Source organism: Candoia aspera, chromosome 1 (genome assembly GCF_035149785.1).
Source record: "Candoia aspera isolate rCanAsp1 chromosome 1, rCanAsp1.hap2, whole genome shotgun sequence".
NCBI classification, from domain to species: domain Eukaryota; kingdom Metazoa; phylum Chordata; class Lepidosauria; order Squamata; family Boidae; genus Candoia; species Candoia aspera.
In genome coordinates, this window is record NC_086153.1 from 338,299,775 (window position 1) to 338,430,774 (window position 131,000).

A 131,000-nucleotide genomic window follows, 5' to 3' on the forward strand; every position below is an offset into this window, starting at 1 on the left:
TTTCCCCCTGTGAATGAGAAGGAAGCATGTGGGTTTTTAAACCTTACTGTCAGGGCATTTGAGAGTTTCTGTTTGATTCCTCTCCGTGGGGTTTTGGGCTGCCTTGCTAGTTGGAGGGGGTGAAGTGTTTGTAACTGCTGATGGTGATCAACAGGAGCTATTTTTTCAAAAAAAATTCCCACCGTTATTATTTTTATAAATAACTCAAGGTGGGGAACGTCCCTATTACTCCTTCTTCCTCCTATTTTCCCCACAACAGCAACCCTGTGAGGTGGGTTGGGCTGAGAGGGAGGGCCTGGCCCAAGGTCACCCAGCCGGCTTTCATGCCTAAGGCGGGACTAGAACTCTCCTACCGCGCCTGATTGGCTCTTGGGCTGAGAGGGAGGGACTGGCCCAAGGGCACCCAGCCGGCTTCCACACCTAAGGCGGGACTAGAACTCACAGCCTCCTGGTTTCTAGCCCAGCACCTTCACCACTAGACAACTTGACCGGTAGACCAAACAATTTTTCCTTGGACTGAAGCTTTGTACGCTTCCCATCCTAAGAAGTCTGAAGGAACTTTTCTCCCGTCAATTAGGTCTTCGCTGGGCTTGGAATAGGAAGCCAGGGAGGCTGCAGGAAGCTTGAGATGTCACTGTACCATGATAGGCAGGGCCAACTCACCTTGGTCTCCTTGCCACTGAATACGAGTCCTGCAGACAGCAGCGCTGGATGGTTGCCATAGACCTTCCCCCAAAGTTCAAATAGTTAAGTAAGAACCCCGCAAGAAAATGTTGGAGATTCTTTACTTTGCAAATTCTCTTCCATCAAGCTGTATGGAAGTGGTTGAGGGAAAGCCGGACAGCCCTTTGAAAGCTGGCCAAAATTGTTTGACAGGCAGTGTGGTGTAGTGGTTAGGGAGTTGCACTACGAATGGGAAGACCCAGGTTCTAGTCCCCCTTATCCATGGAAGCTCATGGGCTGACTCTGGGCCAGCCCCTCCCTCTCAGCCCAAGAGCCAATCAGGTGTAGTAGGAAGGGGCTGGACCAGGAGGTGGGAGACCCAGGTTTTAGTCCCACTTCAGCCACAGAAGCTCATTGGATGGCTTTGGGCCAGTCCCTCCCTCTCAGCCCAAGAGCCAATCAGGTGCAGTGGGGAAGGGGCTGGACTAGGAGAATTCTGGCTGGGGAATTCTTGCTGGCTGGGGAATTCTGGGAGTTGAAGTCCACACATCTTCAAGCTGCCAGGGTTGAGAAAGGGTGCTCCAGAAGAACTGAGGTGAGGTGCCCACTGTCCACCGTGCCTTATTCAGGGTGCCAGGATTACTGGTTTTAGACATGGTCATAATATCCAACAAGGCTTAACTGCCATTTTGCCCTTTGCACACCCTTTCTTGACCTTTTCTGTAGATTATCCTGACCTTGTTCAGTTCACATGGCAATATCTGCTGCTGGGGTCATTATCTTTTGTGGTGATCTTGTTACCATCATTCTCAAAGCCATACTGCTCCATGGGCTGCATAAGCTGAAATCTTCTGCAACAAAGGCTCTCTCCTTTGGAGGGGGGAGTCTTTTGATGGATCTCCCAGGCTCCATCTTCCAGACACAGCCATCCACACACAAACACCCAGCATAAAATCACACATCACCACTACACTGTGGCTGCATGTTGACTGGCATGATAAGCCAGTGAAAAATACACTGGCTTTATTTGTTTGTTTGTTTGTTCAATTTATATCGCTCCCATCTCAAACCAGTGACTCTGGGCAGCTAACAATAATAAAAACAATCAAACAATTAAAACAATACAGAAAATTAAATATAAATACAGCCAAGAGATCTTTAAAAACATCAGTGTCAGCACAACCATGAAATGGGGCCCTTCGCACACTTGGGGCCCTAGGCCTGGGAACAAAGCCAGGTCTTCAAGGCCTTCCAAAAAGCCAGCAGGATTGGGGCCATCCTAATCTCAGGAGGGAGGATGTTCCAGAGGGCAGGTGCCATGGCAGAGAAGGCACCCCTCCTAGTCCCTGCCAGCCGACATTCCTTGTCTGACGGGACCTGGAGCATGCCCAACCTACCAGACCAAATTGGACAGGTAGAAACAACTGGGAGAAGACAGTCCCTCAGGTAACCCAGATCCAAGCCACGAAAGGCTTTAAAAGTGACAGCCGGCACCTTGAATTGCACCCAGAAACACACTGGCAGCCAATGCAGCCCCCGAAGCGGTGGTGTTCCATGTGCCAAGCAGCCGACACTATTTATAACTCGGGCAGCTGCATCCTGCACCAGCTGAAGCTTCCAAATGCTCTTCAAGGGCAGCCCCACGTAGAGTGCATTGCAGTAGTCCGACCACTTAACATCTGTTAACGTTTGCATATGTAGCTCCTTCATTAATGTGATTATTCCTGGTTAACCATATTCTGACCTACTCAGAGATCACACTGGGAGTCCAGGATCTGGACGGCATCAAACCATCAGTCAGGTGCCACAGTTTGAAGCCAAAGGAACCAACCAACAAACCTAAAGGGTTTCTGAAATAAAGGCCTGTCCTTTATAATACTGTAAAGGATGTATGTCACTGTAAACATACTTTTTTTTTTTTAAATCTGTTCAATCATGTCTGATTCTCGGAGACTGCCTGGACAAGTCCCTGCAGTTTTCTTGGCGAGGTTTTTCAGAAGTGGTTTGCCATTGCCTCCTTTCTAGGGGTGTGAGAGGGTGGCTGGCCCAAGGTCACCCAGCTGGCTTTGTGCCTAAGGTGGGATTAGAACTCACAGCCTCCTGGTTTATAGCCCAGTGCCTTAACCACGAAACCAAACTGGCTCTTGTAAGTAGGCTAACTTTGGATAATATTCATCTTGATACTTAATGCATGGGGGTGTGGGTGTGGCATGGTGTGGCACTAGGGGATTCTCAGAGTGTGGTGTGTGACCCTCTGGGAGGGTTGCAAGCAAATTTGAGGGGGGGGTCACCAGATTTGGAGAGCTTGCACACGCAGGGCAGGGTGGCCCCCCAATGCATTCACGCTTTCCTGAACAAGCCACAGTCCAGGTTTTCCCGGTTCGACCCTCCCCAATTCCATCCTGGCATGTGAATCCAAAGACGGTTTGCGATGGGAATTCACACTTGCTCTGCATGGACAAGCTGCGATTTTCCGTAACTGCTACTACAAAGAGCAGATACAGATCCCCCCAAAAAAATGTTGAAGGAGAAGTGAGAGTGGCTCGAAAACAAAACCAAGATTTGAGAAATTGCGCAAAGCCCGGTAAGATCATCCTTCCCATGGAAACAGTGGTTTCAGATGTGATGGATTGAGGACTTGTTGTCGACGAAAAGCTTCAATTTCCTTAAGTTGCCGGGTTCAAACCAAGTTGTCCTTGATATGTATGTTACCATTTAATTATTACACATCAGCTGTTTCTTTATTCTTGACCAACTCTACCCTCCAATCAAATGATGGCTGATATTCACAGGGAAGGTTCACCCTGTGTCACTTCTCAGTTTGGTGGGTCCTTGCCACCACAACATTTGGGACCCCTGGCTGAGTGTGTTCTGTGTTGTGTACACACACACACCTTTAGTTGTCTTGAGGCTCAATGGCCTTGTTTGAACCGCTTTCTTAGCATGGACAGCCCTCCCTACTCTGGGCAGCTGACCTCCCAAGTCAACCAGAGATGGTTATTTAGACAATCCACCACCCTTGATTTCTTTGGGGCTGTAATGGCTATCCCTGGTCAGATGTATCACCCTAACAGCTAGCTTGGGGTTGAACTAGGTCTGACAATGGGGCAACCTAGAGAAGTCCTCTTGATGTTGGGGCTCCTTGACGCATTTGTTGGACCCCATTCCAATTCGTGCCTTCTTAAGAACCCCCCCAAAGTGCAAAAAGGGTACCATGATTGGTCTCACCCCATGTTTGGTCTCACCCACCCAAAAGGGAAGACTAGAGGGCTGAAAGTAGCCCCTAGACCACATTTTGGGGAACCCGGTCCTCTTTCTCATCACCTTGAATGGATCCCTTCATCTTGGTGATGCTGAGAATGAACCTGGGAGCGGGGTGCTCCACCGGTGAGGATGTCCACCTTCGGTCTGCAGAAGTCAAGAGGCCAGATCCCGACCTAGAGGGACCCACACGTGATGATTCACAACTGTGGAGAGAACAGAGGAAGCAGAAGGAAGCAGAGGGAGAAATAAATAGGAGAACAGGGTGTAGCAACCATTGTTACAGCACCATTTATGTCCATAAGTGCCTACAAAGCACAGAAAGTCCTTTGCCCCCGAGGATCATACAGTTCATATTTTGAAACTTGTTCTTTGGGTTAATTATTAAGTTCTTTGTGTGTGTGTGTGTGTGTGTGTAACGGAAAAAAAACAGGGCAGTTGTTGATCCATCCCTGATGAAGTAGGCCAGCTTGATATGCTGGGTGGCAGAGTGGGGTTCAACTTGAAGGTGAAATACAGCTGTTTTGTTTTGTTTTTTAATTTTTGACACTCCGCCAACCACTTCTTGGGTGGGTCCATTCTGCGGTTTTCATTTCTGGGTGTAGCAATATCTCCTTCCTCTTGTTTGCTAGGTAGAATAAGTGCATGCCCCCCCCCCTTTATTTTTAAGAAGGAGAAAGGAAAAAACACAATGCACATGCACACGCGCACACCCCAGGCTCCAGTTTAAGTCACAACCCAGCAATTTTGATCATCGCACATGAACCTGGAGAGAGTTATGAGCTGAGTCACATCCCAGTGCTGATGTGCAGCTGGTGGGATGGGCTCATTCTGAGCAGGTGAGTCTGGGGGCACAAACGGAGGGTTTTTAAAATATATTTTCCCTCTCCATCTTCTCTCCGTTCAGTCATTCAGTGTTCTCCATCCTCCTTTGCAAGTCTCTTTTTCTTCCCCCCTCTCCTGCCCTCAGGATCATTAGGAGTGATAGGAAGCAGCTAGATGCTCAGAGAGGAGCAGTGTTTGCCCTCTGCCCTAGACCATGGTTGGCTTAACCCTGATTTGCTTGGCAAGCCATCATGGGCTGGGTTACCCCATAGGCTAAAACCATTAACCAAGGCTGATATTCCAGATCAGATGGGTTCTCACCGCATCCAACACAAAAACCAAGAGCATCACTTTTGGGTCAAGGGTGATGGGGACATCCATCCTGTTGGCCTCTCTGAGTAGCAGAATCTCTCAGGCTAAGGAGGGGTTTTCCCTGGCTTTCTCGTTTTGTGCCGTGTAACTGGAGCAAAAACCTCGGGGGAATCCCATTCCCACTGCTGTGGAAGGAGGGGGAGAGAGAAAGCTTTGATTGATTCACCAGTCACCCATCTCAGGGCTGTCCGCACGGGCAGGCAGGCAGCCAGCACCCAGCAGCTCTTTTTCCTACCCCTGCCCGGAGATTCTGGTTTTGAATTTGGGATCTTCCACTCTCCGAGCGCGTGGAACGATGTTTCTTTAAATCTTAAGATTGGAAGCAACCTTGCGCCCGTTCGGGTGAAAGACTGCAGAACTTCTGGAAGGGTTTCCCTGGAAGTGAAGTTGCATCGGATTTAGTGATGAGTTGACATGCAAGTTACAGCTTGGCTGCGTTCACACAACAATGCTTCACCAGGTCAAGCAGACTTTGCAAATGGACTGGTTAGCATTTCGCTTGATTAACTATTTTTTTTTCCTCGCTCAGCATATTCTGCACCTCAGCCCCGTGGGTGAATTTATGGTTCAATGTGTTGTGTGAATGCAGAAAATGGATTAGTTTAGTAATTGGGTTAAATGTGGTGTGGGAACCCAGATGATCTGCAAGTTGTCTCTCTATGGCAGGGTCACCTCCTGGTTCACCATGATTTCTCTGCTTTTGGCTTAGTGTAATGTGCGATCTAGGAATTATGGTTTGTTTAATATAAATCATGGCCTCACATAATACGCAATTGCAGCCGCCAGGTAAGTTCACATGCTAAGCCCTCATTTACGAGGGATGTTTGATGTGGGTTAACTCTGGAAGCATCTATAGTCAAAAATAGAGCACTGTGACTAAATGACTTTTTTTTCCGCTGCGTGAATCTCTGTTTTTGAAATTAACACGACACAAGGTATTTTTCCTTATCTGCACCCCTTCCCACTGCTTTAGCTTTACAGCATGTGATGATTTTTTCACTTTCCATCTTTTATTTTTTTTAAAAAATGCATTTTTTTTTCTTCGTTGCAACACTAATATTTAAGAGTTTAAGACTGAAGTTGCTCCCTTGGTGGTCAAATCGTGATTTATGAAGTGTATGTGGTTTTCTGCAAGCAGCTCAATTAGAAAGTCATTTTCCCATTTTGGGGAGAATCTTCTTCCATGGATCGAGGACTATGAGGTGTCCTTCCCTTGTTTTTTACTTGCAGAAGCCTGTGATTTAGGATAACTGACTCTTTGCACTAAATCATGGGTCTTGATCCATGGTTTACTAACTAAATCACAACTGGTTGGGGCAGTGTTTCTCAACCTTGGCCACTTTAAGATGAGTGGACTTCAACTTCCAGAATTCCCTAGCCAGCCTTGCTGGCTAGGGAATTCTGGGAATTGAACCCCATGCGTCTTAAGTTGCCAAGATTGAGAAACACTGGGTTAGGGTGACACAATTACATGAAACCAGGATTTACATACCCCGGTGGCTGGAATGAAGCATCGCGCTAAATTATAACCAAGAAAAAGACCCAGATTATGACTAAGCATGATTCGTGAATGCAAATAGCACAGCAAAAGAGGGAATTCTTCCAGGCTCCTCTTGTTCGGTCTTACAAACCACACACAAAATGTTTTATTTATAATGGCTCCCCACCCACAGCTGCCACCCAACCACAACCACAATAAAAATTAACCAATAGAAACGAAACAGCCGTTAAAATTATTTTTCTTGGCTTATGCAATGCATTTATTGATTAATGCAGGGTGTATGTGTAATTATCCCAACCCTCTAGTTCTCTCCTCTTTTCTGCTGCGAGAGGAAAAAAAATCCAGGGTGGAGGAGCACGTTCGCACACTTAGCAATACCACAGCTGCCCATTGTGGGCTTTGCCAGCAACACATGGTGATGGTGTTCCTACTGGATTAAGGGGCTGGGCTAAACCTGCAACACCACCTTCTGATCCACCCTCCTTCTTGAAAACTCCCTGGGGATGTTGAGTCACTCATTCTCTGTCTGTCCAGCCTACCTTGCAGGGTTGTTGTGGGGAAGACAGGAAGAGGGAGGACTGTGTACGCTGCTTTGAAGTCCTAGAGGAAATTGCTATAGAGGTCGGCGGCTTTATAAATGTTAATAATAATAATAATGAGCACAAATAAATACAAATCACCACGGCACCTAGTACAGTGATCCCCAGCCTCTCCCCAGTCCAGCATGGTGGGGATGTTCTTTGTGCCACACACGGCTTTGGGGGCTAAAAAGGTTGCCCTCGTGCACACAAAGCCCCAGCACATGGCAAGGGAGGGGGGTATGGCTGAAACCCAACAGAGGGAAGGATGGCATGGAGCAAATTTCCCACTCCGGTCCATGAATCTGTAAAGAAATCTGGTCAGGTAGGCTGTGCAATGTCTGGAATCAAAGGAGGCCAGTGAACGTGTCCATTTTACAGAGGAGGAACGCTGAGGCTAAGAGGTAGGGGCTTAATGCCAACAAGGAGGGTAGGTTTTTTTGTTTAGTGCTCTGCTTTAGTTGCTATTGTTTAATAATTCGGAGGCAGAATCTCAGACGACTTCAGCGCAGATCCATTTCCACCCACACCTGCGTTATCTGTAATCCGAACTGATCTTAAAAATCTTTCAAATGTACTTAAGGATTTATTGTGAGGATAAAACAGCAACGGAAATCTCATGGGTCCCTTGTAGGCTTTTGCGAGAAATGGGATTGTGACAAATAATTATTTTCTCTCCTGCCCGTCCAGATGGTGGTGGTGGAACTGGGTTCTGTTTTTTTTAAATGCCTTTTAGCGGCATCCTCTTGTAAAAAAGACAGATCGTGCCGTTTAACCCAAGTCACTGAATCCAGCGAGCCGTATTCTCCGCTGAACTTAGCACAGCACTGGTGACAGTCCAGATCATCTATTTTACTTTCTGCTGTTTTTTCATTTACCACCAGCAGGCTCGGTCCCTCGCATATCCAGATTCATCTGAAGTTTGCAGAGGTGGGGGGAAGCGGGTCAAGAGACTGGCATATTTGTTTTGGATTTTTGCCATTTCGTTTTAGTGTGTTGTTTCCATGAATATATGACTTTTTCCTGCTGACTTTTCTCATCCCGTCCCTTTCCTTCTTATGGGTCTACTACCAAATTCAAAACAATAGGAAATAGTTTCAGTTCATGAATTGGTTAAAAAAAAAACAAAAAAATCTCCTACATCCTTAATTGGTTTTAAATTTTATCTGTTTTTTTGGGGGGGGGGTTGGTTTTGTATGCCACCCAGAGTCCATTGGATTTGGACGCCTGTAATAAATTGAAATAATAAGCAAATAAAAACACGCTCGAACTTATAGTAAGTAGGCAGTAAGTAAGCTTTAAACTGGGATATACAGTCAGGTTTTTTTCCTCCCTTTTTATTGTCAGACATTTTGTTTATTCTAAAGCAGTGTTTTTTTCCTTCATTACCCAAAACCGCTGATCAGAAACTCCTTTTTACCCAATGTAGGTAAAACACTTTAAGTCAATTTAATGAGTGTGTCATTACCCAAAGAAAAACCACTTTTACCCAATTCTGTGTAATTTACCCAGGTTTTGGAAGCGCTGTTCTAAAGGAAAACCACCATTTTCCTCTTTTCCCCACAAAAAAGACCTATTGCAGCCGAGATGCTCTGTGTTTCTCAAGCCTCGTTTAATATTCAGGGTCATGTACTAACCATACAGAGCAGAGTGGTAAACGGATTGCACCATGCTAGGAAATGATGCCACAAGTTTCTCAAGCCTCGTTTAATACTCAGGGTAACGTGCCCGCGAAGACAGAATAAGCCGGTAAACTGATTGCATTGTGCTATGAAAGGATGCCAGCCAGAAACCAGAGACAAGCATTGGTGACGGTTTTAGAAAAGGACAGGAAATATCACTGAACAACAGGAAACAATTCCATCTCAACACTCTTGATCCTCTTTTCTTCTTCCAGCTTCCACCAGGTTTCCTTCTGATGGACCGGGGTCCACGGGCGCCTCTGCTGGGGTCGGTTGGAATTGTGGCGAAGGGCTTGAACGCTGCTGCCACCTGCGTGCACCTCCATTCAATCGCCTGACAAGCCTTTGCTGCTTCTCCCTGCTAATCAAAGCCAGCTTCTCTAAAGCCGAATCTGGACATCTGGTTTAGCAACCCGTGTGTGGCTGCGATAGTTAAACGTGCTCTATCTTCCTCCTCTTGAAAAGGCAGAGGAAGCATCTGGGGTCATCCCCGGCACGTGTTTCCAACCTCAGGTCCACCTGCATTGCCACTGAATTAGGGTTTCTTTCCTTCACAACATGACGGACCAAAGCCTTTTCTCCATCTCTTCCTCCTCCTTCTTGTTCTCCTCCTCCTCCTCCTCCTCCTCCTCCTCCTCCTCCTCCTCCTCCCCTCCTTCTTCATCCCCTACTTCCGCCCTTGGGCCACCTCTTGGCTCAGTCCGTGGCCAAGAGCCCTGCTCCTTCCTGACCGCCACAGCAGACTCCAACATCATTTTGCACCATTACAATCTCACCGGGAGGCTGAGCAACCGGCGTCCCCAGGAAGACCACTTAGATGCCCTCAAAATCATCATCATTGCCGCCAGCTGCCTCATCATTTTGGAGAACCTCGTGGTTCTGCTGGCCATCGGGAAAGTGCGCAGCCGACGATGGATCTACTCTTGCTTAGCCAGCATCTCCTCCAGCGACCTGCTGGCCGGCATTGCCTACTTGATCAACCTCTGCTTCTCGGGAAGCAGAACCTTCCAGCTCTCGCCCAACATGTGGTTCCTTCGGGAAGGGATCCTGTTCATCGCCTTGGCAGCCTCCACGTTCAGCCTGCTGGTGACGGCGATCGAGCGCTACAGCACCATGGTGAGGCCTATTGCCGAGAGTGAGTCCAGCAAGACCCTCCGCCTCCGGAGCCTCATTGTTTTTTTCTGGGTCTTGGCCATTGGGATTGGCCTGCTTCCCCTGCTGGGCTGGAACTGCATCTGCAACGTGGCTCGCTGTTCCACGCTGCTGCCCCTTTACGCCAAGAATTACATCCTCTTCTCCGTCATCGTGTTCAGCATCATCCTGGTGGGCGTGGTGAGCCTCTACGTTTCCATCTACTGCTGGGTCGGGAAAAGAGCCAAGCAAGGCTTCTCGAACGGCGGCCGCAAGAGGTCACTTCGCCTGCTGAAGACGGTGCTGCTGATCCTCTTCACCTTCCTTGTTTGCTGGACCCCTCTGTTCGTCCTCCTGTTGATCGACATCTTTGACGGGAGCCAGGCCCTAAAGCTCCAAAAGATATTTGGCTGGATCGTGACCTTGGCGGTGATCAACTCGTTCGTTAACCCCATCATCTACTCCTTGACAAGCAAAGAGGTGAGGAGAGCCGTGGTGGAGCTTCTCTGCTGCTGCTGCATCTGGGCCGGATGGCAAGGTCCAGGCGGCTGTCTGGCCCCCAGCGAGCTCCCCCTGAGCTCTTCCACGGGGGTGGGGAGTTCCCTGAAGGTGCGCGAGAGCTTCCGCAGCCCGGTGCCGCAGAAGCGGATGACCCAGAGAGAACCTCTTTCCAGCAACTCCAGCACGATGAGTGCTTTGGTGGCCGATGATGGTCCAGGCCAGCCTTACTGGCAGGGTTAGAAGGTGCCCTTCTACAACATCCTGAGACCTGGGATGGTGGATGACTGAAGTGCACGTGGGAGTTGCCCAGTCCATCGCCCACTCAGGTTGACCAGTGGGTCAACCAGGGCCTGAAATGCAAAGGGCACCCAGATCCAACTGAGTCTTGCTTGGGCAACCTCCATTTTGTGAGTTCTGGAGAGGTCCCTTATTCCTGACTTCTGGCTGATGTCATGACTTCCTGTTCATCCTGCTTGTCCTGACTTAAGCAAAAACCCACGCTGAGACAAGAATTTCAGTTTCTAGAGTTTATTACCCGCTATAGTAGACAGAAGATCCTGCCAAACTGAAGGAGTGTGGGAAACCCAGACAGATAAACCCCAAAACTCAAGGCAGGTCTGCTCTGAGTTTCTTCGAGGGACAGTTCAAAGCCTCTGAACTGCGCGTGCGTTTTCCCCCCTGGATAGGGGCCCCCTCCTGCTCACCATCTGTACTCCTAACACTGCTGTTTGGTCTTGACTTCCGACATATCCCATAGTTTTCACTGACTGATTTCCCGCAGGGTCAGAGTCTTGTTTCTTCTGAACAAAAGAAATTGAGTCTCAAAAGCTGGACTGGCACACGATGTCGCTGTATGGACACACAATCCGTCTAATGGGCCTGGGAAAGATGAGTAAACTGTTAAGAAAACAGCATTCCGGGCTGGAACATTCTTATTGGGTTGGTGTGTGTGTGTTTTTAATTAAGCTTACAGAAATCTGAACAAGTTAGATATTTTACTTAAGCTCAAGACAGTGCAGTGAGACAATCTCTGTTTTTTTTATTAAGACTTCGTTAATCCTTATTCTCAGAGATGGTTAGGCATCTGCGCTTAGAATATTGTACAGATTCCCAAAGAAGCCAGCCATTCTGTTAGTCTGCCATCCATCCATCCATCTTTATCATCCATTTATCTATTCATCAACTGAGATCAGATGGCAATTGAAATGGTCAAGAGATTATTTCTCACTTGTTTTAAAAACTTACAGCAGTCATGGCAAAGGGCCAAGTGCTTCACAAATAGTATTTCTCCATTGTGAGAAAATACTTTCAAGAGCCCAGCTGTTGAAATGGGTTTCCTTTTGCCCCACGTAGGCTGTTGCAACAGTGGCTGCTCTTCCTGTACTGTTTTTTTTTGTTTGTTTGTTTACCGTCACGCTTTATTCTTGAACTGCATTTATCTGGCATATTGTGGTAACCGAAGCAACAATAAACACAGGAATCTGGGCTATGTATTTGTTTTCCTTTTTTACCAGCCTTGAAAGTTTACTCTTGGGATGGCAGTAAGTATTAAATAAATAAGCAAAACATACTGCGAGCGGTCAGATAGTCAATTTTCTGTTTTGTATATTGGGAAGAAGGATGAAAACCAAAAGCAAAGTTCAAAGGTGATTGCTCTATCCCAGTGTGCAACTTTAAGATGTGTGGACTTCAACTCCCAGAATTCCTCAGCCAGCATGCTGAGGAGTTGAAGTCCACACATCTTAAAGTTGCTGAGGTTGTGAAACACTGCCCTAGACTAACACAAGGGTCCTCCTACAATATTTACAATATATAATTACCCGTTGAACTCAGGCAGATTGTGTGGGCTGGAGATGTACACAGTTTGCTTTCAATCACCCTCGAACCAACCATTTCCCCCACCATAGATTTTATCTCAATCTATAGGATTTAGATAAACTTGTCAATTTTTTAATCCTGAATGATACATACATGATCACTAGTTCATTTTCATGTGACAATGTCTTCTTGAACAATTTGATTTGGCCTGTATAACAAAACTCATTTTTCTTGGAGAGTTTTGCACATTATATTTACTAATGCATGAAAAAGTAATGGGATCAATGCACCTGTTTTAAATAAACAACAACCTTATTCCCTCACTTATATACTTCACCATAGCTGTTACTGGAATATTAACCAAAGGTCCAAAACTGGAGTTGTTTTCTGTTCTCATTTTACACAGCAAGTTTTCTTTTTAACTATAGAAAAGCAACGGATAGAATAGTGTTTTTCAAACTTGGCAACTTTTCGGGAGAGATGGGCGGTGATAGAAATTTGAAGAATGAATGAATGAATAAATAGGGTTCTGGGAGTTGAAGTTCACAAATACTGGCTGGGGAATTCTGGGCGTTGAAGTCCACCCATCTTAAAGTTTGAAAAACACTGGGATAAAACGATACAATTGAGAAATCGTAGGGGAAAAAATGTCTGAAAAGGACCTCGGAATTTTAGGATGTACGTCTCTCTGAGGATCATACGTCTATGGACCTCTAATTATCTCTATGGCCGCGAAGACGACAATTCTCACCACTATTTTCTAGCTTGCTTTGCAGGCGCCGTTATAGACCAAGTATTTTCAGAAGCTTGCAGCTTAATAAGATACACGTTAATGGAAACAAAGAGCTTCAAATTGAGAGTCTGTATCTACACACATTAAAAATATTAAGGAGTTGCCTATGCCCCACTGAGATGGTGCCTATCTCTACAGCCCTTTTTCCCATCAATCAACGCGAGGGAAGTTTCTGGAGTCCCAGCGTGCTTTGCGCGGCCCAACTGAGAAGCGAGAACACCGCCTGAGAGGGGGAGAGAGTTCCACTTCCCATCGTGCCTTGCGCAGTCGGAGAAAGAAAACGCAGGGCCTGAGGCGAGAGGGTGCAGTCCCTTTCCCAGCCTGCCCTGCGCAAGCGACATCACGCCGCGAGCCTGCGCGCATGCCTCAAAGACGCCAACGGCGAAAGAATCAGGGTGTAGGCGGAGGAAGGCTCCTTTTCCCAGCATGCCTTAGGGGCGCGCTCGCTCTCTCGCTCCCTCTCGGGCTGAGGGAGACAATTCCGTTGACCCCCGGGCTCGCTCCCGTCTCAAGAGGAACCACAGCGACTCCCTCCGCGAAACGGCGAAAGGCGAGGGAGGCTGGAACCGGGGCCTCAGAGAAAGGCTCCCTTGCCCAGCGTGCCTTGCGCCGCAGCCCCCTCGGAGCGGAAGGCGGTTGAGGGCGGCACGTGACCCCGCTTCCCAGAGGGCCTCGCGGAGGAGGCGAGAGGCCGGGCCCTCTGTGCCGCCGGCGGACTCCACTTCCCGGCGTGCCCCGCGGCCCCGTCCGGCTGAGGCGCTCTTCCTCGCCCCTTCGCGACCGGGAGCCGCCGCCGCCGCCGCCGTCATGCTGGAGGAGGCCGGCGAGGAGGTGCTGGGCTCGGTGCTGCTGAAGGCCTCGTGCCTACCGCTCAGCTTCCTGCTGGTGCTGTCCGCCGTCCTGCTCCTGCTGCTGGGCCCGCCGCCGGCCTCGGCCGCCCACGAGTTCACCGTCTACCGCATGCAGCAGTACGAGCTCGGGGGGCAGCCCTACGGTCAGTGGGGGCAGCGGCGCGGGGGACGCCGCCCTCTTTCGCCCCCGGCGCCGGACTCCAGCTCCCGTCGCCCGCCCGCCGCCGTGGCCACCAGGGCTGGGGACGATGGGGGCTGGAGTCCGGCGGGGGGGCAGAGAGGTGGCTCTGGCCCCTGAGAAGCGGGAGGGAGGGAGCGGGCGCCGGAGGCCCGGCCAGCGAGAAGGGGGAGGCCTTGCAGTAAAGACCCCCGTTCTCCCCTCCGTCCTTGCCTTTGCTGCCATGAAAGCCTCAGCCTCGCCCTCGGGGGGGGGGTGCGGCTGATTCGGGGCGCCCCCTTTTTCCAGCCTAAAGGCACCCCCTCGTTTTGAGGCAGCCCGCCCCCCGAAAAGGGCTTCCAGAAGGCTCCCCCCATCTGGGGGCAAATGGCCACGGAGGCCAAGCAGCCCCTGGACAGTCCGGCTGCTGGGCGAGGGTCCGCCAAGGAGCCCTCGGTGGGCAGGCATGACGCGGCTGCTTAGCCCGTCTGGCTGGGTACGGTCCATCCCTTGGCTGGCATTTCTCCAAAGTCTGGGCAAAGGCCCTTCTTAATTCTGCCTAGCCGAGGACGCCAGGGTTCACTCTGTTTTGTTAATAATTTACCTCTCTTCTGCTTCTTGAGCAGGATTGTCAGAGAGAAGCTGCAGGAAATAGTGTGTGGGGGGAGGCCGGTTAAGCCTTCTCTCTGGTTTCATTCAAGGAATCCAGGTGCCCCATGAAGCTGCAACCTTGTTTTTCTCTTCTGTTGGAACCTTGTCCCCCCCACCCCACCCCACCCCACCCCACCCATTATACTTTTGTGAGGCATTTATCTGATTTACAGAGAAGCTTGCTCTTTCAGGATAAGTGAAAGATGCAAAAGTAGTAACTAATCCTGGCCTGTTGTTGTAAAACTTGATTGATTGATTGATTGATTGATTATGTGCCATCAAGTCATTTTCGGTTCCCAATGACACATAGATAGATTTCTTGTAAAACAGAAAAGGGGCAGAAAATAAACAAGAAAAGCTGCCTAAGATTAAATTAGGAAAAGTGGAGCAGTTATTAAAGTAGTTTAGAATAGCTTGGTAGGGTTAGAGGTCGCTAGCCTGATAAAGTTTTCTAATATTAAGAAATAGCTCTACTTCAGTTGCGTGATGTTGCAATGGTGCATTATGCTGTGATGTGATTCAGCGCTCTTGCAGCGTCGCGTAGGGAAGATAAAGGTGGCCTAACGCAAGCTATGATGGGGGTTGCATGTTGTGTCCCCAAGCACTCCCTTCTGCAGTCTTTGTGCAAGATCCCTGTCCCATGTTTGTTAAGGAGCGTCAAAACTGAGGTTGAAAACAATTTCTTAAAATAATCATCCAGGGCTCACCTTCATCTCTGCCTGTGGTTTACTAACTGTTATTAAAGGATCTGTCATCATAACAGTGCCTTCATCTCAGATCCAGCCCAGCACAGCCGTAGCTTGTATTTTTCTCTGTAGTAATTTAAAAGCAAGGTTTTTCCTCTTTTGTTACTAGTTGCCCTGCGGACACACATTGCAATATCTCATTGACAGTGTTGGTGATGACGTATTCAGGAGTGGAATCTGTTCCTGTTGGACACTTCAGATTGGTGTGGGCATATGTCACCCCTTCCAGTCTCTTGGCAATGCATTCTGTGGCCACTTAGTCTCAGGTGACAGGAGAGGCTAGATCCTCTGGCGCTTTCTGAATTGCTTTTCCAGTGTTATGTGGGTTTGTTATAAACACAGATTTGCTGCTCTTCTGAGAGAGTAGATCTGTCTTTAAAAAAAAAAAAAAAAAGGACTAGCACTCTTTGGATGTGTGTGTTCTTGCCGTTAGCAAACTGGGCAAATTGGCCCCAGAAAGCAACAAGAGCTGTAATATCTAGTGGAGGAAAGGGTGCCATTCCTAGCCAGCCTCACTCCCTCTCTCGCTTGCTGTAATAACTTAAATGTGGGAAATCGCTAAAGTTCTCCCCCTCCCCAGTTAAAATCCATTAGTGAACTTGTCCCTCCAGCAATTTTGGCTCCAAAAGGAAAAGGAGGAGGCGATATATATTGAAATGCAGAAGACCACCATGCCCACACACCATGCCTACTTCATGTATCTTGCCGATGTGGTGCTTTCTAGCTCTCATTTCCCCCTTTTCAGCCTGAAGTTTTCCACCCTGAAATTTATTAAGTGAGCCTTCCCACCACCTCACCCGATTATTTTTCCCACTTCACCTTGCAGCCCTGCTGTTCTGGGCATGTCAGCCACTTTGCGGCTCCCGTTTAACACAGTTTTAGCGCCATTCAGGATAGAACAATTCTGGAAAACCGCTGCTCCCTGTCAGCTGATAGTTGGGCTCTCCTCGAACGCATCCCTCAAAACACTTGTGCAACTTCTGGCAGATGGTGCTGATCTAGCCAGCTCTCCCCCAGCCCGTGTTAAGGGGAATTATATGTTTTTCCTGCTGGCTGGCGGCATACGGTGGGAGAACAAAGGACGAGGCCACGTTCTGATTTTATAACTGGGGAAAAGTAAAGCCTCAGCAGCCTATGTTAGCCCTTTGAGGCAGTCCAGACGAGAAGCATGACAGCGAATACAAGCTCCATCTTTATTGTAAGGTTATGTTAACAGAGTCTTGTAAGTCTGAAAGTACCCCTCCTGTCCCTTGCTTTTACTCTCCCGAAAACTAGGGAGGGTCCCTTCTGAGACGCCTTCTCCACCCCTCCTCCTCTGGACTCAAATTTCATTTATCAGGCTGTTGCCTAGGCTGTGGCTCTTTCTCCTGTCTCCCAAGGTCATTCCCACATACCATTATACCCTAGTTATCCCAGCACTCCTTCCCACTGCTTCAAAGGTAGGAGGAAAGTGCTTTAACGGGGCTGTGGGGAAGAGCCTTCACTGGCCCTATTGATACAGACCCCTAGCTAACTGGAATAATGGAGGATCCAGTTCCACACAACGCCCGTATTTGCAAATCTTAAAGCTGGGGGACGAGTATATCCATCGCAGTAAGGTTCCCGAAGAGTTACAGTCTTCCTGTAGAACGTATGAAGGCCCCAGTTTCTGTGGCGCCGGGATCGCAAATCGCTGAGCTGCTCCTCTGCTTTTCACAGGCACTCGGAATGCTGTGTTGAACACAGAGGCGCGCACGGTAGAGGCAGATGTGCTAAGCCGCCGCTGCGTGATGATGCGGCTGGTGGACTTCTCCTACGAACAGTATCAGAAAGCTCTTCGCCAATCAGCCGGCGCCGTGGTGATCATCCTGCCGCGGAGCATGGCGTCGGTGCCTCAGGACGTTATCCGGGTAAGGCTCCCTTTGTGGGCAAGCTCGCACTTAGGGTTGCAGGGCTAAATCTGAGTCAGGTTTTAGTCTCCTCCTGCAGTACAGCCTTCTGCCATGCACACAGCCCGCAGCTGCATCTTTTGTTAGAGCAACGCACCCTGTGAACTCTGCCTGAAACTTGAGCCCTGTAACCGTGCTGGTTTTCTTCAACCAGGTCTTCAGCGAGAGCCAAGTGAAGCCACAGCAGAAGCCCAGTAATGGCAAGCAAGGCTCCTCACCGACCGCTGTGGTCACTGTTTAGTTTGTGGCCTGCGCTTCCCCCAGGATTGAGGCGCAAAAGGGCTCACGGTTTATTAAAAAGACCCCTCACAATGTCCCTCAAGTTAGATGGGCCCGTTGCAGAGGGCTGCGTTGCCCTGCTTCTGCATTTCTTCACAGACTTAACAATACAGTCCTGTCTTCCTGGGGGTTAACAGAAAGCTACGCTACAGTTCCTCTGTAAAGGCAGCTGATTCTTTTCAGGGTGCCAGTAAGTAAGAGCGGAATAGGCTACCCCATGGCGTGGCTTCTTCCCCTTCCCTGGAGGTTTCCAAACAGAGGCTGGATCTGTCAGGGAGGCGGCGTGCCGTGTTTCTCGGCCGCGGCAGCTCCAAGCTGTGTGGAGCTCGACTGCCGTGCTGGCTGGGGAATTCTGGGAGTCGAGGCCCACACAGCTTGGAGCTGCCGCGGCCGAGAAACCCTGCTGTAGCGAACCCTGCGGTGTTCAGGGGGTTGGACTGAATGACTTCTTCCGATTCCACCGTTTGACGAACAAGCGACACCCTTCTTTTCCAATGCCGATGTTGACTCCCTGTCCTCGTCCTCTGAAGCAGTTCATGGAGATCGAGCCAGAAATGTTGGCCATGGAGACCATCGTGCCCGTCTACTTTGCCAAGGAGGACGACGAGCTCCTCTCCATCTACGAACAGACGCAGGCCGCTTCCGCATCGCAGGGCTCCGCTTCAGCTGCTGAAGGTGAGCGTGCTGGGCCTCCCGGGATGGCCTGCCTCACGCGGACCTTTATGGTCGCTGCCGAGGACCTTTCCCTTGGTGGCCTTTCAGCTCGGGACCCTCCCCCTCGAAAAGATTGAGCGGTCTTCTTTTTGTTTTCCATTGCATGGAACAGGAGCTCAGCGGTGAAGCGTTTGCCGTGCGTGCAGACGCTGTTGGTGTCGGTACACGGCAGCTCTGATCACACGACCCTTGGCTGCATGCGGCTGCAGTTCTGCAGTTATTGGAAGCAGCTGTCCGCCTGCTTAGTTGTTGCAATGTTTCTGACCTGATTCCATACGGTGTCAGCGACTGTAAACTCATCCTTTAGATACTGGATTCTCTTGTGCCAATTATTTGTAACTGATCGCTCCCGGACGCTTTTATGGCATCTGGGTCGGGATATATACTTTGACAGAAAAATAGCGCGTTGAATCAGCAAGTAGGAAAGGTTACTGATTCTCTCAAGGGTGGCAGTGGGCACCAAGGTCAAGTATGTCCGTCAAATTCCTTTTGTGTTTTATATAATTACCTTAAAAACAGAAGCCAGGTACTCCATATGGTGCAGAGCAGTGTTTTTCAAATTTGGCAACTCTAAGATGTGTGGCCTTCAACTCCCAGAATTCCCCAGCCAGCATTTGTGGCCTTCAACTCCCAGAATTCCCCAGCCAGCATTTGTGGCCTTCAACTCCCAGAATTCCCCAGCCAGCATTTGTGGACTTCAACTCCCAGAATTCCCCAGCCAGCATGCTGGCTGGGGAATTCTGGGAGTTGAAGTCCATACATCTTACAGTTGCCAAGTTTGAAAAAAAACTGGTGTAGAGGCTCAAATGTGTATCTACTTATTGAATGGGAGACTACTTGAAAAGATTCTGATAGATCTTTTCTGTACTCCTCCCTGTGTGATCTGAATACCCAGGGAGGTCATGTCCTGGATAGATCAGTGTGGTTAATCTTTTAATGGTTGTGAACTTCAGCGAGCATCATCGAAGGGGACAAGGGTTAAGGTGTTATTTTAATTTGTTATGTTGATTTTGTACTGTATTTTGTGAACTCTAGGCTGCCTAAGGGCTGGTTAAGGTTTGAAGTGGTGGACCAATATTGTAAATAAATGTTGCTGGAGGTGGGCAGCACTGCTCAAAAGTAGATGTGACCCTGGTTGTCAGATTACCTTTCCTGGGATGGACTGTATCCACTGTTTGCATCCGATAGATCACTGAGTAAATGCTTTGCCCAGTCTACATTCAGTTCAATTCCTTTATTTCAGGTCAGAGAGCCAGCATATGCCAAGTCTCGGTGCTACAAATTCTTACTCATGTAACCATGTGCCTTTTCTGGTTCCTTTTTCCTCACCTGATCACTTGGAGGCAACCCTTTGCTTGCCATTTGACTGTTCACCATTCTGAGGAGTTCTTTTTTAGCAATTGAAGTCTACTTTTTCTTTTAAACCCAGTCCTAAAAACCAGAATAATCCAGCTCCCCAAATTATAAACCCACAATTAGGATACCCATTTGAATCACGCCACGTTCTGTTAATGTCAAATAGTTCCAGGGGTAATCAAAACCCTGATTTGCTCTCTGTACTTCTAATCGCTGATTGTTTCTGGTTGAGTTAACAGACAGATGATTAAACTAAAGCCCCACGAGGGACTTCTGTCATCCGGCACCTGGGTTTCTCTGACGTAATCGGAGTACTGTTGCAGGGTTGCAAACATCAACTCCTTTCTTTTAAACCCTGTTTTTCCTTCCTAGTTCTTTTGCACACAGCAACGGCCAACGGCTTCCAGATGGTGACCGGCGGGGCTCAGAGCAAAGCGGTCAGCGATTGGCTCATCACAAGTATAGAAGTGAGTCTGGAGGTTTTTCGGCACCGTCCTTTTCTCCTGCCTGTGAGAGATTCCTGAGCCCAGGATCCTCCCGGCATCTGCCCCTAGCGTCCGGCTAAGCTTCTCTGATATCAGTCAGAAGCACGCTGGTTTTAAGGAGTAGTGGGAAGAAGGAGTTTTGTTTATTTTCAAACCAAAGCAGCGGAGGACAAGCGGGAGGGCTTTCAGTGGGAGGGCTGGCGTTCTCTGAACAGCCTTGCGTGGCTGAGCAGCCGGGGCGAAGGTTGCGGCTAGGGATTTTATTGGGGAAGATAGGAGAGCCGTGTGGAGGGGTCTTGAGGGCAGGAATCGGAAGAGGGAGCCAGGATTGGAGTTTCAAAACATCTTTGCGTTTTTGGAGAGGCAGTCTGGTGTAGTGGTGAAGGCACCGGGCTAGAAACTGGGAGGCCGTGAGTTCTAGTCCCGCCTAGGCACAAAGCCAGCTGGGTGACTGTATGCCAGCCCCTCTCTCTCAGCCCTAGGAAGGAGGCAATGGCAAACCACTCCCAAAAAACCTTGCCAAGAAAACTGCAGGGGCTTATCCAGGCAGTCTCTGAGAATCGGACATGATTGATCGGATTTAAAAAAAAGCCCTTTATAGGGTTACAAGTGTGGATCTGAAAGAGGGAAATGTGTCTCGCATGATGGTTTTGCAGCAGCTGCTGTAACCCTTCTTTGACCTCTTTCCTTGCAAGGGGCGGCTGACTGGCCTGGGAGGAGAGGACCTGCCTACCATTGTACTAGTTGCTCATTACGATTCTTTTGGAGTTGCTCCGGTAAGATCTTGCTGGCAAGTGTCTGTCTTTCGGCATTTTTAGTGTGATGCAGCTTGGCTCATTGATTTGAGCTACCTATATGTTCATAGTAACTGCTGTTTGCATCGCTGCAAGCACTTGTGCTGGATGTGAGGGGCTGTTTTGTTTCCAGTGCTGAGAAAGCCCCTCATCCTTGACTCTTTCCTGCTTTTTTTCCTCCTCCCTAGTTATGTTTCAGTCTGGGGAGCCCTGCTTTTTTTCTATCCATGGACTGAAATATCCAGAAGGAATTCTTCTGTTTCGTTCAGACTTGGGCCCCCCCGCCAAGCCAGCTGCTCTGTACCCCGAATAGTTTGTGCACAGAATGTTTTGCACATCCCACTGTGATGGGTTGCTCAGTTTTTGATTTCTGATTTGTATACCAGGTAGTCCTCGACTTATGACCACAGTTGGGACTGGAATTTCCATCGTAAGTCAAGTCACCATGTGACCAGACCCAATTTTACAACCATTTTTACAGTGGTTGTTAAGCGAATCACAGGTCATTAAGTGAATCACTGCAGTCGTTAAGTGAATCCAGCTTCCCCGATGGGTGTTTTTTTTTTTTTTTTTTTTTTGGCAGGAAAACAGCAAAAAATGTGCAAAATGCGATCTTGTGCCTGTGACGCTGCAACCAGTCATAAATGTGAGCCGGTTGCCAAGCGCCCAAAATGTGATCATGTGACCGCAGGGGTGTGACATTTTGCGATGCTCAGCAGTGCTTTACAGGCCATAAAGCACCCATTCCAAGACTTGTAACTTCAGACAGTCGTTAAACGAATGGTCGTAAGTCGAGGACTACCTGTACAAGCAACAGTTCCTCTCCTCAAATATTAGAAGACTCAAACTAACAAAACAGGGGCAGGGAGGAACTTTTCAGGTGAAAGAACCTGAGCTCTGGGATTGAAAACACTGTTGGGCCATGTTAGTTGTTAGTTGTTAGCCCCACAACCGCTTCCAGTTGGTGGCCTTTGATGTTCCAGTACAAAACGGCGACTAGAATCTCCTGGGCTTGAAATCCACCTGCCCTTCCTCTAAGCATCCTTTCATCCCACGGATGTGCCTTTTCCGCAGCTGGCCAGGAGCCCACAAACGGGGGATGATCTCAGCAGCCTGGTTTTGCTCATCATCCTCGGCACCAGCTGTGCCTCGACAGACACCCGCTGATTCTATGCCTCTCGGTCGCCAGTGACCTGTGGTTGAGTTTCTGGGTTTCTGATGCTTCTGCAGACGCCTGGATGAATGAAGCCCTCGTGTGGAAGGACTGTGATTTCCTGCAGCCTGTTCACTTGATGTCTGTAGCATGCTTTGCTGCCCTGCCCTGCCCTGCCCTGCCCTGCCCTGCCCTGCCCTGCCCTGCCCTTCCCTCTCGGCCAGTGTTTCTCAACCTCGGCCCCTTTAAGATGGGCGGACTTCAACTCCCAGAATTCCCCAGCCAGCCTGGCTGGCTGGGGAATTCTGGGAGTTGAAGTCCGCCCATCTTAAAGGGGCCGAGGTTGAGAAACGCTGCTCTAGGCTCCAAAATCTTCCTCATCAGCCTTGGCAAAAGACCCTCTTTTATCTTCCAGTGGCTCTCCCACGGGGCGGACTCCAACGGCAGTGGGGTTGCGGTGCTCTTAGAACTCGCCAGGTTGTTCTCCCGGCTCTACACGTACAAGAGGACCCACGCTGCGTAAGGAAGGGGTCGGCTCCGGGGTAGGGAGGATGTGAACGAGGCAAAGTGGGTGCGCCCCCACCCCCCAGTCTAAGTGTGCCCATTGCCTCTGTTCCCTACGCAGATACAACTTGCTGTTCTTTGCATCCGGAGGTGGGAAGTTTAACTATCAGGGGACCAAGCGGTGGCTGGAAGACAATCTGGATCACACAGGTGTGGCAGGGTTTGTGGGGAAAGTTTTGGCCCTGCTGATGAGATAGCCAGGGGGAGGAAAGGGGCTGTTCGATAGCTGCCTGGCAACCTGCTCTGGGCAGCAGGAGGGGGTAAGAGGGTCTAGCTTGGCCTGTATTAGCTATTTATGGGCCCGGGTACAATCCCTGCTATTCCTTTTTCAATTATTGATTTCTATGGCTGCCCATCTCGCCATGGTGACTCTGGGGGGCTGACAGTGGATTAAAGCACCATGCCAAATAAGAACCAAAAACCACCAATATATACAGCCTGTAATGACCCTTCGGGAGGCCCTGTTCACTGACACCTATGCCTTCGTGACCTCTTATCTGGACTACTGCAATGCGTTCTACATAGGGCTGCCCTTGAACACCATTTGGAAGCTCCAGCTGGTGCAGAATGAGGCAGCGCGGGTAGTAAACGGCGCTGGTTATTCGGCGCATTTAGCACCTCTACTACATGAGCTGCATTGGTTGCCGGTGTGCTTCTGGGTGCAATTCAAGGTGCTGGTTGTCACCTTTAAAGCCCTCATGGCTTGGGGCCGGATTACTGGAGGGACCACCTTCTCCCAGTTGTCTCTACCCATCCAGTCTAGTCAGGCAGAACGGACATGCTCTGGATCCCGTCTGCTAAGAAATGCAGGTTGACAGGGCCCAGGAGGTATGCCTTTTCTTCCATAGCACCCTCCCCGTGGAATGTTCTCCATCCAGAGATCAGGATGGCCCCGATCCTGCTGGCTTTTCCCAAGGCCCTAAAGACCTGGCTCTGTGCCCGGGCCCCTGAGTGAGTGCAGGGACCCATGTCTTGGTTGCGTTAGTGTTTAGGGACTACGACACTTTCCTGGCTGCTATGTATTTTAATTCTTGTCTTGTAACTGCTTCTATTTTATTTTAATTTTGTTTGCTGCCCAGAGTCACTTTTGGAGATGGCAGCTGTGCAAATTGAACAGATCAGTCAGTCAGTCAGTCAGTCTCGGGGGTGAATGGTGTGCCAAAGGGCAGGCATTGCAACAGAGAAGGCCCCTTTTCATGCAGGGTGAAAAGTGATCACCCAGCACGGTTCTACTTCCTGCATAATCCTTATTAGTCCCCCTAGATGTCAATAATTGTGTACAGGTAGTCCGTGTTTAATGACCATGATTGAGACCGGAATTTTGGTTGCTAAGCAGAGCTGTCATTAGGCAAATCAAACCGGATTTATGACCTTTTTGTGGCGATCATTAATGAATCACTGTGGTCATTAAGCAAACCATGTGGTCGTTAAGCGGATCATGCGATTCCCTGTTGATTTTGCTTGCCAGAAGCTGGCCAGGCAGGTGAAAACGGTGATCACGTGACCATGGGATGCTGCAACGGTCATAAATGCAAACCGGTTGCCAAGCACCCAAATCGTGAGCACCTGACCACGGGGACGCTGCGACGGTTGTAAATGCGAGCTCCGATTGTAAGTTGGATTTTTCAGCACTGTCGTAAGTCTGAACCATCACTAAATGAATGGTTGTTAAGTGAGGACTACCTGTAGCCTATATCTAATTCCAGATTTCAGTCTGCTGCAGGATAATGTGGCTTTTGTCCTCTGCCTGGACACTCTGGGAAGAGGGAACAGTCTTCACCTCCACGTGTCAAAGCCTCCCAAAGATGGGACCCTTCAGCATACCTTTTTGAAGGAGCTGGAACAGGTAAAGGGGGGCTGGGGTCCCTTTGGGGTGACAGCTGAAGGCAGAGAAGGTCGCCTTCTTCCCCAGACTGGGTTTCTGGAACTCCCTCCCCATCCCCCCATCTTCCGGGAAGCTGGATGGAGTGAGGCAAGTCTCTTCGGAGCCAGCAGGGTCTTTAAAGCAGTTGTGCCAGAGCAGTAGTGCCCTCTGCTGGCTGCATAAAGAAGGAAGGACACTCAGCTCTTCATAGATCTTCGATGAGCCTTCTGCAACCTGGCATCTTCTGGGTGGCCACTTTGCTCCTTCCAGCTAGCTTGGGAGGGCTGGACACAGGGCTCCAGGCCCTAAAAGACCTCACCCGTGGTTGAGATTTCTACATCTTTTCATATTTGTGTCCTTTCGGTATTAATATTAAATGTTATTCACTAGGTGGTTGGTAGGTAAATTTTATGATGGTCCATAGGCCAAGTTCATAAAACGTATAAGCATATCCAATAAAGGTGTATACAGCAGCAGTACACGTTGGAAAAGGAGTAAAAGAATAGATAAAAATATGCAAATAAATGCTGAGCAAATAAAACTTTCTCATGGGGCCATAAGCCCGAATCCTACAACAACAACAATTGGTAACCAGATAGTGAAAGTATAGATTACAATCAGTCAAGCCACGTTTATGGCTTGCCATTTTATTTATTTATTTATTTCAATTCCCATAGCCGGCCCTCTCAGCCAAGTGACTCTGGGCGGCAAACAGTTTATAAAGACAATTAAAGCATTTAGTCTAACCTCACAGGCTGCAGTGTGGAACTGAGCCACCTGCTTAGCAAGAGCCGGGCGCTCAGACTGGGCATGCCATGCGTAAACCCCCAGAACATCGCTCTGTGACACAGCAGGAAATGCAGACGCCGCCTCTGGCGAGTTCGTTAAAGCCGCTGCGTGCGTGGGTACTTTTTAAGCCGGTTGCTGCTAAATAAAAACCCTGAGGTCTGGAAGGACGTGGGGCTGCACCGCTTCCTGTCTTGACCCCGTTGCCAAACTTCTGTTCCTCCAGGTGGTTGCCCACCATTTCCCGGAGGTGAGGTTCTCCATGGTGCACAAGAAGATCAACCTCGCGGAAGACATGCTGGCCTGGGAGCACGAGCGCTTTGCCATCCGGCGCCTCCCTGCCTTCACGGTTTCCCACCTGGAGAGCCACCGCGACGGCCTGCGCAACAGCATCATGGACGTCAGGTCAGCTGCTGGGTGAGGAGGCGCTGCACGGACTGATGCCTTGGCAGGGGGTGGGGTGGGAAGGCTTCGTGCTGCCCTTCTCCTTCCACTTACAGGTAGTCCTCGCTTAACGACTGTTTGTTTAACGACAGTCCGAAGTTACGACAGCCTCCGAAGAAGTGCTTTATGACCTGTGCTCACACTTACGACCGTCGCAAGCCGTCATACCACCCCCCACAGTCACGTGATCACAGCACTTGGCAGCCAGCTGATATTTATGACCAGTTGCAGCGTTCTGCGGTCATGCGATCAGGATTTATGGCCTTTCTTTGCCAGTTTCTGGAAAAAAATGTCAATTGGAGAGGCTGGATTCGCTTAGCGACCACGGGATTTGCTTAATGAGCCATGATTCGCTTAATGACTGTCATAAAAATGGTCGCAAAATCAGGTCTGGTCATGTGACTCACTTAACAACTGCGCCACTTAACCAATTTTCCAGGCCCTATTGTGGTCGTTAAGTGAGGACTGCCTGTGTTGTCTGAGAAATGCACTCTCCCCTGGAGGCACATCAGATGAAAAAGGCCCAGCGTTCGGTCGCCTGTTTCCTCTGTTTCCTTTCATCTCCCCAAGACGGGAGGCTGGGAAAAAGTAGAATAGCAGCCGTGCTGTCTTGCTGCCAAAGCCCCCATTTCAGCATTCTGGGCCTGTAGCGGTGGCTGGGCTATCCCAGGGAGCGAGAGCGTGAAGGCCACTGACCGCTCTGGGTCCAGGCCTCTGAGCTGGGCTGCCTGTGCGGGTGCCTCCGATCCCAGCTGTGCGTGGCTCGGAAAGCACAAAGCGCTAGCACCTTTCGTAGCTGTGTGGCAGAAGTTGTGGGTTTCCTCCAGTTTCACCTCCTAAAATCCACTTTCTTTTTCACTTCTCTCCATGTTGCCCATGAATTTACCCAGTCCTGCCAGAACTGCCTTTTCTGGATCAGAGAAAGTCATTTCTGACCAGTCAGAACCACACCCCTCCTGGAAGCTCAAAGGGCCACGGTTTTGTCTCCCCCCCCCGCCACTCCCCCCCGCCCCGTTATTTGGCCATCTGCTTTTGGTACTGATTCTGAACACAGTCAGATCCGATTCTGAATCTAACTGCGTAAGGGAAGACAAATTTGCATTGCCGCCTAAAGAAACGACAACGTGCTCGTTCGCTGGGGCGGTGAATTGCACAAGTTCTTCTTCGGGAAAACAGCATGTTAACAGTGTAGAGCTTGCCTTCGTGTCTCTCCATCCTTGGGCACAAAAATTCCGAGGAGCATTGGGTGAGTAGGAAGGACACGATGGTCAGGAGTTTCAAAATGCTCCATTTCTTGGGGCTGGAAACAAATGCCTTGTTCTCATTTCATGCGGCCTCTGGCTGGGGCATGCTGGGAGTTGAAGTCCCCACATCTTAAAGTGGCCGAGGTTGAGAAACACTGCTTTAGAGGTAGTTAATCGAATGGGGGGATTACACTGGGGAGATGAAAGAAATCATTCAGAGGAAAATGTACTTAATATGGAAGAGAGTTAGGATTGTGCATGCTCTGAAAATATGACCCTGAAAGAAAGAGGTGGCTGCTTTAAAGAGCTGCAGCACCTCTCTTCCTGCACGTTCCAAAATACCCCTTCTGAACAATTTTCAAGGCCAGCGCTTTATACAGACAGGCTGGCGGGGTATCACCCAAACATTGAACCAGTTGCCTAAACCGGGATCGATCGTGCGTGTGTGTGAGTGGGCGAAATGCTGTCGGCGCAGGAGCGTTGTGTCAGCATCACGTCGACGTCTCTCCTTCCCGAGGAAAGCTCGTTCTGACGCAGCCGCTGTGTTCCCTCTTGCAGGCCACGGGTTAACCTCCAAATTCTAACCCGAAACACCCGGATCATCGTGGAGGCGCTGACCCGGGTGATCTACAACCTCACAGAGAAGGTGAGTCTTTTCTTCGGGTGGATAGAGGGGCTGCTGGGAACGCCTGCAAAGGATGAAACTGACACACGTGAACAGTTCCAGTTTTGGACATAGAATGAGACCCTTTAGATATTCCTAGTGGGCACTAATAGCAGACTCAGTGAGGACAGCTCTGGAGGCAGAACACGGCTACTGGAAGGCTTTGGTCCTGAATTTCCAGAGTTATCCAGCTGGAGCAAAGTCCCTACAGGTATAAATCTTCCACCTTCCAAAAAAACAGACCGGTGGGAATTGAAGGAACACATCAGCTGCACTGTGGTAAAACACCCCGGAGAATGAAAATAGACCCTGGGAGCAGGCTGCTCAAGAGCGCTCACACACTGCAGGGTTTATTAGTAGTAGTAGTAGTAGTATTTTGCGAACCTCATCATCACAACTATTGTTCTCCCTATAAAATGCCCATGAGCATGCATCCCTTCTTCCTTTCTCCTCTGCAACATTTTTCATTTTAAATTGTGTCTGATTATGAGCGATAGGCAGGTGCAATTCAAGGTGCTGGTTGCCACCTTTGAAGCCCTTCATGGCTTGGGACTGGGTTACCTAAGGGACCGTCTTCTCCCAGTTGTTTCTGCCTGTCCAATTCAGTCTAGTAGGATGGGCATGCTCCGGGTCCCGTCAGCCAGGGAGTGTCGGCCGGCAGGGACTAGAAGGCGGGCCTTCTCTGCTGTGGCCCCTGCCCTCTGGAACGTCCTCCCCTCAGAGGTCAGGATGACCCTGATCCTGTTGGCCTTCCGTAAGGCCATGAAGACCCGGTTATGCTCCTGGGCCTGGGGCCCCAAGTGTGTTAAGGGCCCTGTTTCTTGGTTATACTAACATCTATGGCATTGGTTTACTTGGCGAACATATATATTTATTTTGTACTTTTAATTGTTTTTAATTATTTGAACTTTCTAATGGTTTTTATGATTGTAAGCCGCCCAGAGTCACTTGTTGGAGATGGGCGGCTATAGAAATGAAATGAAATGGAAAAAAAATAGGCTTCTCAGCCAGCTCTCTTGTTCCTTCCTTCCCTCGCTAGGGTGTGCCTGCTGACCTCCAAATCTTCACTGAGCACATGGTAAGCCCCTGGCCAGCAGGGGATGTGGGGAAGCCCCGAAGGATGTTTAGGGGTTTTAATCTGCGGACCTGGCCGACTTCCTCTCCCCGCCTTGCCTGTTCCTGCAGCAGATTCAGCAGGAGCAGATGGAGTCGGTGATGGACTGGCTCAGCAGTCAACCGCGGGCGGCCCAGCTGGTCGACAAAGACAGCACTTTCATCAACACCCTGGAATATTACATGAGCCGCTACCTGAAGGACGTCAGGCAACATTATGTGAAGGCAGACAAGCGGTAAGGACAGGGAGAGGGTTCCCAGGTGTGCAACAGGCCACCCATTTCCCTGTTACGGCTGTTTTTTTTTCTATTATGTAGCTCTTTTCCACTTAAGTCTTCCCCTTAATACTTAATTGCCTGCTTTTTTGCCAATGCACAAAAAACCAGGACTGGCCCAGAAGACAGAGGCCGAAATTGTGATGGTGGGGAGGGAGGGCTGAGGACCACATGTTTGCTCCGAGACTGATTAAGAGGTTTTCTTCTGTCCTTTGTGATTTCTCTGCCTCTTGGCGAGGTGCGTTTTTGCCTTTCGAGCGAGCAAAAAATTGCCCACTTCAGAGCTCTAGCAGTGCAGTGCTTTCTCTTGCCCAATTACTGGTAAAAGGCCCTTAAAGGAGGTGCTTCCCTTCCCAGCAATGCTGCCTTTCAAGAACTTAACAATAGCTTCTTTGGAGTAATGGTGGTGGCAGAGTGATTATGACGTGGGATCATTTTAAAGAAAAGATGCTTGATACAGGTTTGTGGAATATAGTGATTTTCAGAAGCTCTTTACTGCAGCCTGATTGATTGATTGATTAATGACATGCCATCAAGTCAGTGTTGATTCTTAGCAACCACGTGGATAGGTTTTCTGTATTTTAGTGAATGTGGTTTTCTTGGTAAAATACAGGGGCGGCCTTTTGCCATTGTCACTAGGGTGATCATCCACCCCTAGCATCTTCCTCATTGCTACTGCCCTATAGAGGTGCTTGCTTGCTTTAGCTGGGCAGCTGGGACGAGCGTCACGCCTTGGCTGACCCTGCAGGGAGTATTTACGGTTGGCACACACTCCCATCTTTCTTCACTCATCCCTCCCAGGAATACCTCTCTGCCACAATGGGGCAGCACAGCAGGGCTTGGAAGGGGATTGCAACGTGAGAGAGGATTGATAAATAAATTTGGGCCGGGATATACTTGCCTGTTAGTATGAAACCCAGGATTTAGGGAGGCTGTAGGTCAGTCACAGACCATCTACCTGTGTGTTCCTGGAGCGGTTGGAGCATGGTAGCGTTGGAAAAAGGCCCCTGTGTGCTGTTGGTGAATTTCAGCCAGGCAGAGTGGCCGGAACTGGGCTAAGCCCAAAGCTTCTTTTGGGGGGCGGGTGTAGATAGCGACATAGCAGGGGATCCCTCCCACTTGTGGAAGACCCCACCCTTCCTGTAATGGGATTCCTTGGAAACATATGATCTCAAGTTCCTCTTCAGTTAAAAGGATCTCGGATTTTTAAAGAGCACTAATTGCTTTCTAAGAGGGAAAATACCCCCTGGGCCAGAAGTGTGTCCTCACTTGGTATAAGGTGGTTATACCGGGTTTTCAGTTCTGCCTTTAAAAAACTCAACTCTTTTAAACATTAAGATCTTTTTTTTGTTGTTACTTTCTTTCCCTTTAAACAAATCAATAGGGATCCTGAGTTCGTTTTCTACGACCAGCTGAAGCAAGTAATGAATGCATATAGGTAAGTGCAGAGCAATGGCAATATTATTTTGGAGCTTAACTGGTCCTGGGCCATCCCTTCAGGACTTGGGGTACAGAAGAAAAGACTTACTGATTTCAACCTTACAGGTAGTCCTCGATATACAACCACAATTGGGACTGGAACTTCCATCACAAATCATTGCAGTTGTAACTCGAGTCACCATGTGATTGCACCCAATTTTACAGCCATTTTTATGGCGTCTGTTAAGTGAATCATGGGTTGTTAAGTGAATCCGGCTTCCCTAATGGGTGTTTTTTGCCGGAAAAAGGCAAAAAAGTCGCAAAATGTGATCACTTGACCGTGGGACACTGCAACCAGTGGTGAATGTGAGCCAGTTGCCAAGTGCCCAACATGCGATCGTGTGACTGCAGGAGGGGTGCAACATTTTGTGACGCTCAGAAGTGCTTTACAGGCCGTAAAGCGCCCATTCCAAGGCTGTCGTAACTTTGGACTGTCATTAAACAAATGGTTGTAAGTTGAGGATTACCTGTATAGATCAAGGGCAGAGTAGGGGCATGGATGATGCAAACTCCCTTGGGCCCTTCCTGATTTTGAGGTGATGGGGCAAATACAGGCTGGATTCACATGATGCGCTAAGCCTAAACCAGACAGACTATGTGTTGGCTTGCTTTTATACCTTACATTTGACGGTTTGTTTGATTTTTGTTCAGGAGCTCAGGGTAACACCTAGCATGCTCTCTTCTCAGAGTCGCAGACAATAACCCTGTGAGGTGGGCTGGGCTGAGATACCCAATTAATTCCTGAGGCCAAAGGTAGACTTAAACCTGGGTCTCCCCAGTGCCTGTTCCAACATGTAGCACTACACCACGCTGGCTCTTATCGATAGAGGGTACGGAGCAGGAATCTGCAGGAGATAGGTGGCCTTTCTTGATCCTGAACATAGCTGAGAATTGCTGAGTAAAACCTGGAGGCGGATGCAATGATGGTGACGGTGATGATGTATTAGCCCTGTATGCTGCCTGTCTCTCTGGGTGGCTCCCAACAATCAAAGCTTCCCCTGTCGTTTGGGGGTGGGGGCATTCTGGAAGAGGTGGTGGAAGAGGGAGGCCCTTCTGAGTAACAGCCACGTGAACGAGCAGCTCGGAGGGAAGGGAGAGGCTGGTGCCTAATGACTGTGTGTTTGTGTTCTTCAGGGTCAAGCCGGCCATCTTCGACCTCCTCCTGGCCCTCTGCATAGCAGCCTACCTTGGGGTGGCTTACATTGCTGTCCAGGTGAGTGCCAACAGATGGTGGCTTGCCACAGCATTTTTGCAGCGTAAAACGAAGCTAAGAATATAGGAATGGCCCTGCTGGGTTAGGCTAAAGGCAGTCTTGGTCCAGCATTTTCTTTTGCCCAGTGACCAGCCAGATGCCTCTGTGGGGCTCACAAGGAGGAGGTAGAGATTCCCCCCTCCCACCATGGTTCCCACGTGCTGCCCACTGAATCTTAGGACTTAACAACCCTCGGAGAATTCAATCCAAATCCATTCATGTATCCAGAAGCCCTATAAGGCCACCCAGGTTAGTGTCTGCTATCTTGTCTCATGGTCACAAACTCCACTTATTAGTGATGTATTATTCCATACAAGATGGACTGCTAATCGAGAGACGCATGCCAACATATTGTTACATTCTGCCAGCTAGAAGATAGAGGCAGCATTCTGACACATACCCAGGATGAGGAATTTTTCCAATCCTCTTTTAAAGCCTGCTGAGACTAATTTAGCGAATTGAATTCGTGCCTACTGCTTACTGGCAGTGAAAGGGGACTAAGCATGCTTGCTTTGGCCCTTTCCTGCCAGAGTTCATGTTCTTTATTTTATACCTTTTTCTTCCTAAAACCCCATAATCCAGTAGCACCGTTAATCAATAACGTGTGAAGAAGACGAATGTCAACCTACGCTAAGGAAATCTGTATACTGGTTCCAGACTGACGTGTTTTATTGTGGCATAAACTCCCGTTACGATAACTTAAGATGCATTGAAGTGCTACAGAAGCTCTTGATTTTGCTTTGCACGGCTCTGGGGAATTCTGGGAGTTGAAGTCCACCTGTCTTAAAGTTGCCACGTTTGAGGAACGCTGTTCCAGACCCAGGGCTGTGCTCACTCACTCTGCCTTTTTCTCTGCCTTTTTAGCACTTCAGCCTCCTTTACAAGCTGGTCCAGAGGCTGTCTCGGAAATCCAAACAGCAATGAAAGGACAATGCAGGACACCCGCTGGGGGCCATTCCTTCTTCCATTGGATATTGCTTCTGTTCTTCCTGCTCTCATTTCCTGCAGGGGCAGGACGCAAAAGCCGAGATGGTAAACAAACAAACAAACAGACAAACAGAAACCCACAACAACAACACTCTCCCACATCCTTGCATTTCTGCAGAGCTGCATTTCTTCCCTCTCCCACACTTTCCCTGGGACAGAACTGCCGATCGACTCTACTCCTTTCTGACCGATTAAACCTCGGACACGATTTCTCCCACTACAGATGGAAATCTTCTCCGGATAAAAGACTTTTCCATCAACCCGTTGCTGCTGGTTGAGAAACAACATGTGCCATAACAATAAGCTGAGGGCAGAAATCTGGGTTGGGGAGGGGCCCCAGGCCTGCCTGTCAGGAGAACTTGAAGGGGAAGTGGTTGATATTTTTTTAAAATGTGCACATGTAAATTAAACTATTACAAAAACCATTGTCTGCAAGCTTGCCTGATTTTAATGTAACTTCCAGCTCAGATGACTGAAAAAATGAAATGAGCGGGGGGGGGAAGTTTCCCCCAATGAGGTAGCTTTAGGGACTAGTTCGAAGAGCAGTTCTATCTTTCCAGTCCGGCCTTCTCCACCAGATGCCCCCAAGATGCATTAGATTCCATGGCTGGCTGGGGGATTCTGGGAGTTGAAGTCCAGACATCTTAAAGCTGCCAAGGTTGAGAAACACTGACATCCTACCTTTCTAGCCCTACAAGTCCTTGTTTCTGCCACTGCCATCCACAGTTTCACGCACTGCAGTTTTAAAAGGCAAGACAAGTGGTAAAGGAAAGAACACAGCTATTTTACCCCATTAAAAAAAAACGAGCAAAATTTGTTGGCAAATACAAGCCACTGGCCCCAGGCTGCCTCTGGATCCTGCAAAAATGCAGCTGTTAGGTGTACCTTCAAACGGTCTGTGGCTGGCTGGTGAGAGCTTAAACCACAGTTTCCAGCTTTGCATATCACTCAGACTGTGGCTTAACAGACCACAAAGTCGCCATGTCAGGAAACACTGAAATGTTAGCCACATTCTCCAATTTGCACGTTTATAATAAACATGTTGCAGATGCTGGGAAAGCCTTTAGCCCAGGAGAGGTCAAAAAAGTCACACACCAAGCATTTCTATAAAAATAATTTATTTACAGAAAACAAAAACAAAAGCAAAACATTTAAAGGACCTAGCTCCCTTTTTGGAGCAAGCCTTGCTGAGCTACATTTCCAGCAGAGAGAAAAAGAAGAAGTGAGAACAAGTCCGGGCAGGTCCTCCCCCCAGGCTATTTTGCATGAAGCACGTGAGAGGAGACAATCAAATGCAACCCCTTCACCTGGCCAAATGATTAGGTACAATAGCAGTCTTAATCTGTTAGTAGGAAAAACCTCAACACTCCCCTTTTTACACTACAGATTAAGATGCAAACAATCTTCTCTGACTTTATATGTCTTTCCATTCACATTACCATTATCTCCCCTTTGGTTTAACAGAAAGTTACCATTTTTCTTCCTGTGTTTTTCCAAACCTAGGTTGTTATAATTCCAAGGCTTTTTTAATGTGAAATGGCTTTTCATGCAGGCTTCAAAATCAAGCCTTTGTTTTTCTGTTGATGTGAATAGCAGCAAATCATCAACATAAATGCACAGATACATACAGCCTTGTTTGTCCTTCTTCATATATACACAGGGATCTGCTTTTCCTTTTTCAAAACCAAAATTCTGCAGTTTTTCATCTACTTTTTGGTTCCAGGATCTAGCAGCTTGTTTTAACCCATAGATTGACTTCTGCAGTTCACAGACTAGATTCTCCCCTTTTTCATAGCCAGGGGGTTGCTGCATGTATAATCTGTGGTCTAAATCACCATAGAGAAATGCAGTTTGAATGTCATAGTGGTTAACTGACATTCCCTTGAGTGCAGCAACTTTTAACAGTAATCTAATTGATTCACCTTTAGTAACTGGTGCAAAAGTCTTGTCAAAGTCTAAATCTTTCCTTTGAGTGAACCCTTTTGCAACCAACCTTGCTTTATATTTTTGGATTTTGCCATCAGCATCCCTTTTCAGTTTGAAAACCCACCTACAACCCAGACAGCGTTCATTGGGAGGTAGATTTACCAGTTTCCATGTTTTATTTTCTTTCAAGGATGCTAATTCCTGTTGCATGGCAGAATGCCAATTTTGTGCAATCTCAGGTGGTAAAGCATTCACTTGTTCTAAAGACTCAGGTTCTGTGAATATGTGAAAAGCCTTTACTGTTTCAGCCTGAAAACGTGATGGAGGAACGCCTTTATTACTCCTCTGAGATCTGCGAGGTAATACAGGGCTTAAATTTTGACTCCTATCACTTTCCTGAGAAGCATCTGTCTCATCAGACAGATCTTCAGTTTGCTTTTCTGGTTTAATGTCCTCATCAGGCAAAAGATCACCATCAGCAAGTCCTTGCTGTTCTCTTGTGGTGGTCAGTTCAACTGGAGAGCTAGAATTTAATCTCCCCCAGTTTTGTTCAGCAAAAGATGCGCTTTTGCTAATTATTAATTTCTCTCCCATTATGAACCTGTAGCTCCTCTGGCTTTGTTCATAGCCAACAAAGATGGCTTTCTTTGTTGTGGGGCCTCCTTTCCTTCTCTGCTGTTTTGGAATGTGAACCCATGCAGTGCTACCAAACACTCTAAGATGGCTTACCTTTGGTTTCACACCATAAAACAAATGGAATGGAGTGTCCTGAATCATAGAGTTATACAACCTGTTCTGAACATAACAAGCAGTCGATAAAGCTTCTCCCCAGAACTTAAAACATAATCGTGAATCTTTTAACATGCATTCCATCGCATTTTGCAAGGTTCTGCCCTTTCTTTCAGCAACACCATTTTGCTGAGGGGTGTACGGGTTAGAAAGAATTTGTTCTATCCCTTTTTCCACTAGGAACCTTCTGAATTTGTGAGAAAGGTATTCTCCTCCTCTATCACATTGGAGTGCAGATACAGGCCTAGGGAATTTTCCATTTGCCCATGTCACAAAACTTTTAAATTTCTCAAATGCCTCATCTTTATGTTTTAAGATGTAGATAAATGTGTATCTTGAGAAATCATCAATGATGGTCATTGCATACCTTGCTTGTCCAAGACTTGGAGCAAAAGGACCAATAATATCAGAGTGTACAATTTCCAAAGGTCTAGTTGTAACTCTGTCACTGTGCTTACTCACAGGAGCTTTTAGTGTTTTGCATTCTTTGCAAACTACACAATCTAAGTATTTATCACAGGGTTTTATCTTTAGGTCAGCACACAGCTGTGGCATTTGTGCTATATACTTGATATTAGCATGACCAAGTCTCCTGTGCATCAGGTGTACACATTGGTCATGATATGGTGTGTTGCCAACTGCAGCCTTGCAGCTTGGCTTCCTTGCATTTTGCACAATGTACAAGGAGTCTTTTAACATACCAGTAGCACACAATTTCCCATTTTTACGTATCTCACAACCATTTTTCTTAAATGTTATGATATACCCTGTTGCAGCCAATTGTGCCACAGATAAAAGGTTTGATTGTAAATTTGGCACATACAACACACCTTTTACAGTTTCTCCTAAGCAGGATAAATACAAGTCACCTTGTCCCATAATTTTGGTCACAGACCCATCAGCCAAAGATACACTTTGTCTTTCAGTTTTAGACAGTGACACAAAAGAGCTTTTACAATTACATAAATGACAACTGGCCCCAGAATCTAACACCCATACATCAGAATTACCCTTCTCAGCAACCTGTGCAATTTGGGTTGTCTGAAGAGCCTTCTTCTGTGTTGCCCTTGTGTTCTTCTGCTTTTTCTTTCTACTCTTGGGTCTCATGGCACAGTCTCTTTGCAAATGTCCAGCTGAACCACAAGTGAAGCATCGCTGGCTTGCTAGTGCTGTGGCCTCAGGTTCCTTTCCCTTCTTTTCCCTCATTTTCTGGTCTTGCAGCTTTCCAGAAGAGATGGGGGGGGATCTTTCCTCTCTCTTCTCCCATTCAGCGAGTAAGCGCTGTGTAACATACGATGGGGTGAGGTCTGCTTCAGGCATAGCCTCCAGGGTACAAATCAGCGTGTCCCACGTTTCATTCAGTGAGGACAGGAGGATATAGGATTTTGTGAGAGGTGTAAATTCCATTCCTCTCTCCTGCAACTCAACAAACAGCTGCTGAATATAATGCAGGTGCTCAGGAAGGCTTTCTCCTTCTGCAAGGTAGGCTCTGTACAGCTTTTTCGTCAGAGTAACTTTACTCCCTGCTGTTGCCTTTACATATAAGTCTCTCAAAGCGTCCCAAAGTTGCTTTGCAGACTGCATGCCTCGCACGTGGACTAGCTGATTGTCCTCAACTCCCAAGATAATGGTGGCTCTAGCCCGCTCATCCTGTCTCAGCCATTCAGCATTGGGATTTTGGGGGGTTTGCTCACCAATTGGCAGCCAAAGATTCTCTCTGCGAAGATACATCTCCATCTTCAGGGCCCAATTCAAATAGTTGGTCTCTGATAGGCGCTCCAGAGGCATCGCTGAGGGCTGGGAGGTAGCCATGGCTTCTTCCTTCTTTTGCAAGTCACCTCAGCTAGCTTCTAAGTCCTGCAGACCGGCAGTTGCTGGAAAATCTCCAGGTGGCTCCAAAGAAAATCTTCACAGGTCTTTGCTACCTGCCTTTAAATTGTGCATGAGGTGTGGAGCTGACCTCTCTTTTCTCTCTGGGTTTTACTGCGTTGTTTACTGGGCACATAACCTGTTGCAGATGCTGGGAAAGCCTTTAGCCCAGGAGAGGTCAAAAAAGTCACACACCAAGCATTTCTATAAAAATAATTTATTTACAGAAAACAAAAACAAAAGCAAAACATTTAAAGGACCTAGCTCCCTTTTTGGAGCAAGCCTTGCTGAGCTACATTTCCAGTGAGAGAAAAAGAGGAAGTGAAGAACAAGTCCGGGCAGGTCCTCCCCCCAGGCTATTTTGCATGAAGCACGTGAGAGGAGACAATCAAATGCAACCCCTTCACCTGGCCAAATGATTAGGTACAATAGCAGTCTTAATCTGTTAGTAGGAAAAACCTCAACAAAACAGCCCTTGGGGGAAGTGGGGAAGAAACACCCATTTTTACCCTTTAAGCAACCAGAGGTGGGAAATCCACCCACATCCTCAGCTAGTGGCCAACTTTGCACAATGTGACTAGTGCATGGTTCGTTGGTTTGGGCAAAGCAGAGCGTCTGGGGGGAGTCAAAAAAGTCAAAATGGTGGCCACAGCTGCACAATTAAAGCACCACCTCTTTTTTTCTTTGCCCACTGTAATAGAAATCGATTTAATTTTTATGTGCATCATACACATGCGTGTAAAAAAGGGGCAACACTTTGTGCAACTGCACGTGCTATCTTTACTCTTTGGACCCTCTCCCCCCCAGACCCTTTTGCCTTCCTGGATGGTTATCTTACAGTGCTGAAGGGACTTGCACATTGCTCTCTTCCAGAAGAGTCACCTACAACGTGAAGATCATAAAAAAGACTCATCTATATATTATCCATTGCAGAAGGAAACAGGAACATGCTCCAAGGTGATCAAATGGGAATTCACAGCCAGGGCACATTCACACAATACTGGAAGATTAACTCCCTGGAAGGATTCAATCATCCACCAGGGAAGAGCAGAGGGAAATCTTGTGTAGCACTGATGTTTGTGCACTCGGGGGGTCCTCTTGCATGAGGCCAGGAGGGCCTTTGCACAACTCCACCTGGTGTGAGTTGCACCCTTGCTGGATCAGGAGGCCCTTCAGACAGTCACTCATGCCCTAGTCACCTCACAGCTTGACTACTGCAATGTGCTCTGTATTAGGGCTGCCCTTGAAGACTGCTCAGAAGCTTCAGCTGGTCCAGAATGCAGCAGTGCGGGCAGTGATGGGCACACCTTGGTGTGCCCATGTAACACCCCCCCACTTCATGAGCTGCACTGGCTGCCAGTGTGCTTCCAGGTGTGATTCAGGGTGGTGATCGTCACCTATTAAGACCTTCATGGCATAGGGAGAGTATATTCGACGGACCCTCTGTCTCCTGTGGTTTTCTGCCTGGTTGGTAAAGTAAAGGTAAAGGTTTCCCTTGACGTAAAGTCCAGTCGTGTCCGACTCTAGGGGGCGGTGCTCATCTCCGTTTCTAAGCCTTAGAGCCGGCGTTGTCCGTAGACATTTTCTGGGTCATGTGGCCAGCATGACGACACGGAACGCCGTTACCTTCCCGCCGAAGCGGTACCTATTGATCTACTCACATTTGCATGTTTTCGAACTGCTAGGTGAGCAGGAGCTGGGACTAGCAACGGGAGCTCACCCTGCCGCGCGGTTTCAAACCACCGACCTTCCAATCAGCAGCTCAGCGGTTTAACCCGCAGCACCACCGCTGGTACATGATGGCAAAGTTGGCATGCTCCAGGTTCCTATACGCTGGGCTAAATCAGCATTCTTCAAGTACCATCAATTATTCGACAGCATCACCTGAGGGGATCCAGGAAGAGGGCTTCTTCAAATGCAGTGCCTGCTGCCTTCTGAATGATGTCCCTCCCCCCAGATTTCTGTACCCCCAACCATATTTAAGCCACGCCTTAAAGCCTGGCTTCTCCTAAAAGCTTTGGGCTAAAGTAGTTGGTGGTTCCCTTGTGGGAAGCTTGTGTTGATGGTGCTAGTTTTTTCCTAGACATTTGTCCTGAAGGATCTTTGTTTTTACTTTATTTTACTTTATTTTATATTGTACTTTATTCTATTTTATTTTAATTATCTTATGTTGTATGCCACTCAAGGCTGGGTGGTGTTGGGCAACCTATAAACTTAATAAACAAATAAATAAATGTGTGAACCAAGTCGTCGTGGTTACGTGTTGCATTGACCAGCAAATTGTGGTTTATACAACTAACCATTATTTCGCACAGTATGTGAAGTTAATCCAGAAAACTGGCTTCTCTGTCATATTAAACCACATGTGTGTTATCTGGTTTATAACTGAGTCATTGTATGAACTGACCCAATGGAGATTTATGAAGTAAACCATGATTAATCAAATCAAGATTGAGTGTGGTGAGAAGCCATTGCATATGGTACAGCATCTGAAGACTTCTTCCATCAAAGCAGATTATAACTGACCACGCACACCAGATATGCACAGTACCAAAGGCCAAAATGTGGTTGGCAACTTTGGGAATCTAGCTTGCAAGGATTGTTGTTGTCAGTTGCCGCTGAGTCATTTACGACTCATGGTGACCCCACGTATAACAGAACGAAATGCTGTTTGGTCTTGCGCCATGTGCCTGACTGTTCCAATGTTTGCATCCTTTGTGGCTGTGACTGTATCAATCCATCGCATCGAAGGCCTTCCTCTTTTCCGCTGGTCCTCGACTTTACCAAACACGATGTCCTTTTCAAGAGCTTGGTCTTTCCTGACGATGTGCCCAAAATATGAGAGTCTAAGCCTAGTTATCTTCACCTCTAGGGAACATTCTGGTTGTATTCCTTCTAAAACTTATTTGTTTGTTCTTCTGGCAGTCCCTGGTATTTTCAATAATCTTTGCCACCCCCACAATTTGAATGCATCGATTCTTCTTCTGTCTTCCTTTTTTAATCTCTTCCTTCCAACTTCCACAGGCACATGTGGCAATTGGGAAGACCATGGCGTGAGTCAGACACACCTTTGTTTTTAAACTGACCTCTTCACTTCTGAAAACTTTAGATGGGTCTTTGAGGGCAGATTTTCCCAGCGTGATACGTCATTTAATTTCTTGATTACTACTTCCCTTGGCGTTGATCCAAGTAGAATGAAATTGTTGACGACTTCAATTTCTTCTCCATTTATTGTTTATTGGTCTATTTGTGAGAATCTTCATCTTCTTCACATTCAGGTGTAGTCCGTATTGCTGACTACAATCTTTTTTTAAATCTTTTTTTAATCTTTTTTTTAAATTCTGCATATTGATTCAATTATGCTGGCTTGCATATCTTGGTGAAATATAAATGCCACTGTAAATAAAATGAATGGGGAACATTTCACAAGGTCATTCAAGCCCTCTTCTGCACATCAGTGAAATTGAAGCAAAATAATTTTATTTTTAAAAGTGCAGCCCTATTAAATAGACATCTGCTGCAAAACCCAGTTAGCAGAGATTTGCAACAGCTTGTATTATTAAGGCATGGGGAGATTTCTTTCTTACAGTTTTGCAGACTCCTCTTCTGAGCTACTCTTCTTATAGATTTTTTTTTATTATAAGAACTTTTCTCAATTCCTGTTCAGTTGGTAATGATACAGTAGGCTATTGATAATCATCTGCATATTAAAAACTAACACATACGTTTTAATTCTTATAGATTTGATGCAGAAATATCCAAGAATGAAGCCTATCAAATGGCTACAGATTTTCTCACCCCACCTTGGGCAGAAAAGGGGTTTCAGACAGTTTATCTACACTCTAGCTTTTACGCAGGATGAGCTGAAGCTTTTTTAGCTGTACTTTTTAAAATCTATACTGAGTTGACTTTTTGCAGTTTATTATTGCTTTTAATGATTAATGTTCCTAGCCAAATCAATCTAGGTTGCTCTGCCCCTTCTTACTAGTCTGTGCAAGAAATGGGCAATTGTCGGATAGTTTGAGCATTGCTTAGCATCAGCCTTTTTTGGCAGTGAAATATAAATTCATCTTTTCCAATCCCTTGGCCCCTGTTGTGTTTTCTAAACCTGTTTACAGACCACAAGTAATGCTTTAAATGTGTCCTGCAGCTGTGTTCTTAGCAATGTTTTCTAGGACCCATGTAACTGGACTTTTCAAAATACCTGTCAACCAGATCTTCATCCGTAGTACAGATTCTGGGATATTTTTGTACCGTTATTCTGTCTATTTGTTCCATTTCTCCTTTGTGCCAATTATTCTTCAACTGATTTTTCTTGTCTTTGACTTTTATACTGCCTGTACTTGCATCAAAGTTTCCCTTGATTTCTCTAATATTCTTAAATAAAGCTGTTCTCTGTAACATTGCATTGTTATCCTTAATTCCTTTGCACTGCTTGTTTAAATAGCTTTCTTGTTCTGCTGAGTTTCTACTCTGAAACTCAGCAATTTCACATCTGTTGATTTTGGTGATACACACACACACAAACATATTTTATTTAATTCAATTTAGGCACCGCCCAACTCCAAACCAATTCTGGGCACCTTACACTATAATAAACAGCATGAACTCAATTCAGAATAAAGCAGTATGGGCTCTGATCAGTATGGAAACAGAGATAAATACAGACAGTCCTCATTTAGTGACTGCCTCATTTAGTGACTGTTCACAGTTACGACAGTGATGAAAAAGTAAATCTCTTTTGGGGGAGATGGGCAGTAATTAAATTTGAATAATAAATAAATAAACTTTGCAACCTGTCCTTGCATTTATGACCTTCACAGGTCTGTAAAGCAAAGGAAAGCTGAAGTCATACTGTCAGTTGCTAAGTGATTGGTTTCACTTAGCAAGTGTGTCACTTAATGACTGAGTTGCTGCAGCCCCTTGTAGAGGCTCCCAACATGAAGTGACCAAAGCTGAGTGATCGTCTGAAGGGCATCCTGGTCCAGTGATGGTACCTGGCCCCCCATCATCATACTGATGCTACCTGGCCCCCCCATCATCATACTGCTGGTACCTGGCCCCCAGCCAATGGACCACCACACCCAGGGGCCTCATGTAGATGTTAAACAGGAGAGGTGAGAGCCCTGAGCCCTGAGGCCCCCCTGAAACCACAGCAGCCAATCCCACCCTTTCACCCTCTGCTGAGTGTGAAGAAGCCTCTCTTCTCCAGGTGTGAAATCTGTCAAAGGATGACCTCAGGTTCTCACATTGTGAAAGAGGGAGAAAAAGGGCTCTCTTGTGATCTCGGCCACTTATGCATTTCACAGTTTTTTAGAGCCGGCCCCAACCCAAGGCATCTGCCCGGGTGCCACAGAGTGGAAAGATCAAATATATAAAAGGAGAGAACCTGTCAGAGATGAAGACCATCCACCAAGGTGAAAAGGCCGGCCAAATAACACGGGTCCCATTGCTTTACGCAACGCTAGAAGGGGGTGGTAGAGTTTCACTCATGATTGCACGTGTTTGCAGCAAAGACCCCCAACTGCTAAGCTCCTTTTTGGTTCACGCTTCTACTCTGCAAGATTGATGTTAGCTGCTTGGAGTTCTTTTATTAACCTTTAAAAACTCCATCACTGCTGGAGTCTTTTCTCCAGGGGGGCTGCTCAGCCCTCACATCACTTTGCTGTTCTATGTTTAGCACCCTCCCCAGCTCGAAAATGCCCTTTTGATCTTACAGGGACCAAAACACCCAATTCTCCAAGTGGGGCCTCACCGTAGATTGGCATAATGGGATGATTATACGGAATATAGTTTAAATTCGCTTCCTCGTGACTCCAAGCATGGGATTTTCCTGTTTTTCCCCCCAGCAACCAATCACTGGGTTGTCCTTTGCATCAAGATCTTCGCCTTCTTGACTCCAAAGTCCTTTTCTGGATGCCCCTGATGACTTTTGGATTTTCTGGGCCAACGAGCATCCCTTCACTCCGCCTGGGCTACTGGAAGCCCCATTTGGATGGTGGGAGCCAGGGCCGCTGCCGGATCTCCTTGCAATTATTCTCCTTTTTTCCCCCTTCATTTTACCACCCGGAAGTGTTTGGTGTCACCCCCAAACCCCTCCGTGCTCCCCCCCCCGTCCAGCACCTCCTTTAACAGGCAGCTCAAAGGCGCCTGTGTTGGGGACTCCCTTTGTGCCCCTCTTTCTGAACGGCTTTCGGTTTCCTGGGCTTCAACCCGTTGTCAATCCACGGGAGCAGCTGTCCCCTTCCGGCAGGGCTCTTAGGAGCCTTCGCTAGCCCCAACTAAGCCTCGCTGGTCGTGTGAACGCCGTGGGAGCGGCCGCTTCTCTCGCTGCCCCGGGGAACCCACCCTGCCCCGCTCCGGCGCGACCCGCAGTTCCGCGGCCGGCCAGGCGGCGTCGCTGCCGAGCGTCCGCCTTTTGTGGTCCTGATGCTGCGAGCGCCACTTCGCCTCCGTCTCCATCTCTGGTCGCCGCCCGCCGCTCGCTTCTTCCCGCCAGCATCCTCCCGTGCGCAGCCCGCCCGCCCGCGCCGGGACCCGGGGCATGGCCAGACTGCCGGCGAGCGAGCCCAGGCGGCAGGCGCAGCCTCAGCAGCAGCCGCCCCGCGCCTCCCCCATGAGCGGCGGCTCCGACCCGGAGGGCATGAAGGATCTGGATGCCATCAAGCTGTTCGTGGGCCAGATCCCCCGCAACCTGGAGGAGAGGGACCTCAAGCCCCTCTTCGAGCAGTTCGGCCAGATCTACGAGCTCACCGTCCTCAAGGACCGCTACACCGGCATGCACAAAGGTAGGGCGCCGGCCCCCTGCCGCCCCCCCCCGCGCCATCGCTCCCCCCCCCCTCGCCTTCCGCCTCGCCTGGGTTTCCCACAGCCCGGCCTTTCTCCCCAAATCTGGCGCCCTCCTTCTGCTGCCAGACGGGCCGGACTACAACTCCCATCGCGATGGGAGCTGTAGTCCGACACACTTGGGTGAAGGAGCCCCAGGTTGGAGAACAGGCGCTCCCCTCCATCCCGTGCTCTCTGCTTCCCTCCCCGCCACCGGTCCCCGTTCCAGTTGGGTTTCCTCAATCCCTTCTTCCCGGGCGCCTCCCGGGGTGTTTCTCCATCTTTTTCTCCACCCCCACTTTCCGATCTTCCCGTTTCCTCCTGATTCTTTCTCCCCGGATCCTTCCTTTCACTCCGGCCACCCGGCTTGCTTCTCACCGGCTCCACACACGTGCGTGCACACACCAGCATGTGCGCGTCCTCCCTCCCTCTCTCTCTCTCTCACACACACACATCCCCCCTCCCATTTCGCTGCTCTCGGGCCCATCCAACTGTTATTCCAAGGTGCTCCCATCCTTCTTCCTTCCTTCAACCTCCGAACCTTCTTTCCAGCCATTTTCTTTCTGATTTTCCCCACCCCATGGCCAGCTCCTGGGGTGCAGGAGGCATGACATGGTCAGACTCCCAGTGTGTCCCCCCCACACACACCCTGCACACCAGGCCTGCCACCCTGATTTTTTCTGCCATGTTTTTAAGAAGCTGCCAAGCGGCTGGAGAAGGAAATCTTCCTGTTGTGGGCCTGCCTCCTTGCAGATTAAAGATGGGGGGAGGGAAGGCCCTGGATCTGGTGTCAGCTGGGCTTTCTTGTTTCCCATCCCCAAACCATCTCCTTGTGGTGTTCCCTCCGGAGGTCCTTCTCCCAGCACCTCTGCCTCAGTCTTTTCCATCATCTTCTCCCTGTTCTTTCTTCCTGCACTGAAATTCCATCTCTCCCCCCCCCCCCCCACTCCTGCCATTGCTGCCAGCCTGTCTCATTTTAATTTTTCTGGCCTGCAGGCAACTCCCTTCTGACCCTCCCCCTTTCCTTCAATTTGTTTTTAAAAATAATCATAATAATGATAATAGACAGAAAGATCTGGAGGTCTGTGAAAGTGGAGGGAATGTGGTTTCATTAAAAAAAATTTTTTTTTTTGATGTTAAACAAACAAATGCAAATTTGGGAAAGTGATCCTGGTAGCTGACCCAGCAGATTGGAGCAAAGTGCAAGTGTTTTTAAAGGGGAGTTTTAAACAAGTACTAAAGGGGGTCCAGGTCTTAGGGTCAACTGTATGAGCAGCCAGGCCCACAACATTGCATCGAAGGAACCAGGTGTCTGTAGGCATGTGTGGATGCATGCACACTTACACACATGAATGATGTGTGTGACAGATGTGACTAAGAAAAGGTGCTTTCATTGAGAAAATGGTTCTGAAAAAGAAGACGTTAGTGTGGGTTTCAATCTGCAAATGACAATGAAAAGGTGAGGAAACTGGATACTGTGGGCTTGTACAAGAGAAGATTGGGGGGGATGGTGGAATTAATGGTGGAAAGGCAGACCTGATAGCATTCTTCAGATCATGGTAGGACTTTCACATAAAACAGGGCAAAGATGGTTTGTCTGCTGCCATAGACTGCAGGAACTAAGGGAGTTAAATTCCTAGGGTTTTTAGAAGGACATAGAGATCCTTCATAATCATATGAAGATTAGGACATTAGGAGATCCTTCATAATCATATGAAGATTAGGATGTTAGGAGATCCTTCATAATCAGTTGGAAGATGGAGCTGAATACCAGCAAGGAAAGTGGCATATCCTCTAGCACAGTGTTCCTCAACCTTGGCAACTTGAAGACCTGTGGACTTCAACTCCCAGAATTCCACAGCCAGCATGGCTGGCTGGGGAATTCTGGGAGTTGAAGTCCACAGGTCTTCAAGTTGCCGAGGTTGAGAAACAATGTCTAGGAGGAGCCATTCAAGAGAGGTTGGATGTCCTGTTTGAGAAGCTCGATTTTTATTTTTCTACTTTGAAGGTGAACTTGGCCTAGAAGATTTTAGCCTGGTTGCCATCAGGTATGGAGCTGGCCACCAAGAAAGGCAATTTTAAAACTGACTGCAAAAAAGTCACAAAGGTAGGGCTATCACTGGCTTAGAGTCATGAAAGCTGTTTGCTCCTTCCTAAATCCCAGAGAGTAGGCCTTAAATTCCAGCTGTTGGGGTGGCGCCAAATAAGAAGATGGCCTTCTGGCCAACTTCTCACCTCAACAGGTTGGTCACCCTGAATTCCTGAATGCTGTGCCTAGTCATGAATCAACAGCTGAACTCCCTGAATATCAACTGTTGGATAGTGGAGGGACCGTGGAGAGGTCAATCTTCCATGTTTGGGTGGGTGTCCCAAGCTGGTAAGGCTTGTGATGTGATGTGTGGCATAAAATGCTAGAGTAGAGAGACCTTTGGCCTGATCCAAGCCATCACTGCAGATGCATAGGTTGGACTGGTGTGACACCCTTAACCTGCTTACTAGAATAATCCATTTTCATCTGCAGGGGGGGTCAAAAAAATCAAGATGGCAGCCATGGGATTGAACCCCACCTTTATACACATGTGTGTTAAAAAGGTGTGAGGTTTTGAATGCACAGTTGTGACGGCCAGCCTGCTTTTGACCCTACCCCACCTGCAGATGCCCCGCCTTCAAAAATGGGAGAAGGATCAGGGGAAAAAAGACTGATGAGGAGAGTTAAGATATATCTTCAAAACCTTTAAAGAGCAGCCAAAGTGGAGGGAGGATGCTGAAATGGTAAAGTGGCCAAAATAGAGGGAAGCTGACATCCCATCTTTCATTAGTTTATTTTTAAATGTGTGTGCTTTGTAGAAGCTTTTTTAAAACTCTGTCAGCAGTGGCTTTTTAATTTGATTCTATCCTTTTAAAGTATTGGGTTTATCTACAGGCACACCCACCAAGCAAATAACAGTAGACCACAAAAATCATAGATCTGGCACAAATAAGGGAAAGGAAATATAGCTAGAATGGTTTTCCATCAACACCGTTTGTTACACATCTCCATACCTTTCTATCCTAGTCAGGGTGGCCCACAGGTGTGGTCAGAGAAATCAAGATGGCGGCCACAGATGGCAGCTCTGCCTGCGTTTTGTGGATATCACACATGAGGAGCTTTGCCTGCACTGTTGGGGCCACCATCTTGACTTTTTTGACCCACCCCTGCAACACCCTTGAATTTCCTTGGCAGCTATCCTTGCTTCCATCCATCATGTCCATCTACCACTTTCTACATCAGTGTTTCTCAACCTTGGCAATTTTAAGACATGTGGACTTCAACTCCCAGAATTCCCGAGCCAGCCATCTTAAAGCGGCTGAGGTTGAGAAACACTGCTTTAGAAAAACCGCATATTCTTTTGAGGGAAGAGGCCTCAAAGGAGGAAAATGGGAGGAAAAGGAGGGCATACTAACTCAGTTTTCTCAGGCTTGGCAACTTTAAGACGTGTAGACTTCAACTCCCAGAATTCCCTAGCTAGCCAGCCTGGCTGGCTGGGGAATTCTGGGAGTTGAAGTCCACACGTCTTAAAGTTGCCAAGGTTGAGAAATGCTGTTCTACATTGCCTTTTCCTAATTAAACTTCTCCTTTCTCCCTTTCAAGGAACAAACCAAAGTCAACCAACCAGGTCTCTCCTTGTCTTCCTCTTGACTCGTTCACTGTATTTGTTTTACAGATGGATCCTCATTCATTCCAATTTCCATTTCTATTGACCACTCCATTTCGTATTATCCAGCACCCATTCAATCTTACCCTGATCTCTTCTGATTTTACCAGACACAGTATGTACCCCATCTACACTCACAGCCTTCCCATTTTTTTCCCCACATTCTCCCAGTATTTATGACTTCCTTTTCATCCATTTTTACCTGGACATCACTTTTTAGGGGATTCATTTCAATTCCCCTCTTTGACAGATCAACGTAATTCCCTTGCCAGTCTCTAAAATACTCCAGTTTCACCCCAAATAATCTCATCACTTTTATTTTTAAAATTCCATTTATTTTGATGGAAGCTCCTTGTTCAGGTCTTTTTACCCGCTTCCAAAACATGCCATAACTGCAGTTGTTTTCTCTGATTCCTTTAATCTTACCTGTTCCTTGCTCTCTTTGATTACAATCCAGTGCAACTATCTTTTTCTCTATATAGACATTACATCACACCTTTCTCTCACCTACATTTTTGCACCAACTATTCCCTTAAATATGCAATCGCCAAGGGTCAGATGCGACTGAATGGATGATTCGATTCAACTCTCTTTAAAGGCCTTTTTTCCTCATCCGTGGGCTTTTTCACCTGTTCTTCCCACTGACCTTTTCCATCCACCCCATCAGCATAATTCCACCTATTTTTGTGGCACTGTGACATAATTCTTTTCACTGTTTCCAACATCAGCCTTGCGAGGTTGCAATGTCAGCCTTCTGAGACTTTTGCCACACCCCATTCCTTCTGTGAGCTCAGCCTCCTCTTATCTAACCCTTGTGTAGTCTCAGTTCTTCTTCCTGTCTCCCACGGTCATTCCCACACACCATTACGCCCAAGCAGCTTCCACATCCTCTTTCTTTGCACCCATTCCTTCCGTTGGGAGATTAATAATCTCATAATACTGTACATTCCACGTAGAATGAAAATTTCTCTTCCTGTGAATGTTCTACTTTCCCTGTATTTTCTTTCACATCTTTTCTTCCATGCCCGTTTTTTCACAAGATCCACCCCTGGCACCACCAAGACATGGTCTGTCCAGCATTCAGATCCTCTCATCAGCCTTGCAACCTTTGCTAAATCTTTCAGCAGAAGCCACCAAGTCAATCATGCTTTTGGGTCGATATTCATTCCTTTGCCTATGTACAAATGAATACTGTAGATTAGAACTTTGTGCTTGAAACCAACCAACTTTTTCTAAGCTAATACTCACTAAATAGTCATCATTGTCAAGGTTTCCTTGGTCTCTGGCCCAATCCCCTTTTCTGCACTCTTTCATCTCATTACCACACATTCATTCATTCACATCTAGCAATAACATTTTTTCCTCTGGATGACATTCATGGAGAACGTTGCCCAATTTCCCCCAGACTCACTCCTGGTTCTTCCATTTATCACCATTCTCTGGAACTTATCATGAAACTCCCAGCAATCTACGGATTCTGACTTTGGTCCCCACCCACAACAATCTAGATCCCACAAATTCATGCTTCTGGACATGCATCTTAGCTCTTTCGTTCATAATTCAACCCACACTTTCACTTCCTCACACGTATTCAGCCACTCCGCAGGATCCAACAACCCTCATTCAGATCTGCGACCTCCTTCCCCTTTCTCTTAGTTCACAGACCCACAACACAGCTCTTTCTCTTTCTCTTATTTAATTTATGAACTCGTGTTCTTGATCTTTTCCCAGTGTTAAATGACAGCATCCTGGCTCACACTCAGAATGCCGGCTTATTTGATTATGCATTCTAATTCTTATTCAGCATTTTTATGCTACTGTGTTAATGCATTGCAAGACATCCTGGGCTAAACTTGGGTTTGAAGAATGGCATACACCTTTTTGAAAAGAAAAAGAAAAAAGGAAGAAACTGCTGATCAGCTGAAAGCTGGACATCCCTATGGCTCATCCTGATGTCCATAGAATGAAGATCTCTCACTAACTCTTTTTAGAGGGTGGGTTGTCCTCATGGATGTGGTCTGAGTTTCGTTCCCTGCCATGCCAAAGACCGCCTACATTTATCCTTAGTGATTCCCATTTTAAAGTAATACTTTCTGTCAATGGCTAGTGGTCCCTGGCCATTTTGGCTTCTGCTGCAGGAGAAATGGGACACGGGTAGAGCCATCTGCCCATGGAATGCTGAACATGGCATTAACAAAGCCCCATTCAGACATGACACAGGTTCCTTATGGAATACCAGTCTTCTGGAAGACCACTAGACCCGTTTTTAAACAAATCTGCCTTTAAAAAAAAAAGTGTGTCTGTGTGAGAGAGAGAGTCCATTTAAACTGGGAAAGAGATCTATGTATGTTACATATTCAATGGTCTTTTGTAAGACCAATAAATCTGCCTGTTAAAAAAAAAAAAAGTGTGTGTGTGTCTGTGTATGTTATGTGTGTGTGTGTTATGTGTGTCAGTCCATTTAAACTGGGGAAGAGATCTATGCATGTTACTTACTTACTTACTTACTTACTTACTTACTTACTTATTTATTTATGCCTTTTGCCTACCATAGGACCATTTTATGTCCCCCATGGGATGCTTCGTGTGTTGGGACCTGTGGCCGCTTGCTACCAGTTCTGCAATTCTCTTGGCAGGACTGATCACTTTGGGATATTTAGGCATGGGGGTGAAATTGAGGAGGATTCTTCCTCTTCCTCTTCTAATCCAAGTGACAGGAAGGCTGGTGAACCTGTCTACAGGTCTTCTAGAAGACCACTGAACCTCTGTTCAAAAATAGCCCAGCTGAAACGTCATTAGAGTGGCGGACAGGCCAGGATGGTGGAAGGGAGCTCTCGCAGTGCATCATGGGAGCTCTCTCCTGCTTCACCCCAACGATCTTCCAGAAGACCGGTGGACCCATGTTAGAAACAGATGAAGTGACAGGTTACCGATATGGAGCGCCTTGGCACTTTGTGAACTTGGCACCAGTGACCTTCCACTCAGGATCAATTCTCCCACCCAGGCATCTGCTACCCTTGGGAGAGCGATGGTGGTGGTTTTTCCTGCCAGCTGGTGGTGTTAAGTAGAAGTCCCAATCCCTGCCTTTAAATTGTCCCCCAGGAATGCTGCAGAGGTAGGATCACTCACAAACAGTGTGGCTGCTGCTGATCAGAGCTTGGCTGTTGGACAGGTGCACATTATGCTGATATAAACACAACCACCTTGCTCCTGAATATGGTGCCATGTGCTTCCACTGCCCTTCCTTGGGAAAAGATGCTCTGTTGAGGTTGAACTTCCAGGGATGGAAAATTTGCACCGCAGTAGACATGGAAAGATGGAGGAGAACCAGGTTGAGGTGACAAAGCCTGGGTTCAAATTCCACTTCACTGTGTAGCTCCCTACATATGTTTGAGCCAGTCACTTTTTCTCAGCCCAATCTACTTCACAGAGTTGTTGAGGATAAAATGGGGGGTGACCACCCTCTATGCCAGTGTTTTTCAAATTTGGCCACTTTAATCTGTGTGGACTTCAACTCCCAGAATTCTGGCTGGGGAAGTCCACATATCCTGGCTGGGGAGTTCTGAGAATTGAAATCCACACATCCTGGCTGAGGAATTCTGGGAGTTGAAGTCCACACATCTTAAAGTGGCCAAGTTTGAAAAACACTGATTTGTGCCATCCTGGGCAACTTAGAGAGAAGACATCATAAAAATGTAGTAAATGTATAAGTAAATAATGGGGTCAGATAATTTGTGGCCAGAGGATGTGGTGGGAATGCAGCTGGTCTTAGCATGTTTTATGAATCAGACCATCACATAAAACTTTAAGAAGTTTGCTTATTTGGGCATAAGTATGTTATATGGACACAACCATTGTGTTTTGTTAACCAGGGTTTAGGCTTAAGAGTCTTGTGTGAACTCAGCCAGTGAGCTACTCTAACCCACAATCCACACTGCGGCCATTGCTGCATCTTGTGGCAATGAATTCCACAGGCTAATTGTATACCCTGCATCAAACGGAACGTTAGGAAGAGTCAGTATTTGGAAGTTGGCATTGCAGCTGTTAATTTTATCACCTTCCCCCAGCACTTGAAATCCTAATTTTGGCCCGCCATCCTGGTTCATTCACACCCTATTCCGCGGTCCCAGTTGGGTGTTGTAAAGCACCCAGGAGTGGGTTGAGTGGCTTGGGAGCTGCAATGCGTGTGGCAGGTGGGCTGACTTTGCCTTGCAAATTCTGCAGACTTGTTGAGTGTGTCATGTGTGCAGAGGAAAAACCATGAGTAATTTTTCCTCTGGAGAATTCCTGTCTGCTATCCATGACTTTCTTCTAATCCTTTCCAACCCAACAGAATGTTGGAAGGAAATTATGCAAAGGGGGGTCAGAATTTTAGTCAGCACGACAGCTTCCCCCAAATTGAATGCAACGGGACCCAACCAGCATGCAGGAAGAAGCTGGCGAAAAAGATATCAGGGTTGCAAATGGACCAGATCCAGCTAGGGGCTACGCAAAAAAAAAATCCAGGGGAAAAAAAATTCCCCAATCTATCCCATCTTTTTCAGAAGTTTGCCATGGCACCTTCTTAGGGATGCCAGAGAGGGACAGGCCCAAGATCACCCAGCTGGCTTTGTGCTTAAGGCAGGACTTTTTAGAGAAAGTGTACAGGTGGTCTTCAAGTTTAGATGGCAATTGGGACCGGAATTTCTGTTGTTAAGTGATACGGTCATAAAGCGTGATGTCACGTGACTGCATTGCTTAGCAAATGGCAATCCCAGCCCTTTGCTTGTGGGAAGCCAGCAGGGAAGGACACAAATGGAGATCATGTGACTGTGGGATCCTGCAACCATCATACAGTAAGTGTGAGCTGGTTGCCAAGGACCCAGATTGTGATCACATGACCAAGGGGGTGCTAGAATGGCCAGAACTTCGAGGATCAGTCGTAACCACCACTTATTCAGCACTGTCATAACTTTGAACAGTTGCTGAACGAGTGGTCGTTAACTGAGGACTACCTCGGTACACAAACACAAATAGAAAATAGAAAACAGATAAAGAAAATAAAAGAAGAAAGGACAAATGAGTAAACAATGGATCTAAAAAATGTGAAGGAGGTTATTTTCTGGCATATCATTAGTGAATTGATGAATTTACTAATGAATGAATACTAACAAGTGAATAAATCGCTTTAAGTGACTAAAAATCACCACTGAGATTTAAACAAGGTTTAATATCAAGAACCAGGGTCAATGTATTTCAAATCACCACATATAATCATAAAGTGCAATCAGTTGAATCAACACTAAGAATCTGTTCTGCTTTAAATATCACAGGAAATTGAGGTACGAACTTTATAAATAAAACTTCTAAATTTTAGATAGGGCACCAATCCATGTAATTAAATTACGGTCCAGGAATGGTTTCCACTTTGAATTAAATTCTATGTCGGATTTACTTTTAAGGTATGACTTCACCATACTCCCGCAGTTTGGAATTCAGCTTTTAACATTTGTTTCCTTCTAGTATGGATCATTTTCCAGAACTTTACAACCTTGCCATCCAATATGCAAAATCTGCTCATTACATTTCCAGCAATTTTTAGAGAATGAATTACCTATTTTAGTAATTAAGTTTGGAGTGACATACCAGCGATAAAACATCATGTAGCAATTCTTTCTGATATTCTGAGTAAATTTAACGTGTTTTCTTTCACTGAAATTCCCATTGTTGCATTGCTACTACTGCATTCCAATTCTGCAGCCATTCAATCTTGCCATCATTGACTTGTACAGTTTCTGGGTCATATTTCACCGACAGTTATCAGGCCCAGCAAAAGTTCTGAATTGTGTATTATAAGACTTTCTTATTCAGTCAATTCCCGCTTCTTTCTGCATTTTTTCTAGTACCATGTTACTTATTTGAAGATACTGAAACCAGTCAGGTCAACTAGATGTGAATTAAGAGTCTCAAAAAAAGATTTATCTTCGTCTTATTGATAATTAAATCTTTATTTATTTATTTTGAGCCAGTTTGGTCTGGTGGTTTTAAGGCAATGGGCTAGAAACCAGGGGGCGGTGAGTTCTAGTCCCGCCTTAGGCATGAAAGCCGGCTGGGTGTCCTTGAGCCAGTCCCTGTCTCTCAGCCCAAGAGCCAATCAGGCGTGGTAGGAGAGTTCTAGTCCCGCCTTAGGCATGAAAGGTGGCTGGGTGACCTTGGGCCAGTCCCTGTCTCTCAGCCCAAGAGCCAGTCAGGCGTGGTAGGAGAGTTCTAGTCCCGCCTTAGGCATGACAGCCAGCTGGGTGGCCTTGGCCCAGCCACTCTCTCTCAGCCCAAGAGCCAATCAGGCGTGGTATGGGAGTTCTAGTCCTGCCTCAGGCATGAAAGCCGGCTGGGTGGCCTTGGCCCAGCCACTCTCTCTCAGCCCAAGAGCCAATCAGGCGTGGTATGGGAGTTCTAGTTCTGCCTTAGGCATGACAGCCGGCTGGGTGACCTTGGGCCAGCCACTCTCTCTCAGCCCAAGAGCCAATCAGGTGTGGTAGGAGAGTTCTAGTCCCGCCTGAGGCACGGGAGCTGGCTGGGTGACCTTGGGCCAGTCCCTCTCTCTCAGCCCAACCCACCTCACAGGGTTGTTGTGGGGAAAATAGGAGGAAGGAGTAGTAGGCATGTTCGCCACCTTAAGTCATTTATAAAAATAATAAAGGCGGGATAGAAAATAAATAAACAAATAAATAAATAACATCTTGCCATCCAAACAAGTTATTAACTTTCCACTGATTACATTTCTTAGCGCTTTCCTCTTCATATAAGTAGCTGTATATAACAAAGCAGGAGGGGCAATGTGGTTTTTTTCTAACTGTGCATTTTGCTTTCATTTTATGGCTGCCTGCTACCCAGCGTGCTTTGGGGCTGATTGATTATCTGCCATCAAGTCAGTGTGAACTCAGCAATCACACAGATAGATTTTTCTCCACGATGGTCTGTCCCCAACCTGGTCCTGCAGGTTTTCCTTAGAGATAGGAGCGAGCTATAAGCAGTGTAAAATAATTAAAGTAGATAAAATAAAAATCTGGGTAGTTCCATTTTGCCCCTCCCTCCCCAGCTGTTTGTAAGAGTGGTATCTGTTTTGACACAATGGGGGCAGCTTTTTGACTATCCAACTGGCATTTAATCTGGGCTTGCTCGACATGCGGCCCTTGACTTGACTCGGTGTAGTTTTCTTTGCAACGATACAGACCTGCTTTTCCATGCTATCTTCCAAGATGCTTGCTAATTTCCCCATCAGACTTACAGCTCTGGATTTCTTGGTGAGCTCCCTTCTAACCAGTTTTGACCCTACTTAGCTTTTGAAGATCACCAATGTTGGTGAGATGTTGCCACCTAAGCAACTGTTCTTCAAGTTGAGTTGACTCATGGTGACAAGTCCACATCCATGTAGTTTTCTTGCCATTATACAGAAGTGGATTGCCATGGCTTTCTTCTGGCATAGTTTAGATTTCCCAGTCTAGCTCTCAACCTTAAACTTTCCTGGTCGTCCCCCATCCAAGTTCTCACCAGACATGAGCCTGCTTCACTTCCAAGCATAGGCAATATGGCCGCAGGGTTCGGTTCTCTCCCCTCTCCTTTTTAACATCTACATGAAACCGCTGGGCGAGATCATCCGTCACCACGGGGTGAGGTATCATCAATATGCAGATGATACCCAGTTATACATCTCCATTCCGGGTGAAGTAAGTGATGCTGTGGCCACCCTTTCCGAGTGCCTGGGGGCTGTGGGGGCCTGGATGGGGGACCACAGGTTGCGGCTGAACCCAGGGAAGACGGAGTGGCTGTGGATTAAGGGCTCCTCGATTTCTGGGAAATTGTCATCTTTAGTTCTGGATGGGGTGGCACTGCCCCAGACAGACCCGGTGCATAACTTGGGGGTCCTCCTGGACTCACGGCTCCTGCTCGAAGAGCAGGTGGCAGCCGTGGATAGGAGGGCCTTTGTGCAACTTCGGGTTGTGCGCCAGTTACGCCCCTTCCTGGAGCGAGAGGCCCTTTGAACAGTCACTCATGCCCTGGTTATCTCCCATATAGACTACTGCAATGCGCTCTACACGGGGCTACCCTTGAAGAGTATCCGGAAGCTTCAGCTGGTGCAAAATGCAGCCGTGCGGGCGATCTTGGGTTTCCCAAGATCAGCACATGTCACCCCTTTGCTTCACAAGCTGCATTGGTTGCCAGTATGCTTCCGGGTCCAATTCAAAGTGTTGGTTATCATCTTTAAAGCCCTACATGGCACAGGTCCAGGTTACCTGAGGGACCGTCTCCTCCCCATCACATCAACCCATCCCACCCGGTCGTGCAGAGAGGGCCTGCTGCGGACCCCGTCTGCAAGAGAACTCCATCTGGCGGGGTCCAGGAGGCGGGCCTGCTCTGCAACAGCCCCTGCCCTTTGGAATATCCTTCCCCCGGAAGTGAGATTGGCCCCCTCCCTCCTGGACTTTAGGAAACAGCTAAAGACCTGGTTCTGTACTTATGCCTGGGGCGGGAGGGAGAGTAGCCATTCCTGGGGATGGCTAGTTTCTTAGAAGGACCTGTTCTGCCTGCAAATCATAAAGAACTTCCAGCCATCGAGGGTTTTATTATGTTTATTTTATTGTGAATTGTAGTGTTTTACAGTTTTATATTTTTATTTATGTTTTACTGTAAACCGCCCAGAGTCCCTTTTGGGAGAAGGGTGGTGATAAATTTGATAGATAGATAGATAGATAGATAGATAGATAGATAGATAGATAGATAGATAGATAGATAGATAGATAGGCAATACCAGCTGGGTTGACTTCACTCAAATGGGATTCGATTATTTGTGGTTCCATGTTATTGAAATGATCCATTATCTTAACACGTCAGATAAAACAAGCAGTCATATTAAGCCATGGTTTATTTGATTTGGGATAGCATAGGATATGAACACAGCAATGCACTTAGATTTGCAGTTTAGTACGTTGTGTGAACTCAGTGCTAAAGCTGGACTTTAGACTGAGCTGACTCCTCCTTCTCTTAAAGAAAACCCAAAGTAGTGGTTAATATAGCATCTTGTGGCAGTGAGTTTCACAGGCTACTGGACTATATTTCGGCTCTGAAATCGGCACTGGGTGTGGTATGTCTGTGGGGGCAACAGAGAAACTTGCAACCTCCTTCAGCTGTCACAGCTTCTTGCTATTGTTCAAGATGAAAAGCCTCCTGGGGCAGATAAATCAATAACACCTCCCTTTTTGCAGCTGGGTGTTTGTTAGGCATGTGCGAGGACAGCCTTGCACATCCATGATAATGTAACAATTATGGCAGATGCTTCAGCTGGACCCCATTCTTCCTGGAAGAAACTTAAAGCAGAATACAAAATTGTTCCCCAGTTTATTGTCACAACAACCCTGCGAGGCGGGACGGGCTGAGAGGTAATTAAGCAGCATTGGGGAAGCTCTGTGTCCATTTGTATCTGGGATTCTGTGCTTTTCCTGACTCTGGAAAAGCAGGCAGACAATTTTCAGCGTGTGTGTGTGTGTGTGTGTGTGTGTAAGTCCCTGGGCTATGTCAATAGAAGAGAGGTGGGGGTGAATGTACCTGGACTAGTTACTTGTGCACACAACCTCTAACTGCCAGAGAGTCTGCAGGGAGGGGGTCAAAAAAGTCAAAATGGCAGCTGCAGCCATGCAGTTGGAGTTCTGCTCACACAACACATGTATAACAGGAGCAGGGCTCCCAACTGCATGGTTACGGATGCCAACTTGACTTTTTTGACCCACTTCCTTGCAGCCCCTCCCCTGCCAACTGCCATCCCATGCCCAGACTCAACCAAACTTCATAGAACAGTCTGTTCCCTCCCCACCTCCAAAGAAAAAATTCTCTGAATCCCCGGCCATTTCTCTCCCCCTTCGATTTTCAACATCTCTCTGCGGTGCCGGCTCCAGCTGGTGAGTAGGTTGCACTTTTCACAGATGGTGCCGCACAAACACATGGAACAACAGGAGAAGAAAAAAGTGTGTGTTCCATTTCTCGTGTCTGTAAACTGTCCCCGTTCAGGAAACAGGAGGGGGAAGAGAGACAGAGCAAGGAAGGAACAGGGGCTGTCTCCCATCCAAACACTGAGGAGGTCTGACCATGCTTAGCTTTTTGCAATCGGAGAAGGCGGGCTTGGTGTTCTAGGACAGTGTTTCTCAACCTTGGCAACTTTAAGATATGTGGACTTCAAATCCCAGAATGCCCCAGCCAGCTTCTGTGGACTTCACCTCCCAGAATTCCCTAGCCAGCTTGCTGGTAGGGAATTCTGGGAGGTGAAGTCCACACATCTTAAAGTTGCCAAGGTTGAGAAATACTGATCTAGGAGGAAGTTATTCCTCTTCCTGCCCACAGATGCCCATCTCTCACATTTCCCTGCCTGAAAAGTTTGGGAGGAAATCCTTCTTAAGCTACTCTTTCCAGTGCTGGTGCTCTCTTGATGAGTTGAGACTACAGTGCCCATAACTCTCAGGCACTAGGAGTTGTAGTCCCAATTTACCTGGAAGGTGCTGGGGAGATGGGACTTTTTTAAATGAACGCATGGAATATTCTTCCTCTCCATTAAGGTAAAGGTAAAGGTTTCCCTTGACATTAAGTCCAGCTGTGTCCAACTCTAGGGGGCGGTGCTCATCTCCGCTTCAAAGCCGAAGAGCCGGCGTTTGTCCGTAGACACTTCCGTGGTCATGTGGCCAGCATGACTACTCGGAACGCCGTTACCTGCCTTCCGAAGCGGTACCTATTAATCTACTCACATTGGCATGTTTTTGAACTGCTAGGTTGGCAGGAGCTGGGACTAGCAACGGGAGCTCACCCCGTCACGCGAGAGAAATTCACAGGCTGGGTTTTCATGACCAGCTGAACTTGAACTGACCCATTTGCTGGGTTTGTGCAACCTGCTTACAGCTCCCCACACACATACACATAAATGTAGTCCTCGACTTACGACCACAAGTGGGACCAGAACTTCTGTTGCTAAGCGAGGCAGTCATTTAGTGAGTCATGCCTGAATTTACTTTTTTTCTGTGGTCGTTAAGCAAATCACTGTGGTCATTAAGTGAATCATGTGGTCATTAAGCAAATCTGGCTTCCTCCATTGACTTTGCTTGTCGGAAGCCAGTTGGGAAGGTTGTAAATGGTCATCACATGACCCTGGGACACTGCAACCGTCATAAATACATGCTGGCTACCAAGTGCTTGAATTTTGATCACATGATTGTGGGGATGCGGCGATGGTCATAGGTGCAGGGACTGATGGCAAGTAACTTCGAATGGTTGCTAAATGAATGGTCGTAAGTCGAGGACTACCTGTATGTAGACAGACACAAACCTAATTGAGATTAACCAAGTTTCATACTGGTGCAAATGTAGCTAGCTGCTCAAGCTTTACCTGGTCTGGAGGAACATGTAGTCCAAATACTGTACAGCTAGAATTTTGCCAAGGCAGAGGAAGTGACCAAAAGGGGCGGGTCCTGCGTTAGCCCCACCCACATTTTGGCTTCGGCCCCACCCTCTTCCAGGAGGCAACTCCCCCTCCCACAAGTTTGGCCTCGCAGGTATATCAGTGGCTGAAATCCATGAACTTCCAAGGAAGTGTCCAGAGTCAAGCCACAAGCGGGGTCTGCAACAAATTGTCGTAGTGCATCCGTGCTTCTTATGGGGGGGAGGTAGCTTTCTTTCACAGGCCAACCCCATGTGGTCAGCTCCATTTTTTAACTTCCACTCTGCACTCAACATTTTGTGCTTTGTGGGCAAGTTGTGAACCCTTGACCGGGCTATATAAGATGATTTGGCCTTTTTTTATCTGGAGGTGGGGTATTTATTATTTGGTACAGCTGAGGAAGCCAACCACTTTGGGGCACTTGTGAAATTCTGGCCGCATGGCGGGAGGCATCAGATGATCAAAACTGGCACCGTGGTGGGTTTTTAAGCCCTCGGAGCATGCCTTGACAAGGCCTCACGCTGACCCTTCCCTCGCTGTCTTGTTCAAAGCGGATTTCGGGAGAGGAGGTGGTCAGATTCTCCGTGGAGAAGCGGCTTCACAGAGACATCCCCTTCACCCTCTGCAAGGCCCCAGGGACTTTGAATGAAAACAGTCTTACTTACCGCTAAAAGGATCAACTGGTGAACTTGAACCAGAAACACCCAGGAGGCTTATGAATAATCAGAGTTAAGGATTTCAATCAGAGTGCCATGAATACCTCTGGGGTAGGATGGTTAAATGGATGCCTGGGGTGGGGTGGGGGCATAGCATCAAAAAACTGGAAGAGACATTGAGCTCCGCAGTTGGAATAATGTCAAATCTATAGCAGGTTGTTCAGCTACAGCATCCGGTGCTGCCTTCACACGCCCGCTTGAACGTGGCTATTGAGTTAACCCTTTTTTCCGATTCCAGTAGAAGAGAATCTCTGTAGCTCAAGGTTGAACTGTGGGGTCCTTGGTGCCCTCTGAGCTTGGTCATTGGCTTGCAGTTTCATTACCCAACTAGGAAACATCATCAGTGCCAGCCAGATATGCTCTTTGTACAGAGCAGTGTTTCTCAACCTTGGCAACTTTAAGATGTGTGGACTTCATCTCCCAGAATTCCCCAGCCAGCTATGCTGGGAGATGAAGTCCACACATCTTAAAGTTGCCAAGGTTGAGTAACACTGGTATAGAAAGTGCATTCCATCTGCCAATTTATTCCCCTTCCCCCAACAGATACACCATTTTTCACGGCTATTGAACTAGAGAACATCATCTGGCATTGATGATGTTACCTGGTTGGGTAATGAAATGTCTGCAAGCAAGCAACCAAGCTCAGAGAGCACCAAGGACTTCACTTTTTTTCTTGACACTGAGCCATAAACCAAGAAACCAAGGCTGGGTTCAAGAAGGCATAAGAGTTAACCAGGATTAACCAAGGTTCACCATGCACAGACATCTGCTAGATTTTTACCAGGCCAGGTTAATGGAGGGAGGGGGGCTGAAATGGTTGGGGAAGAGGGCTTGGAAGGGATGGACGGGGTGAGCAAAAATTAATCCTCCTGGAGATTTTTCAGGGTTTTTTTTAGGGCTTAGTTATATAAAACAAGAACACCCAATTTGGTGTAGTGGTGAAGGCATCAGGCTAGAAACCGGGAGGCTGTGAGTTCTAGTCCCACCTTAGGCACGAAGCCAGTGTATGACTTTGTCAGCCACCCTCTCTCAGCCCTGGGAAGGAGGCAACGGCAAACCACTTCTGAAAAACCTTGCCAAGAAAACTGTAGGCACTTGTCCAGGCAGTCTCCAGGAATCAGAGGGGGATTAAAAAGAGAGGACGGGCCTTAGAGTCATGGCTGAGGCAAAATGCTCTCTGCGCCTAGAGACGAGATGATGCACTTGACGTTCATTCTACTTCCATTTCAGGTTGTGCTTTTCTTACCTATTGTGCCCGAGATTCTGCTATCAAAGCTCAGACGGCCTTGCACGAACAGAAAACGCTTCCAGGGGTAAGTGTCGGCATCCGATACCTTTGCCCCGCAGCCTGAGGGGAGGCTCTCCTATTGGAAGGTCTGTTTTGCACCATGCGCCAAAGTGTGCTGGGAGAACAGATGAAAGCTTTTGCTCCTTTTCTGCTTTTCCACTTGTGTTAGCCCTGCGAGGTAGTCCAGACAAGAAGCACAACCAGGAGTCCTAGCTCTACCTTTATTGTAAGGTTACATTAACAGAATCTTGCAAGACTGAAAGTATTTCTCCCCTCCTTTCCTTTTACTCTCTGGAAAACTCGGGAGGGTCCCTTCTGAGACGCTACCCACGCCCCCTCTCCTTTGGTGGGCCAAAATACATGACAGTTTTCTAGTCTGCGGCTCTTCCTCCCGTCTCCCAGGGTCATTCCCACATCCCATTGCAGCTTGTGCCATTCCTTCCATAATAACATTTGTAGGCTGTTGGTGTTAGGGCCTGAAATGCATCTTTTCTGAAGCTTTTCAAGTCCACCATCCATGCACTTTCTGAAGACACTTCATTCCAGCTTTCTTTTTTTTTAATCTGTTCAGTCGTGTCCAATTCTCGGAGACTGCCTGGACAAGTCCCTGCAGTTTTCTTGGCTGGTTTTTCAGAAGTGATTTGCCATTGCCTCCTTCCCAGGGCTGAGAGAGAGGGACTGGCCCAGGGTCACCCAGCTGGCTTTGTCCCTGATGTGGGACTAGAACTCACGGCCTCCCGGTTTCTAGCCTGGTGCTTTCACCATGACACCAGACCGGTTCTCCTCATTTCAGCTAGTCAGACCTTTATCCTCTTCTATCACCCTGGCCCACTAAGCATACTCAGGTTTTCTTGGACTGTTTTGCCGTGAGATTTTCTCCTGTTGTCATCTGCCCCGCAGTCAAAGAAATCTTCTTGGACTTTCCCAAATCTTCCCTTTGGTGTCTTTGTGGTTCTCTTTTGGTGGCTGATAATTTAGAGGTATAAAGGCAGATTTAGAAATCATACTCATAATGCAATACCTCTTTTGCTAAGCTGGAGGATGGTGACCTCTGCTCTTTCAAGGTTTCAGTTCAAAACATGGATTAAGCTTGGGAATGGAAGAAGGCGTGAGAAAGAAACTCAAGATGGCTGGCCTTGACTCTCTTTGGCATAAGAGAGATGGACGGGGAAATGCTGTCAGGCTTTCAAGATGCTGTTCCTATAGCTCAGTGTTGCTCAGCCTCAGCAACTCTCTGGACTTCAACTCCCAGAATTCCCCAGCCAGCATGGGGAATTCTGGGAGTTGAAGTCCACACACCTTAAAGTTGCCAAGGTTGAGAAACACTGACCTCTATCAGTAGAGTTCCAATACTCCTTGTGAGGTCTCTTTCCTGACTTGGCCTGCCTCGAAGGGCTGAGAAGAATAACAGAATCTTGAAAGCCTGCCCAACTTTTTCTCCATTTCATCTTATACAAAAGAAAATCAAGGCGGGGTTATTTTGAGTTTCTTTCTCACACGTGCTTCAACCCCTGGATGATGTAATCTTTTCTCCAAGTCCCTCCTTAGTAGCTCTCTCAACCCTTCCCCATGGTCAGCTCTAAATGCCTGCACAGACTTGAGCCACAAATTGGAGTCTGACCCATGCAGAATGGAGTGGACTTATTACTCCCTGTGATTTGGAAATTAAACCCCTGTTGATGCTGCCAAAAACTGCATTTGATTTTTAGCAGCCCCGTCACGCCGCTGACTCATAGTCAGCTTGTGATCAACTATAATTCCAAATTCTTTTCTACACACACTGTTACTAAGCCAGGCCTCTCCAATGCACAGCATGCCTCTGATTTCTCCTTCCTTTGCATTTACCTCTGTTCAATTTCATTCTGTTCTTTTCAGGCAGTTTCTCCAGCCTAGAGAGGTAATTTTGAATTTTGTTTCCGCCTTTTCTAGTATTAACAATCCTGTACTGTTTTCTGCAAATTTGATCACAGTTCCCACCATGTCTTCATCCACATCATTAATGAAAATGTTAAAGAGTTCAAGGACCAGACACAAATTCTGTGTTACTCTGTTTGATTGATTGATTATTTGATTGGTTGGTTGGTTGATGGTTGTTAATGTACCATAAAGTTGGTGCTGTCTCTTAGTGGCCACATAGATAGGTTTTTTTCCATTACAATCTATCCCTAACCTGGTTGATACCTCACTTCAACTGGATGAGGAATAGTTGAGCATTCTTTAAATGTGGTTTTCAAGCTTGCTGGGGATATCGTCCAGCTCTGTTTAACTAGCTTGCTAATCAAAAACTCCTGGGCTCCTTTGTCAGCTGCTTTGTTGAAGACAAGATATATTACATCAATGGCATTCCCACCATCTACTTAGGAAGTTATTTTATTTTAAAAATGAGATAAGGTTAATTTGGTAAGACTAGTTCTCAACAAATTCTTGTTTTCAAGTACTTATAGATCTGTTCTGGATCTACTCTATAATGTTTCCAGAAATAAATGTCAGGCTGGTCTTGTATCCTCTTTTGCCCTCTTTATCAAGCACATAGATTGAAAAGAATATCACTTTTTTTCAGCAGATGGAACAAGAAAGAAACCCTTCACACTTTCTTCATTCTTCCTTTCCCTCTCCTCCCACTCCTTTATAAATACTGCAGAGCAGAGGCTGTATTCAAGACCAGCAGAATGTTGTAAAAAGCATACTGAATCAATGGAAATTAAGAACTTAGCAAACTTTATTTTAGGAATGCATATACCTCCCCTCAAACGATTAGTATGTTTCCAAGAACTGCTCCAATTCTTTTCCCCCAAATTGCAATATTTATTATGAATAATGAATAAAGTCTCAGCAGGTGACAGCAACTAGTTGAGCTCATAAAACCAAACTGGATGGATGGGGGATCAGTAGGAGATCCTAAGGCTGTGGGTTAGACTCCCATCACTTTCATCATAAATCAGTTTCAATTTTATTAATGCCATTTTGGTTTTAACCTAGCCCCACCCAATTTTTTGTTTTGACCCACCTACTTTTTGGAGTGCAGCCTCCTCACACCCCTCTTTTAGCTGGTTTACAGCAAAGCAGATAAATCAAGCCAAGTCAACAGGACCGCTTTCAAGCAGAATTCCTTCCCAGCCATGATCTTAGCTTCTTGTCTTTTTGCACGTGGATGGTTTTAAGCTATTTTCATTTTGCTTTGTTTTGGATTGTTAGCGGAGATGAGAGCCCTGGTTGGTAGAAAAACAGGCTGTTAATGGAAATAGTCAGTAAAGAAACATATTTGGGATCTGGGAACCAGGTTGTCTCTTTACTGTCAAAGCTGTGCAGAGGACAGGCCAGGATGGATCTCCACCAGGATGGGGGAAACTTTCCTGCAGTGTGAAAATGGTGCATGCGCGTGTGCACGCCCCAACTTTCAGTGGAAGTGTGGAAGAAAAATGTTGCAAGAATCGCTTCTCATCCAGTTGAATGGAGTAGGACTTATCAAAACCATCAACAAATTGAATCAGCTCCTCTCTTTCACAAAACAGACAACTCTCCTTCCTCCTAAAAAATTGGAAAATCAGGGGCTACCAAGAGTTTGGCCACTTGGCCTTGCCTGTGTATATATAGGTTTCCCATTTGAAAGCAGACACTTGCTGGAATTCTTGTATGACAACCTTTAGGTAAAGGTAAAGGTTTCCCTTGACATTAAGTCCAGCCGTGTCTGACTCTAGGGGGCGGTGCTCATCTCCGTTTCAAAGCCGAAGAGCTGACGTTTGTCCATAGACACTTCCTCTGTGGTCATGTGGCTGGTATGACTAAACAGAATGCCGTTACCTGGCCGCTGAAGCGGTACCTATTAATCTACTCACATTTGCATGTTTTCGAACTGCTAGGTTGGCAGGAGCTGGGACTAGCAACGGGCGCTCACCCCGCCACGTGGATTCGAACCACCAATCTTCCGATCAGCAAGCTCAGCAGCTCAGCGGTTTAACCCGCAGCGCCACCACGTCCCTATATGACAACCTTTATCTTCCTCCAAATAAAGACTGTTGATCAGAGCTCCCAGATGGTTGTTCCTGACAGTTTTCTGTCCAAAAGGAAGTCTTATGCACATGGGCAGGATTGTTTCCAACTGAGTTTCTGAGTAGTGGCTGTGGGTGTTTGGGCCACCCAGATCTGAGGATACAGGTAATCCTCACTTAACAACCATTCGTTTAGTGATGGTTTGGACTTACAATGGTGTTGAAAAAAGCAACTTATGACCCGTTCTCACACTTACGACTGCTGCTGTGTCCCCAGGGCCATATGATCATGATTTGGGTGCTTGGCAACTGGTTCGCATTTATGACCGTCGCAACATCCCGTGATCACATGATTGCCATTTCCAACCTTCCTGGCTGGCTTCTGGCAAGCAAAATCAGTGGGGAACCACATGATTTGCTTAATAACCCTGTGGTTCACTTAATGCCTGTGGTGATTCGCTTAACGAGTGCTGCAAAAAAGGTCATAAAATCGGGTCAGATTTGCATAATGACTACTTTGCTCAGCAACTGAAATTCCGGTCTCAATTGTGGTTGTTAAGTGCGGACTACCTGTATTCTATCTTTGGCATTGGATGGGGTTGCGTTTCCCCTTTCAAGGATGGTGCACAATTTGGAGGTCTTCCTGGGCTTGTAGCTCCTGATTGAAGAGCAGGTGGCAGCTGTGGCCAGGAAGGCCTTTGCACAGCTTCATCTGGTCCGCCAGTTGCGCCCTTTCCTAGATTGGGGGGCCCTTCGGACAGTCACTCATGTCCTGGTCACCTCATGGTTTGACTACCGCAATGTGCTTTACATGGGGCTGCCCTTGAAGACCACCTGGAAGCTTCAACTGGTCCAGAATGAGGCAGTGCAGGCAGTGATGGGCATGCCTTGCTATGCCCATGGAACACCTCTGCTTTGCGGGCTGCACTGGTTGCCAGTTTGCTTCTGGGTGCGAGTCAGTTTGCTGGTTGCTACCTGTAAAGCTCACCCCTCATGAAACCTGATATTGCCCCTTTGACTCGGGTGCCAAAGAAACCCGGGCTCACGTTCTTTCGTATTGTCCGTTCTACAGCGACGTGTGCCATCAGCTGATTACCCCTCTTTTATTTAAATTTCCGGGGCACTCTGATACTTTTTATTTGCATTGCTGGTTAGACAACCAGGATAAACCTCTCTCTCTAAAAGGAGCAAAATTCTGCTACATCATGTGCAAGCCACACCCACAAATGGTTGCCGACAGTTATTGGTGCCAGGGGTTAACTTTGCTTTATTTGTTTCACTAAATGTATTTTAACTGGCCAAGGACCGAAATAAAGTTTCTGTCCGTCTGTCTGTGCTGTAGAGCTCTCCACGGCAGAGGGCCTGGTTGCTTGAGGGACCAGCTGTCTCCCATAACATCTGCCCAGCCGATTCGATCCTGCAGGGTTGGCGCGTGCCAGGTTCCTTTGATTAAACAATGTCATTTATTGGGACTTCAAAAGTGTACTGTTGGCCTCGCGGGGTAAACCAGACAGGAAACACGACCAGATAAGCTACTTCTACTTTACTGTAAGGCTACATAGTCAGAATCTTGCAAGTCTGAAAGTACCAATCTCCCGTCGTCTCTTTTACACCCAAGAAACTAGGGAGGGCCCCTTCTGAGACTTTTGCCCCATCCATTATGCAGCTGCAGGCTAGGCCCTCTCTTTTCTGACCGTTCCCTAGGCAGCATCTCTTTGCCCCGTCTCCCAAGGTCTTTCCCACATAGCATTACACGCACCTTCTCTGTAGCAGCGCCTGCCCTCTGGGACAATGTTCCCCCCAAGACCCAGATGGCCCCCACTCCGCTGTTGTTCGGAAGACTGTGAAAACCCGGCTCTTCACCCTGGCCTTCAGTGTGGGATGGTGAGTCCCCTCACTTCGTTGCACTTGCCTTCTTTTATTGGTTTATTGTGATTTCTTTGTTTGATTGTTGTGAGCCACTCATGGGGAGTCGGGCGGCATGCAAGTTTAATGAATCATTATTATTAGTCCAAGGGAGAAACGTGGCACCACACTGAATGTAGCCATGGGTGTCCTTGGGGAGAGGAAGGGGGCCAAGTGACATCCCATGCACCATGACATCATCACACAAATGGCATGAATTATGCAACACTATGCGTTATTCATGCAATGATATCATGGTGTATATGATGTCATCGCATCTGTCACTAGTTGCTTCCATTTTTTGCTGCGTACCTTCAAAGTAACATACCTTCCAGTTCCTTAAGGAGCATAGGATTTGTAGTTTGGCAACATCTGGGGAATTACAGGAAGTCCTCAGTTAATGACTGTCCTGTTTAGCGACTGTTTGAAATTACAACAGTGCTGAAAAAGTAACTTTACAACTGGTTCTTGCACTTATGACCATCCCAGCATCCCTGTGGTCACATGATTGTGATTCGGGTGCTTCACAACCAGTGTGCATTTATGATGGTCACAGCATCCTGCGGTCACGTGATCGCCATTTGCACACTCCGCAGCCAGCTTCGAACAATAGAGAAGCTGGCAGTAACATCGCAAGTTGCGGTCACGTGACGTCTTGCTTAATGACTGCAGGTGAGTTGCTTAACGACCTTGGTGGGAGTGACTTTGTACATCCAGCATGGTGACATGATGTTTCACTTAGCAACGGCGTTGCTCAGCCACGGAATTGCTGGTCTCAATTGTGGCTGTTAAGTGAGGGCTACCTGTGCTACAGAGTTGCCTGTTCTTGAGGACTTCCTGCCATGGATTATTATATTCCTGATTTCCTATTTGTGCAAAGATCAAGTTTTGCTAATCGTTCAATCTGTACGGGAGGTGGATCAAAAGCAGAACTCAGATTTCATTTAACTAATCATCATCACCATCAACAACTAGCAAAAGGGTTTGGCCTTCCCTTCCCCTGCAGCTTTCCTGGTTTGATCTGCCGCATTCACAATCGTTGTCCACCACAGTGCAATCACTAAAGCTGATGGGAGGTGCAGTCCAAATTACCTGGCCAGGATCCGGTCTGGGAAAGGCCGTTCTAAAGCAGCTGGCTGTTTCTTGCAACGGTTTGCAAGAAGCTCCTTCCAACTCCTGCAGAAATACCAAATAGTTATTTTTTCCTTCTAAAGCTCAGCTCCATCCGCAGCTATTTGTTAAGGCAAAGGTGAAACAGACAAGGAGGAAGACCATTAACCTTTCACCTCCACCATTTCTAAAAAATTTATCTCCGGCTTTGTCCTCCGGTATCCGTTGGGAAAAAAAATCACCGCAACCTCACGGAGGTGCCACCTGTGGGGGCACAGGGGAAATGGAAAATGTCAGATCCACGTTCTGTGGTTTCAAAAATAAAATCCCTGAATCTGTGTGTGGGTGCATCTTCCCTCAAACTCCCTTGCATGCAGACACTGAGGCTCCTTTTGTGAAATTTGAGAGTTTGTGTTTCTAAGTGCACAAGACCACCTGCTCCCTTTGTCCTCATTTTAACTTTACGACAGCCCTGTGAGGTTGTTTAACTCAGTGTTTCTCAACCTCAGCAACTTTAAGATGTGTGGACTTCAATGCTGGCTGGGGAATTCTGGGAAAATGCTGGCTGGAGAATTCTGGGAGTTGAAGTCCACACATCTTAAAGTCGCTGAGTTGAAAAACACTGGTTTAGCTGAAAGAGATTGGCCAGGTTCACTCATCGTGGCAAACCATGAAGCTGGGTTGTTGTGTTGCACAACGCCCAAACCAATGAACCACCTTATGGTTTAACATGCTGGCTTGATTCATGCAACACGTTAAGAAAACAGTTAAGTTTAAGGCAGCATTTCTCAAAGCTGGCTGGGGAATTCTGGGAGTTGAAGTCCACACCTCTTCAAGTTGCCAAGGTTGAGAGACACTTATTTAAGGCATTTCAGCTTGGCCTAGAGTGTTAGCAAATACTACCATGAAAAGACGCCTAGTGAGCATCATGTCTGAGTAATTAGAACTCGGAGATCTTCCAGACTGACACTCAAAGGACCATCAAGCGGAGGGTACCTTGAGATCATCTTTCCAACTCCCAACTTGAGCTAGGTATGTTACTGTCTAGAGGCCCCCCACTACAAAAAAAAACCCTAGCCCCCCTCTAGGTAACTGGTTCTATCAAATTGTTCTAACTACTGAAAATTGTTCTTCCAACGTTAAACCAAAATCTGCCATCCTTGTGACTCATAGTCACTCTGAGCCTGCCTCCTAGGGCAGTAAAAATAAATATATTGTCCTCTTTGTGACAGTCCTTAAGGAATTTGAAATGGACTGGCCTATCAGGGCTAGGGGTAAGACCAGAAAATGGAAAAAGTGTGAGGGGAAGACATCAGCCAGCCTCTTTCAAAACATCCTCTGTATCTCTCCACGCAGTCACAAGCTTGACTTGGGGGAGATTTAACTCCAGTAAAACCATCAGGAGGCAGGTCCTAATCGGCCTCTGCTGATCTCCAAAAGCTGAGCAGTGTCAGGACAGGTTAGTATGTAGATAGGAGGCCACCAGGAGAGCCCAGACCTATAGGCTGGACTGGGGTATGGCAGTAAGCATCCCTAAAGAAAGCAGCTGAGCTATTTTTGCAGGCAAAAAACCATTGTGGACGACTCCTTGAAGCCCCTGGGAGCCAAGCTTGGCTCAAAAGAGACCCCCAAATTATAACGTCCCACAAGAAACTGCCTTGCCCCCCCAAAACAGCTCTTCAGATGTTAGCCACCAGGTTCCCCAGATCCCCACTGAGCAAGGAAGCCAGCTCGCAACCATCTTCTTTCTGGCTTAATTACCGTAATTTGGGGGTGGCAAGTGGGGCTCGGCTAATTGAATGTTCTCTCTTGTCGAAGGAGGGGCAGGTGCTGGCATTCTCCACTTGGCCTTGCACAGCCCTTGATTCACACTACAGTTCTCATGGCAACTCCTGGCCTGAGTGACAGCGCGTCGGTTTTCTTCGGGCACTCTGCGAATCCACGAGGGTGTGTGTGTGTGTGTGCGTGTGTGTGAAGGTCTGGGTTGCCTGTGGGTATATATTTCAGCTGGCCCAATTTTTATCCTCCACTTTGCTTCGCTTCCTGAAAGCTTTGTCTCCATTTGCGTCTGCTAAATGCTGAACGAGGTGCTGAATCTATGGGAACGGGCTGGTGCAGAGCGTGACGGTGTGCAATGCCCCACGTCGGCCAACTTTACACACTCAGTTTGAGTGCAAAAGCACAGAACAAGAGGGCTCCCTCTTGTACACATTACTGATGGTGCTTTGGACCCCAAAGGATGGGGCGTTTCCTTGGCTTATGCACTGCGCATTGCTTGCTGGAGAATGGAAGGCAGTGTTGCAGCACCCAGAGAAGGGAGTAAGTGCAATGGTAGCAGAAAGATTGGCTCCATGATGTACTAGCCCTGGTGTGGGTCTGAAGGCAGTTTGTGGACAGCACCTTCTTTTTTTTAAGCAGCGGGGTCTGTGCACCCATAAGGACTTGCGTAATAAGTAGGTGCATACAGGTAGTCCGCACTTAACGACCACAATTGGGACCAGAATGTTGGTTGCCAAGCAAAGCGGTCATTAAGCAAATCTGACCAATTTTACCACCTTTTTTGCGGCAGTCATTAAGCAAATCACACATGATTCCCCATTGATTTTGCTTGCCAGAAGCCGGCCGGGAAGGTTGAAAATGGCGATCACATGACCGTGGGATGCTGCAATGGTCATAAATGCGAACTGGTTGCCAAGCACCCAAATTGTGATCACCGGACTGCCGGGACGCTGCAATGGTTGTAAGTGAGAGGACCGTTTGTAAGTTGGTTTTTCCAGCACTGTTGTAAGTCCGAACCATCTCTAAACAAATGGTTGTTAAGTGAGGATTACCTGTACACGGGGCCTCCTCCATTCGTGGCACCTGCCCTCTGGAACACTACTCCACCCAAGATTTGTACCACCCACCCCCTGGCCCTGTTTAAGTGAGCCCTCAAAACCTGCCTCCAAGGGGTGTCTGCAGGGTGTGGTCAAAAAAGTCAAAATGGGGGTTGCGATGGTGCGATCAAGACAGACACCACTGTGATGGCTCCATCTGGGTTAGAAGGAGTGTTAAGATTCTTCGTGAGATGTTTAAGTTGTTCAGCTGAGTATTTTCCTCTAGGTCAGTGTTTCTTCAATTTTTTTGTCTCAGGATCCCTTCCCAGTTTTAAAAATTATGGAGAGCTTTTCTTTGTATGGATTGTATTTATCAATACAGTATTTACCATATTAAAAATTAAAATTGACGCATTTGCTGCCGCTACCGCTTCTCACGATTGTTTGATGGGATTTTAATGTGGTATTATTCTTCAACATAGGCTGGCAAATAATTTTGAGTTTGAGGACCCCTGAGAGGGATTGCGGGACCCCTGGGGTCCTAGGATCACACTTGAAGAAACACTGCTCTGCACGTTCTTTTGGCTTATATATTCTGTCTTTTTTAAGGTTTTATTGTTGCATACTGTAAGCTGCCCAGACTCATATGGATTGAGTTGGTCTATACATTTAATGGATGGATGGACAGATGGATGGGTAGATAGATGGACAGACAGATAGAGATAATGGGGAGAGAGATGGATACATCAAAATGGATCAATACTGTACATAGGCAGTCAGAGAGATAAAATGGATGGATGGATGGATGGATGGATGGATAAGGTAGGAAGCTGGGTAGGTAGGTGGATAGATAGATAGATGATAGATGATAGATGGATGGATGGATGGATGGATGGATGGATGGTAGACAGACAGACAGACAGACAGACAGACAGAGCAAGCAGCATTTTATGTTGTATGTTGTATACACTGTATGTTGTATATCTGGGGTATTGTTACAGTTCTTACCTGGTGTTAAAGCAGCACAGGGACAGCAGATTTTTTTCCTAATATTGTCCATGAGGTATCACCTTAATAAACTTAATCTCATATTAAAAAAAACAGAAGGCAGGGAGGAGATGCATGCATTTTGCAGATGCAAAGCAAACATGCATTTTGCTGTAGTGTTGGCGTGAGCCTTAAGGCAGCACAGAGACGGTGGCTGTTTTTTTATAGTGTGTCTGCCTGTATTGTCAAGGTCCAATTTATGTAACGAGGGAGCAAATACCAGATCGTGACTGGAATTTGCCATAGTAGAACACAGGTGGTTGTTACAGCATTGCAATCTACCCAAGATAGCGCATGGAAGGGGGTCTACATTTTGTAGCATCCTGTGTGTGAGCATGCTCCCTGCTTCGTACACAATGGCAGGGCTATCCTGGAGCAGCGTCACGCATGCACACATGCCAGTTTGTCCTGCAAGAGAAGATGTATCTCAGCTATCGACTGCAGTCCCCCAACAGGCTTAAATCTGTTGCAAATCCAGCAGTGGCATTCATACAGTATGGTAATCCAATCCAGGTTAATGTTTTGTGGTTGGCTGTGATTTACATATTTTGCAAAGCCAGCAAGTGGTGGATTCAGGAAATAAGTTAAGGGATTGAGTGAATTCAGTCTACAGCAGATGTATCTGGACAGGGCCGCAACTAGGGTCTGTGTCACCCGGGGCAAACATGGATTCCGCGCCAATTTTGGCACCCCACCAGCACGGCGCCCGGGGCACATGCCCCGGTTGCCCCCCACCCCCCATTGCAGCCCTGTATCTGGATTGTAAATCTTGGAAGGGATGGCAGAGGTCTTGTAAAACCAGCATAGTATAGTGGCTAAGGAGTTGTGCTAGAATGACAAAGATCCAGGTCCAATTCTACCAGCAGTCATGGAAATTAGCCTCCTGGAGTCACTGGTCTAAGAGGGGCGGCTATATAAATTGAATGAATGAATGAATGAATGAATGAATGAATGAATGAATGAATGAATGAATGAATGAATGAACAAACAAATTTACTGGGTGACTTGGGGCAGTTAGTCTCTCTCAATCCAACCTACCTCATACAGTTGTTTTTTTTTTAATGTTCATTTATTTATTTAGCAAATCTATATAGCTGACCATCTCACGAAAAGCGACTCCAGGCGGCTTGCAAGCAGAATACCAATTAAAACCGTATCACCACCTAAAAAAAAAAATCAAACATAAACAACAACAAAAATAAAACGTAAAAACGTAAAAGAATAAAAACATAAAAGAACCCCAAGATAGTGGGAGAACAGCCGTCGTTTAGCCTCATACAACCACTTTGCAGGTTCGCCAGGGGACCCCCAAGATTGATGGAAGAACCATGTGGGGAGTCAGGCAGCATACAGATTTGATAAATAAAGAAAATAGGGTTCTTTCTGGTGGGAAAAATTGTGGAGGATTTTTTGGTGAGGAAATACTGCGTACGCTGCCTTAAACGCAAGAACGAAAGGTGAGATATACATTAATGAATAAAATTTAAAAACATTCAGGCCTTAGATCTGCAGAAAGAAAAGATAAAAAGAAATAGAAAGCAGCAGCTTCCAGTTTGCTTTGCAAGAAATGCTGGTATGATTACCAAGTTGTCTCTTATTGTATGGTTGCAAAATAAAGCTCACTTTTTTCTATTATTTAATTGTCTTTCTAATCACCAAAACCACAAGTGTGTGTTTTTTTGGTTTGTTTCATGCAAAAAGTCCATATGGGGGCTTCTACTCCAGTCCTCTGCTTGAATTTTGATTTTTACCCTTGCCCTGCATCTGTCTGTTATGTGCTTCCTAGAAATTGGTCATATTTTGTTTACAGACCAGAATTCTCCCTCTCTAAAACATCAAACACCAAACAATCACTGCAATAAAATTAGAACAGTAAGACGGGAGAGATAATGGTCTTCTGATGGGGAAACCTTCTATCAGAACTTCATTATACCCAGGGATTCCCTACAGCAATCATGACTGAGCACTATTTTGCCAATATTTAGGAGATTTTGAAGGAGTTCCCTGCCAACAGCAAAAAATTGTATTCTCTCCCATAGTAGAGTTGGAGTGATTTACACGGAAGGGGGAAATTAATTCACAGCAGAACATGTGACGTTAGTTCAGTGATGCCTTCAATGCAAGGACAGATTTGAGGACATTATTCTCCCTTCCAGATCCCTTGGTGGCAAAGCTATATAAATCGATTACATAAAAATAAAATATATAAAATAAAGCATTACATCGGGAGGGAGTACAGGTAGCTTAACTACCACAATTGTGACCAGAATTTTGGTTGCTAAGCGAAGCGGTCATTAAGTGAATCCGACCCAATTTTATGACCTTTTGTGGCCATCATTAAGTGAATCATGTGGTCATTAAGTGAATCATGTGGTTTCCCCATTGATTTGGCTTACTGGAAGCTGGCTGGGAAGGTCAAAAATGGTGATCATGTGACCGCAGGATGCTGCAACAGTTGTAAATGTGAACCAGTTGCCAAGCGCCCAAATTGTGATCATATGACCATGGGGACGCTGTGATGGTCATAAGTGCAAGGACTGGTTGCAAGTTGGTTTCTTCAGCACCATCATAAGTCCGAACCATCACTAAACGAATGGTTGTTAAGCAAGGACTACCTGCGAATGCTCTGCTTTGAGGAACAGAGCAAAAACGGTATAAAATACTTCGAATAAAAACTGTTCCCAGGACTAGGGTTACCAGATGTCCAGCAAAAGATGATGTCCCTTTTGTCTTCATGTCCTCCATCCAGCAGGCACAGCCTTAATATCACATATCGTCCAGCTTTTTGAGCGTCCAAGTTTTTTTTTTTTTTTGGACTTTGCACAACAGTAGTCATTCAAACTTCCGTGTCTTGTGACCTTGTAAATTGTCTGCTTCTTTCTTTCCCTCGTCTGTCTCCAAGCTAGATTTACATTATTTATTTCCTGATTCCAGCACGTGGCTTCGGTCCAGCCCCTTCAAATCTACGATCACTGTAGATCCCACGTCGTACGTTGCTATGGTGAAATTTGGTGAAATGTGAAAAGCACATTGTTGATTCTATATTATTGCTAGCATGTGTTCTTGAAAAGAAAGATGTGTTGGAAAAATATTGCGATTGAAAAAACCTATCTTTCTGATGCTGGAAAAAATATATCTGTAGGCCTAAGTAGATTTTTTTTTTTTGCAGTTTTTCACTGTAATTTTCGTCATGGATGCCAAGACATTTAAATAGTACAGTGTTTCTCAGCCTTGGCAACTTTTAAGATGGGTGGACTTCAACTCCCAAAATGCTGGCTGGGGAATTCTGGGAGTTGAAGTCCACCCATCTTAAAGCATGCTGGCTGGGGAATTCTGGGAGTTGAAGTCCACCCATCTTAAAGCATGCTGGCTGGGGGATTCTGGGAGTTGAAGTCCACCCATCTTAAAGTTGCCATGGTTGAGAAACACTAAGTTAGTATGTCCCCCCATTTTCCTCCTTTACAATTATCTGTGCCCTCCTGTGGTTGACTAGCATGTCCAATGGGGGTGGGATGACCGTTGTGTTTGATGGTTGGGTGGCTGGGGTGACCAATGGTGGGGGGGTGACTGTTATGACTGACCCATGTCAGGTGACTGTTGAGACTGATGGTGGTCTGATCACAAGGGTCACTCTGTCCAATATTTATCCAATTTTTTCCTTCCTTCTCCTCCTTCCCCCCACAAAGCATTTAATGCAAGCAAATACAGAAGCATTTAAAAAAAAATCCTGCCCCTTTACTTGGTTGCTCACAATGTCACCCAACTCTGATTTCTTTGCAGCAGGACAGTGAGTCGTCCAGCCCACTTCAGAAGAATAAGTATCTGTCCCAAACTGTCCCACATGGAAAATTCCTTAGAACATAATGAAAAATATTTATGGCAATGTACATTACAAACTATTAAAACGTTAAAACCATAATCTAAAATACACAAGGACATCTAAAAATATTATAGCAGCAAAGTAAAACATATGTTGCTGAAAAATAAAAGAAAAAAACTAACTAGTAGCAGCAATTAAAGCTGACAGCTGCTAAATGCCAGCTATAAATACTTTTCCAAAGAATTTTGGAAGAAGTAAAATTTTAAGGCCTGTTTTGGAGATAGAGGAGGCCAGGCTGGCACATGGTGGGAATTTTGAGGGGCCAGGGGTGCAATCACAGCAAAGTCCCTGCTTCTAATCTAGCTTAATACCTCTTGAAGATAGATATGCAAAAACAGCCAGCAGTTAATTTTAGCCCAGAGAGGCTGACAGAGCTGAAGAGAACTTTTCAAATAACTTGCTTCAAAATTATTGCGTAAAATTATTTTACAGTTACTGAGCCAAGCAGTAGATCAGTGTTTCTCAGCCTCTGCAAGTTTAAGCTGGGTGGGCCTCAACTCCCAGAATTCCCCCAGCCAGCTGGCTGAGAAACACTGCAGTAGATATTCCTGGGTTCTAACTGTATTTACATCTTGCTGTAATCCTGCTAAGGATTTCGGGAGAGGTGGGCGGTGACAGAAATTCGATAAATAAACAAATACATAAATAAAATAAGGACTCTCGGATGCTATAAAGCACACAAAGGTTGTTCACGTGGTATCTGGCAGCAACTTTTTAAACCCGATGTGCGTTTCTGGGGTGGGGGGGATCCTGCCCATCCCAGGATAAGATGCGTTTGGTTTTAGGAGGTGCAGAGAAATGGTAAATGAATGACCCCCTCCAGGTTGCAAGTCCCCTTTTGAATTTGGAGAGCGAACAGCTCCGGTATCACAACCCTGGTTCCAACTAGCAAATTGATTGATTGATTGATTGATTGATTGGATTTCTCAACCACCCAACTCGTATACGATGACTCTGGGCGGTTTACAATAATAAGAATAACGTATCATTCAACATACAATGTAATAAACATAAAAATATATACGTATAATATACATATAAAAATACAAATATCAACTATCAATACAAGATGGCAAATCAAGATCTTACTGTTGGCACCATCACGGTGCCAGCCACCTCCATGTTTGGCTACTGCCCCTCCCACCCCAAGCCAGGTGGCATAACCAGGTTTTAACCCCCTTCCTGAAGGCCAGGAGAGTGGGGGCCAGTCTTAGCTCCGGGGCTAGCTTATTCCAAAGGGCGGGTGCCACGGCAGAGAAGGCCCTCCTCCTGGACCCTGCCAATCGGCAATCCCTCATGGACAGGGTCTGTAGCATGCCCTCTCTGCCTGACCGGCTGGGACGGGTTGACATCACGGGGCTGAGCTCCAACCGACAAATTTAAATGTCTACCCTTCCCTCTGCCAGTGCTACTGGCTGGCAGGCTGTGGCAACATGGCATAATGGAAAGGGCTAGAATCTGAGGAATCAGGGAGAGAAGTTCTCAGAGATGTATCTTTCTTCCATTAGCAATGATGACAACGACGACGACGTGCCATCGAGTCATTATTGACTCTTAACGACCACATAGATTTTCTCCATATCAATCTGTCCCCATCCTGGTCCTTCAGGCCTTCAAACAGTGCACCCAACGCTGCTATAACTGAGCCCCCCCCCCCGCTGCTAGTCATCCTTTTCTTCTCCTTCCTTCCACCCTTCCCAGCATTAGAGCCTTCTCCATTAGCTATAGGCAAAGAAAATCCTCACCGAAGGGCCTCCATAGAATAAATACCCAGTTTAATCTTTAATGCTCCTTTAAATCATTGATGGTTGGAAGTCTTCAGGGCCAAGCATCTGGTTTGCGGCCAGGAAGGAGAAGAACTTCTGAGGAAAGGATGTTTGTGACGGGTATATGAAGTTATGGTTGTGTGTCTCCTTTGGCAGATACAGCTGGTGTGATCCACTGAGGCCTGTAAGAGGTCAACCCATATTTTTCAGACCAGTGGTGTAAAGGAATTTAGAGCAGATGTTGAGGAAGATATGAATGAGCCTTTCAGGTGGGACTTGGAGACTGAGGCACGCATGAGAAAGAAACAAAATAATCCCATCTTGATTTTGCTTGGTGTAGGATGGGGCAGAAAAATTCAGATGGGCTTTCGAAATTCTGTTATTCTACCCTACAACAATAAACTAGCATTTCCAGAGTCCCTGGCGGGTCTGCTACTTGACCCGGCCTATTTTGAAGGGCTGCTGGGTGTCCACCTTTGATCCTGGCTTGTTAGGTGAGATTCATTCATGGCTCAGGGGCATCAAGCAAACTAGAAAATTGGGCAGAGGTTACGATGATTAAGTTGACTGTGGACAAGCCACATGAAACAGCTAATGAGGTCTAGGGACAGTTTGTGAGTTATGACAATGCCATTGTTATTATTTTCTTTCTCCCTCTTTCACAAGTGAAGAGTGCCAGCAGGAGGGGAAAAAATTGGGGGGTTTAGAGGGGCTCAGATAAATGTAGGGCCACAGGGATGAGTTTTATCCCAGATGCTAGAATGTCAAAATAGACATCATGCCATATCTCCTATTATAATTCCCATCCTAAATATGATTTCTTTGGAAAAGAGATTGGTTGATTTTTGGTGGAGTTAAATTTTCAAGCGGGGGGCTACAGATGGCCCATATATTCCATTTTCTGTTTTTCTTTGATTTGTCTGGGAATTGGTCTGTTCCTTGAGGAGAATCCAAGAATCCAGCAAGGGGGGACATTGAGAAAAAGAGAACAGTAATTTTGGGGTGTGTGTGTGTTTTCCATGCCCCCCCCTCCACTGATTCAAGTTTTTATAGCAGGCAAGAAAGCATAGAAAAGTTTTCCATGAAGGACAAATACCACAATAGGTTGCTTGGATGTTATGTGTTGCAATTTGCTAATCTAGATTTAGGGGAGTGGTTTCCTGTTGCTGTCTTGGGTCTTTTTCTTGTTTTCAGTTTCCAGACCCCTGGATCTCCTGGTGGTCTACCATCCAGGATTGATTTCAGTAGAGATTTATCTAATTCATACTGGGCAAAACCTAGTCAGGTTGTGTGGATGAAGATCAGCTTTGCCTTTTGGTCTCCAGTCCCCACCCCGTGGACACTGGCCAAGAGTGATGGATGTTGTAGTCTAGAGCATTCCAAAGCTGCCTTCCATGGGCATGCACAACTTTTGCACCGTGGGCAGTCAGAGGAGACCACCTGTTTGATCAGTGTGCACAAGTGTTGCGACCCACACGGGCAAAACCACTTTGCAGATTGGAAGGACTGCAAAATTGGAAATTTAAAAACCAATTTCAAACCGACCTCATCCTGGATCAAACCTGAATATTCAACTCCTTCTTTCATCCTCCCCCACATCAATCCCCGTACCACTCCAGAGGGGAAGTTCCCCCCATCCCCAAGAAAATCCAGTTGCCACGGCAACCCACAAATGTCAGGCGCCATGTGGTGCATAGCTGTTGCCACGGTAACCGTTTCCCTTTTCGGGTTTTTTAACAAGCAGAAAGAGAGGCCTTCTTGAAGAGAGGGCAGAAATGGGCTCAGGGCTTTTGGGGGGGGGGCATGGGGGGAGTCCAGCAATTTTTTTAGGGAAAGAGGAAATGATGGAGCAGGGGGCGGGATTCATATGCATTTTAGCAAAGAAAGAAAAGAAAAAAAAATCAGGAGCATTATTGCTAGCAGTTTCTGTTTAACAGGGAGCTCCCCATTTTCCACAATTTGTCCCTCGCAAAAATCCTTGCTTTCTTTTTCCTTCGGGGATGATAGCAGAGAATGCTCTTGTTAAGGATGTCTGTGCAGTGTGTTGGACAGCAGAGATACCCCGAGGGCCTGTGCACATGAATACATTGGTGTGTGTATGTTGAGGGTGCATGTGTGCGCCCACAAACATATGCATGCATCAGAGAAAACCAGGGAAAACCTTAAAATCCCGAAATGTGCATGCAGGCATCCTAAAACCATTGCAAACCGACTGATCGATTGATTGCAAAGATTTGCAGGTGGCCGTATTCACCTGACTCTACCTAGCTTGCATAGATAAAAACTGTAGCAACAACCTAAACTGGTGTTTCTCAGTCTCAGCCGCTTTAAGATGTGTGGACTTCAACTCCCAGAATTCCCCAGCCGGGGGAATTCTGGGAGTTGAAGTCCACACATCTTAAAGCGGCTGAGATTGAGAAAAACTGGTCTAAATGATGAATTAAATTTAAATTAAAACTTGGTAGCCCCTATACCGGTCTCCATGATGAAAACCCTCCCTGCAGGACTGTTTTCACAGCTCTTCTGAAGGATAGCAAGGGGATGCCAAGCTGACTTAGAGGACAAGCTGTTCCATAATGGGGGGGCTACCACAGTAAAGGCCATCCTCTGAAGGGTTTTTTCTCCTAAGACAGCTAATGTCACTCAACAGAAGACAAGGCACTTTCTGTGCCAGCTGCAGCTCCTGAGTCTTCTTTAGGGGCCGCCCCACATACAGCCAGTTGCAGTATAGGTAGTCCTCACTTAATGACCATTTGTTTAGCGATGGTTCAGACTTATGACGGTGCTGAAAAAACAGAACTTACAACCAGTCCTCACACTTACCATCACAGCATTCCCACGGTCATGTAATCACGATTTGGGCACTTGGCAACCAGTTTGCATTTATGACTGTCGTGACATCCCGTGGTCATGTGATCGCCACTTTTGACCTTCCCGGATGGCTTCTAGCAAGCAAAACCCATGGGAACTGCATGATTCGCTTAATGACAACTGCAAAAAAGGTTGTAAAATTGAGTCGGATTCACTTAATGACCGCTTGGCTTAGAAAATTCTTGTTTGAATTGTGGGCATTAAGCGAGGACTACCTGTAATCTAACTGGGAGATGGCCAGGGTGCAAATCACTGCCTTCAGCATCTCCAGGCCCAAGAAAGATTGCAAGAGGCAGACCAGCTGGACCAGAAACTGGCCAAAAGGAATTAAACTTTGCCGATCTAAATTTCAAAGCTCTCCTCAAAATGCCTTGGCAAAGGGGGGTCATTTTAATTTGGCTAAGTAGCCCCTCCCCTGTGGGTGGGAATGGCTGACAATATTTGCTTGTGCACCAAGAGATGTGGTGGAATTTTTGCAATATTGTGATTTACTCTCTTTAGAATTGAAATCTCTAAAAGAACATGTCATGTACACAGAGGGACATCCTGAGTTCCAGGTAGGTTTTGGACTCCAATTCCTATCAGGCTGATCCAGCACTGGCAGTGGCTAGGAATGATGAGTGCCGTAGTTCGAAATCTTCTGAAGTTACATTCACTGGTATGCACCATTTTTACATAGCTTGGGAACAGATACAGTTTTTGATTGATTTCTTATGTGCCATTAAGTTGGTGTCGTCTCTTAGATAGACCTTCAACTTGGTCCTTCAGGTCTTCCAACGGTGCCCCCATCACTCCTGTAACTGAGTCCATCCGCCTTGCTGCTGGCCACCTCTTCCCTCCTCCTCCTTCCACCTTTCCCAGCATTAGAGCCTTCTTCAGAGAACTGGATGCGGTGTCCGAAGTAGGACAATTTGAGCCCGGTCATTTGTGCCACCTTGAGCGAGAACTCTGGGTTGATTTGTTTGGTGATCCATCCGTTTGTTTTCCTGGCCGTCCGTGGTATCACCTCAGGCGTCTTCTCCAACACCAGAGTTCAAGAGCATCAATGCTCTTCCTGTCCTGCTTCTTCAGAGTCCAACTTTGGATTCCATAGAGGGTCACCAGGAAGACCACGGCTTGCACGATTCCAGTCACTGTAGGAACAGACACACCCCGGCATCTGAGTATCTTTCCCAAGGCTTCCGTAGAGTGCTAGTCTGGCGTATTTCTTGACTGCTTGTTCCTTCACTCTTGCTGGTTGATCCTAAAAGACAGAAGCCACCCACCACTTCAGTATCTTCATTCCCACTTCTTGCTGTATCTGTTGTCACTTACCCTACTTTTTCACTGTGCGCCAGGAGTTTCACTACTACAGCTTAAAGACCATTTGCATTTTCAGCTGTCAGAGGAGGTTCATCTGCAAGAATAGTATTTGTCTTAAAACACACATATATCACACATGGGCAGAACTGCTTGACTTTCCTTATACGTGGCCTGATTGCCAAATTTTAAAATTCAATGTGTCTGAGGTGATTCTGCCACCTCCTAACATCTGGATTGTACATGAATGTTAAATATATTCTTTCTCCCCGCTCCAGTAAAATTCCCATGGCTGCTCCAAAGTGGAGGGTACCCCCTCCTCTTCTTGATTTGCTTGAACCACACCATACCATTAAGCCACAATAGGACTTCTTTGGCCCTCCCTCCCTTCTTCTATTTTCTCCTCCCTCCCTTCCCCTTCCCCTTTCCCTTCCCTCCTTCCTTCCCTTTCCTCTCCCCTCCCTCCTCCCCACCCCTCCCCTTCCCCTTCCCCTTCCTGCCTTCCTTCCCTCCTCTTTCTCCCTCCCCTCTCCTCCCCTGTCCTCCCCTCCCCTTCCCTCCTCTCCCCTCCCCCTCCCCTTTCCTCCCTCCCTCCCTTCCTTTTTCCCTTCCCTCCCTCCCTTCCTTCCTTCCTTCCTTCCTTCCCCCTCCCCTCCCCTCCCCTCTCTTCCTTCCTTCCTTCCTTCCCTCTCCCCTCCCCTCCCTGCCCCTGCCCCTCCCCCTTCCCCTTACTTCCTCTAAATTTAGTTTTACAAAATGTGAAAGATAAGTGAAAGCCGGACTCTATGGCATGATGCTTTACCCAATTAAGGAAGGTGTTGACCAGGGTCTAGCTGGCAAATCAAAAATCATCTAGTGGCTGAGCCCACAGAAATGGCAAATTTGGCAGCTGCAGAATACTAAGCTTGCTGGGTGAGCGTCACTGCCTCCTCCCAGTTTCTTTCCGGGGGGGGGGGCAATTTAAAGGGCTGGTTATCACTTTCAATGCCCTGCATGGCACGGGGTGGGGGGGCAGGTTATTTGCAGGACTGCCTCTCCCTGAGGGTATCCGTGCGTCCTACCAGGTGGGATAGGAAGTCACGCCCCAGGTCCCTTCCCTTAAATGTTGCCCTCTAGTGGGACCTAGGAGCGTGCCTTTTCCGTAGCAGCCCTTGCTCTTCCCCTTGAAATCCGTCAGGCCCCCAGCCTCTTAACCCTCTGGAAAGCAGTAAAAAGCTGGCTTTTCCCCAGGCCCTGGGATGGTAAGGTTGGCACCCGAGGATTGCATTGATGAATGGATGGAGTTGATAGATTAGGCCAGTGTTTCTCAACCTCGGCAGCTTGAAGATGTGTGGACTCCAACTCCCAGAATTCCCCAGCCAGCCATGCATAGATAAATACATAAATACATAGAGGAAACAGATGGGAGAGGTGGAATGGAGTATCCTGGAATGGGACATTCTGGAAGCCAGAACATAAGGAATTCTGACCGTAGTATTTAGTTTCAGGCCCTAATTGCTGGGATGTCCTTATTAGAAAGAACAGAACCCCTTCCTTAGCCTTTCTGTACCGTTGCGAAATGCGCAAAGCGTGGCTAACCTTTGGCGTCTCTCCTTCTTGCTCCCTGCAGATGGCCCGGCCGATCCAGGTGAAGCCTGCAGACAGCGAGAGCCGTGGAGGTAGTTGTCATCAATCCTTATTTTTGATGGTCACCCTGTTGGAAAATCCTCTGTAGGGTCGCCTGAGCTCTGATTTGCAAAGCTCAGGACCCACTGGGGCATCCGAGAGGGTGGGTGGAGGCTTAAATATACTAGAAAGTGGAAGAATTTGGGATGGACTGAGATAGAGTGACGGGAAGTGGGCAGACAAGATCCAGAAAGACTTGAATTGAAATATAGGAATCGATGGGAGGGGCAGAGAGAGAGTGACGTGTCACGCGAAGCCAAAATATTAGATCCACATTTGTCCCAGAGTGTGTGGTATGAACCCAGGCGTTCTGGTGTGTAAACCAGGTTTTCTGGTCAGTTTTAAGCCACCTAATGTGTTTTATTCAATAAACCATGGTTAAATTATGGCTTGGCAGGCTGGGTAAAACCAATCCTCTCCCTTCCTCTGAGCCTGACCTACTTCGCAGGTTTGTTCTTAAGGGAAAATGTGGATGGGGAGGAAAATGATCAGAACACCGCAATAAATGTTGTGAATGGAGGAAAGGATAGAGATATAATTACAGGTAGTCCTCGATTTATGACCACAATCAGGACCAGAACTTTTGTCGCTAAGTGAGGTGGGCATTAAGTGACTCACGTCTGATTTTACGACCTTTTGTTCCGTGGTCATTAAGTGAATCACTGAGATAATTAAGTGAATCACATGGTCATTAAGTGAATCTGGCTTTGATTTTGGTTGTTGGAAGCCAGCTGGGAAGGTCGCAAATGGCAATCATGTAACCCCAGGATGCTGCAACTGTTGTAAATACACTTGCCGGTTGCCAAGCACCTGAATTTTGATCATGTGACCGCAGGGACCCTGTGACAGTCATAAGTGCAAGGACTAGTTGTAAGTCCCTTCCTTTAGTACCGTCGTAACTTTGAAAGGTTGCTAAATGAATGGTCATAAGTCAAGGACTACCTGTAATGCATAATTACCTGCCCCTTTGTGTTTGTGTGTGTGTCCACATGCCCATGCATGGAAATATTTATGGTTATGTGTATAATACCCAAGCACCTTTGGAATTCATAAACAATAAAAACAACCCCCCCAGCCCCATTTCATTCCACATTATAAGTCACATCTATTTTTTTTTTAATGCCACCGTTTGACATAGTTTTTTCCCTAACCTTCTCAATCAGTCATTTAAATAGCCATGACATTCATCGAATTTATCATGGGAACAAAACTAAACATTATCTAAGCCATGTATTACTTCTACTTTGAAGTATGGAGGGGCGGTGGCGGGGAGGGGGTAAATCTTTGCCAAACGACATCCCAGAATAAGTTCAGGTTGGCCTCCCTTCCCTCAATTTGTTTGATTTTTTTAAAATGCCAGCAGGTCTATTGGGCATCATCATGTATTCCTCTGAATTCCTGAGCTTACCAAAACTCCATTGCTGTTGTCTAAACCAGTGTTTCTGAAGCTTGGCAACTTGAAGATGGGTGGACTTCAACTCCCAGAATTCCCCAGCCAGCATGGGGAATTCTGGGAGTTGAAGTCCACCCATCTTCAAGTTGCCAAGCTTCAGAAACACCGGTCTATGCTGATGTTAATACTGTGTGGGGGGGGTTTTAGGTGGTGGGGGGAGTCAATCAATTCGTGGCTGGGGCAGGGGTTGCATTTAAATCTCTTAGGATGATATAAACTGAATTTAGATGAAGAGCTGGCATTTTCTGTTAGTGGCCAGATGGGGGAAAGCTTGTTTTTTCATTTATTCCTTTAAAAAAAGACTAAGAATTTATTTTAGCGGTAACACTATCAGTTCTTACATACTATGAGACCCCTTTTCAGCAATTTTGCAACCAAATGGCAGAAGCGAGGTGAACAACATGCCAGGGGACTGCAAGAACCGAAAGATTAGAATGCAAATTCTGTCTTTTGGCCTGATGGTTTAAGGTCCAAAGCACAGGTGTGGGCCATCTGCTTTGCAGATGGAAAGTTCCAAGTTTAATCCTATCCCTTCCTGACATTAAAAAAAAAATGGAATCAAAAAACAGAAAATGAACAGGAAGTTTATTTTCCCCTGCTTGAAATTCTAGAAAAGATGCCAGGCAGAGTCCATTTAAAGCCATTCTTCCTAATTTCATAAAATCTTTTATCTCGGGGATGATCTGTTAGTAAAACCGTTTACCAGTTTTTGGTGGCCAAAGGCTTGTTGTTTTTTTTAATTAAAGATTTATTAATTTTTTCAACAAATACATAAAAACTACAAGAAATGAAATAAAGAATGCTGCAAGAAGAAAAGAATTAAAAAGTATGAAAATACCAAAAAAAAACCCTACTACATATTGGCTTCCAACTTTCTATAACAAAGGTATAGATAACCCAGTATCAATCTTTCACTCTGATTTAAACTGGAATAAACATTACTTCTTTTAAAGTACATTCTTTTAAAGGTTTAGACAGGTGTTTTTGTTTTTGGGACAATTAATTTATTTTGGGCAAAAGGATATTAATAAGGTTATTGTTTAAATATCTAATGGTGGAGATATAATGTTTAACTATATAAATGCTTTGGTTAGGAGTAAAATTGTAATGAAGAAGGATAATATTTGATTATCTGTCTAGTGGGGGGAAAATTATGTTATAAAATGTTTGTTTTATATATTCAACTTGAGGGAAAAATAATGTTTTAGAGGAAATTTTATTTTGAGAATGGAAATGCTTTATAGAAATAATGTTTATTCCGGTGGCCAACGATTTGTTGAGGCAATGAGGCCAACTGGGTGGAAGTAAATTTTCCCTGGTTTTGGAGAGAGCTTTAAAAATTCTGTTAAGGCTACTTAAGGCACCCCTGTTTTCATGAACTTCCTGTCTGAAAAGGGGGAGAAAATATGCCCCCAGGGTTGAGCAAAAGGGAGCAGCCTTGATGTCCCACATTGTCCACAGCTGTTCTAAGAAGGTTGACAAACTACCGTGGTACTTTTAAACAGCAGTTCACGATGCATATTGGATTGGATGTTAGGGGAGATGTGATGGAAGCACACAGAATCTTGCCTGGGGTGAAAAGGAGGATGGATAGAATTCTTCCCTCTCTTTTGGAAGTTGAACATGGGGTCACCCCTTGAACATATAAGTGGAAATGCTTTGGACATTTTTAGATCACAAAAGACAGTGTGGAAGTACAGCAGGGAAGGGGCTGGACTAAGAGGGGGGAGACCCCGGTTCTAGTCCTTCTTCAGCCGCAGAAGCTCATTGGCTGTCTCTGGGCCAGTCCCTCCCTCTCAGCCCAGGAGCCAATCAGTTGTGGTGGGGAAGGGGCTGGACTAGGAGGGGAGAGACCCGGGTTCTAGTCCATCTTCAGCCGCAGAAGCTCATTGGCTGTCTCTGGGCCAGTCCCTCCCTCTCAGCCCAGGAGCCAATCAGTTGTGATGGGGAAGGGGCTGGACTAGGAGGGGAGAGACCCGGGTTCTAGTCCATCTTCAGCCACAGAAGCTCATTGGCTGTCTCTGGGCCAGTCCCTCCCTCTCAACCTAGGAGCCAATCAGTTGTGGTGGGGAAGGGGCTGGACTAGGAGGGGAGAGACCTGGGTTCTAGTCCATCTTCAGCCGCAGAAGCTCATTGGCTGTCTCTGGGCCAGTCCCTCCCTCTCAGCCCCAAAACCAAGGTTCAAATCATCCCCACCCTCAACCATGGAAATTCACTGTGTGACTTTGGATTAGTCACTTTCACAGGGCTGTGGTGATACAACAGAGACCCCAATGTCAGTTGTTATGGGTTCCTGAAGGAACAGCAAAATGATGATGATGATGGTGATGAAGGTGATGATGATGAAGAAGAAGAAGTGGGCTAGTTGCTCGGAAATAGTTGCTCTGTATAAAAATTTTTTGAGGCTTCCCAGAGCATTTGGTTGGACTGGAGCCCTCATCCTTCTCCTTCTTATGAAGGCTTCCCTTTCTCCTTGCCCATGTTTTTTTTTTATTATTATTGTTATTTTTAAACCTCTCCTTTCACATAGCTAGCTAGCATAGCAGCTTCTAGGATCCTGAAGACCTAGCTTTCTAACAGCAGGGTGGCTATAGTCTTGCCTGGTTCAGTGAATCTCACCCGATTTTACAACCTTTTTCTGGTGGTTGTTAAGTGAATCACTGTGATTGTTAAACAAATCACACGGTTCCCCATTGAGTTGGCTTGCCGGAAGCTGGCCGGGAAGGTCGAAAATGGCAATCACATCACCGTGGGATGCTGCAATGGTCGTAAATGCAAACCAGTTGCCAAGAGCCCAAATCATGATCTTGTGACTGCGTGGATGCCGCGATGGCTGTAAGTGTGAGGACTGGTCATAAGTCGTTTTTTCCAGCACCGTCATAAGTCCGAACCATCGCTAAACGAATGGTCATTAAACAAGGACTACCTGTATCTACGTGGTCACTAGGAGTCATACTCCATCTGAGTAGCTAGACGGATGATTTCCAATTAAGTGGAACCCCCCCCCCCTTTGTTATTATGGAGGAAAGCCATCCGTTGCTTTATGCTGGAGGCATCTGCTCCCCAGCTGAGGGAGCCTGGAGGTGAAGCTTTGTGCCTTCCTGCGGAAAGATGTGTTGCGTTACCACCCAGAGTTCCCCCTCCCTATGTATCCAACCTCCATATCTAACTGTCCTTGCCAAGGGGCATTTTGCTAATAATAAATCATAACGGCAGGGAGAGCCCGTGATGGGTGTACGGATCAGCCCGGCAACCCCTGCTGGAAGGAACGGTGTGGTCAAATCGGGTGATGCTGATTATTTCCAGCAGGCATTTCAGCCTGGGGCTCAAAGCACCCGCAATGGTTTGCCTTAATCAGAGAGAAAAACCGCAAAGCGTTCGTTCAAGCAATGTGGCGGTTCGCCCAAATTCTGTGGGATAGTCTCATTTTCGCCGTGTTTAAAATTGATTTATGAAGTTCCTAACTTAAATTAATTTAACTTGCCGGGTTTCTAAAAGTGCTTTGAAGCTGGCCTAAGTACACAGAGCCATAGCTGCTATCTTGACACACATTCCTGCCCCCTGGAAGATGGGAGGTGGGTTTTATTTTGTTTTTTGTTTGTTTGTTTTGCCTGCCTGGCCCCCCAAGATCCTGGGAGGGCATTCCACAGGTAGGCCCTGCATCTGTCAGCCCTTTGAGGTAGACCAGATCAGGAAAGAGACTGGCATTACTGAAACTCTACTTCATTGTTGCAGGGTATGATAACCAAATCTTGGAAGCCTATCAAAGTTTCCCTATGCCCCCTCTTACACCATATAACAGTGTTTCTCAACCTTAACAGCTTGAAGATGTGTGGACTTCAACTCCCAGAATTCCCCAGCCAGCATGGCTGGCTGGGGAATTCTGGGAGTTGAAGTCCACACATCTTCAAGCTGCCAACGTTGAGAAACACTGCCATACAGAATCAAGATCGGATTATCTTGACTTTCTTTCTCACCCCTTGTTCTTTCTCAGGACTTAGTTAATGTTTACTTAACAATTCTTACATTCCTTGGGACTTTGAAGAAGCAGGATAGAAAGGGTATTAATGCTTTTGAACTTTGGTGTTGGAGAAGACTCCTGAGAATCCCATGGACATCCAAGAAAACAAACTGATGGTCATTAAACAAATCAACCAGAGTTCTCACTTGAGGGACCAATGACCAGGCTCAAATTATCCTACTTCAGACACATGTTGCAAAGACCCAGCTCTCTGGAGGAGGCTCTGATGCTGGGAAAGGTGGAAGGAAAGAGAAGAAGAGGAGGACCAGCAGCAAGGGAGATGGACTCAGTTACAGCAAGACCCGAAGGGCCAAGTTGGGATGGATCATCCTGGAGAAGGTCTATCTATGGGGCCCCTAAGACTTGCCACCAACTTAGTGGCACATAATCAGTCAATCAACATGAACACCTCACTCTGTTGAGAAGTCTATAATGATTGGAAACCTGGAAGGGAATTGAAGAAGAGGAGGACCAGCAGCAAGGAGGATGGACTCAGTTACAGGGCGATGGGGGCACCCTTGGAAGACCTGAAGGTCCAGGTTAGGGACAGATCTTTCTGGAGAAGGTCTATCTATGCGGTTGCTAAGAGTCAATACCGACTTGATGGTACATAATCAGTTAGAAAAATTTTTTGAATTCCTTCCCCAAGGTAATTCTGTATTCCTCTAAAGCAACAGAGAAAGCTCTTTCGCTTGTTCTACCTGCTTCACTTCTCTTAGTGGTGTTCATCAGAGGAAAGCCTCCAAAAATAGCTGAAGGATAAGAGCAGGCAGATAGAGAGGCTTTCCTATAGCAACTTTGGGTCCAAAGTAGTCAAAATGTGGATTAGTGCCAATATTTTATACCGGCGACACTGCAACAGACCTAGATTCCTGTCTGACCTGGACTTGATAAAAGGCTGGTGTTTACAGCTCTGGATCCATGTTTCTTAAAGCCCCCCATTGTCGGTCTTACCAAGAACCAGATCATGAATCCGCTCTAATCCGGCACGCTGCAGAGGACATTTCACTTAGGAAGATTTGTGCTTGGCAGTTGTGCAAAAGATTCACCCTGGCTTTGTTTCTTCTTAAAGTATCTGCCTGTGAGAAATTTCATTCATGGCCAATTCCCTCACTTGGCTCTTTGCAAAGATCCAGGAGTGCAGTCCCCAAATTTCTCCAGCATCATGGTTGAGTCAGCGTGTAGACCCCATTGAGAAAAAATTGCATTGGAGGGAGAAGGCGATGGGGAGAGAAGGTCCAGATCCTTTACCCAGTTCCACCAGAAGTGGAATCTTATCAGCACAATATAGTTGGGAATCTCCTGGTCCTTCATGGAGGTGAAGGATGTCATTTCGATTATGACTAAGGAGAAAAGCATCAGTGTTTAACCCAAACTAAACATCCCTCCGGGGGCTTTTCGAAGAAGAAAACCTCACTTGAGATTTTAAATTCCTCCTGGTGCTTCAGCCTTACCCCAGCCTTGCCAAGAAGGATACAGACAGTGTTCTTCCTCCCTGCCTGTCTGCCACCCACTCTCCTACATCGGATCTGCCTTGCCTGTCCCTGGCATGCCGACAACATGCCAGTGTTGAGATAGACCCATCCTTTCTGAAGCTTAGGTGCACCTTTTCCTTGGCCTCTTTGCCTTCCCAACTTCTGGCTGTTTTACCTCACTGTTGGCGATGCCTGGCTTACACAATTCTGTTTAACTTTCCTGACCTGCTAAAACACACCAAAGAGACACACTGGCAATTCCATTCAGAATATTAAAGGTCTAAATGTTATGGTGTGTGTGTGTGTGTGTGTGTGTGTGTGGCAGTGTTGAGATGGGATATTTTGGGAATTTTGAGATTCTGTGGTGGGCGCATTCACAAAATGGCTGCCGGGGAAGGGGTGGCCAGACCCCAAAATACCCATGTGCTCGAAGGCAAACAAGTTTAGGTAGCTCTTTATCAAGTCTTGCTGAGACCGAATGCTGCAACTAAATGCGAAAATAAAGGTTGGTATTTCTCTCCTGCAGCATGCCAGCTTCCTTTCTGTCTTCACGTTTTTAAGTAAAATCGCTGGGCAAGGAACCAATTGGCACCAAGGGAGGTGTCTGGGGGCATCTAAGGGACTCTGGGCACCCCACTGCTTATTTCTGGCTTTCTCTCAACTTTCTCATGGAGGAGATTTCTGTCTGCACAGAAAATAAAACCAAGTTTTTTTCACCAGCTGTGATCCAATTTTTGCACTTCATCTCCTTGAAGAGATGCAGCAGAAACCCCCATCGGTAGAAGGGACCTTCCACTCAACCTTTTCCTAACAATTCTATCGCTAGTGAAAGGGTTGGACCAGAAGAAGGGAAACCCATGTTCCTTCCCTCTCTGTCCCTCCCTATCAGCCTACCTCATAAGACTGTTGTTAGATTCAGACAGGGGAGAGCTGGGTTCTAGTCCTCCCTCAGCCACAGAAGCCAGTTTGGCGACTGGACCAGTCCCTCCCTCTCAGCCCAAGAGGCAGTGTTGGGTAGTGGTGAAAGGCCAATACTAGGCGTGGGGAGACCCAGGTTCTAATCCTTAGCCATTGGGGATGTTGTGGTGGTGGATTCCTGCACTCGGAAGTCAGACTAGATGATCTCCAAGGTTTCGCCAAACCTTACCTCTTAGGAGTCTACAAAATTACAAGGAAATAGATTTTGGTTGGACTTTAAGAAGAATTTCCTAACTGTACAAGCCATTCCACAGGGGAGGTGATGGACTGTCCTCTTCTGCAGGGCCATCTGTTGTGCATGCTGTAGTTGTGGGTTTCTGCACTGGGTTGGACTAGCTGGTCTCCAATGCTTCCATTCAAGGATTTGAGGATGCCAGAGGGCAATAAAGAGGGAGAGAATACTGTAACTCTTTGGTGCCTTCTAGTGACCACCCAGGTTTTTGCCAAATGGATGTGGTAGGACTAGGTAGTCACAGTGGCCTTGGGTTTATACAGGTAGTCCTCGGGTTACAACAGTGCTTCGGGAATGGGATTACCATCACTAAGTGATGCGCTCATAAAGCACGATGTCATGTGACCGCATCGCTTAATCCTGGCAGTCCTGATTGCCATCATAACCCCAAGATACATTAAGCAGGAAAACAGCGGGAGTCCCGAGTAAGGAGGATGGGGGTGCTGTGAGGGGGAGAGCGTGCCACAGAGGGATGCTGTGAGGGGGTGGGCGAGGCCAGGGGAGACCCTGGGAGGCCCGGTGCAGGCTGTGAGTTGGGGGAGGCCGGGGGAGGTGGCGCTGTGGCGTGGCACGAGCATAGGGAGGCCTGGGGGACTTACCAGAGTGACTTGTGACCTTCCCTGCCGGCTTCCCCATTGACTTTGCTTGTGGGAAGCTGGCAGGGAAGGTCGCAAATGGCAATCACGTGGCCATGGGACGCTGCAACCGTCGTAAGTGTGACCCGGTGGCCAAGCACCTGAATCGCAATCACATGACCCCAGGGGTGCTGCAACAGCCAGAACTTTGAGGACCGGTCATACGTCCCCCTCGTTCAGTGCCATGACAACTTCAAATGGTCGCTGAATGAGTGGTCGGTAAGCGAGGACTATCTATACAAGATTGGCTGCACACGGCCGGTCATCAGCTAGCACCCTGGACAGCTCCATATGAAGTTCAGGCTGGCGAGTCCTACAGACAGGATCCCTTCTTGCTTTAGCAACAGGCAGTTCCGAGTAGAGATCTTAATAGGCTTGGCTTTGAGGTCAGCTCTGCCCATCTCCTGCAGTTATCCTTGTCGCAGGATAATCACAGCTCTCTCAGAGGATGGTTGAACAAGCTCTTCAGCCTGCACGGGGGCCGCAATTTGGGATCCTAATTCAAAGGGACTTTGAGGAGAGAAGAGTGGGAAAGGAGATCCATTCCCTAGAGGTGATCCTTTCAGATCTACTCTTTCACCATCCAAAAGATGGAGAGATTTACTGTATGTCGGGTTAGGACATAGATAGCAAGCTTTAGAACAGCTTTTTTCAAACACGGCCACTTTAAGATGTGTGAACCAGAATTCCCCAGCCAGTTGCCAGGTTTGAAAAAAACACTGATCTAGATATTCATCCAGATAGTGTGGATATCCAAAATGAAACTTCAGCAGATACTTATGGTTCATTCAGTCTTTTGCTGTGATGTTCGGTTGGGACCGAGATCTTTTTATAGCTCATCTCTCCATCATGTAGGGAGTTGTGTCCAAGAACGTGTGTGAATTGGAAGGCCACCAATGTAATTTTTCGTGTCCACCTATTGTCAGGTAAACATATATCTGATGCTAGTTTTTATGCTGCCTTTGGGGTTAGTCCATCATTAAATTCCCTCATTTTTGATTTGATCTCTGAGAACTTCAGCATTCCTCTTTCCCATTGCCTGCTGCTTGTCCTGAAGCTTTTCTGCATCTCATTTCTGTAAATTCACATTCTCTATATTTACTCTCTTAAAGATGGGGGACACCAGAGCAGAAACCAATCACACAGAATTATCCTTCCAATATGGAACCAGCTTCCCTATCTTTCTGTGCAAGTCACCCAGGGTGTATCCTGTGATTGGAAAAAGAGGTTCAAATGGGCTTTCCTGAAGATACATTGTTCTACCGCATTTGAAAAGCAGTTCAGTTGATCAGTTCTGCAAGGAGATCCAGCAGAATAGCCTGCCTCCTCCAAGTTTATAGCAAAAAGTTGTGCCAAGTTACTTTCGGGGTGCTTTGACATGATAGAAAGATTGAAATTAGCTGATTCCTATGTATTAGACCAGTCTTTCTCAACCTTTGCCACCTTAAGATGCGCGGACTTCAACTCCCAGAAATCCTGGGAGTTGAAGTCCACCCATCTTAAAGTGGCCAAGGTTGAGAAACACTGTATTAGACAGATACAAACATGCACAACCTTAAACATCAAATGTAGGAAAATCAATAGAGGAAATCATACAGAGGTATTCCATGCATCTTCCTTTGGCATTCAGCCCTGATGGATCAAAGGAGGCTTTTATAATTTTTGCAAACTAAATGAACGGTTTCCTTGCAGGATGAAATTTGGGGATGACCACTCGCTGTTCCTTCTGTCGTTCATAGTCTTCTTCCCGAGAAAGGTTTTTCAGATGATTGCATTCTTCAATGCATAATGCCATCCTCAAATTGCTTCTGAGACATGTCAGGTTAAATTACTTTCTCTTTTGAGCAAATCCCTCTGATCCTGTCATTTACAATAAGGAAGCTTCTTATGAAGCCGTTTAGGAGCTATGGATTGGCACAATCTTGGCAGTTCTCACCACCCAGGGGCCCTATGAGATCTCCTTTTGGGTATGTGACATTTCACATTTAATCCTTCACATTAAGATGACCCCTCCATTTGGAAAACCTTGTCCTCCCTTATGAACTGTCATGTGCTTTGAAATCTCAGGATGTTTTGCTTCAATCTTGCCTAGTCACAACAGCCTGAGCTCTTTTTTGATAAAGCCAAAAGCAGAAATCCAAAGGGGTTTGTTTGTTTATTTATTTATATGTCAACTTTGTCACCACCCATCTCCTTCCACCAGAGGGACTCTGGGCGGTTTACAACAAAATAATCAACAAATTACAATATATAAAAATACAATACAATATAAATATAAATATATTGTATAAAATACAATATCCAAAAATACAATTACAGATAAACAATAAATTACAGATAAAAATAAAATCCAAATGGCAGATGATCTAACTCAGTCCTTGCATGTGACGAGTGCTCTAGGGCACAAGCCATTCCCAAACTTGACGATTATAAAAACAGAACATGACGGTTATAAAAACAAAAGTCTCTTTATTAACACAACACAGAGAAGATTTAGCAGACAGCTGTAGTGTAATCGGAGACTCCACTTTGACAAAGTGTTAAGCCGTTAACCATCACAGGGAAAACTGGGTGCCATAATTTAAGCAAAAGAGACATAAGTCCTTTCTCCAAATCTTATAATCTAAGAATCAAAATATATGTTACGGAGGGAGGTTCTGAAAAGGGTGTCTGCAGGGGAAGGTCAAAAAATCAACATGGCATCCACAACCACATGATCAAAGCTATGCCCCCTTTTTATGTGGGTCATGACACCACTGTGGACCCTGCTAGTTTTTACTAGAATTTCCTCAAGGAAAAAAAACCCAGTCTTTATTCCATGCTAGATCGCTGCCTTGCAACTTGCTCTTATTCATCAAGGAAAACAAACTTGTTGGAAGTTCAGAATTTAAGCGGGCACATTTTCCGTCAGTGGGTGATAGCAATTCTCAAGAGGCCAGGAAATCTGTAGTCCATGTCACCTGTCTCATAGAGAGACTGTGAGCAACTGGAAGCTTGGGTCCACATGTGTAGGGAGCCAGGGAGCTGACCTTGGAGAAGGAATCCAGAAGCTGTAGGAGAACATCAGGTGCAGAAGAAACGTTAAGTCCAGAGCGGTGGGAAAGTGTTACAAAGAGATTATTGCCCCCTACCCCCCATCCTGACTCCCTGGAGCAGATTGATTGATGGTTGACTGATTATGTGCCATCAAGTTATTGTCAGCTCTTAGTGGCCCCATAGACAGATTTTCTCCATGATGATCTGTCCCTAACCTGGTCCTTCAGATCTTCCAGTGGTGCCCCCATCACCACTGTAAATGAATCTATCTCCCTGGATGCTGATTGTCCTCTTCTTCTCTCTCATTCCACCTTTCCCAGTTTTAGAGTCTTCTCCATAGAGCTGTGTCTTCGCACAACAGGTCCAAAGTAGGATAACTCAAATCTGGTCATTTGTGCCTCAAGGGAGAACTCTGGTTTGATGATCCATTGGTTTGTTTTCTTCTGTCCGTGGGATTCTCAGGAGTCTTCTCCAATGTCAAAGTTCAAAAGAGTCAATATTCTTTCTCTCCTGCTTCTTTAAAGTCCAACTTTCGCTTCCGTAGAGGGTCACCGGGAAGACCGTGGCTTGCACGATTCTGATCTTTGTAGGAACAGACACATCATGGCATTTGAATATCTTTTTCAAGGACTTCATGGCTGCTGGTACCAAGTGCTAGTCTGTGGCGTATTTCTTGGCCCTGGAGTAGAAGAAGGAGGGAAGGGAAGACGCCGTCAGACGGGCAAGATTCTGTTGTTATGGTCTATTTCAATAAAGTAGAGTTCTAGTCTTCCTGTAGAGTCGGTTTTCTGATCTGGTCTACCTCATAGGGCTGACAATATGGCCCCCTGTAAATCAGTGAGTGTTTTCCAGGATGAAACTCCAACTGAATACCATAGGGCTCAGTCTCACGTAAATGTGTAGAGAATGACAGGGGTGTTCGTACGGGGGTGTAAATCCAAAACCTTGCTGGAAACACGGACTTCAGTGAAAAAGAGGGCTGTCATCACTAGACAGCTAAAGCCCATTTAATTTCTATGGCGCCTGCAAAACCTTCGGTAGGAACTGTGATTCTATAAAACTGTCATGGGGTCTCTAAAAGCTAAGTTATCATCAGCCAGGTTTCTAGTCCTGGTGACCCCATGGACAAATTCTCACTCTCGTGGTTTGTCTCGTAGGAGGACTTCCAAGGATGCTTGGCTATCACAATGGCTATCACTTTATCCATTGTCTTCCCCTTCTTCTGCTTCCCTCAAGCTTGCCAAGCATAGCCATGTTTGCGGTTAGCATCCCATGCCCAAAGTGTGTGAGTTTCTGTTTGCCGACTATCACTTCAGGCAAACGATCAACCTTCACTTCAAAGTTCTTTCTTTTAGTCCATGGTGCACTTAGTAACCAACTCCAGGTTTAACATTTACGGGTGGTCCTTGACTTACAACCACAACTGGGACTGGAAAACTCATCGTTAAGTGGTACGGTCATTAAGTGAGGCATCACGTGACCACACCTGATTTTACAATCTTTTTTGCCATGGTTGTTAAGCGAATCCAGCTTCCCCATTGAACTTGCTTGTCAGAAGCCAGCTGAGAAGGTGGCAAATGGTGATTATGTGACTCTGGGACACTACAACTGTCATATATGCATGCCGGTTGCCACGTGCCCGAATTGCAATCATGTGAGCACGGGGACACTACAACGATTGTAAGAGCAAGGGCTGGTCATAAGTCACTTTTTTCAGCGCTGTTGTAACTTCAAACGGTTTCAAATGATCGTAAATCGAGGACTACCTGTACTTTTACTTGTGAGATTGATAACCCATAATAACGCTCCATCTGATCATTTTTCTCAAGTACAACCCTGTGAGGAGAGAATAATCCAAAGGCCTCCAGGGACCTTCCGTGGCTGAAGTGGGATTAGAGTCTGGGTCTCCCCATTTCTGGTCTAGCACCTTCACCAATGGAACATCCTGGCTCTTGGGCTGAGAGGGAGAGAATGGCTTAAATCCAGCCAATGAGCTTCTGTGGCTGAGAGAGGATTAGAACCTGGGTCTCCCTCCTCCTAAACCAGCCCCTTCCCCACCACACCTGATTGGCTTTTGGGCTGAGAGGGAGGGACTGGCCCAGAGTCAGCCAATGAGATTCTATGCCTATGGGGGGACTAGAACCTGGGTCTCCCCTCTCCTAATCCAGCCCCTTCCCTACCACACCTGATTGGTTCTTGAGCTGAGAGGGAGGGACTGGGCCAAAATCAGCCAATGAGCTTCTGTGGCTGACGGGAAACTGGACTCTGGGTCCCCCTGTTCTGACTCCAGTGCCTTAAACCACTACACCACATCAACTTTCCTTCCTTGCTTCTCAGTGTTGGTCTTTCCTAGCCACTGGAAAGGCCATTCTGGTCCAATCTGCTCAATATGGTTCTAAAAGTCCAGCGGAAAGGCAACCTCACTTTTACGACAAAGACTTGTGGAAACGAAGCGGCTCTCTGTGATGCGTCCCTGTGTTTTTGCACATCCCTTTGGCGTCATTCCTTCTTCTGGGCACACTGCAAGAAGAAAATTCTTTCCTTCCCATTGCAAATGGTGTGGGAAGCAGCCCTGAATTGTAGCTTTAAAAAAAAAAAAGATCTGTTCAATCATGTCCAATTCTTGGAGACTGCCTGGACTAGTCTTTCAGAAGCAGTTTGCCATTGCCTCCTTCCTAGGGCTGAGAGAGAGTGGCTGGCCCAAAGTCCCCCAGCTGGCTTTGTGCCTAAGACAGGACTTGAACTCACGGCCTCCCGGTTTCTAGCCTGGTGCCTTCACCACCACACCAAACTGGCCCTCCTAAGTTCATTTAGGGGCTGGGTTTTTCCCTTTCTATTTTTCCCAGCCCTCGGTGACCTACAGAAAGTTGATGGTTCTGTGTCCGTTGTTTTCTCCTAGGAGATCGGAAGCTCTTCGTGGGCATGTTGAATAAACAGCAGTCTGAAGAAGACATTCTGTGCCTCTTTGAGCCTTTTGGGGTCATCGATGAATGCACTGTGCTTAGAGGTCCGGACGGCAATAGCAAAGGTCAGTTTAACCTCTTCGATCCCACCGCAGCTCTCGTTTGCACGATGGCCATAGCGTTGTGCTGTTGTGCTGTAGGCTGTTGTCACTTCAGGGTGTGTGTGCAGTGCTGCAACAGTGTAGAAAAAGAGCGGGGCCTGCATTTCAATGCTGCGATCTGCCTGCCTTCCTTTGCCCGCCCACCCCCCCGTAGACCCCTGGAGCAACTTGATCTGCTTCTGAAGGGTTTGTCTACGCTCAAGTCCCATCCCCTTTTCAAAGTGGTTTAATTCTCAAGCCATCTGTGACGATTGGCTGTTAGAAGTGTCAACTGAAGCATGGTAATTCGTGGCACCTCCTCCCAGTTTATGTTCTGTGGGGTGGGGAAGACTATGGAGTGGGGCTTCTGGGATATTGAGTGAAGGGAGGGCCCAGAGGGAACCCCAGGATCTAACCCCAGGAAATTCCTCCTTGGTCAGAGCTGCCGATCTATGAATATTTAGTTAGTTAGTTAGTTAGTTAGTAAGGGTTAGCAAAGGGACGCGGTGGTGCGGCGAGTTAAACCGCTGAGCTGCTGAGCTTGCTGATTGGAAGGTCGGCAGTTCGAATCCGCGTGATGGGGTGAGCGCCCGTTGCTAGTCCCAGCTCCTGCCAACCTAGCAGTTCGAAAGCATGCCAGTGTAAGTAGATTAATAGACACCGCTTCGGCGGGCAGGTAACGGCGTTCCGTGTAGTCATGCCGGCCACATGACCACGGAGGAAGTGTCTTCGGACAAATGCCGGCTCTTCGGCTTTGAAACGGAGATGAGCACTACCCCCTAGAGTCGGACACGACTGGACTTAATGTCAAGGGAAACCTTTACCTTTACTAAGGGTTAGCAACCTCATTATGGTTGATCGCGCAGCCAGCCAGATGTTTAGCCTGGATTTGGCATTTTAGTCTACCTATCGAGTCCTTCCCAAGGACCTGGGATAGGCAGATGTTGTTGCTTAATGATATTAAAGGTATCGTCGCAGGAGGTAAGCTGTTCCAAGTAAAGCTGCCTTTTGCAATTGACCGATGGTGATTTTGTCAGTGCCGGTGGTGTTCAAGGGGTGCTCCAGATGTTTTGGAATTGCACCCAAGGGGCCTATGGCTATTGGTCCTACCTTTGCTTTCTTTTGCCACAGTCGTTCTACTTCTGTTTGCAGGTCTTTGCAAATATTATTTTAAATAATTTAAATTTAGTGTAAAAAATATTATTATTATTATTATCATCATCATCATTATCATTATTACTATTCCTATTATATTCTAATATTAAGCGAATCTCCTTGCAACCCCTTTTAAGTTACTTAATCAGCATTAACGTTTTGTGTGTTAACCAAGTGACTATGCTGTCCTATATCTTCCCCATGTTTCAGCTAGTCACGTTACTTTGGAGACATAAAGGAGGAAAACAAAAGAAGGTCTAAATCCAGAAAAAGGTTACTGCAGGCAGCGAGACTAACTGATCCTTCAGAACCCTTCCAGAATTCATGGGATATATTTTTCTATTATTCTTAACTCAAAGGTGACAGAGAAAATTAAACAGGTCTGAAATTGGTGTGAAGTGTTGGTGCAACCTCAGGCACAACGGTTTTCAAGGTCTCACCTCTTGGCCACCACAGCTACAAAATTATATATTTCATTTTGCAGTTACACAGGAATAATCCATAATCAGATTTGACTGGCAGGACAGATGTTGAATGACTTCTCTTTCTATGCTTAAAACAACTGTAGCAACACTCTGGGTAATTAAAAAAACTCCTTATTTTGCTTTGGATTTACTTGAAGCACATAGATTTGCACTCAGGGTGCCGCATTCTGCTTTGCCATTGTTTTGGGTTGGAAACAGTGCGCTTATGGAAAAATAAAGACGGTTCTTTTCCAATGGAGAAGAAAAGATTTAATTGTCCCTCCAGGGACATCTGTGCACAAAAGTCAAGATGGTGGCCACAACTGCATGACAGAAGCCTGCACCTTTTTATGTGTACATAACCCATACAGAAAAGGGGCAAGGCTTTGACTGCATGGTTCTGGCTGCCATCTTGACTTTTTTGACTCCAGCTGCCTCCCATGTCCCACTATGGCCCCTCTCTGCTCTAACTGTGAGAAAGTGTGCCAAAGTGCACAGGGAAAATTCTTGCTAAGTCAAAGCACAGGGAGATGTGCGATCCTCTTCCCCCTTTTCATTTGCTGCTTCTCTGTCTTAATCCTTGTTTAATTCTATCCCTTTCCAGGTTGTGCCTTTGTTAAATTTTCCTCGCACAACGAGGCCCAAGCAGCGATCCATGCTCTCCACGGCAGCCAAACCATGCCCGTGAGTAAAAAATCCAAGGTGTTGACACAAGTTAGAGAAGGGAAATTGGCATCTCAGATGGATAATTTAGCATCTTCACCATCTGGGCAAATTGAAATTGGACACTGGCAAACCTCCAGCTAGGGAGTTGAATAGGATTGTGGCCGCAACGTAGGAACCCTGCTTGCGTTTTTTAAAAATAGTTTTTATTAAAAGATTTTAGATAGATAATTAGAAATACAGTCAAAGAAAAGAAAAAATATATATAGTAAAGTAAATGTGAAAAATAGAAGAGACAAAGAGAAAAGAAGATAGTGGAAAGAAAAAGAAAATGAAAGAACAGAAAACAAGATAGATAGATAGATAGATAGATAGATAGATAGATAGATAGATAGATAGATAGATAGATAGACAGACAGACAGACAGACAGATGATAGAAAGAAAGAAAGATGATAGATAGATAGATAGATAGATAGATAGATAGATAGATAGATAGATGATAGAAAGAAAGAAAGAAAGAAAGATGATAGATAGATAATAGAAAGAAAGAAAGATAGATGATAGATAGATGATAGATATAGATATAGATAGAAAGAAAGAAAGAAATATAGATAGATGATAGATAGATAGATATAGATAGATAGATCGATATAGATAGAAAGAAATATAGATGATAGATAGATAGATGATAGATATAGATAGATAGATAGATAGATAGATAGATAGATAGATGAAAGAAAGACAGGAAGATGATAGATAGATAGATGACAGAGATAGATGGATAGATAGGGTTTCTGATCTTCCTCTCCGCAGTTATACATACAATTCTAATCAAACCTCTCTCTCTCAGATTTCATGATAATTCCCTTCTTTCTATAACCTCTTCTTCCTAATCATCAAAACCATAAGTCTCAAAATCTTTTTCTTTCTTACGCAAAGAGTCCAGAAGGGGTTTCCAGTCATTGATGAATGTCAATCAATAGCCTGCTTTGGGTTTCAAAATGCGGCAAGGCCGTGAGAAATTTGGAAGGGTATCGTGGAGCCAATTCTGCCCTGCCCCCCGATTTGAAAGTAGAGTCGTGGCCTGAAACTTGGTGGTGAGGGGGCCTAAGGATCTCAGGGAAAAAGAGATTTAATACTGAACCGCCTGGGCCTCCCTGTTTTCTGTGTGCATTGGGTGGATTTTTTAGGTGCATCGTGTGCATTGCACATAGAAAATAAGCAGAACTTGGATTCCACTACCTTGACTTTTTTTACCACTTTTTTGACCAGTTAGCAACTGGATCCGATGGAAGTACTCTTTCCCCTCCTCCTTGTAACAAGAAATAGCCATTAAAACCAGGACTTTCTGCTGATACATAGAAAGCAGGCAGAGCTCCGATCGCACGGTTGTGGCTGCCATTTTTACTTTTTTGACCACACCTTGGGGGAACCCCAGCCCTCATTGCTCTTGTTTCAAAATTAAGGAAAAGAGCCCAGGAGAAAACACCTCCTTGGCATGGAAAGGTTGCAGATGCAACCCCCAAGGTCTCCAAGGAAGGTAAATGGCTTCCTGTGCATTAATAATCCGGAACGAGACCGTCCGATGGCCTGGCTTGTTCTAACGCAGCTTTGCGGGTTCCTTTGATCCCACCGCTGGGACCGTCGTCTTGACTTTTTTGACCCCAACGGGGGATGAAAGCATACACCATTGCAAAATTCTGCGCACTAGAATTTAGCATCTGAGTGGCCCCCAGTCGGTCCTCTGTTTGCCCACCCCGAGCTTGCATTTCTCCCCACCAGGGTGCCTCTTCCAGCCTCGTGGTGAAATTCGCGGACACGGACAAGGAGCGGACTCTCCGTCGTGTGCAGCAGATGGTGGGGCAGCTTGGCATCCTCACCCCCTCCTTCGCCCTGCCGTTCAGCCCGTACAGCGCATATGCTCAGGCGGTGAGTATCAACGGGATAAAGGCCAGCTTTCTTCCTGTCCCAACTGGGAAGTGGGGGCTGCAACAGGGCCGCCAAAGCTGGCCTGGTGCGTGAGCAGAGGCCTTCCGGCAAGAATTGGCAACAACTACAGCAAAAAGAAAAACAGGGAGAAGCATGCAATAAATGTTGCAGTCTTTAATGCTCCTGTTTGGAACGCCAGCTTTACCCTCTTCCACCATATTCCTTTTAGTGCCCGTTTGTTGTAAAATCGGGTTGGATTCGCTTAATGACCCCTTTGCTTAGCAACTGAAATTGTGGTCTCAATTGTGGTCGTTAAGTGAGGACTACCAGTAACCTATGCCTACTCTTGCTGAAAATTAGAAGCATTGTTCTTCATTACTGAGGCAGGAAACACCCCCAAATTGTAGTCTAAACCCTCAAATAAGTTTAATGTTTATTCCAACACAGAAATCCTACCAATATCGTCATGTGTGAAAGGGCCATGTCCATTTTGTAATTTTTGCCAGCTGTTGCAGCCCACCACATCCCACAATTTTCAATACACCCCCCCCCCATGTTGACTTGTTCTGTGAAAGCAAATAAACCAAGTTGGGCATCCAATTTCTCAACATTCTTGAGCGACTTCCTACTGCCAAATTCTACTGGCAGGGCAAGATGCTTTGGACGTGCTCAGAAGCACTCTCTCCTTCACAACAGCTTTTTCATTTAGTCTGGGGGCAGAGTCCTGGCATTGTCATAATGAGGTATGCTGGTGTTAGTGGATCAGGTGCTCCATTCTCTCTGTGTCCTTTGCCAACTCCTTCACACACACTGTGTGTGATATTGTTAGTTTCAAAATGCAGAGGTTTCAGAAGGCAATAACTTATTGCAGTGTTTCTCAACCTCAGCAACTTTAAGATGTGTGGACTTCAATGCTGGCTGGGGAATTCTGGGAAAATGCTGGCTGGAGAATTCTGGGAGTTGAAGTCCACAAATGCTGGCTGGGGAATTCTGGGAGTTGAAGTCCACACATCTTAAAGTCGCTGAGTTAAAAAACACTGGTTTAGCTGAAAGAGATTGGCCAGGTTCACTCATCGTGGCAAACCTTGAAGCTGGGTTGTTGTGTTGCACAATGCCCAAACCAATGAACCACCTTATGGTTTAACATGCTGGCTTGATTCATGCAACACGTTAAGAAAACAGTTAAGTTTAAGGCAGCATTTCTCAAAGCTGGCTGGGGAATTCTGGGAGTTGAAGTCCACACCTCTTCAGGTTGCCAAGGTTGAGGGACACTGACCTACTGAGATTTTTTTTTCTGTCTCTAGAAAATATTTGGATATATGGAACTGCGTAATTGAACTGCATGCTTCTGAGTGTCGGCCATTCTGTCTCCCAGAGTCTTTGAGTGAGACAGGATCCTTGCGTGCAAGCTCGACAGAATTTATTTTCCCTTACTCCAGGACTATTTGTGTCATTTGCTATTATAAACTCAAGCTTTCATCGGAAAGAGGTTTTTCCTTAGGCTTTATTTTTATTTTTTCTTGATTTTTGTTTTCAGTTTTTTTTTCTCTTCCTCAGCTTATGCTCAGATTTTAATTGGGGCCGCAAACTGACGGTGGCTTGGAGCTGCTAGAAGAACTTTCTATTTGGTGAGGTGATAGGATAGAGGGCTTGAAATGTAAGAGCTGCTGTGTGATTAAAAATAGATGCTCAGTTTATTTCTGGTTTATGTCTGTTTCGCCACAGTTAAATACTCAGTTCAACTTTTTTCCCCATTCGGTAACCTTCTGAATTTTTGAAAAAGTGCCTGAAATTTTGCATTATTTTCCAATGCCTTCCCCATAATATACAAAAAATAAATGCTGCATGCATTTTACAGAAAACATGATTTTTCTGTGCTTGTTCCTGCAATGCCAATTTTTTCCATGCTTTTCAACCTATATAACTGGATTTTATAGCTATACTTTTTTTTAGCTGAGGAAAAAATTAAATCTCTTTCCAGCTGAGCTCACCTTCTGCAGACACATCTGTGCAGTTTTCGTAGCAGAAAATGTTTTACCGTTGTTTTGTAGTGTTTTTTTTAATTCCCCAAACACCTCCTGGTGGTCCCCCATCCCAATCTTTACAAGGTCCACCCTGGGTTTTAGTTTTTCTCAGGATCAACCAAGGTTAGCTAGCTGCTGCCAACCTTGTACATCCTTGTAAAATTCACAGGAGTTTGGAAACTAAAGACCACTGCATTCCAATTCCTTATTAGCCCAGGAAGTATTAGTTCAATTAAAATGCAATCCAGACAAAATCATCTCGTATGACTTACCCTATGAGGTCACACAATTTTCAAAAGAGATCAGATGGTTAACTATGAGAATTTTTTTAAAAGCCTCCATGTTCATGGGCAGTGTACCTGAGTACTGGTTTCAAGACCACATAGGAAGAAAGGACTACAGGTCGTCCTCATTTAGGGACTGCCTCGTATAATGACTGTTCACAGTTACAACGGTGATGAAAAAATGTGACCAATCCTCACATTTACGACCTTTGCAGGTCTGTAAAGCAAAGAAAAGTTGAAGTCCTATCTTAAGCACAGCCGTGCTTCACTTAAGGACCAAGTTGATGGTCCCAATGGTGGTTGCTAAACAAGGACTACCTGTAATCTCTTGGTATTCTGATGGCTGGCTTTCCTGGTGAATATCTGGATATTAGGGATGCTGAACTAGGAGGACATTGGAGCTATATGGGCCCAACTTGCTATATCCTAAATCTGTGTAAACTAAACCCAATTGCCCAGCAGACATGCTTTTGTTTTGTTTTTGTGCCGTGTTGACTCCTGGCGACTGCCTGGACAAGTCCCTGCAGTTTTCTTGGCAAGGTTTTTCAGAAGGGGTTTGCCACTGCCTCCTTCCTAGGGCTGAGAGAGAGAGGCTGGCCCAGGGTTGCCCAGCTGGCTTTGTGCCCAGGGCGGGACTGGAACTCAGGGCCTTCCGGTTTCTAGCCGATGCCTTCACCACTGCACCACACTGGCTCTATGCTTCCTCTTGCACCCATCAAACACGCTGCACCCCCATGGCATTCTGTCAATTCTCCTGCCCACCCCCCTTAACATCTTCTTTGCAAAGTTTGTTTTTCACTTCCATGCACCTCTGAATTCTCCCAGTCCCTTGTTGGATACAGCAGCCCCCACAGACCCAAGCTCACCATTTGCCTTGGAACGGCTTTTTTTTCTCTCTGGCAGCTGATGCAGCAACAGACGGTCCTCTCGGCATCCCACGGCAGCTTTCTCAGCCCCAGCCTCACCTTTTCGCCGTGCCACATCCAGCAAATTGGCACCGTCAGCTTGAACGGCCTCCCAGCCGCTCCGATTGCTCCGACCTCAGGTACGCAGCTGCAGGGGTGAACCCAAAAGCATGTGCGCGCGTGTGTGTGTGTGTGTGTGTGTGTGCTGAAATACACTTGCCCAAGGGAACAAGGCTGCAGGTTTCGTTTCGTTTCATTGATTTGAGTTGGACCCTTCCATGCCCACCGGGAGATGCCAGGGGGTACACAGACACTTTTCTGCGTGCGGGACACCCAGGTAGGGGATTTTCCTTAGAAAACACCCAAAAATTCTAATGCGTGTGGCTCTGGAGGAAGAAAACTATTGATGTGAGTCAGACTATAGGAAGCCTTCATGCAGGCTGTTGGCTCCCTCGCTGGGGGTACTCCAGGCAAGTGAAGCCCAGCTTTTGGGAGGGCCAACAGGCAGAACAGGGAGATCACTAAAATTTTGAGATGCCCTTTTCTGTGCTTCCTCCCCCCCCCACCCCGGTGGACTGAGATATGTGCTTTCAGAAGTAAAAATATTCCCTGCCCTTTGGCTAGACTAGAGAGATATTCCATCTGGCAGAAAAGCCTCCCCAAGGAGGAAAGAGACATTTGCTTGGAGCACAGACTCCGGATCCGTCCCACAGGAGGGAGGGAGGGAGGGAGGGAGGGAGGGAGGGAGAAAAAAGAGAAGAGGAAGAGGGGAGGGAGCTGGGATGGATGCATGGAAAGGCAAGGTTAAGATTAATAAAGGGAGGGAGGGAGGAATTGAGAAAGGCAGAGTGGAAGAGACAACGGAAAGACAGAAGGGAGGAAAAGAAAGAAAATGGAGGGAGAAGAAAAAAAGGGGTGGGGAAGGGGATGAAGTGGAAGAGAGGAAGGAAGGAAGGAAGGAAGGAAGGAAGGAAGGAAGGAAGGAAGGAAGGAAGGAGAGAGATGGAAAGAAAAGGAAAGAGAATAAATGGATGAAAGGAAGGTAAGAAGGAATAGAGAGAGAAATGATGAAAAGGAAGGGAAAAGAAGGAGAGAGAGAAAAAGAAAGAAAGAGAAAAGAAAAAAGGGAGGAAGAGGAAGAGAGAGAGGAAGGTTGGAGAAAAAGAAAAAGAGAGAGAGAGAGGGAGAGGGAGGGAGGACCCTTCTCTTCTTCCTTTCTTCTTCCGTCTCTGTTCTGCAGGGCTACACTCACCTCCTCTGCTGGGCACAGCTGCTGTCCCAGGACTGGTCACCCCCATCAGCAACAGCTTTGCCGGCATGGTGGCCATTCCCAGCAGCCATCCGACCCTGGAGACGGTTTATGCAAATGGGCTGGTCCCCTGCACAGGTAGGACCGAAGTGGAGAGGCTGCAGGGTGGCCAGTTTCCCCAGCCTGGGCTCGTTGCGAGGGCTGCTGGGAACGGAGAGTTGGCCTGTGTCTTTCGGGGAAATGGGGAAGGGGCTGGACTAGGAGTGGGGAGACCTGGGTTCTAGTCCCCACTCAGCCATGGAAGCCCCCTGTGGGGCTCCGGAACAGTCGCTTTTTTTAGCATAACCTACCTCAAAGGGTTGGTGTGATGAAAAGGAACTGGGAGGAGGGAATTCTGTAACCAACACATACATAAATGGAGAAGGCAAATGGGAGAAATGGAGAAGGCAAAATGGGAGAGCTGGAGACCCAGGGCAGCAGAGGTTCAGAGCTTACGTGCAGCCCTGGACTAAAACTGCAGGGGGATTCTGGGAAAAGGAAGTCTTTCATGCTTGCCCTCCCCGCCTCTGTGCCCTCACAGCAAATGGGGAATGGCGGGCTTGCCAGTAGCAGCTTTCCCCAGGCAACAGTGGGGGCCCATGGCCACAGGGCATCATGTCAAGAACCTGCCCGATGCCCGGCTGGGCCAAGTCACCCCTCTGCCCAGCCAGACCTCTTCAATAATCAGCGCCAGGATACATGTATTGTCCATTTTTCCCAAGATGCATAAAATAGTTGCTGTGCAACAAAATATTAATTTGCACTTGTTAGATGCCACACTGACTGCAGCAAAACACTGTAAAGCTAAAGTACAGGTTGAAAAATGAACATAGCAGCAAATAATCTTGAAAAAGTTTTAAATTAAAGATGGTTTTGTTCACCCTTGGTCTTTGGTTTTTAAAATCAAAAGGATATTTGCAAAGGTAGAGTTAATTTCTATTCCTGTGAGGAATTAACTCATTGATATGAGTTAATTTCCAGTAGGAATAGAAATTACCTCTATATTTACAAATATCCTTTTGGAGAGAAATATTAAACAGGGATGTTTAAATTTGTGTATCTGTGTATCTAACAGCATTTCTGTATCCTCCCAAACGATGTGTGCATTCTTGTTTGGGTTTGGTTAATGTTATTTTTAATTTGCAGTGTTTTGTTCAAAACTTTTTTAAAAATAACGAAGTGTTGGAATTCCAAACCCATTGGTTTTGATTTTCCCCTTCATTTTCTTCTTCCACCCCGTTCTTGTCAATTTCTCTAATCCTTGAAAAAAACAGAAACGAAATCTCTCTTGTTTTAGCCCAAAACTCATCCGTTGCAGAGACCTTGCACCCAACTTTCCCTGGAGTCCAGCAATATGCAGGTACCTTTGCTGAAGTCATCCTGCTTAATGATTTCCTCGGGCTGTAAATGTTGGGGAGAAGAGGGGTAAATGGTCAAGTGCCCGTGGGATGGGGTCAAGACAGGCTACAAAGAAACGGAGAAAGATCTGAGCCTCTTTGGGAAGAACCCTGAAGTTTGCAGAATTGACAGAAATTTTTAAGGAAAGAGCGAGGCCCTCTTTTAAACAACAATAAAAGGAGCCCATAGAGAATTTAGATAGTATCTGAATCGTTAAGGAATAAGAAATAGGGAAAAAAAGGGAAGGTGTGAACTGCCTTGGCCAAAGCAGTTTGGATGCAAACTTAGAGGGGGCATCACTTTTACAGGTAGTCCTCGACTTATGACCACAATTAGGAACAGAGCTTCCATTGCTAAGTGAGGAGGCCATTAAGTGAGTCATGCCCGACTTTACAACCTGTTTGGCCATGGTCATTAAGTGAATCACCATGGTCATTAAGTGAATCACGTGCTGTTAAGCAAATCTGGCTTCCCTCATTGACTTTGCTTGTCAGAAGCCAGCTGGGAAGGTCATAAATGGTGATCACGTGACCCTGGGACGCAGCAACTATCATAATACACACCAGTTGCCAAGTGCCTGAATTTTGATCATGTGACTACAGGGACGCTGTGATGGTCGTAAGTGCAAGGGCCGGTCGCAAGTCACATTTTCCAGTGCCGTTGAGACTTCAAACGGTCACTGAATGAATGATCGTAAGTCGAGGACTACCTATAGAGGAGTGGCATTAATATACTACAGCATTTTGTGACAGTAAATTCAGATGGTTTATGGGGACAGGATTAGAGGCAATGTGAGGCCTCTGAGAAGCAAGATGGGGTGATCCTATGCTTGGGAGGGCTGTGCTGAAACACAAGAGCCCACCCCTACCCCAATTTTCTTGTGAAGGGCTGAATGTGCTCACTGAACTCTGGATGCCACAGAATGTTCACCAACAGTCTGGAAAGCAGGATGGACATCTGAGAATGGGAATGAACAGACATGACAAACTGTTATGTGGAATTCCCTTCAAGTTGAGCCTGACCCCTGGTGAGGATAGGAGCATATCCTGGCATTCATTTTGGCAAGGGTGCAGACATCACTTGTCATAACTTTTTTCTGGGTCGTGACCCCGGAGGAGTGTCCTGGTGGTCTCCCATCCAAATACCAAGCAGATCTAGCTTGCTGAGCATTTAGAAAGACTCCCTTGAGTTTAGCTCAACACTTGGAGACACATCCAGGAGGTTTTCTTGGCCAGAGCACGGAAGTGACTTTGTCACTGCCTTCCTCCATGATAGTTTTTCACCCTCACAGTCTAACCCATTGCCCTGTGATTTCCTAGTGGTCTCTCATCCCAGGTCTAAGCAAGTTTGATGCTGTTTAGCTTTTTCAACATCAGCTGAAGTTGACTAGATGCTTCCATTTTCACAGATTGTGTGGGAAAATATAGCTTTCATAATAATGACAGGGAGGTTGGATATGTCCCATTTCCATGATTCAAGCACATCCAGGGAGTAGGCAATATAAATACCTGGAAGTCACTGTTCAAGTCAACTATTGCAGTTGCTCCAGATGATGGTGTAATGCAGTGTTTCCCAACCTTGGCAACTTGGAGATGTGTGGACTTCAACTCCCAGAATTCTCCAGCCAGCATGCTGGCTGGGGATTCTGGGAGTTGAAGTCCACACACCTTTATGTTGCCAAGGTTGAAAAACACTGTTTTAGCAGGATATTAAAAAGGAACATCTTTCTTCAATTCAGCTCCATCATTATATAAAGAGACCCAGTCTGGAGTAGTAGTTAAAGGCCCTAGACTAGAAACCAGAAGGCTGCAAGTTCTAGTCCTGCCTTAGGCACAAAGCCAGCTGGGTGAATTTGGACCAGTCCCTCTCTCTCAGCCCAAAGAAGAAGAATGCGAGGTCAAACCACATCCAAAAATGTTGCCAAGAAAACTGCAGGGGCTTGTCCAGGCAGCTTCCGGGAGTCAAGACTGACATGAAGGCCAAAATATATCAGTGTCTTGAGTCTAATGGTTCAAACAAGGTGGGTGCATCAGGATGGCTAGAATACCCCCACCCAGTCCAGAGAGGTGGATTAGCCTCACATTAACCCGAGACTTTCCCGATAGCTGGCCAGATCTCCAAACTTCAGCACACCTTTCTCTGACGCCAAAACCAGAGCACATACCAATTTATACCCATTGCAGCTAAAGAGCTGAGATCTCGATAGGCTGGATGTTCTGCTAAGCCAGCAAGGAAGGGGGACATGTTTGTAAACCTTTGCTTGGAGAAGACTTTGGCTGCTGTCTCAGGAGCAAAAGTGACTTTCGCAACAAGAATTCAGATTGATTGATCGATCAATTGATTGCCATCAAATCATTTTCAACTCCGGGCAACCACCTAGATGGATTTTCTCCGTGAAAAGGGAGGTTCTCATGAAGATTCTTGAAGGTTCTCATGCAGCCTTCATTCACAAGCTTTAGGGAGCTGAAAAACAAATGGGAATTGATTGACCTCGTGACCTCAGCCTCTTTTGTGTCACCCCTTGCAGCTGTCTATCCTGCCACTGCCATCACCCCAGTTGCGCAGGCCATTCCTCAGCCTCTTCCAATAATTCAGCAGCAACAGCGAGAAGGTAAGTAGGTCTTCTCCTGCATGAACATGATGGAAGGAGCAGGCAACCTGCATCTTCAATACTCATGGAAAAAGTGTGGCCTCCTGCACTATCTATGGCAGTGTTTCTCAACCCTGGCAACTTTAAGATGTGTGGACTTCAACTCCCAGAATTCCCCAGCCAGCATGCTGGCTGGGGAACTCTGGGAGTTGAAGTCCATGAATGTTGGCTGGAGAATTCTGGGAGTTGAAGTCCATACATCTTAGAGTTGCTGAGGTTGAGCAACACTGATCAAGCCAAATGAAGTCTTCCCAGCTGGTGTGATGGAATTGTAAGTCCCAGAATTACCAAGCAGGAAGGGCATCCGGTTGGGGGAAGTTGATTTAAAGAAATATGGGATTGGAGCTGTTGTATCAACAATACCTGGGCACTAACGAAGCCAATTTTGAGCTGGTTCTGTTGGGTCAGTGGAGAGATGCCTTGAGTAGAACTCAGGGCAGATGACCAGATCCTATTAGATGACCACAGCAACTCCTGGGGGCCGCTGGAAGTGATCTGAAGCTGAGCAGTTGCCTGGCAGAGCCCCACTGGATGTACAGTAATTGCCCTAAATCTGCGCTCTTTCTAAGATGTTTTGGACAACATTTCCCACAACCCCATGGCATTGACTGCTGGTGGGAGTTGATGTTCAGAGCATCTAGAGGTGGCAAGATACTTTCCTTTCCCAAAAAAGGAGGAGACCAAGGACAAACACCTCAGATGCATTGGGGGTGGGACTCAAAAACTCAAGATGGCTGCCACCTCTGTGTAATCAAACCTCTACCCTTTACATGGGTTGGGCATCATACCACTTGCACTTCCTAGAGGTTTTTCCTTTTTTTAGTTGAAATCCTCCACCATGCTGGCTGGGGCATTCTGGGAGTTGAAGTCCACCCATCTTAAAGTGGCCAAGGTTCAGAAACACTGGTTTAAACCATATCTGGATGCCATCTTTTTCTCTTGAAGCTAAGCCTACTCAATTCTAACCAATAATGCACACTGTCTTTCCAACTACAGGCCCAGAAGGGTGCAATCTCTTCATCTACCATCTGCCTCAAGAGTTTGGGGACAACGAGCTGATGCAAATGTTTCTTCCCTTTGGGAATATCATCTCCTCCAAAGTGTTTATGGATCGGGCCACAAACCAGAGCAAATGTTTCGGTGAGTGAGCTGCGAGAAAGGAGGGAAGGATCTGGGATGCTGTGGGGAAATAACATTAAGGCTTTGTTGTGTAGCTTTGCAAAACAAAAATCTGTGCAGATCGTTGAAAAGAGAGAGGAACTAGAGGCACGCTAAATATTTTGAGGTCAGAATGTCCCAACTTTGGAACATAAGAATAGCCCTGGTGGATTGGCCAAGGTCCCTCTTAGTCCAGTGGTTTGTGTATCTCAGGGGCCAACCAGATCCATCTGGGGTGCTTGCAAGCAAGAGGTGTTAACTTAATCCCTCTTCCACCATTATTCTCCTACAACTGGTCTCGGGAGTCATGCAGATTTCTAGCACTGACTCTCCAAGACCAATAGACTTTGGCAGACCTGCCTTCCATGAATTTATCCAATGCCCTTTGGAAGCCATCTGTCATGTTCCCTGATTCAATGTAGTTTATACGTCGTAACGTTTCCCATGCCATGGCGCTGACGCGCGTTTCTGTTTGGGAGGGAGCTGCTGTGAGACCTTGTGCCAAGCTCTGTATGTGGAATCAGGAGAATGGAATGTGTTTGGGTTATGTTCTCTGCTCAAGGCCTTTTCCCGCAGACCCTCAGAAGCCGTTAGGAGCACCTGGGATTGTGGACTTGAGAAGATTCTACGGGGGGAGGGATTTCATTTGCACCGAGGGTTTTTAGTTTGAATTTGGCGCGCTTTCATCATTCTCAGCTTTCTTTCCGATCCTGCATGCTATTCTTCAATAAATCAGGTATCTTTGAAACCCTGCTTATGAGCCTGATATCCATTAGAATAGGCAATCATTACACCATCCAAGTTAGTGACCATCACCATATATCCTGTGGCAGTGAGTTCAACCAGCCATCTGAAGACCCTCCTGTTCTGGCTTCAGAACAGCCGTTCGGGGTCTGACCTAACCAGCAGCGCCCAGCCTCGACACGTGATGTTCCAACCTGCACCCCGCGGTTGGAATGGCCCATTTGAAGTCCATTCCATAGTTCTGGTGAAGTTGGGATGAGAAGGGCGGGTGGCTGTGTTCAGATCAGGATGTTTTGGAGTTGCCACGTTCCCATCTCAAAGACCTTTTACATGTCTCTGATGTGAATTCTTTGAACAAAGTTGTGTTCCTGGAAATCCAGACATAATTGAGTTGTACCAGATCAACACGTAGGAAGACTATATTTTCATGCTTGCTTGCTTGTTTGCTTTGGGATGACATGTGTAGAAAAACATTTGGTTTAGCACTGCTGTATATTTTGCAGTGCAATATTAGAGGGACAGGGACGCGGTGGCGCTGCGGGTTAAACCGCTGAGCTGCCGATTGGAAGGTCGGCGGTTCGAAACCGCGCGGCGGTGTGAGCTCCCGTTGCTCGTCCCAGCTCCTGCTCACCTAGCAGTTCGAAAACATGCAAATGTGAGTAGATTAATTGGTACCGCTTCGGCGGGAAGGTAACGGCGTTCCGTGTCGTCATGCTGGCCACATGACCCGGAAGTGTCTATGGACAACGCCGGCTCTAAGGCTTAGAAACAGAGATGAGCACCGCCCCCTAGAGTCGGACACGACTGGACTTTACGTCAAGGGAAACCTTTACCTTTACTAATATTAGAGGGAGATGCATTCAGATTCTGAGTTTGCTACCCACAATGACACCATTTCCACTATTAAGACATTCAGATGGTGATGAGGGCCAGCAGAAAAACTCTGAGCAGCTTTTAGCCCTAGGCACAGACCTGAAAAATATATTTCCATGAGGATTGACTATTTACCTTTATTTATATTATTTATTATTGTATTTTTATACTGTGTGTTTTATGGTTGTTTTTAATCGATTGTTGTAAACTGCCCAGAGTCCCCCCAACGGGAGGAGATGGGTGGGGACAAATTAGATAGATAAATAAATAAATAAATAAATATTCAATACAGGCAGTCCTCTTTTAGCAACTGCCTCATTTAGCAACCATTTGCAGTTACAGCAGTGATGAAAAAGTAACTTTGCAACCAGTCCTCGCATTTACGACCTCCTCCTCCTCTTTTATGCATTACGCTCACCCCTGTTCAAACAGGCTTGCCAAGTTCTTGAAACAAAACAAAACTTAGTTGGAACCTAGCTAAAAATGGCCCACTTCTTCTTTGAGCCACCTGCGGCAGAGTAAAACATTGATTATGTGCCATTGAGTTGATTTTGACTCCTAGTGACCACATAAATGGACCTTCTCCAGAAGAAATACTCTAGCAAAATATTAAAAAGGGTGCTAAATAAGGACCTTATTCAGTGTTCCTGTTCAGGGATCCCCCCAGCTGGCTAGACAAGCATGCTTTTTTCTATTTATTTTCCAATTGTCTCCCAACAGCCAGGTGATAACCTGCCACAAGCTGTATTTTGAACATATTGGGGCATTTTAGAGGCTTTAGAGGGTTTTCCCTCAAGCTTCAGCATTTTATATTTTTGTAAACTTTGCTCTCTCTCCCAGCCTTTGAACACTTCTGTCTCATGCAGGGATGGTGAGCTACATAATAATATTTGGAAAATGGATCCCACCGTTAGTATTACATGGCATATAAACTGAAAACTGAAGAAAAGGGGTGGTGGAGGTGTCATCCTTGTTCAATTGCACCAGTGTTTTCTCGACTGGATAGGGGATATTCTGAATCCCAAAGATTTGGCATGCTTTGGAGTAGAAATAGACAGAAAAAAGTAAATTTCAGTTCAGAATAGACCTGGCTTGGGAGCAGGGGTGTCTGCTGTGGGGTCAAAAAAGTCAAGATGCAATGCATGTAACAAAGAGGGGTTCAATTGCATGGTTGCAAGATTGCATTCAATCTTGACTTTTTTGACCGCCCTCCTCCTGTGGGCCCTCCTGCCTGGGAGAGAAGGGCTTTGCAGTTTTTAAATCATTCGGTGAATACCTGCAAACACCCAGACACACAAGCACACAGGGGGTTGCTAAACTGATCCTTTCCTTCTGTCAAGGCTTTGTGAGTTTCGACAATCCCTCCAGTGCCCAGACGGCCATCCAGGCCATGAACGGATTCCAGATTGGTATGAAAAGACTGAAGGTGCAGTTGAAACGGCCGAAGGATGCCGGCCAGCCGTACTGACAGGTGAATGGGTTGGTATGTGCAAGGAAGCCGGTGTTCCTGCAGGTAAAACAAGGGGCTTTAATGCCCTGACAAATCTGCTGAAAACTTATTTTCCTGCCCTTAACATTTGCACACAATGGAAGCAAAGGAACGGGGCTAAAAAATGGGGTTTCAACAGTTGCCTGACATTCTGGAGAGGGACATGTGACTCGGAAGGCTATCCGTTAGCCTGTTCCTTGAATATCCAGCATTTCCTCCCCAAACCAGCCATTACCCCCTCTAGATCCATTGAGACCTGGACAGGCTTCCTTTTGAATACTTGAATTAGCAATCCACAGCAATATTTCATTGGCTTTCCTGCACACTGCCAAGGGTTGGATGAGATGATCCTCAGGGTCTCTTCCACCTCAGTGGTTTTATGACTCTATGAACTAGTGTGTAAATTGGAAACAGCAACCTCCAGATTAAGAAAGCAGGCTTTAAGAAAGCCTCCATTTTTCTGTGCTAGCAGCATCCAACTTCATCGCTGTAGGAAGGCAGCACAGGGCAGCCTTCGCTCTTGTCCATACCATGTCCTCAAGGAACTGGGGTTCCTAGCATAGTGTCTTCGATTGATTGATTGATTGATTGATTGATCCTGTGCCATCAAGTTGGGGTCAATTCTGAGCAACCACATAGATCAGGGTTTTTCAAACTTGGCAACTTTAAGATGTGTGGACTTCAACTCCCAGAATCCCCCAGCCAGCACGCATCGACTTCAACTCCCAGAATCCATAAATAATCTTTTCACGGTTGGCTTCGTAAGCCATGCATAAGCAGCAGTTAGGCCCAGTAGATAGATCTAGATAAGTGTATTTCGACCTTGTCATCTTTAAGATGGGTGGACTTCAACTCTCGGAATTCTGGGAGTTGAAGTCCACCCAACTTAAAGCATGCTGGCTGGGGAATTCTGGGAGTTGTAGTCCTCGCATCTTAAAGCATGCTGGCTGGGGAATTCTGGGAGTTGAAGTCCACCCATCTTAAAGCATGCTGGCTGGGGAATTCTGGGAGTTGTAGTCCTTGCATCTTAAAGCATGCTGGCTGGGGAATTCCAGGAGTTGAAGTCCACCCATCTTAAAGCATGCTGGCTGGGGAATTCTGGGAGTTGTAGTCCTTGCATCTTAAAGCATGCTGGCTGGGGAATTCTGGGAGTTGAAGTCCACCCATCTGAAAGTTGACAAGTTTGAAAAACGGTGACATAGATTTTCTTTAGTAATTATGATAATCTATACCATCCTAACATCTAAAATGTCCTCTTCCTAGCCACTCACACCTTCCTTGAGAATGTATCTCCTCTTTTCAACCTCCTCCGTTAGTCACTATCCCCACTATCTCCACCTTTTCTTGCCAACAGAATAAGATTTCCTTTTACTTCCCAGTCTTGTCTGCAGTCTTGAGATTTCCTCGTGATTTCTCCGACTTCGAAGTAGGATTAACTTAGACAAGGCTATCCAAGTGCTGCCACCAGCTGAGACACCTCATGGTTAAAAAAATTGCATTTAGGATGAAGCAAGGTTTTGCCCCTTCGTTATTCCGCTCAGACACCAACACTGAGTCCGGTTTTAAGACAATCAGAATAAAACGAAGTGAAACGTTGTAAAAACATGGAAGATAAGCATGAATAAATGACGGTAAATTGGTTACTGGTTCCTGATTGCGGATGACGGATGGCCCCTGCTACCGTCTCCATTTTCTCTGGGCCATGCAGATTGTGATTTCACACACCTCTATCCTGCCTTCCCTTAATTGCCTTTTTTCTTGAGATGAAACCTCCCGAGCACTGCAGCTTTCTTTCCATGGAGCAGCTTCTTCCGAGCCTTTCACCCTTTTCGGCATTTTTTTCCCCGGTCCTTCTGGTGTCACAGGGACTAGAACCCTGGGCTGGATCAGTGCCCTTTACATGAATGGCAGTCCCAGGTTTTCCAGATAGGGGAAGACTGCTGGAAAGCCATAACTCTCTGGGGTTTTTGATTTTCGGTTCTTTCCCCAGTGAGGCCTGTTGTGAAAAGGGCCTTTCTGTGGCTCAGCTGTTTCCGTTCTCCACCTGAGGCTTTCCTGGATCTGCCTCAACGGGCTCTGTTGGCATAATTGGGCAGTTGGAATGGCTTGTGGATCCCCACCCCTCCCGCAGAAGGCTGGAGAGAATCTTGCCTCTTATGCCCAACCTCTTTTCCCCTCAGCCTTATCAGGTAAACCCAACAGGAAAGACGACCAGAGGAGCTGATTCTACTTTATTGTAAGGCTACGCTGACAGACTCTTGCAAGTCTGAAAGTGCAAATTTCCCGCCCTCCCTATTTACCGCCTGAGTGGTCAGGGTGGGCCCTTCCTAAGGTTCTTCCTCCGGCCGTTATTCTGTTGTGGGCTCCTTCCTCTTTTATCTGATTGCTCCCTTGGCGGCATCTCTCCCCACCACCCCGGTCTTCCAAGGCCACCCTCACATTCCATCATACTACCCCAGTTTGTGCCATTGGCAGTCCTGGATGAGAATCCTACTCTGAGCTACTTAACATAATGAGCTTTACATCACATTGCTTCCTCCCTCCGTCCCATTTTCTCCTCCCTCCCTCCCATTTTCTCCTCCCTCCCTCCCTCCCTTCCCACTTGCTCTCCTTCCTTCTCCTCCCTCCCTCCCTCCCTCCCTCCCATTTTCTCCTTCCTTCCCTCCTTCCCTCCTTCTTTCCCCTCCCTCCCTCTTTCCTTCTTCCTTCCTTCCTTCCTTCCTTCCTTCCCCTCCCTCCCTCCCTCCCTCCCTCCCTCCCTCCCTCCTTCCTTCCTTCCTTCCCTCCCTCCCTCCCTCCCTCCCTCCCTCCCTTCCTTCCTTCCTCCCTCCCTTTTTCACCAGTTTGTTCACTGCTCTTTCCTTCCTTCTGCATATTCCTCTCGTTCAGGCCCCCTCTGGTGGCTTTCAGCAACGCACATGTATTTTAAGAACAGTGACACCCACGTGGGAGCTGCCTCCCCTGACCTCCCTTCAGTGTGCTTCTGAACCTCCTTTGGCAGTTGTTGTCCAAGGCGCAGGAGTCCGTGGCAGGCCCTGCAGCTGAATACCTGCTGTTTTGAAAGTGAACACGAGGCACACCCAGAGCGTGCAATCCATTAGATGCAAAAAGGAAAAAAAAAGCTGTATGTTATAACAGTCCAGCAGTTTTGCAGTTGATAGCCCTGGCCTCTGGTGCTTATGTTCAATATTTACTTACCTAAACAGAGAAACAGAATGACCATGGGCAGGCAAAAAAAGCAGTGGGAGCGGGAGCAAAGTCCAACTTCCTGCCGGCTTCCCCGCTGGCTTTGCTTGTGGGAAGCCGGCAGGGAGCGTCGGACACCACGATCACGTGACCACGGGGACGGTGCAACGGCCCCAACTCTGCAAATAAAACTGGTCTGAATATTGTGGAAATTCCAATCTCTGAGGAGTAATGGGTCCCAGATTTTTTACGCATTCTTTGAGTTAGCAGATTTTGGGTACCTTGATTCAAAAATGGTCGCGGTACAATGCACCGTTTGGGCTAACTCGAGGGCACAAACAGACAACCAGACAAACACAATGGGAGTTGTAGCAGTCTAGAGATTTAAGAAACTCAGCCCCGGGAATAGAGCAACCTGGCGCCCCCATGAATAACTCAGCACCCACGAATCCCAGTCCCCGTGGCCCCCAATTAGAGCTGAAGTCCAAAGCACTGCACCCTCTCAGATGACCTGCATCTGGCTGACTTTCCTGCCTGCAACAGGGATGCAGGAGCATAGCGCCACTGCAGGAACCTAGTCTGCACTGAGCTGGCTCCTGATGGGATCTTTCTCCGAAGAGAAGCTGTGAGCTCAAGGGTTGTGTTTAACCGATGTCTGTGTTGCACTGGCAAGGGTCAGCCCTGAATCTTGTTTCCTCTTCTTGTTCTTTTTTCCAGGGCTCCGGCCTCGACTTCCTTCCTTTCTTTTGATTGCAAGAAGAACTTTCCAGAGTTGCTTCTCATCTTCTTTGTGCCAAGGGGTGGGGTGGGAGGGGGTTGGGGAGGGAGGGAGGGAGGGCGGGTGGGCAAGAACACACCAGTCACCACCGCCAGCATCTACTGGGAAAAAGAAAGAAGTAAATCAATCCGCAGGGGTGTGAAAACAGGGTCATTTGACGTTGCAAACAGCTCCTCCCCTCCGGGAGCGAAGTGTTTGGACCAGTCGGACCTTTTGCTGGACCAACCTGAGCAGTCCTTGAATGCCAGCCTATTAATTTAAAACAAATGTATATAGGAATAGAAAGATTATATATATACATATATAGCATATATAAATATATATTACAGCCGCTCTATTTTTTTTAAACGTTGGAGACGAGAAAAAAAAAACCAACAATCACAGGGACCAAACTCTTCATTTTTTTCCTTCAGCCGCCAGCTGAGGACCGGTAGAAATGGGACCATGGTTAGCGCTCAGCCTTTGCACAACATCGAGGCTGGCCTGCTCTTGGAAAAGGATATTTCTGCAGCTTCAGAACGGAGGAGAAGTCTCTCCCCAGCTCTTTCTCCAGGCCCTTGCGCCTTGCCAGGGGCCGGGTCGTGGCAAACCCAGCATCGCTTTCTCCGTGTCTAAGTGAAAATTGGACGATGCCCAGCTTGGTGGTTTCGGAAGCTTTGCAGATGGGAAGAAAGTGCCTTTGCGGCAGCAAAATCGTGGCTTTGCCCAAACAGATTTTTTTTTTCTTTTTCTTTTGGAAGAAAAAAGGCTCCGTTTTTCTCAGTAGCCAAATATTCCTGACCAAATGGAGGGCTAACCGCTAAACTCTTTCAGCGTGTCGAGAAGCCAACACAGATCAAACTCACAAGACTTGTAACACTGCCTTGAGGAACAGGCACCGAACTTTGGGGACTGTTCCGCAGATCGTCCCATGTTCCCGGCACGTGTGCGCGTGCACCAACTCCTTAATCCAAGAAGATGCAGGCAAAAGGGCCTCACACCACTTCTGCTCTTCAACGGATGTGTTAACAGTATGCAACAGATGCTATTTGTATGTATGTATCTATCCACACAACACAGCATAGAGACTTGCACAGGTTCTTTGGAAATGGATGACTGAAATGACAGAACCACCCACCCCATGTTCCTCCCCATTTTAATTGCACGCTGCACCTTCTCCCTGCTCACTTCTGGCTCTACTCACCCATCACTCCAAGATTCCCCTATTTTCCCTGCTTTTTTTTTTCCACTCCAGTCCCCCCTTCCTTCGATATTCCATTGCCCCAAAGTCCAGCCAGTTTCCAATGAAGCCCACTTCTGGGGTATGCGCAAGCAGCAGGACATCAAAAGAAGAGGCCTCCCTTCTTTCTCAGCTACCCAGAGGTAGCGTGCCTCTGCCATGGAGGTTCTGTTTAGCTGGTAGGCCCAAGAGCTGCAAACACCCCTTTCCCATCAATGTTTTTTTTAAGCAAACAAAAACTCTGCAATCCTTTTCCTTATATATATATATATATTTTTAAACCTTTGGATCTGCCTCTTAAATCTAACTGTGCAGTGGTACCAGCCTAAATGCTCGGCTGAATCACATAAAGGGTTTGGCTAACCCTAAAAGGGACATGAGAGAAATGGATGAAATGTTAATCCTTTTTTAATCCACACTGCCTCTCCTAAGGGTTTTTCCATCCTGTCCCATCTCTAAGCATGCATTTTTGCTATCTTCTTGTTCCCAATTGCCTGTCTCCCTCCATGGGGACAATACACCTGGACCCATTTTTCCTCCCCTTAGCTTTCCTCCTGCCCACCCCTGCCCACATCTCAACCCCAAGACTTATTTCAGATGTAAAGCACATTAAAAATAGAGCTTAGCGTCTACTGCAGGAGATCTCATCTGACATACCAAGGGGAGCCATTTGACCAAAAAAGTTTCTCTTTTTTTCCCCCCTTCCTTTCTTTTTTTAATTGCTACACATGATCTCCTGTTGAGCTGGTTTGAAGTATGCCAGAATTGAACTATATACTTAAGACATTCCTGTTATATTGTGTGTGTATATGTGCGCTTGAGTGGATGTTTGCGTGGATGGGAGAGAATAAGGGTGGTGGTGTGGTGTTGCTGAGTATGAAAACCAACATTCAGAAGCTCTGAGGGCCTGCAGAGTGCAAAGGAGATTTGCAAAGCTATTGGCTTTAAATTTGGATTTTATGTCTGGTGTGCTGACTTGCAATGGTTCTCCAAGGCTAACTGTAGGTGAGGGTTTCGCATCCAGGACCGGGCAAGGTTCTGTTTGGGAGACAAGAGGACTCAGGAGAGCGGCCCCTAATCCTTAGCTCTGGCATTTATCTCTTAAGAATGGAAAAAGCCTGAGGGGAGCTCCTCCTTTTCATTTCCCATAATGCCCCAGATGGAATGTCACTGCAAAGCACTGTTGGAATTGGAACAGATGATGATGGTGACGATTGTATTTATTTATTTTAGTTATTTTCTATCCCGCCTTTATTATTTTTATAAATAACTCATACCTAATACTCCTTCCTCCTCCTGTTTTCCCCACAACAACAGCCCTGCGAGGTGGGTTGGGCTGAGAGAGAGGGACTGGCCCAAGGTCACCCAGCTGGCTTTCATGCCCAAGGCAGGACTAGAACTCTCATGCCACACCTGATTGGCTCTTGGGCTGAGAGAGAGAGACTGGCCCAGGGTCACCCAGCTGGCTTTCATGCCCAAGGCGGGACTAGAACTCTCATGCCACACCTGATTGGCTCTTGGGCTGAGAGAGAGAGACTGGCCCAAGGTCACCCAGCCAGCTTTCATGCCCAAAGCGGGACTAGAACTCTCATGCCACACCTGATTGGCTCTTGGGCTGAGAGAGAGAGACTGGCTCAAGGTCACCCAGCCAGCTTTCATGCCCAAGGTGGGACTAGAACTCTCATGCCACACCTGATTGGCTCTTGGGCTGAGAGGGAGGGACTGACCCAAGGTCACCCAGCCAGGTTTCATACCTGAGGCAGGACTAGAACTCACAGCCTCCGGGTTTCTAGCCTGGATTCTTAACCACTAGGCCAGACTGGCTCTGGCTCTGGTGACGTAATGATCTGTGGAGTCCTTGGTGCTCTCTGAGCTTGTTTGTCTGTCTGCAGACGTTTCATCACCCCGCTAGGTAACATAATCAGAAATCCAACACAGTTTGGACTGCAGTGACTTAATGAGGGAGAACTTTCCAGCTGAAGTTGGTGGTTTCCTTAGGAGGTGTTATTTCCGAGGAAAAGAAAAAAATGAATAAATAACCCACGGGCACTGGAGCTCCTATCCGGAAGCTGAGCACTGAGCACGTTAAAGAGAGGCTCGGCCAACAAGCCCCGGGGTCTGGCGGCTGCGTTCTGACCACCGTTCGTACGGGATGCTGAACCGCAAAGTCACCTCCCTCATTTTAGCCTAATCAAGCAGGCGGGGTGAGCCCAGTCAGTGATGGCCTTACATTCCTGTCTGGCCCACCGTTAGGAAGGAAGGTTGCAGAGCCAGAAATGGGAAATGGACATTCTGCGTTGGTCATGTCTTATGTCTAAAGCATCTTCCTCTTGAGCAAGGAAAGGCAACCTCGTATTTGGCAGGACGCCTGCTTTCCCGGCAGGGGGTTCAGATTCAGTCAAGCAGCTGATTTGGGGGAAAGATTTCTCCTCTTTGCTTTGGTGCTGGGGAATCATTGATAGCCAGAATTAGACCCTCTTGAACTAGGATAGGCTCAGTGGGCCTACATTAACCGCACTCCCCTATTTTTCCATCCCATGAGGACTGGAAGCTTAATTCAATTTGGAAAAAAGACCGTTGCTCAGGCATAGGTGATCTGCTTTGCAGGTAAAAGGTCTCCCAAGTGAAATCTTGGTTGTTTCTGAATAGGGTGGAAAAGATGGAAACCTGGTGTTGTGTTTCCAGGATGCACTTACCCATAAAGTACTGAACACAATGTAACCAATTCTGTGTCTGGGGCTCGCACAGCACATATAACCATAAACTAAGTAGATAATCTGGGTTTGCAAAACACAGTAGGGTAGAATCTGGTTGGCCCTTACAGGTAGTCCTCACTTAAAAGCCATTTGTTTAGTGACAGTTTGGACTTACAATGGTGCTGAAAAAACTGACTTGCGACCGGTCCTCACACTTATGACCATCACAGCATCCCCGCGGTCACGTGATCATGATTTGGGTGCTTGGCAATCAGTTCTCACTTATGACCATTGCAGCGTCCTGTGGTCACGCAATCACCATTTTTAACCTTCCCAGCCAGTTTCTGGCAAGCAAAATCAATGGGGAGCCATGTGATTCGCTTAACGACCATGTGGTTTGCTTAATGCCCACAGTGATTCGCTTAACAACCACTGCAAAAAAGGGCGTAACATTGGGTCGGATTCACTTAATGACTGCTTCGCTTGGCAGTCAGAATTCCAGTCCCAATTGTGGTCGTTAAGCGAGGACTGCTTGTATGGTGCTCTGGGTTATGTGACTTCTGCTCTTAGAATTGCATGCATATAACTATGCAAGAGGTACTGAATGCACAACTCAGAATAATTCCGTCTTCCTAGGGCATCCAACTGCAAGACCTCTTAAAACGGGACCTTGTGACAGAGGTGGGAAGCTGGCAGGGCGACCCTATGCATGTCTATTCAGCAGTACCAAGAGGAAGATAAGTTGGCAGGCCTTTGGGGCACCCTCTTGTACAATTGTAGTATCTTGACAAGATCTTTTTTCCAGTCCAGAGGAGGTAAGACTGCATTACATTTTAGCACTAGCCTTACTCATTACTGGGATGGCATCGGTGGTTCTTTTTTTTTTTTTTTTGAGGGCTGCTTTTCCTAATAAATGCCAGCCATTATCATCCTAGCCTAGAGAACTGCCTAGAGCTTAAGGCAGTTCTGCAGAGGGGCAGGAAGGGTGAGGGGAAATGAAATTCCGTTTAAAAAAGTCATCCCACGTTACAGCACGTTCCTGGCCCTGAAGTTGCAACGGTTACCCTTGGGGGAAGAAGGCCGTGCCAGCCAAAACGTGGAAAGCAGGGACAGTTGTCATGCTGAGTTTGATTTATTGAGATTCTCCTTTCTGGGACAGTTCCCTGCATTTTACAAGCCCATAACATTTGGGATGCCACCTTCTAAATCAGGGTGCCTGCAGGATTTCAGCTCTAGCGTCCTCTCTCCTCCCAGCTTGGAATCAAATGGCGTAAAATCATTTTTAAATGATAGGAGAGGGAAAAAAGCATCTGTGAAAGTGGCCCTTGGTAGCCCCAGTTCAGCCCAAGACATGGGCCTCGGTTCTCGCTTTTCCATCAGTGAGATGAACAGGCGTTTCAAACAGGGTTCTGTGAGGACTTGATGGGGTTGGGCGAAAGTTTAAGGAACAAAAGAAGCGCAGCCTCGTTTCTATCGCTCGAGCAGTGCTTCTCAACCTTGGCCGCTTGAAGACGTGTGGACTTCAACTCCCAGAATTCCCCAGCCCACATAGAATTCTGGGAGTTGAAGTCCACACGTCTTCAAGCGGCCAAGGTTCAGAAACGCTGCTGTAGAATCTTGCCTCTGGATCGGGAGTCCCAGGAATATTTTTAACAGGTTCCCTGGCCCGAAAAAGTTTGAAAACCTGTGCTCTACGGCAACTTTATTTATTTATTTTAGATTTTTAAAATCTATTATTTTTATAAATAGCTCAAGGTGGCGAACATACCTCATACTCCTTCCTCCTCCTCTTTTCCCCACAACAACTACCCTGTGAGGCGATTTGGGCTGAGAGAGACCGACTGGCCCAAAGACGCACAGCTGGCTTTCATCATCATTATTATTATTATTATTATTATTATTATTAATTATATACATAGTCAACTCAAGACAGTGAATATACGTAATACTCCTGCCTCCTATTTTCCCCATAACAACAACCCTGTGAGGTGCACTGGGCTCCAAACTGATCTCCCTGCCAGGAACCAATATGGTGGAATTCTCAACATGGATTTCTTTAAACTGCCTTTTTTCTACCCACCCACCCACTAGAATCAGTTTTTGGAAGTGCCTTTCTTATCAAATGTTTCCTAGACCAGAGCGTTAGCGAGGAGGGGTAGTGCTGGACCAAGCAAGTCCATTGTTCCTGTGGCACCAGAAGCAAGAGATCAAGTTTTCAGATATTATTATTACTATTACTATTATTATTATTATTTTGTACACAAGCATTTTGGTTTGTGTCAAACCCTGATCCATGGTGAGAAAAAGCTACCCGTCTATGCACACAGACTTGGGAAAATTCTAGTGGTGTGGAGCTACTTCTGAGTTGATAGGCTTGTATCGATATAGCCGATCTATCATTAACCGTTCAATTTGTATGGATCAGCTTCAAAGGAAGATGGTTGGTCACACTGCAGTAGCAGTGAGGTACTTTGGATTTGCAAAATAGAAAAAAAATCAGCCATGCTCGGTCAAAATACATGCCAATAAAAAATCCCAAAGCCAGTTAAATTTTGATCTGTTCACACAATAGATTTGTGTGGTTGTAACTTACTGAATTGTGGGAACCCAGCATGGTGGCTTGCCAACCATCATTTCTAGCTTAGTGGATTGTTTGGATTCAACTGATTGAGACTGATTATTTAAACCACGGTTAAGCAAATACAGTAGCAGCTTAGCATATTGCCCAGACTCGGTCTTTGTGAGGCAAATGGCGAAAAAAAAATACAGGTAGCCCTCACTTAATGACCATTTGTTTAGTGGTGGTTCAGACTTATGACAATGCTGAAAAACCGACTTACAACTGGTGCTCACACTTACGGCCGTGGCAGTATCTCCATGGTCACATGGTCATGATTTGGTCGTTGGGCAACCGGTTCGCATTTATGACCGTCGCAGCATCCTGTAGTCACATGATTGCCATTTTTTACCTTCCTGGCTGGCTTCTGGCAAGTAGAATCGATGGGGAATCATGTGATTTGCTTAATGACCACATGGTTCGCTTAACAGCCATGGTGATTTGCTTAATGACCACTGCAAAAAAGGTCAAAAAATTGGATCAGATTTGCTTACTGACCGCTTCACTTAGCAACTGAAATTCCAGACCCAGTTGTGACCGTTAGGCAAGGACCTGTAGTTAATTGGTTTCATGCACCATGCTGAAGGAAATTTCAGAAAGGATTAAGACCTCCCAAGCTGCTAGATCTCAGTGAGAATGCACACTGCAAGTCAGTATACACCAGCTCTATGCAATCTGTTTACTGATCAGCTGGAGGCGAACGTGTGTATTTGGCGCTTTGGCTTTGCAGAAGTGCAAAATGGAAAGAGAGAGGCTTGTATGAACGGTGTGAATGACATGCAAGAGTGCTGTTTGGTTCTTGTCTTTTTTCTTCCCTGAAGTCCACGTTTACAGTTGTAAATACAGGTCTTTTATACTTAACTGTCAATTCTGTATGTGATTTGTACAATGTTGTTCTATTCTGCTATGGAGTACTTTCATGATGGCCGAACCTTAATTTTGAATTTGAAAAATAAATATATATCTATATCTATATATCCACCTATAATTTCCTCCCCGTTGCTGACCGAAAAGGACATTTCAAATATTGTCAAACGAAAGAAAGAGGAAAATAAGCACATGGCAAGATGAGATTTTCCCTGTCCTCCCTAGTCCTCCTGCTTCCATTGAAATTCTTCACTGCAACGGTTTCAAATATTTGCAGGTTGAAATATTCCAGAATCCATCTGGCATCCAGCTCCTTGCTGTGGTCTTAACAATCTGATGACTTTTATTGAATAAACTGGAACTTATTTGAATAAATCCAGACTGGGAAAACATTTTATTTGCTTCAATTTAAACTCCCTGCCCTCATCGGCCTCTAAGCATGAAGGTTTTTCAGCAGCCCCACCTTACAAGTGAAATTGTAGACTGAATTTGGAATAGCCCACTAAGGTGGCAGCATCTTCGCTGATCCTCAAAAGCTCAATACAGGTAGTCCTCGATTAGCGACTGCCTCGTACAGTGACCGTTCACAGTTATGACGGTGATAAAAAGGTAACTTTGGGACCAATCCTTGCATTTATGACCTTCTCAGTTCATGGGTAGTGTACCTCTAAGTACTGGTTTCAGGACCACACAGGGAGAAAGGACTACAGGTCATCCTCATTTAGCGACTGCCTCATACAGCGACCATTCACAGTTATGATGGTGATGAAAAAGTAACCTTGCAACCAATCCTCACATTTACGACTTTCACAGTCTGTAAAGCAAAGGAAAGCTGAAGTAAAATCATAAGCACAGTTGTGGTTTCACTTAGCGACCGCTTCACTTAACAACTGGGTTGACGGTCCCAATTGTGGTTGCTAAATGAGGACTGCCTGTAGCAGAATCCAACCTAGTTCGCCTTGGATCTACCAGAAGTGCCCAGGGCAGAAGGCTAGCTAGGATCTTAGAAGACAGCCATGGCCAGCCACTTCTGCATTGCTGCTGAGAAAATCCATGGAGATTATTGAGGTAGCCACCAAACCCACCCAGCTTGACTCCAAAGTTAACTTTAACTGAACAGTGGCTTTCTCTTTTCCACTAATTGCGACAGCAATGCCTAAACAGGGGCTCCTCTTTTTGATGACAATGGCGGACAGATTAGTGTCTGCTTTTGAGAAAGTCTAGCTTATTAGAAGCCAGCTCAAAGTTCCTTCTAAGTTGAAGAGGAGAGCTTGAGAACATGAGAAAGATGGATCTAGCCAGCATGCAGTCACACACTGTGGCCTATCAACAACTAGGACAGTGTTTCTAACCTCGGCCACTTTAAAATGTGTGGACTTCAACTCCCAGAATTCCCCCACCAGCATGGCTGGCTGGGGAGTTCTGGGAGTTGAAGTCCACACATCTTAAAGTGGCCAAGGTTAGAAACACTGATCAAGGAAGTCCACAAATCAGACTTTAAGGCGTCTCTCTTCTCCCTCCATTGCCCCCATGCACCTGGTTTGTAGAGGCAGAATCAGTCTAGTTACACCTTGACATAGCATGTTCCAGAGGCAGATTACATGCTACATGAAGAAATATTTCCTGTTACCAATTTTCATTCTTATTCTTCACTCCGTCTTTACCATGCATAATTTTATCAGCCTCCATCATATCCTTGTCAGTAACTTTTCTCTGAGTTAAATTGCCCCAACTGATGCATCCTGTCCTCATACGGAAGGCACCCAAGCCCCCTTGATCATCTCTCCAAGCCCTTTTGACCATCCACAGTTGCAGTTTTGCTTAGCGGCCGCTTCACATAACGACCAAGTTGATGGTCCCAATTGCCTCTTTCTGCCCCTTCACCAGCTCCTCAAAATTCCTCTGGAGATGTGGTGACTTTTCCCCTTCCTTGTCCTTCAAAGCTCTTTGAATTGATGGGCACTTTCAGCAGCCACTACCTAACCTTGGCTGTTCTTGAAAAGCAGCCAAGGTTAGTGCTTGGATGGGAGACCAGCACAAAATGTTCTGGTTGTTCAAAAGGATGCAGATCTCTCCATGAAATCATCCAGAATCAAGCTTGACTTTTCAAGCTTGAAAATAAGGTGGCAACATCTAGCTGACCTTGGCTGCTCTCAGAAAGATAGACGGTCTGTTAACCTGGTTGGTCCTTGGATGGGAGACGAGCAGAATTCCCAGGACTGTAGTCGAGATTGTTGAACAGATACCCTAGAAGAAGCTTTTAAAAAGCCCCTCCTGTATTTTTACCAAGATAAGCCACCCGTCCATGAAGGCACCAGGAGTCCAGCTCAACTTGCAGGGGTCTTTATTTATTTTGAGATTATTCAGTCCCCAGTTTGGAAAACCCAAACTGAAAAATCCATTTTAGCAAACAAACACAACAGCAAAACCTGAGAAAAACAGCACATCTTGGCGCGATAATAGCTCCAAAGAACCAGCATGGATGTTGCAGGTGTGAAATTGTGCAAAACCACTTTCAAAGGGTAGATGAGAACATGGTGATGCAGATTCTGATTCTATCGTCTGGCCAACCTTCAGCAAGCCGCACCATATTTAGGACCATGGTGCCGGTTCACCATATTTCACTAAATATAGAGGTTTCATTGTGTGAACAGTGGGATGCTCACAAGGATACGGCTGTGCCCTTATAACTGATGGGCCTTTAAACGAATTTAATGAGATTTATTCCCAACTAAACCAGCTTGTGACTTACGTCTTTTGGGGCCAAAAGAGGGCAGTCTCCATTTACAGAAACTGTCATAAACCTACATAAAATGTTCAATACTTCTGATCTCCTCCAGCGTGGCCCACAACGTGGCAGCTTCTGTAAATACCCAGTTCTGTTGAAAAACCTTGTTGTTTATTCGTTTAGTCGCTTCTGACTCTTCGTGACTTCATGGACCAGCCCACGCCAGAGCTTCCTGTCGGTCGTCAACACCCCCAGCTCCCCCAGGGACGAGTCCGTCCCCTCTAGAATGTCATCCGTCCACCTTGCCCTTGGTCGGCCCCTCTTCCTTTTGCCCTCCACTCTCCCTAGCATCAGCATCTTCTCCAGGGTGTCCTGTCTTCTCATTGTGTGGCCAAAGTATTTCAGTTTTGCCTTGAATATCATTCCCTCAAGTGAGCAGTCTGGCTTTATTTCCTGGAGGATGGACTGGTTTGATCTTCTTGCAGTCCAAGGCACTCTCAGAATTTTCCTCCAACACCACAGTTCCAAAGCATCTATCTTTCTTCTCCCAGCCTTCCTTATGGTCCAGCTCTCGCAGCCATATGTTACTACGGGGAACACCATTGCTTTAACTATGCGGACCTTTGTTGTCAGTGTGATGTCTCTGCTCTTAACTATTTTATCGAGATTGGCCATTGCTCTTCTCCCAAGGATTAAGCGTCTTCTGATTTCCTGACTGCAGTCAGTATCTGCAGTAATCTTCGCACCTAGAAATACAAAGTCTTTCACTGTTTCTACATTTTCTCCCTCTATTTGCCAGTTATCAATCAAGCTGGTTGCCATAATCTTGGTTTTTTTGAGGTTTAGCTGCAAGCCAGCTTTTGCACTTTCTTCTTTCACCTTCATCATAAGGCTCCTCAGTTCCTCTTCGCTTTCAGCCATCAAAGTGGTATAATCTGCATATCTGAGATTGTTAATGTTTCTTCCAGCGATTTTAACTCCAGCCTTGGATTCCTCAAGCCCAGCATGTCGCATGATGTGTTCTGCATACAAGTTGAATAGGTAGGGTGAGAGTATACAGCCCTGCCGTACTCCTTTCCCAATCTTAAACCAGTCCGTTGTTCCGTGGTCTGTTCTTACTGTTGCTACTTGGTCGTTATACAGATTCTTCAGGAGGCATACAAGATGACTTGGTATCCCCATACCACTA

The 131,000-nt window shown here is 46.6% G+C and overlaps 3 protein-coding genes across 6 annotated transcripts; all 3 read left to right on the plus strand.

Moving 5' to 3' along the window:
• The first annotated feature begins 9,418 nt into the window (after window positions 1-9,418).
• On the plus strand, window positions 9,419-10,939 carry S1PR4 (sphingosine-1-phosphate receptor 4). The gene has a single exon (XM_063290899.1). It carries the CDS (start codon window positions 9,441-9,443, stop codon window positions 10,752-10,754), a length of 1,314 nt encoding a protein of 437 aa, XP_063146969.1. The 5' UTR covers window positions 9,419-9,440; the 3' UTR covers window positions 10,755-10,939.
• Window positions 10,940-13,760: 2,821 nt separating this feature from the next.
• Window positions 13,761-33,334, plus strand: NCLN (nicalin). Of its 2 annotated transcripts, none has more exons than XM_063290908.1 (15): window positions 13,761-14,119; window positions 17,229-17,419; window positions 18,268-18,412; window positions 20,180-20,274; window positions 20,988-21,068; window positions 22,655-22,758; window positions 22,865-22,953; window positions 24,510-24,649; window positions 25,680-25,858; window positions 27,700-27,787; window positions 28,845-28,883; window positions 28,994-29,154; window positions 30,578-30,631; window positions 31,807-31,885; window positions 32,789-33,334. In XM_063290908.1, exons 1-15 carry the CDS (start codon window positions 13,933-13,935, stop codon window positions 32,846-32,848), a joined length of 1,692 nt encoding a protein of 563 aa, XP_063146978.1. In that variant the 5' UTR covers window positions 13,761-13,932; the 3' UTR covers window positions 32,849-33,334. The 2 variants fall into 2 exon arrangements, with proteins under 2 accessions (XP_063146978.1, XP_063146977.1); XM_063290907.1 differs by having other exon boundaries at window positions 13,762-14,119; window positions 28,991-29,154.
• A 10,705-nt stretch (window positions 33,335-44,039) lies between these two features.
• On the plus strand, window positions 44,040-115,741 carry CELF5 (CUGBP Elav-like family member 5). Of its 3 annotated transcripts, none has more exons than XM_063290900.1 (12): window positions 44,040-44,283; window positions 61,417-61,499; window positions 83,767-83,818; window positions 98,552-98,680; window positions 100,919-100,998; window positions 102,761-102,907; window positions 106,119-106,260; window positions 107,361-107,507; window positions 108,706-108,768; window positions 111,334-111,417; window positions 112,453-112,596; window positions 115,572-115,741. In XM_063290900.1, exons 1-12 carry the CDS (start codon window positions 44,040-44,042, stop codon window positions 115,697-115,699), a joined length of 1,443 nt encoding a protein of 480 aa, XP_063146970.1. In that variant the 3' UTR covers window positions 115,700-115,741. The 3 variants fall into 3 exon arrangements, with proteins under 3 accessions (XP_063146970.1, XP_063146971.1, XP_063146972.1); XM_063290901.1 differs by having other exon boundaries at window positions 83,767-83,815; XM_063290902.1 differs by lacking the exon at window positions 115,572-115,741 and having other exon boundaries at window positions 106,119-106,276; window positions 107,428-107,507; window positions 111,334-111,421; window positions 112,495-112,600.
• The last annotated feature ends 15,259 nt before the right edge of the window (window positions 115,742-131,000 follow it).

Bases quoted from the DNA above. Each gene is read 5' to 3' on its own strand.
- NCLN (XM_063290907.1), top strand. From the start codon at position 13,933: ATGCTGGAGGAGGCCGGCGAGGAGGTGCTGGGCTCGGTGCTGCTGAAG. The intron at 18,413-20,179 runs GTGAGCGTGCTG...TTTCCTTCCTAG, and splicing joins CTCCGCTTCAGCTGCTGAAG to TTCTTTTGCACACAGCAACG. The intron at 28,884-28,990 runs GTAAGCCCCTGG...CTGTTCCTGCAG, and splicing joins AAATCTTCACTGAGCACATG to CAGATTCAGCAGGAGCAGAT.
- CELF5 (XM_063290900.1), top strand. From the start codon at position 44,040: ATGGCCAGACTGCCGGCGAGCGAGCCCAGGCGGCAGGCGCAGCCTCAG. The intron at 106,261-107,360 runs GTACGCAGCTGC...TCTGTTCTGCAG, and splicing joins TCCGATTGCTCCGACCTCAG to GGCTACACTCACCTCCTCTG. The intron at 112,597-115,571 runs GTGAGTGAGCTG...CCTTCTGTCAAG, and splicing joins AAACCAGAGCAAATGTTTCG to GCTTTGTGAGTTTCGACAAT.
- S1PR4 (XM_063290899.1), top strand. From the start codon at position 9,441: ATGACGGACCAAAGCCTTTTCTCCATCTCTTCCTCCTCCTTCTTGTTC.